This window comes from Oncorhynchus mykiss, chromosome 11 (assembly GCF_013265735.2).
Source record: "Oncorhynchus mykiss isolate Arlee chromosome 11, USDA_OmykA_1.1, whole genome shotgun sequence".
Lineage (NCBI taxonomy): Eukaryota > Metazoa > Chordata > Actinopteri > Salmoniformes > Salmonidae > Oncorhynchus > Oncorhynchus mykiss.
Genome location: NC_048575.1, coordinates 69,297,107 through 69,433,067, shown reverse-complemented (window position 1 = coordinate 69,433,067; position 135,961 = coordinate 69,297,107). Strand labels below are relative to the sequence as shown.

Here is a 135,961-nt window from a genome sequence, read left to right as displayed (position 1 = left end):
TTTTGCTTTGTAAGATATGACCACTAGATGGAGTGAATGAACCTGTTTTGATATAATATACACTACATTCTCAAAATTATGTGGACACCTCTTCAAATTAGTGGATTCTGCTATTTCAGCCACACCCATTGCTGACAGCTGTATAAAATCAAGGACACCGCCATGCAATCTCCATAGACAAATGTAACGGATGTGAAACAGCTAGCTAGTTAGCGGTGGTGTGCGCTAAATAGCGTTTCAATCGGTGACGTCACTTGCTCTGAGACCTTGAAGTAGTGGTTCCCCTTGCTCTGCAAGAGCCGCGGCTTTTGTGGAGCGATTGGTAACGATGCTTCGTGGGTGACTGTTGTTGATGTGTGCAGAGGGTCCCTGGTTCGCGCCCGTGTATGGGCGAGGGGACGGTCGAAAGTTATACTGTTACACAAACAATGGAGGTAGAATAGCCCGTACTAAATAGCACAGTGACTTACAATGTGGTACCGTCATAGGATGCCACCTTTCCAACAAGTCAGTTCGTCAAATGCCCTGTTAGAGCTGCCCCAGTCAACTGTCAGTACTGTTATTGTGAAGTGGAAATGTCTAGGAGCAACAACAGCTCAGCTGCGAAGTGGTAGGCCGCACAAGCTCACAGAACGGGACCGGCGAATGCTGAAGCACATAGCGTGAGAAGATAGTCTGTCCTCGGTTGCAACACTCACTACCGAGTTCCAAACTACCTCTGGAATCAACGTTAGGCACAAAAACTGTTAGTCGGGAGCTTCGTGAAATGGGTTTCCATAGCCAAGCAGCCGCACACAAGCCTGAGATCACCATGCGCGATGCCAAGCGTTTGCTGGAATGGAACTACCTGCCAGTATGTATAGTGCCAACTGTAAAGTTTGGTGAAGGAGGAATAATGGTCTGGGGCTGTTTTTCATGGTTCAGGCTCCTTAGTTCCAGTGAAGGGAAGCTTAACAATACAGCGTACAAATACATTCTAGACGAATCTGTGCTTCCAGCTTTGTGGCAACCGTTTGGGGAAGGCCCTGTTTCAGAATGACAATGCCCCCCTTGCACAAAGCAAGGTCCATACCGAAATGGTTTTTCGATCGGTGTGGAAAAACTTGACTGGCTTGCACAGAGCCATGACCTCAACCCCATTGAACACCTTTGGGATGAATTGGAACACAGACTGAGAGCCAGGCCTAATCGCCCAACATCAGTGCCCGACCTCGCTAATGCTTTTGTGGCTGAATGGAAGCAAGTCCTTGCAGCAATGTTCCAACATCTAGTGGAAAGCCTTCCCAGACGAGTGGAGGCTGTTATAGCAGCAAAAGGGGGACCAACTCCATATTAATGCCCATAATTTTGGAATGAGATGTTCGACGAGCAAATGTCCTCATACTTCTTCAACCTACATAAGCTTATTCTCCCTCTCCGCTTGTCTGTTAATTGCAGCACATTTGACATTTGACAGCTCACTGAAGCCCATCATTGTTTAAACATCCCATTCAAGCCATTATATAATATGACACTGCAACCTTGTCACATAATTACAATCTCCCTATACTCTTCAGACAAACACATTCCATCCTGTGTATGAGGATGTAGAACAAGGTCAGATCTCCAAGTTGAGACATGGGGAAGATCTCAATTGCATCCTCTCCCCTCTCTCCTCGTCTCCTTTTCAAAACCCATTGGATGAGAAAGCCAGAGGTCCCCCCCTGACCTTCTCCTCCAATGGGTTTTGAGGAGGGGAGAGGATGCGAGGAGTATGCAATTGAGATCTTCCCATGGAAGCAGTATGTAGCATAACGTATAAGCCAGGCCTCTGATATGAGTCAGCAGGCTAATCCGTAGTGACTAGGCACTGTTGTCATTTAACAAGGTCGAGGACATACATGCTGTTCTCCTGTAGACTGAAATACAGTAGTTTCTTTACCTCGTCTCCTCTCCTTCACACGACCAATTACTTTTCACGGCTCCTTGTCAGGTGTTATATGCCAAAATGTGAGGATGACTCCGCCTTTGGACATGATGCTGTTAGTTAACCTTCCATATCATGTTGGATAGCACAAGGACACAAAGAAATAGGCCTACATGAATGGATGAATTTTGACCAGATTCAAGTGGTTTGACTAGGACTGCATTCTCAGTCTATAAAACCATATTAGCTGTATTCATTTACCAGATGATCTCCCACTCGGGGTATAGGATTTAGAAAGGAGATACTGCCCTATTACCCATTTGCTTACTAACTGTACTGAGACTGTTGTCGTTGTCATCTGTTTGTTTAATTTGGGAGACCTCTGCCCACCCCATACTCATTACTAATGTCAGGTTACCGTTAAGCTGTTTCTAAGCATGTAGGTGGCTGAGTATTCAAACATCGCAGAGCGCAATCTACTGTAGGCCTTGGCTACTGGCAGTGTTGCTGCTGCTGGCAGTGTTGCAGCCGGCAGTGTTGCTTCTGCGCAGTGTTGCTGCTGATGTTGCTACTAGTATTGCTACTAGACCTCTTTTGTTGTTCAGTCACTAGGCCTATGTTGATTTCTCAATAGGGCCTTTCATGCATTAATAGGCGAGGCATCAAGTTCCAATCAATCAATCTTACAGGTCATCTACAAGTCCATGCTAGGTAAAGCTCCGCCTTATCTCAGTTCACTGGTCACGATAGCAACACCCACCTGTAGCATGCGCTCCAGCAGGTGTATCTCACTGATCATCCCTAAAGCCAACACCTCATTTGGCCGCCTTTCCTTCCAGTTAGCTGCTGCTCTTTTGCACACCAGTATCTCTACCTGCACATGACCATCTGATCATTTATCACTCCAGTGTTAATCTGTTAAATTGTAATTATTCGCCTACCTCCTCAGGCCTTTTGCACACAATGTATATAGACTCTTTTTTTTTCTTTTTTTCCCATTTTTTTCTACTGTGTTATTGACTTGTTTATTGTTTACTCCATGTGTAACTCTTTGTTTTTGTCTGTTCACACTGCTATGCTTTATCTTGGCCAGGTTGCAGTTGTAAATGAGAACTTGTTCTCAACTAGCCTACCTGGTTAATTAAGGTGAAATAAAAAATTAAAAACATGCACACTTATGCCATCACATATTGGCTGTGTAATTGCACCGGTCATAATGGTCCTTTATCCCACTCACTCTTCCTCAGGAAGGCCAGAGCTGTGCTCTTTCATCAGCTACACACACATGCGCACTCTCTCCTCGTTCTTTCTCAGGCCAACCTAGTGACAATAAGAGGTATGTATTATTCAGTCCATATGTCTTTTTAAAGTGAGCTCTTTTTCATCTTAAACTGTGTCTCTCTCATAGATGCATGGGTAGCTCTCTCTTTCTCAACAATCTATCTGCTCAATCTATTCAGCTGTCTCTATCTGTCTGTCCCCTATATTAGGCTAAATATGTGTTATTGTTTTTACCATCGAGGACCACTTTGGAAACAAGCATTTTAATTAATTATTTCAAGTGATGTCGTCCAGTACATGTTGTTGTATATGTCTGTTACACAAAATACATTCAATTCAATACATGTGTTGTGCTTTACTGCTCCTATTTCTATCCCTCTCCAATCTGTTGCGCTGCAGAAAACTGGGGCGTAAGTAATTATGTGTGTTGTGTTTATTTGCCCAGGACGGAATTGGTCACTAAGCTCTAATGGACAAAAGCTGAGGGAAACATATTCCAGTGTTGTTATTTAGTTCAAGCTATCCCTATCCTCTCCCTTCTATCTCTATCCTCTCCCTTCTACCTCTATCCTCTCCCTTCTCTCTCTATCCTCTCCCTTCTACCTCTATCCTCTCCCTTCTATCTCTATCCTCTCCCTTCTATCTCTATCCTCTCCCTTCTATCTCTATCTTCTCCCTTCTATCTCTATCCTCTCCCTTCTATCTCTATCCTCTCACTTCTCTCTCTATCCTCTCCCTTCTACCTCTATCCTCTCCCTTCTATCTCTATCCTCTCCCTTCTATCTCTATCCTCTCCCTTCTACCTCTATCCTCTCCCTTCTATCTCTATCTTCTCCCTTCTATCTCTATCCTCTCCCTTCTATCTCTATCCTCTCCCTTCTATCTCTATCCTCTCCCTTCTACCTCTATCCTCTCCCTTCTATCTCTATCTTCTCCCTTCTATCTCTATCCTCTCCCTTCTATCTCTATCCTCTCCCTTCTATCTCTATCCTCTCCCTTCTACCTCTATCCTCTCCCTTCTACCTCTATCCTCTCCCTTCTATCTCTATCCTCTCCCTTCTATCTCTATCCTCTCCCTTATATCTCTATCTTCTCCCTTCTCTCTCTATCCTCTCCCTTCTATCTCTATCCTCTCCCTTCTATCTCTATCCTCTCTTTTCTATATCTATCCTCTCCCTTCTATCTCTATCCTCTCCCTTCTATCTCTATCCTCTCCCTTCTATCTATATCCTCTCCCTTCTCTCTCTATCCTCTCCCTTCTATCTCTATCCTCTCCCTTCTATCTATATCCTCTCCCTTCTATCTCTATCCTCTCCCTTCTATCTCTATCTTCTCCCTTCTATCTCTATCCTCTCCCTTCTACCTCTATCCTCTCCCTTCTATCTCTATCCTCTCCCTTCTATCTCTATCCTCTATCTCTATCCTCTCTTTTCTATCTCTATCCTCTCCCTTCTATCTCTATCCTCTCCCTTCTATCTCTATCCTCTCCCTTCTATCTCTATCTTCTCCCTTCTATCTCTATCCTCTCCCTTCTATCTCTATCCTCTATCTCTATCCTCTCTTTTCTATCTATATCCTCTCCCTTCTATCTCTATCCTCTTCCTTCTATCTCTATCCTCTCCCTTCTACCTCTATCCTCTCCCTTCTACCTCTATCCTCTCCCTTCTACCTCTATCCTCTCCCTTCTACCTCTATCCTCTCCCTTCTACCTCTATCCTCTCCCTTCTATCTCTATCTTCTCCCTTCTATCTCTATCCTCTCCCTTCTATCTCTATCCTCTCCCTTCTATCTCTATCCTCTCCCTTCTACCTCTATCCTCTCCCTTCTACCTCTATCCTCTCCCTTCTATCTCTATCCTCTCCCTTCTATCTCTATCCTCTCCCTTCTACCTCTATCCTCTCCCTTCTACCTCTATCCTCTCCCTTCTATCTCTATCCTCTCCCTTCTATCTCTATCCTCTCTTTTCTATCTCTATCCTCTCCCTTCTATCTCTATCCTCTCCCTTCTATCTCTATCCTCTCCCTTCTATCTATATCCTCTCCCTTCTCTCTCTATCCTCTCCCTTCTATCTCTATCCTCTCCCTTCTATCTATATCCTCTCCCTTCTACCTCTATCCTCTCCCTTCTATCTCTATCCTCTATCTCTATCCTCTCTTTTCTATCTCTATCCTCTCCCTTCTATCTCTATCCTCTCCCTTCTATCTCTATCCTCTCCCTTCTATCTCTATCCTCTCCCTTCTATCTCTATCCTCTCCCTTCTATCTCTATCTTCTCCCTTCTATCTCTATCCTCTCCCTTCTATCTCTATCCTCTATCTCTATCCTCTCTTTTCTATCTCTATCCTCTCCCTTCTATCTCTATCCTCTTCCTTCTATCTCTATCCTCTCCCTTCTATCTCTATCCTCTCCCTTCTATCTCTATCCTCTCCCTTCTACCTCTATCCTCTCCCTTCTACCTCTATCCTCTCCCTTCTACCTCTATCCTCTCCCTTCTACCTCTATCCTCTCCCTTCTACCTCTATCCTCTCCCTTCTACCTCTATCCTCTCCCTTCTATCTCTATCTTCTCCCTTTTATCTCTATCCTCTCCCTTCTATCTCTATCCTCTCCCTTCTATCTCTATCCTCTCCCTTCTACCTCTATCCTCTCCCTTCTATCTCTATCTTCTCCCTTCTATCTCTATCCTCTCCCTTCTATTGAAAATGTAACGAGTACATTTGGGTGTCGGGAAATACTTTAAAGTATTTTTACTTAAGTACTTTCACCACTGCCCATCATCCATCTCTTTCATTTCTCTGTACTCTTTTTGATGCCTGTTCAGAGCTCTGTAGAATATCAGAGTGGTTGTGTTACTGAGTGAAAGGTTGGGTCCAGCAGCATACTATACTGCTCGGCCCAGCTCTGCTCTGCTCTGCTGCTGGTGCTCATGCCTCTGCCTGTACACTACAGAAAGACACTCTTGCTTTAGCTGACTCATTTGCCATATTCATGCTAAAGGAGAAACATACTGACTATCTGATAAATGTAATGAGTACACAGAACCTCTATCTATGCCTTATAAATTAATAGTAGGCCTACTTCCATGCCCCTAGCCTGAACTGCCTGGTGGTTACTGGTTAGCCAGTTCTGTTTCCAAACATGACAATGAAAAAGGAGTTGGCTGAAGGCAAACATAGTCTAGATCTGTCTACCAGGCTACAAGGCTGTGTCAATATGAACACAGAGCCTATTAAGCCTATGCCTCCCTGTGCCTGTCGGTGCTCCCTGTGTCTCTCTGCCTCCCTGTGTCTCTCTGTGCATCTCTGTGCTTCCCTGTGTCTCTCTGTGCATCTGTGTGTGCCCCTCTGTGTCTCTCTGTGTGTCCCTGTGTCCCCAGACTGGTTCAGTCTCACACCGCAGGGACGCCCTATCACACTGCCTGGATGAAAGCAAGGCATTCTGGGGATTGGGCCATTTGTCTTAATGGTAGGGCTGCAGCACTAACGCCTTCCCCTCCTTTTATTTAGGGAGAGGGGAGCTGACATTATCGCCCGCTGCAGGCAGATTGTAAAATAATTGCCTATATGATTGCTATTTTTTTCATGCCTCTTTGAGGAGGTGTAGCCTTTGTCTTGGAATCAATGGCTGCTCAAGAGTGGACAGGGGAAAGGCAGCCTCCTTTCATGTGCAGGTGAAAAGGATGTATTTTCTTTGTGCTATTCACTTAGCACTGTATGCTATTCAGTTGTAATCTATTGGTCCATGCGCTGTGTGAGGAGGAATCCAATCTGGAATACCTTACCATCAACTGCCGCATTACCTCTTTCGAGAATTTTCTTTGGTTATGGTCACTGCCGTGTACATCCCTCCACAAGCCGACACCGCGACGGCTTTCAAGGAACTACACTGGACTTTGTGCAAACTGGAAACTGCAGATCCTGAGGCCGCATTTATTGTAGCTGGGGACTTAAATAAAGGACATCTGAGGAAAACGCTCCCAAAATTCTATCAGCACATCTCCTTTGTTTCTCACTGCGAAAGTTTGCAGACGACACAACAGTGGTAGGCCTGATTACCAACAATGACGACGGCCTACAGGGAAGAGGTAGGTGCCTTGGCGGAGTGGTGCCAGGAAAATAACCTCTCCCTCAAAATTAACAAAACGAAAGAGCTGATCATGGACTACAGGAGACTGCAGACAGAGCACGCCCCCATCCACATAGATGGACACAGAGGGTCAAAAGCTTGAAGTTCCTCAGTGTGCACATAACATACAACCTGAAATGGTCCCTTCACACAGACAGCGTGGTGAAGAAGGCGCAACAGCGCCTATTCAACCTCAGGAGGCTAAAGAAATTCAGCTTGGCCCCTAAGAGCCTCACAAACTTTTACAGATGCACCATTGAGAGCATCCTGTCAGGCTGTATCACCACCTGGTACGGCAATTGCACCATCCGCAACCGCAGGGCTCCCCAGAGGGTGGAGAGGTCAGCCCAACCCATCATCGGGGGTCAGGGTTGGGGAGTAACGGATTACATGTAATCCGATACATGTAAGGGATTACAAAAAAGTGGTAACTGTAATCCGTTACGTTACTAGCTAAAATATTGTAATCAGATTACAGATACTTTTGAAAAATTAGATGAGTACTTTGAGGATTACTTTTAAATTCAGAAAGGGTGTTTGCGAAAAAAAAACATTTAATACTTCTCTGTTTCCTCAATGACATTCAAATCAGCATTGAAAGAAGGCACAAGTTTAAGTTTGTTCCCCCAGAGCGAATCTGACTACAAGTCAGAGACCACTATGATGTCAGAGACTACTCTGATGACACACCAAATGTGTTTATGAATCGCAGGAAAAGAGCAGGAATAGGCTTTGTAGGCCACAGTCCAAGCTATGTCTTCCAATGGTGCAACTGCTGTCAGCATCCAAAGATTATCAAATTTAAATAAATGCTTGGAGGTAAGGATTAGAGCAGTGGTGTAGTCTACGATGATATGTATACCACTTATTATTGATATCTACATAGTGCATTGATGTGAATCACACTGCTGCTCACTCATTTAGCTATTTGCACCTTACGGATTGTGGTTGTTGTGGATGGCTGTTCACAAATCTAAATGTGTATTTGAACCCAATAATGCTGCCTATCAATCATTGTTTTTGAAACCAGTGGACAGCCAGTGAAAAATGTGCTCTTGCAGCAGCTGCACAGTGTGGATCACAGTCTATGGAACAACAGCTGCACAGTGTGGATCACAGTCTATGGAACAACAGCTACACAGTGTGGATCACAGTCTATGGAACAACAGCTACACAGTGTGGATCACAGTCTATGGAACAACAGCTGCACAGTGTGGATCACAGTCTATGGAACAACAGCTGCACAGTGTGGATCACAGTCTATGGAACAACAGCTGCACAGTGTGGATCACAGTCTATGGAATAAAAGTGGGGCTTTTATTGCTCAATCTATTTCATGCTGATAAAAAAAATGTATTGATAGGCCTAATGGACACTTTTTTATGTATAAATATATATATACAGTATACACATCCATTGATTCCTGATGAATATAAAATATAAGCTTGTTTTTTCCCAATGTTGTAAATGTAAACAAACACTGTATAGCCTCATAACATGGTTAAAACATCCATAGCTATGTTTATTAATCTGAGAGTGGTTACATTTCTCCAGGCCCATGCATCATATGGCATTCATTTTCACGTGTAAAAAGCACTTTTCAGTAGTGCTCAGAGCATGCCATTCCATGAGCGCAGCATTTATGAGCCCAATCAGTCCTCCATGACAAGCAAATCATAAACAACAGAGTAGAGCTGGCTAATAAGTCCTTAGATTTAGGGTCATGCTCAGGGAAAACAATTTGGCTAATCTACTGTATACTTCCATATTTCCAAGTCCTTTTCTTGAAGATCAAGGGGTATAACATGTATTTGAATGTTTGGAATTCTAATAGACTTTAGATTTCATGTAAAGATATAATTTAATCATATTATCATATGTAGTAGAAAGTGATGGGTAAGAAGAAGCCTACATAACCAACCCACAAAGTAAAATGTAACATCCATATATGGCCAGCTATGTAAACTTAAAACATTGATTTATCCGGCAATAGATATCATTCATATGGTAACTAACATTTTTGTCTTCTTCTAATGCCTCTTAAGGGGAAAGTAATCTAAAAGTAACGGAATGTAATCAGATTACGTTACTGAGTTTGGGTAATCCAAAAGTTACGCTACTGATATGTATGTATATGTACTCCATATGTATATACAGTACTCTATATCATCTACTACATTTTGCCTATGCCGCACGGCCATCGCTCATCCATATATTTATATGTACATATTCTTATTCATGTATAAGGTAGTTGTTGTGAAATTGTTAGATTACTTGTTAGATATTACTGCATGGTTCGGAACTAGAAGCACAAGCATTTTGCTACACTCGCATTAACATCTGCTAACCATGTGACCAATAAAATTGATTTGATTACAATTTTGGACCGTTAACTAGTAACTGTAACGGATTACATTTAGAAAGTAACCTACCCAACCCTGTCGGGGGTACACTGCCTGCCCTCCAGGACATCTACAGCACCCAGTGTCACAGGAAGGCCTAGAAGATCATCAAGGACCTCAGCCACAAGGACCCGAGTCACGGCCTGTTCACCCCACTACCATTTGGAAGGCGTAGACAATACAGGTGCATCAAAGCTGGGACCTAGAAACTGATAAAGAGCTTCCATCTCCAGGCCATCAGTCACCACTAGCCGGCCTCCGCCCAGTACCCTGCCCTGAACCTTAAACACTGTCACTAGCCGGCTACCACCCGGTACTCAACGCTGCACCTGAGAGACTGCTGCCCTATGTACATAGTTATTGAGCACTGATCACTTTAATAATGTTTACATACAGTTTTACCCACTTCAGATGTGTTTTACTGTATTCTAGTCAAGACTCATCCTATATAACTACTGCTATACAGACCTTTTCTATTCACATACTGTCTATACACACCATTCACAGACATATTATTCATGTTCTCAGGTCCGGAAGCTAATTTAATGAAATTCTATCCATTTTGCTAAGTAGCCTTGTACTGTGTATTTATCTGCTGGATTCTTGACATAGCTCACTCTAATATATCTAATGCTGTACATATCATTCCTAGTATATCTTGTGTACATTCATCTGGTGTAGATACGTATACATTTCTTGATTTCTTGTTGTTCTTTCAGGTTTTTAAATGGATTTGCCATTTTACTGCATTGTTAGGCGCTAGTAACAGAAGCACCATAACACTGTAACTATATCTGTTACTCTGTGTTTGAGACCAATAAACTTTGATTTGGAACCGAGGGCTTCAGAGGTGCACCACGATGTGTGATAGAAAAGAGATATTGACTTGTCTCTCTCTTATTTACTTACTTACTTACTGACTTTATTGTCCCCATGGGGACATTTTATTGCAGTGTCATGTACACATTTAAATTGGCATTTAAATACAAGACAAAATTGACAATACAACTTTCATAACAGTTACATACCAATAAAACATTTTTTAAATAATAAAAACTAGCCTGCTGGCCTTACTGAGTCGATAGGAACATTAGCCCGAGCTATTTAGGAGGGATATCACACATGGCACAAATTATTGTCTGGTTCTGTTTTTACTGCTAAGGGGTGCCCTATACCTGCGCCCAGAGGGGAGTATTTCAAAGTCCGGGTACAGGGGGTGGCTTGGGTCTAAAATGATTTTGTGAGCCTTGCGGAGGGACCTGACCTTAAAGATCTCATCCAGGCCTGATTAAAAACATAAAAGAACGCCACACCAAACATCACACACACTGCAAGATGCAACAGAGCCGCGCCCCTAGGAGTGATTAGGTGATTCTGAGGCCCTGTTCCAGGAAGTAAGTGTGCGTTTTATGCTTCCAGTTGTGATATTCTTTGGTTGTTGTTGTGCGACTGTGTGTGCGTGCAAACGAGAGAGAGAGAGCTAGTGAATTCTCAACACTCCATGCCTCAGCACACTTAACACAACAACAGATGGCTGTGTGTCATCAGAGCATTCATTCAGGCTGCACATACAGTATGCATGGAAGAAGTAACAGCAGAGGGAGGCTGTTTACTCCACCACAAGCTGTCCCTAGGGGTAGATGAAGGAAGATGTAGGCCTCTTTTCAGCACTGAGTTTATCATGGAGGCCTATGGCCAGAGCTGCTTGGGACATAATCTTCATTGATTAGCAACGTTGCCATGCATGGGCTTTCAATTAAGTTTGTTTTTCCAATACCCATCATCATGCCAAGTTCAATTGAGTACAGGCTTAACTGAATGAACAACAAAGATTGAATATGACATTTTATTAAATAGTTTGGGGAATGGCCTCGTCTCCAAGGGAAGATCCTCAGAGGCAGATGATGTGATGGCAGGTGCTCTACGCAGTGCTGCTGGCATAAAAAAAACCCGTTGGGGAAAAGGAGTTCCAATGACGAGTCTTAAGGTTATTATAGCTGGTGATGGTGGGGAGGTGGATGGCTGTCAAAAACTTCTACTGAAAAACAGCAAGTGAGAGAACGAGGGTAAGTTGACATATAAAGTCAGTATTCAGACCCCTTTACTTTTTCCACATTTGTTAAGTTACAGCCTTATTCTAAAATGGATCAACAATATAAAAATCCTCAGCAATCTACTCAATACCCCATGATGACAAAGCAAAAACAGGTTGTAAGAATTTTTTGCACATTCATTAAAAATAAAAAAGAGATCTTATTGACATAAGTATTCAGACCATCTGCTATGAAACTCGAAATTGAGCTCAGGTGCATCCTGTTTCCATTGATCATCCTTGAGATGTTTCTACAACTTGATTGGAGTCCACCTGTGGTAAATTCAATTGATTGGACATGATTTGGAAAGGCACACACCTGTCTATATAAAGTCCCACAGTTGACAGTGCATGTCAGAGCAAAAACCAAGCCATGAGGTCGAAGGAATTGTCTGTGTCTGTGCCTCGACACAGGATTGTGTCGAGGCACAGATCTGGTCAAGGGTACCAAAACATTTCTGCCGCATTGAAGGTCCCCAAGAACACAGGGGCCTCCATCATTGTTAAATGGAAGAAGTTTGGAACCTTCAAGACTCTTCCGAGAGCTGGCCACCCGGCCAAACAGCAATCGGGGAGAAGGGCGTTGATCAGGGAGGTGATCAAGAACCCGATGGTCACTCTGACATAGCTCCAGAGTTCCTCTGTGGTGATGGGAGAACCTTCCAGAAGGACAACCATCTCTGCAGTACTCCACCAATCAGCCCTTTATGGTAGAGTGGCCAGACGGATGCCACTCCTCAGTAAAAGGCACATGACAGCCCGCTTGGAATTTGCCAAACGGCACATAAAGACTATCAGACCTTGAGAAACAAGATGCTCTGATCTGATGAAACCAAGATTGAACACTGAATGCCAAGCATCACATCTGGAGGGAAACCTGTCACCATGTAACCTAACAAAATGTGGAAAAAGTCAAGGGGTCTGAAAACATTCTGAAGACACTGTAAATACATCCCAAAATATGCATACAAAATGATGTATTATTAACTAGCTAACTCAAATGAGCTGCTAATGTAATGTTTGCTACTGTTAGAGAATAGTTTAACTCACACATTGTTTGAATTGTTCAGCTATATGTTCTCATTTTAAAAACGATACCAGTAGACAATGTATGAGGCTAATCATTATACTGGATTTTGTGCTGCCTTGTGCTGACATTAAATTGTTTAGTGCAAATCCAACCCTCGTGATCTAGGTTGTGAAATGTCTTGAAGCAGGAGTTGATGGGGTCCTTAGCTTTAAACATACAACTACTACCAAGTTCAATGCCAGATACTTTTTCCCCCAGAAGGTCTGAGTGGCACTTGGAGGTGCCGCTGTGATAATGAAGATGGTTTGCCTAAAACTACCACAACAATTACATTGTCTATGCTAAATGTGTTTAAATTGTAAAATAAATACAATAGTTGTGCTATAATAAATATTTGTATTAAATGGGGCTAGGCAAAACAGAGATTACAAAATACTTTTCATTTCACCTATACAACAATAGTCTATTATTAAAGTACAGAATGTTTACAATATCAACAATTGTCTTTTACACATCCTAAATTTGTCACGCCCTGACCATAGAGAGCATTTTATTCTCTATGTTGGTTAGGTCGGGGTGTGACTAGGGTGGGTCATCTAGGTAATTATATTTCTATGTTGGCCTGGTATGGTTCCCAATCAGAGGCAGCTGTTTGTCGTTGTCTCTGATTGGGGATCAAATTTAGGCAGCCATTTCCCCTTTGTGCTTTGTGGGATCTTGACTATGTGTAGTTAGTTGCCTGTTAGCACTATTGTTAGCATCACGTTTCGTTTTGAGATTTATTGTTTTTGTTTTGCTGTGAGTTTCACCTAGAAATAAAAAGATGTGGAACCCAGATCACGCTGTGCTTTGGTCCAGTTATTCTAACAAACGTGACAAAATTAAATGACATATATTAATAGTTTAAGGCGGCACTTTTGGTTTAAGGCGGCACTTTTGTCATGATGACGAGGTGAAGGTGCTCTCTACGTAAATGACACAACAAAGTCATTCAGATTGTCCGAAGCACAGCCTATGACAACCATCTCGTATAACTGAGGGATTTCTTCTTTCATATCTGGAAAAGGACAAAGTAGAAACTGATGCTGCTACAGAATTGCTCATTTTCACAGTGGGAATCCAGTCGACATGGGTGTCTTCTTCAGGTCACCTATACTATCAGGGTTGTTTTAAATTCATTCCAGGTGTTTTAGTGTTAAACATGGAATCTATTGTTGGGCTTGGATAACCTGATGTGTTATCTCATTGAGGCCTTTGTCCTATGCTGTAATGTCCATACATCTTCCCTCGTGAATGAAGTTATCAAATTATCATTGTGTTGGACTTTTATTGTATAATAATGTCCTTCAGGCTATATGGACATCATCATATTGTACAATTTGCTTCTCCCCTTTTCACAGTCATGGCTAGAATGGTTCCAGCTTTTGTCAAATGAAAGTAATATTTGACATTTCATAGTAGATTAGGATAATTTAGCAGGATTGGAAAAAAAAGTTATGTTTAGCTAAAATGCAAAAATGTAACTTTTTACATTAATTTGACAAAAGCTATATATCCCTTTTAGCTAGGACCCTTTTTCCTAGAATACATGGTTTCTTTCAAGACGAGGTCATTTTGGTTGATCTGTTGTCAGTGTCAGAGTAGGCCTAGAATACCATCGTTTTAAAAAAAGATTCTGCTAATGTCTCCAGTCATATAAAGTGTAGTAGAATTGCATGAAATGTTTATGAAAGGCCACATTTCTTCTGTGCAAAGGAAATAAATGTATCTGACAGCCTATAAACCTATGCTACTGCACACTAATTAATAACCTATATGATCACTATCCAATCTACTCATCATATTAGGAATAGTAGGCTTACATTAGTCTGTAATGCAATGATAGAGGCATACAATCCTTTGTTGTAAAGGGGAATTTCAATGGTGAAAAAACTCACGCGACACATGCTAATAGCAAGACTACACGTTATCGAGGTCATTTTGGCTAATTTAGTGTTGTTGTTAACACCTGGTTAGCATAACTGCAAAACTAAACTCGAAATCGATCAGACTAAATTAAATTATAAAGCAAACCCTGTTTTGACAGCTGCCTGGGTTCAGGTCTTGACGGGCAAAAATGTTTCTTCACTTTTCTGACAGTTCTTGAGTCTTGTGTCACCAATGGTGTTTCATGATTGCGGGGAATCTGTAAAAATGTTTTTTTCCCCTGTTGTCTTTCCTGCCTTGTTAGAGCAGAAAAATACTCCACAGAGGCGACTCTGCCATATCTCAGACTGGCCAATAAAAATAAAAGATTAAGATGGGCAAAAGAACACAGACACTGGACAGAGGAGCTCTGCCTAGAAGGCCAGCATCCCGGAGTCACCTCTTCACTGTTGACGTTGAGACTGGTGTATTGCGGATACTAGTTAATGAAGCTGCCAGTTGAGGACTTGTGAGGCGTCTGTTTCTCAAACTAGACACTCTAATGTACTTGTCCTCTTGCTCAGTTGTGCACCGGCGCCTTCCACTCCTCTTTCTATTCTGGTTAGAGACAGTTTGCACTGTTCTGTGAAGGGAGTAGTACACAGCGCTGTACGAGATCTTCAGTTTCTTGGCAATTTCTCGCATGGAATAGCCTTAATTTCTCAGAACAAGAATAGACTGACGAGTTTCAGAAGAGTCTTTATTTCTGGCCATTTTGAGCCTGTAATCGAACCCACAAATGCTGATGTTCCAGATACTCAACTAGTCTAAAGAAGGCCAGTTTTATTGCTTCTTTAATCAGGACAACAGTTTTCTAATGATCAATTAGCCTTTTAAAATTATAAACTTGGATTAGCTAACAACGTGCCATTGGAACACAGGAGTGATGGTTAATGAGAATGGGCCTCTGTACGTAGATATTCCATTACAAATCAGCCATTTCCAGCTACAATAGTCATTTACAATACATTTGGTCCATGTTATTTTAATGGACCAAAAATGTGCTTTTCTTTCAAAAACAAGAACATTTCTAAGTGACCTGAAACTTTTGAACGGTAGTGTAGGTAATGAGGTAAATAGTGAATGACATTCCACACACGGCTAACAACCACGTTGTTCTACCTCCTACATATGCGATGACAACACCTGGTTTAAACGTCTCTAGAGACTATATCTCTCTCATCATTACTCAATGCCCAGGTTTACCTCCAATGTACTCACATCCTACCTTACCTTTGTCTGTACACTATGCCTTGAATCTATGCTATCGTGCCCAGAAACCTGCTCCTTTTACTCTCTGTTCCGAACGTACTAGACGGCCAGTTCGCATAGCATTTAGCCGTACCCTTATCCTACTTCTCCTCTGTTCCTCTGGTGATGTAGAGGTTAATCCAGGTCCTACAGTGCCTAGCTCCACTCCCCAGGTGCTCTCATTTGTTGACTTCTGTAACCATAAAAGCTTTGGTTTCATGCATGTTAACATACTCCCTAACTTTGTTTTACTCACTGCTTTAGCACACTCTGCCAACCCGGATGTCTTAGTCATGTCTGAATCCTGGCTTAGGAAAACCACCAAAAACCTTGAAATCTCCATCCCTAACTATAACATTTTCCGCCAAGACAGAACTGCCAAAGGGGGCGGTGTTGCAATCTACTGCAAAGATAGCCTGCAGAGTTCTATATTACTATCCAAGTCTGTACTCAAGCAATTCGAGCATCTACTTCTAAAAATTCACCTTTCCAGAAACAAGTCACTCACTGTTGTCGCTTGCTATAGACCTCCCTCTGCCCCCAGCTGTGCTCTCGATACCATATGTGAATTGATTTCCCCCCATCTATCTTCTGAGCTTGTGCTACTAGGTGACCTAAATTGGGACATGCTTAACACCCCGGCCATCCTACAATCCAAGCTTGATGCCCTCAATCTCACACAAATGTTCAATGAACCTACAAGGTACGACTCCAAATCCGTAAACACGGGCAGCCTCATAGAGGTCATCTTAACTAACTCGCCCTCCAAATACACCTCTGCTGCTTTCAATCAAGATCTCAGCGATCACTGCCTCGTTGCCTGCATCCGTAATGGGTCTGCGACCAAACGACCACCCCTCATCACTGTCAAACGCTCCCTAAAACACTTACAGTATGTGAGCAGGCCTTTCTAATTGACCTAGCCGGGGTATCCTGGAATGACATTGACCTCATCCCGTCAGTAGATGATGCCTGGCTATTCTTTAAAAGTGCCTTCCTCACCATCTTAAATTAGCATGCACCATTCAAATAATGTAGAACTAGGAATAGATATAGTCCTTGGTTCACTCCAGACCTGTCTGCCCTTGACCAGCACAAAAACATCCTGTGGCATTCTGCATTAGCATCGAATAGCCCCCGTGATATGCAACTTTTCAGGGAAGTTAGGAAGAAATATACACAGGCAGTTAGGAAAGCTAAAGCTAGCTTTTTCAAACAGAAATTTGCATTCTGTAACACTAACTCCAAAAGGTTCTGGGACACTGTAAAGTCCATGGAGAATAAGAGCACCTCCTCCCAGCTGCCCACTGCACTGAGGCTAGGAAACACTGTCACCATCGATAAATCCACTATAATTGAGAATTTCAATAAGGATTTCTCTACGGCTGGCCATGCTTTCCACCTGGCTACCCCTACCCCGGTCAACTGACCGGCACCCTGCACAACAACCCGCCAAAGCCCCCACCATAAGGTCTTCGAAAGCCAAGTTAACAAACAGATCACCGACCATTTCGAATCCCACCGTACCTTCTACGCTATGCAATCTGATTTCAGAGCTGGTCATGGGTGCACCTCAGCCACGCTCAAGGTCCTAAACGAAATCATAACCGCCATCGATAAGAGACATTACTGTGGAGCCGTATTCATCGACCTGGCCAAGGCTTTCGACTCTGTCAATCACGGCATTCTTATTGGCAGACTCGACAGCCTTGGTTTCTCAAATGATTGCCTCGCCTGGTTTACCAACTACTTCTCTGATAGAGTTCAGTGTGTCAAATCGGAGGGCCGGTTGTCCGGACCTCTGGCAGTCTCTATGTGGGTGCCACAGGGTTCAATCCTCGGGCCGGCTCTCTTCTCTGTATACATCAAGGATGTTGCTCTTGCTGCTGGTGATTCTCTGGTACACCTCGACGCAGACGACACCATTCTGTATACTTCTGACCCCTCGTTGGACACTGTTAACTAACCTCCAGACGAGCTTCAATGCCATACAACTCTCATTCCGTGGCCTCCAACTGCTCTTAAACGCAAGTAAAACTAAATGCATGCTATTCAACCGATCACTGCCTGCACCTGCTCGCCCATCCAGCGTCACTACTCTGGACGGCTCTGACTTAGAATACGTGGACAACTACAAATACCTAGGTGTCTGGTTAGACTGTAAACTCTCCTTCCAGACTCACATTAAGCATCTCCAATCCAAAATTAAATCTAGAATTGGCTTCTTATATCGCAACTAAGCCTCCTTCACTCATGCTGCTAAACATACCCTCGTAAAACTGACCATCCTACCGATCCTCGACTTCGGTGATGTCATCTATAAAATAGCCTCCAACACTCTACTCAACAAACTGGATGCAGTCTATCACAGTGCCATCCGTTTTGTCACCAAAGCCCCATACACTACCCACCAATGCGACCTGTACGCTCTCGTTGATTGGCCCTCGCTTCATACTCGTCGCCTAACCCACTGGCTACAGGTCATCTACAAGTCTCTGCTTGGTAAAGCCCAGCCGTAGCTCACTGGTCACCATAGCAGCACCCACTCGTAGCACGAGCTCCAGCAGGTATATCTCTCACTGGTCACCCCCAAAGCCAATTCCTCCTTTGGTCGTCTTTCCTTCCAGTTCTCTGCTGCCAATGACTGGAACGAACTGCAAACATCTCTGAAGCTGGAGACTCATATCTCCCTCACTAGCATTAAGCACCAGCTGTCAGAGCAGCTCACAGATTACTACACCTGTACATACACATCTTGCTCCTTTGCACCCCAGTATCTCTACTTGCACATTCATCTTCTGCACATCTACCATTCCAGTGTTTACTTGCTATATTGTAATTACTTCGCCACCATGGCCTATTTATTGCCTTAACTCCCTTATCTTACCCCATTTGCACTCACTGTATATATATACTTTTGTTTTATTTTGTTCTACTGTATTATTGACTATGTTTTGTTAATTCCATGTGTAACCTTGTGTTGTTGTATGTGTCGAATTGCTATGCTTTATCTTGGACAGGTCGCAGTTGCAAATGGTAACTTGTTCTCAACTAGCCTACCTGGTTAAATAAAGGTGAACTAAAAATAATAAAAATAAAAACAGGAAAGAGGAGAAGGAACAGGAGGCTATGCTGACAGTGATACGTTTCTATTCACACCCACTATGCCCTTAGAATAGGAAACAAAAGTGTTATGTTATCCTTACTGGATGAAGTTAAATGAGCATTCAGACCAACCTTCCTTATTGATCTTTCATAAACTACATTTCATCTAGCAGTGATATGGACACACATTCGCCAGGCCGTAAGTGTTCTTTTATAGGAACTGGCTCAGAGTTAATAACTTGGCTGTATTACAAATGCATTAGGAGTAAGCCTACATTATGACCATAGAAGTAAATTGGAGTTCATATATTTTACTGAACCTTGTGTATTTCCTGTGAAGCCAGTTCTGACAAGCTTCTCTCATTGGTTTGCCCTCTCCTTTGGTCCTGCCCCAAAAGGACATGATTGACAGAAAAGAGCTATACAAGCCAGGCCTGTGTGAGTGTGGCTCAGTAGATGTGGTAGCATGTAGGCTACGTAGGCTACGCTGTAGGCTGGCCTCAATGGTTATTGCTTCACCACTAGAGACGACCTCCTAGTCTAACCCAGGAGTCCACTATTTCAACAGGAGATTGAAGATGGAGAGACTTTTAGTGTGGAGAGAGAGAAAACAAATTAGGCTATTTAGATGATGTTTTCCAGTTGAGCTGTGTGCTGCACGGAGCTGGCTGGCTTCACTCTGTTGTCAGTTAGATTAGTTCTGGACTGATAGGGCTTTACACTTCTGTCTGTCAGAATAGGTCAGACAGAAAAGACAGACAGCCTCCTCCCCTCCTCAAACCTTCTCTGCTTATTGAATTCACAGTATTCTCTTAAAACAGACAGGCTGCGAGATACAGGGAGAGAGATACAGGGAGAGAGATACAGGGAGAGAGATACAGGGAGAGAGATAGAGGGAGAGAGATACAGGGAGAGAGATACAGGGAGAGAGATACAGGGAGAGAGATACAGGGAGAGAGATACACAGGGAATTCTAACAGAGAAGGTGAAATGAGACGGTAGGGGGAGAGAGGGAGGATTACTGACAAAAAGGATGAAATGATAATGTGGTGGAAGAGAGGGAGAAATAGAGAGAAGGGGGATACTGACAGATAGAGGATGAAATGAGAGGTCGGAGGACATGGATGAGTACAGAGAGAGAGGGGGGCATGCTGACAGATAGAGGATGAAATGAGAGGTTGGAGGACACGGATGAGTACAGAGAGAAAGAGTGAGGGGGCAAGCTGACAGATAGAGGGAAGGTGAAGGAAGCAGAAAGAGAGGGTTTAGTTGAATGGTGTGATGGTTGGAGGAGAATAGAAAGGGGTGGACAGCTCTCTTCATGGACATCATGTGCTGGGAGGGAGAAGCAACATACAGCTCAGAGAGAGAAAGAGGTCAGTAACCATACAAGACTGGATTCACTACCTGCTGTATAGTCGATGTTCCACAACAACATAACAGTAAGATGCAGTGGTTTGAGGGGTGAATGATACCGACTGCCCTTTAGGGTGTGTTATTAGGTGAACAATGACACTACAGGCTGCTTCGGAGTGGAGCTCACCGCTACATATTACATGTGAAGGTTGCATCATAATCTAGGCTATTTATCTGCCTGAAAAGTATGTGTATGTGCTTCCTTGTAAACCATGTCTTAAGCACTTATACACCAATGTTGAGGGTGCAAGCAGTAGTGTCTGTGTGTTTGTGCTTTTCTGACATTTTCTAGCCTTGTGAAACCAGCCTGAGGTCACAGTAGTTCATTCACACTGTGAGTTCAAATATGAACACAGACATGAAACTGACCTACCTCTAAAACCCATGTCTTCATTTCCTTGCTTTTCTTTGTTTTCCTGATCACTCACTGTTAGTTACAACCATCAAACCTCATCCTGTCAGGGCAAAGCAGTCACCATGGCAACTGCCCCTTGCAGCAACTTTTTCCAGGGAGGATATTTAGGGGAAGGTGTGGGTAAGGTAGGGTACTAGGGGGTAGGCTAACCTATACTACACTAGCTGGCAGGCTGGGTGGGTGAGGTGGGGCGGCACCCGTATTTCTTCTTCTTATCAGGTCACTCTGTCTTCATGAAGCTGTCTATTGCCATACAGAGGGTTTAGACAGGACAGGACTACTCACTCTACAGCCAGCACACAGCTAAGTCAGGAGAAAGGTCCTGGTCAAGGTTTCTGGAGAAAAAAAATACAATAAAATATGTAACATTTGGTGACAACTTATTTTGTCTTAAATTCAAGATTTGGAGTGCTGCCTGGATGGATGGATGGATGGATGGATGTTAATAATAATAAATCATAATAATTGGGAACTCAGTTGAGGTCTCAAATAACTGTTAGAGTTAGAATAGTATAATACACAAGATGCAATTCAGATATTTGGTTTTGCATCAGCAGTTTTTCACACAGTCATTGAATTAGCCATGTCAGCTAACAATTTTTAGATTGGTAAGTTAGTCTAGCCAGCTATCTAAACTTGTAGTAACCATGGCCGAATACTTACCGGGCACGCAATACTGACTGGGCACATGCCCAGTAAAGAATGGCGCTGGAATGGATAGCTACCACTTTACGGCTCCTAAACAATTATGCAATTTTGTGTTTTTTACACTGATCTTAGCTATTTTTTTGAACATGTTTCCTCCATCTCTCTCCTGTTTCCTTTGACCAAAAATGTGGATGAAGATTTCTACTTCTAGTCTGCGGCGCAGGACATACTACTTACCTGGGATCAGGCCCTAATCTTAGAGGCTTGGAAGAGAAAGAGACAGTGCAAGAGAGGCCGACATGAGGGCACCCTGACGAAACTACGTCGGCGAGTAGATAAATCGCCTCTATCCTCCGTTCTATTGGTGAACGTACAATCACTGGAGAACAAACTGGACAAGCTCTGTTCGAGACTATCCTATCAACAGGACCTGAAGAACTGAAATATCCTGTTTCTCAGAGTTGTGGCTCAACAAGGACATGGATAATATACATCTAACTGTTTTTCTATGCATCGACAGGACAGAACAGTAGCTTCGGGTAAGTAACTCTAGATCAACTTTACCTCCCACACAGAATCGCATACAAAGCTCTCTCTCGTCCTCCATTTGGAAAATCTGACCATGACTCTATCCTCCTGATTCCTGCTTACAAGCAAAAACTCAAACAGGAAGTACCAGTGATGCGTCCAATAAGGAAGTAGTCCAATGAAACGGATGCTAACCTACAGGGCAGTTTCGCTAGCACAGACTGGAATATGTTGTGGGATTCATTCGATGGCATTGAGGAGTTTACCACATCAGTCACCAGCTTCATTAATAAGTGCATCAACGATGTCGTCCCAAAAATGACCATACGTACATATCCCATACAGAAGCCATGGATTACAGGCAACATCCGCACTGAGCTAAAGGCTAGAGTTGCCACTTTCAAAGAATGGGAAATTAACAGGGACACTTATAAGAAATCCCGCTACGACCTCTGAACAGCTATCAAACAGGCAAAGCATCAATACAGGACTAAGATCGTATCCTACTATGCCGGCTCTGACGCTCGTCAGATGTGTGAGGGCTTGCAAACTATTACGGATTACAAATGGAAATCCAGCCGCGAGCTGCCCAGTGATGCGATCCTACCAGACAAGCTAAATGCCTTCTATGCTCGTTTCGAGGCAAGCAACACTGAACCATGCATGAGAGCACCAGCTGTTCCAGACAACTGTGTGATCACACTCTCTATAGTCGATGTGAGTAAGACCTTTAAACAGGTTAACATTCACAAAGCCGCAGGGCCAGATGGATTAACAGGACACGTACTCAGAGCTTGCGCTGACCAGCTGGCAAGTGTCTTCACTGACATTTTCATCCTCTCCCTGACAGAGTCTGTAATACCTACATGTTTCAAGCAGACCACCATAATCCCTGTACCAAGAATGCCAGGGTAAATGAATATCGCCCCATAGCACTCACATCTGTAGCCATGAAATGCTTTGAAAGGCTGGTCATGGCTCACATCAACACCATCATCCCAGACACCCTGGACCCACTCCAATTTGCATACCACCCCAACAGGTCCACAGATGAGGCAATCTCTATTGCACTCCGCACTGCACTCTCCCACCTGGACAAGAGGAACACCTGTGAGAATGCTTTTCATTGACTACATCTCAGCGTTCAACACCATGGTGCCCTCCAAGCTTATCACTAAGCTAAGGACCATGGGACTGAACACCTACCTCTGCACCTGGATCCTGGACTTCCTGATGGGCCACTCCTAGGTGGTAGTCAACAACACAGCCACCATGCTGACCCTCAAAACGGGTGCGTGCTTAGTCCCCTCCTTTACTCCCTGTTCCCCCACGACTGTGTGGCCACGCACAACTCCAACACCATCATTAAGTTTGCTGAAGACACAACAGTGGTAGGCCTGATCACCGAAAACGATGAGACAGCCTGAAGAGAGGAGGTCAGAGAACTGCCAGTGTGGTGTCAGGACAATAACCTCTCCAACGTCAGCAAGACTAAGGAGCTGATAGTTGACTACAGGAAACGGAAGGCCGAGCATGCCCCCATTCACATCAAACGGGCTGTAGTGAAGTGGGTCGAGAGTTCCTCTGTGTCCACATCACTAAGGATCTGTCATGGTCCACACACACCAACGCAGTCGTGTAGAGGGCACGGCATTAATGGCCTCTTCCCACTCTGAAATGCTGAAATTATTTGGCATTTGACCGCAAGATCCTCAAAAAGTTATACAGCTGTACCATTGAGAGCATCTTGACTGACTCCATCACCGCTTGGTAATAGTTCATCCGGGTAGCTATTCGGTTTACTATTTCACTATCTGCATTGACCCTTTTGCAGGAAATTTACTTTAAAAATAAAAAAATGTCTCTCTGCCGTCGGGGGTGGCCACTAAATATTTTGCCCCAAAAGGCTTGAGCCGGCCCTGTAGAGTACTGTCCCAGTTTTGTGCCATGGCTGGCATTACTAAGGGGCAAGGTCCCCGTCAATAGAACCTCTCTGGGACTGTGGGTGGTGTGTGTGTGCGTGTGTGTATGTGTGTTTGCGTGTGTGGTGTGTGGTGTGTGTGTGTGCGTGTGCGTGTGCACTCACGCGGAGGCGTAGGGGTGTGTTAAAGCAGGTGATGGAGTTTAACAGGGTCTGTTCAGGGTTCAACGAACACACACAGCTCATCCCTCGTAACAGAGGAGAATCACTGACTGGCTGCCGTCCCTACTGCCACAGCAACCCCTCAAACATCCGTTCCCCTCCTCCCCCTTCCCTTCTGCTCCTCCATCCTCCCCCTGGACTCATCGCAGCCTGGCAGATGAATCGCTCAGACAGGTGAGATGGCTCATCAATATTCATGAGGAGGGACTTCATCTGACTGTACGTGGCCCCTTCCCCTCTCCACTCTTCTCCACTGCGCTGCGTTCGTCCTTCATGGTGAGCAGCACTGTGTCCTCCCTCCCATCCTGCAGGTTAATCTGGGCCTTCTGTGTGTGTGTGTGTGTGTGTGTGTGTGTGTGTGTGTGTGTGTGTGTGTGTGTGTGTGTGTGTGTGTGTGTGTGTGTGTGTGTGTGTGTGTGTGTGTGTGCGTGCGTGCGTGCGTGCGTGCGTGCGTGCGTGCGTGCGTGAGTGTGTGTGTGTGTGTGTGTGTGTGTGTGTGTGTGTGTGTGTGTGTGTGATGGGTGACTCTGTGCCCCCCTAGTGAGGGTGGGTGAGGCAGGCCTGTCATATGGTCCTGCTGAGAGAAAGAGCACCGCACACCCCTCCCCCACTCACCAGGTCGGGTTAAATAAAAAAATATGAAGTGCCTGCAGCACTCCAGGACCAGGGTTGCCTAGCCCATGGGCTAAGGTATATAGTCTATTCACTAAAGGTAGGCATACTCAGTGTGTAGCCTGCCTGCATGCTTTGTTGAGACTGAGAGCTCCGCTCTGAGGTGGTTGTGATGAAAATGGCTGACAGAAATACTGTGGGGGATTTTTCACGTTATTGTCTCAGAATGCTCCTTTCTTAAAACTGGCGTAGATCCATTTTTCATGTGATGATGGGTTAACTCTCTTCTCTGGTGAAGCACAAGAACATGTAACAGTGTGTGTAGCCTATACTGTTCCTCCTCTGTGAGCCTGTTTGGGTAGTATTGTTGTGCATTATTATATTATAGCCTGTATTATGTATTATTAGAAGGAGTATTTGTATTACAACAAGGTCAATGTTCAGAAGGGACGACCCTATTAAATCAAATCAAGCCATAGTTATTTAGGAGGATCTGTTTTGATTGTGGGTTCTGTTGCAGCTGTACTTGGATGGAGGGCATAATAAAATGTGTTTATCTTACCCTGAAACAGACAGCGGAGAGAGGTTTACCCCTGACAGATGTACAGACGGATGGATGAACCTCCCGTGTGTGTGCGTATGTGTGTGCGTGTCTGTGTGAGTGTGCGTGCGTGCGTGCGTGCGCGTGTCTATGTGTGTGTGTGTGTGCATGTGGGCACGGGTTTCAGTGTGGTGGGAGGAATGGGCTCGTTTCATAAATATATATGTACATATTTGTTATTCAAATCCAAGAATAAAAGCCATGGTGGAAGGATTTAGTCATGCCTGCAATGCAAGGCGAGGGGACCCTAGGGAAGCCTAGGGCGGCAGGTAGCCTAGCGGTTAAGAGCATTGGCCCGGTAACTGAATCTCAGAGCCAACTAGGTGAAAACTGTCTATGTGCCTTTGAGCAAGGTACGTAACCCTAATTGCTCCTGTAAATCACTCTGGATAAGAGTGTCTGCTAAATGAGTAAAATGTAAAATGTACATGTAAGCCATGCTAGCGGGAGGGTGTTGGAGAGAGAGAGAGAGAGAGAGAGAGGTAGATGTGTTAGAGAAAGAGGGAGTGATTGCTTCTATTCATTCTTATTAGCTAAGCGCTAGCTAAATATAACGCTTGTAGGGACTGTAGGATAATTCCACCATAAATTTATCCTCCACCACACACACCCAATGCAAATGTGGATAAGACCTGTTTATAATTAGCTTACTACCTGTTTTAATGTATTTGTTGGTATTGCCTAGAGATGCCAGGCTTGTGTTTGATTTGTAGGTTGTGGTGGTTTTTCTATGAAGCTGCTCTAAGCTGAATGATAAAGACATGTATGTAAACAAATAGAACAATTAAACAACCTCTATTCTCATAGGCTGAACCAATTGATAGGCCCAGCTACTATGTAGGCTACCCTGCAGTGGGTCTATCTATATAGCTTAGCTTATATAGCTTAGTAACTACTGTACACCAGGGGTCTAGACCAGGGGTCTCAACTCTTACCCTACAATATTTTTTCTGCCTTTAAAATGATCCATTAGTCTTGACTATAGCTAAGAACTAAAGAGAGGTAGGCTATTTAGCCTGATTATTATGTGTGTATCTCAATAGCGTTATGGGCTTCCTCCTTCCTTTCCTCGTCTCCTTTTCTTCACACTGATTCAGTGAGCCAGTTCATTAGAAAGTGCATCGGCGATGTCGTACCCACAGCAAGGATTAAAAACTTCCCAAACCAGAAACTGTGGATTACTGGCAGCATTCACGCAAAACTGAAAGCGTGAACCACTGCTTTTAAGGGCAAGGTGACCGAAAACATGACCGAATACAAACAGTGTAGCTATTCCCTCCGCAAGGCAATCAAACAAGCTAAGCTCAGTATGGAGACAAAGTAGAGTTGCAATTCAACGAATCCTACAATGTGATTTTCTGGATTTTCTTTCCTCATTTTGTCTGTCATAGTTGAGGTGTACCTATGATGAAAATTACAGGCCTCTCTCATCTTTTTAAGTTGGTGGCTGACTAAATACTTTTTTGCCCCACTGTATATACTGTACTCTATATCATCTACTGCATCTTGCCATCTTTATGTAATACTAGCCACTTTAAACTATGCCACTTTGTTTACATACCCTACATTACTCATCTCATATGTATATACTGTACTCGATACCATCTACTGCATCTTGCCTATGCCGTTCTGTACCATCACTCATTCATATATCTTTATGTACATATTCTTTAACCCTTTACACCTGTGTGTATAAGGTAGTAGTTGTGGAATTGTTAGGTTAGATTACTCGTTGGTTATTTCTGCATTGTCGGAACTAGAAGCACAAGCATTTCGCTACACTCGCATTAACATCTGCTAACCATGTGTTTGACAAATAAAATTTGATTTGATTTGATCTGCACTGATGTGATGGAAAATGTGACAGGTGAAACAAATACACCTACTTGGCCTGAATCTTATTGCTTTCACCTGTCCTGTGTCTTAAGATCCGTGCAAACGAAGGAAAGGAGATGAAGAGAAGAGGCCATGTATGTTGTACATAGTCCTCTACTGCCTCATCCATCCACACGTCTAATCTATCTGTTATCCCTGGACCAACAGCGCGTGCGTGGGTAGTGTGTGTGTCTGTGTAGTGGTGCCATTTGTCAATGTCCACTGTCTTCAGCTCTGTGAAGACTAATGGATTCGGCTGGAGTGGAATGGTGATGGAATGTTGACAGATTGATGTTGCTTGAAGCTTGTCCATCCATTCATCCTTCACAACAGCAAATGTGCATTGCATTTGCCACAGATCATCTCTCTCTAGCCGCTACATTCATAATGTAGAACCCAACCTCTCTCTAACTCTAACTCTAACTCTCACTCTCACTCTAACTCTCACTCTCATTCACGCTCGCTCATTCTCTAATTCTCTCACTCTCTTACTCTCACTGTCACGCCCTGACCTTAGAGAGCCTTTTTATGTCTCTATTTGGTTTGGTCAGGGTGTGATTTGGGTGGGCATTCTATGTTTTGTATTTCTTTGCGTTTGGCCGAGCGTGGTTCCCAATCAGAGGCAGCTGTCTATCGTTGTCGCTGATTGGGAATCATACTTAGGTAGCCTTTTTCCCCACCTATGTTGTGGGATCTTGTTCTTGTATTGTTGCTGTTGAGCCCTACAAGGCTGTACGTTTCGGTGGTTTTCTCGTTCTTGGTTTTCCTGGTTATCATTAAAGAATATGAGTAACCTACCTCACGCTGTATCTTGGTCTCATTCGAACTACGGTCGTTACTCTTTCTCTCACACTTCTGGGAATGTGAAACAGACATCTTTAAGGAATGTTGTGAGAACCTTTACTGCTCAATCATTTTCTCTTTATCCCTCTCTTCATCTGGATGTCACTGTGCCTGCTCGCCTTGTTTAATCAGCAGTTTCCCCCCCAAATAATTGGTGCTGGTCCTGCTAGTAGTGCTGTAGAATACAGAATGGGACAGAGGGTTTTAGTATGCCTCTCAGCTCATCTCTCTTCTGTTGCCTGTGATATCTGACCTATCTTGTCTCCTATACGGCTTGACGTTGATTTGGAGGGCATTGTTAGCGGAGGGCTGCAATTAGATGAGGGTGTCAGTGAGGGGGGGGGGGGGGGGGGCTGTGGTTGGTGGGTTAGGGGGCTGATTTACATTTAAGGGGGCTGTGATTGGTGCGTTAGGGGGGCTGATTTACATTTAGGGGGGCTGATTTACATAAGGCTTAGCCCAGATTTGGACACACTCTGAGAGATCTGAGGAGCAGGCCTGAGGGCCACGAGCTAATCATCCATGGCCTGTCAGAACACTGTCACTCCTCGTGTGTGTGTGCGTGCGTGCGTTTCGTGTACGTGCATGCATGTGTGTGAGATCTCAATTGTGTTTGTCTGTGTGGGTTGTTTTTTATGCACTTGATTACATGTCTATTTTCCTGTATTGATGTGTTAAAAATGATCTCTCTTTCGCTCTCTCATTGTTTTCTCAGGGTGGATAGTCTGGGCCAAGTGGGTGGTGGTGGCGGTTAACGCTACAGAGTTTGAGTACCTGGAAGGCAGCATATCCTCAGAGTGGGATGGTAATGTGGGGACATCTCTGGGTGGGGTACTGACACTTTAGCTGTATGCGATATGGATGCCTGCTAGTCTCCATGGTACAGTCTAAGTCAAGGGACCTGTGAATCTGGGGCTCGGAATACAACTGTAGTACAGATTACACAATAGTGCTAGGCAACAACAAACTGTACTAGAACAAACATGAATCACCTATTTATTCAGAAATGTATTCATGAATGTATCAAGGGCACCCTATCTGACAATCTCAAAAACTGTTTCCATTTTCCAGACAACTAGATAGGAAAAGTTCTCTGTCTCTGACTTGCTTTGGAGAAGGAGGGAGCAATAGATGGAGAGAGAGGTTAATCCAAGGATCAGAGTAGAAGAGATCTACTGTCTCTTACTTTATGCTGTATAGTAGTTTAAATGTGTACATTACTACAGTATCCTCTCTGCTTAGACTGGTAAATCACAGAGATGCCATATTCTAGATGTTATCGTGTCATGTATCACACTGGAATTCTAAAGAAAGGAAACAGGCAAAATTATGTTCAGATCACTTACTCTTAGTTAGATATTGTGTTACTTTAACTACACAGTTAAACAAGTGATTCAATGACGTTACATTGGATGTCACGTGTAACGGACCGTTTACACTATGAAGGGGCATCGCACGGTGAAACATCTGAAGCTATTCCCTTTCAATGGTAGGAAAGCGAGAGAACGGAGTGGGAAGGGGACTGTTGAGTGATGCGAGCAAGGTCGAGGGAGCTGAACAGGGCCGGACTAAAATTAGGGAAAGCTGAACTTTATTCAAATCCTCTGCGATATTGCGACGCGACTGACCATAGCTTTCAACCCCTGCTGGATTGATTGACAATGGCTGTTGATTCGTAGCACCCACATGAGGGCGAGACTAGCGTGGCCAAGCTAGTGCTGCTTCTGTAGTGTAAATGACCGGTAACTGTTCATTTTGTTTGTGCAGTGGTATGGGTGTTCTAACTCTCGTCTGTCTGTTCCCTTCTCCAGGAAGCAAGGAAGCAGCCCCCTCCATTGAAGTGCGTACCCCTGCTGTGTTTGTGGGAGCTCTTGGGGACTGGGTATGGGGAGGGAAGAGTCTAGGAGAAACACTTTGTTTAGCTTTTTCTCCATTTTCAACAGAGCCACGAAATTTTGGGGGACGGGTATCCGTCTGTCTGTTTGGCAGACGATGGGACAGGTTGTGGTGGGAGTAAATCATAGAGAATGATAGAGGCCTCTAGTGGCTAAAAGGCTGTGTTAGCATGGGTAGCACCATTGAGGACTTCCACCATTTTAATGTAGTCAACTGGGTGGGACTTTCAACTTCATTGTCTGATCCCTCCTGGTGACCCTGTTGGAGTCATGTCCAACCGGGTCATCAGGAAGGATCAGCAAATCGTGAAAAAGATAATTGACTACTTCAAAAGGGAGATTGCCTCAATGGCGCTGCCCATGCTGTCACAGACGCTATAATGGCACAGATACAAAGATGAGCCCTCTATGTATCTCTATGGGCTCAACAGTCACACTTCTCATTTTGGTGGTGTCCCAAATGGCACCCTATTCCCTATGTGGTGAACTTACTTACTTTACTTTAGACCAGGGCCCATAGCTAGACGTCAAAGGCTATGCCTACGTCACAGAACAGGATCAAAGGGTTAGCCTGCTAACTTTCCTATTCTCAAACATGGAGGCTATGGGAAAGCCTCTACAAGGCTAATACCCAGGCAGCCCCTCTCTGTATACTCCATGCCAATGGCCAATGCCGTTCCTACCTCAGTGTTGCCAGAACATTCTATTCCAATTTTCTGTGTACTGTCTGCCCAGTGCAGTCGTCCACAGCTGGACAGTGGTGTAGCCAAAACCGCTCCCCTGGCACTTTATGCCCCCCCCCTTCCTTAACGCTTAATTTTGTCCCTGTCCAAGTTGACATAAATTGATTGGATTAAATCATGTCATTAACAGGCTGGAAAAGCGGTTGCATATGCTCGCCTCGTTCCCCAAAGCAGAGCTGTTTGGCCCTGGTCTCCCCTCTCCCTTCACAGCCTGCTAGTTCTGCTGCCAACACACAACAGCAAGAAGTCCAGACATCCCTCCCCGGCCATGGCTCTCTGGCTCTGCCAAGGCAAAACTAACACCATGGACTGGATAGTAGCTTTAGCTGCCGCTGATGTGTGACGTTCAGGGTTGAGCTCTTATGGATGAGTTGTTAGAGGACTCCTAACTATCCCCTCAAAAAGAGTGTGTTCAAAAGCCTTGGTTTTACCTCTGATATTAAGTGTGTGTGTGCGTGTGTGTGTGTGTGTGCGCGCGCGCCCTTCACAGTAGCTGGTGAGGAACCAGAACTACAGGGAGCACACAGAAGGCGAGGGAGGTGGAGGAGAGAGAGAGCTGCTTCCTAAGGAGTACGAGGAGGGGCTGGTGGCTTGGCCTACTCAGACCATAGTCGAGGGCCACGCCGCCTTCAGCTTCGGCCAGCCAGAGACCAGCGAGGAGCATGTCAGAACAGCTAACATATTCCAGCCTGACTCCTGGACACCCACAGCCGAGATATACACACAGACACAAAAAAAACAACAGTATTGCGATACTGGATTTTCCAGTGTAAAACATAAAACCCGAAGCAGTCTGAACTCTTGTCTTTTAAAAACCTGCTGTTGTGTGAACTGTTTACGTTATTAAGAAATGTCTGCTTATGTTTGGATCCTTATTTCCTTGCCATGATACTGGTACCTAACGCACACTATGGTACACACACAATACAGTATATACACGAAATAGAACTTCACAAGTTACCTTCCATCCTCGCCACCATTGTTCAGTGACCCACCTGAAAAGACTGGTCAATTGAAAGCAGCAAGGTAGAGGAAGGAAGCTTCATAATCCCTCTCCTTTAGTATAGGGAACTTGGGGCTGGAAGGTAGACTGGATTGTATTCATTAGTGCACACCTTAGCAAAATGCTTGGCAATGGAAACAGGTCATTTCAAACAAGTTTGACGTAAGTGGTTTCCAACCGCAACACGTTTTATTACGGTTTGCAGTAATGAATACAACAGACATTATGTATACTAATGGGAGCTCTCTTACATGAAAAACCTTTTGTGTTGAATCAGGGAATACTTAATATATATATGGCATTCATGGGGTGTAGAAGACACATTTTCTGATCTCCCCAACTATAAAGGCTTTGTATATGAGTTGTGTTGTAGGTAATCAAGGTATATTTGATGATTTTTTTGTGGATTGTAAATTAAACTACCAGGCTTGCGCAAACTGGGATGTGATGTAGTGCTGGCAAGTAGGTGGTAGTGTTTCTCAGTTGGTAGATCATGGCGATTGCAATGTCATAATGGTGGGTTTGATTCCCGCTGGGGCCACCCATATAAAAAGGTATGCACACACTATTGTAAGTTGATTTGGATAAAGTGTTTGCCCAAATGGCATACAAATAAATATTTTCATTTTTTATGTCTTTACATATGTATGATATACACCTCATCTGACACTACAAACCTTTTAACCACATGAAGCCCATGCATGACAACTGCCTGGAACACATCTTGGTCGAGTTCCTGCCAGACTCCTGCCAGATCTCAAAACGATTGGATAGGTGTTTAATTATCAGCTATGATATAGCAGTCTATGCCCGACGGAACAGTTGATGACATAAAACCATTGGTTGATGCAGTACAATGCCTGCGCATCAAGTCAGGTCGAAACTCAACCGTTTTCAATTAAGCGTCATACAGGCAGGGTTATGGGGAATTATGTTTTGCAAGAAATACAAGCCTATTTTATTTAGAACTTAATTTAATAAAAACATGCATGTGATTCAGAAATGTAACAAGTCATTTTAAATGGAGATAAACAATCAAAGTAGTTTATGAAATCATTGGAATGGAGTTGTTACAAATGGAATGCTAAGTACTGCAACACCACCATAATCAGAATCCCGGTTTACACGCTGATAGCCCAATCAAATGAGCCTCCTCTGTCTATACAGTTCCCTCTCAGCTCTAAGGCCACCATGTAGGGCCTACAATCCTTCCTGCACTGGACTGGGTTGAGGAGGCGAGGGCGAGCAGTGTTGCAAGTGAAGAGAGTGTTGAGCATAGCTGTGTACTGTAGCTATTCTTTCTCCCTCCACAGCTCAGTCTTTCTTGGTCCTCTTGGCCTTGGCGATATTCTCCTGACGTTTCTGCTTCTTCTTCTGTTCACGGTCGCGCACTTCAATCATCTTGGCCAGTTTCCACGACAACAGGGCGCTGGCGATGAAGAGGGGTGTAAGTGCCAGGATGACAGTGGTCAAAAAGCCGTACGGGTCCTTGGCCGCCCATTCCACCAGGTACTCCGCCCACGCCCGCATGTCAATCATCCTGATCACCAACAGCAACTCCAATCCTGGAACATGGGAATGAGGAGAAGGTTTACTATTTAAACATAAGAAGCTTGCAACAAAACATTGCCACTGCCTACACACTGTTGCCCTGCTGAACATTAAACTGCTGACTGGGTACAATTTACTCACCACCAACAGGTGCTGCTACCCCCCCCCCCCCCCAAAATAAACACACTTATCTTTTCCTACTTGCACAGACTTTGATAAATTGTTGAGGGGAAATGTACTTTATACGAATGATGTGGTCTCACCTATCTTAAGATGAATGCACTAATTGTAAATTGCTCTGGATAAGAGCCTCTGCTAAATGACTTAAAATGTAAAATGGAAGTAGCCTAGGCTCTGTTGCTACAGCCACACACAGTTTCAGAATCTGGTGACATCTTTTAATTTCAAATCTAACCAATGTTATGTTTACATTGGATGTCTTGTATGCTAGATTATATACCTACCGTGTACTGGTATACAAGTGAAAAACAGTCAAACTGCCTCTGTAATTTTAAAGTCTCAACCACAGATAGTTCCACGCCCAAAATAGTTATTCCATGAGCATGAAATAGCCTATGCACAACGCACTGAATATACACATTACTTTAGTACTGGAGAAGCAAAAGACAGATTGCCTCTTTACAACTAACATTAGCTTAGCCACTAACCGTTAGCTACATAAACTCAGTTAGCGTCTGTAATCAATTAAGCTAACGTTAGGTAGCTAGCTAGCTTATTTGCATTGTAAAACAGCCTCATCGCCCTAGCAACTTTGATCTAGTTTCGCAGTAAACACAGCGACAACTATTTAAATCAAGGCTATATAACAGTGGTATAATTAGGTTAACATACTCACTTAACAGAGATTTTTGTTTTTATCCCACGCTGATCCGGAACCCTACCACCAGGAAGTTGGTTCTTGCTAGTGGTTATGACGTGTACAGCCTGGCATGTATGGAATTGTAGTTTTATTGTGAAAGAAGGATACCAGTGACCTCAGACTCTAGACAAATTCAAGAAAGTTCATGCGTGCGTTTGAGCAGATCCCTTTTGTGAAGCCGTTTTTCATTGTGTTGCACTACTGGACCAAAAGTGGGCTTGTTCGACATTGTAGATCAGTCAGTCAATCACCACTTACCCACAATGCATCATGGATTTGATGGTCTTGAGCTGATCACTTTTGTCAAGTCGGTTAGAATCGTCGGTCACTACCTTTCAAAGTGTATTGTATAATAGGTACCAAAATTGGTATTGTTCGATGTTGAAGCCGATAGTACAGGCGACTGCTGATTGACTGAGAGTTGTGTAAAGTACTTAAGAAAAAAAGTAGTAAAATACTACTTAAGTAGTTTTGGGGGGTATCTGTACTTTACTATTTTTGACAACTTTTACTCCACTGCATTCCTAAAGAAAATAATCTACTTTTTACTCCATACATTTTCACTGACACCAAAAAGTACTCGTTACATTACAAATGCTTAGCAGGACAGAAAATGGTCCAGTTCACACACTTATCAAGAGAACATCCCTGGTCATCCCTGCTGCCTCTGATCTGGCAGATTCACTAAACACAAATGCTTTGTTTGTAAATTACGTCTGAGTGTGCCCCTGGTTATCCTTATTTTTTTCATATATATATAAATATATATTGTGCCGTCTACTACTCAAATCACGCTACTCATTATTATTTGTAGCTCATTCAGTCACCATTTACCAACAATACATCATGGATTTGATGCTATCGAAAACGGCCTATTGGGTGCTTTCGAGTGGATCACTTTTGTCAAGTCGGTGACCATCGTTAGTCACTGACTTTCAAAGTGTGTTGCATTGTGGGAATAAAAATAGTCTGACTTGCACCTAAATGTCAACTGCATGAAGATCACCAACGATCTATCATGGTCCAAACACACCAAGACAGTTGTGAAGAGGGCACGACAAAACCTTTTCCCCCTCAGGAGACTGAAAAGATTTGGCATGGGTCCTCAGATCCTCAAAATGTCGTACAGCTGCACCATCAAGAGCATGGTTGCATCACCGCCTGGTATGGCAACTGCTTGGCATCTGACCTCAAGGCGGTACAGAGAGTAGTACGTACGGCCCAGTACATCACTGGGGCCAAGCTTCCTGCAGTCCAGGACCTATATAATAGGCGGTATCAGAGGAAAGCCCATAAAATAGTCCGAGACTCCAGTCACCCAAGTCATAGATTGTTTTCTCTGCAACCGCACGGCAAGCGGTACAGGAGCGCCAAGTCTAGGACCAAAAGACTCCTTAACAGCTTCTACCCCCAAGCCATAAGACTGCTGAACAACTAATCAAATGGCCACCGGAATATTACATTGCCCCCCCCCCCCCCATTTGTTTTGTACTATTATATTGACCCCACATGTGACAAATAAAGTTTGATTTGACTTGAAGTTTTGACTGCAATTTACTGCAAGTTTCTGCATTTGCTGTTAACCAACTTCATGCTGCAGTCATCGCCTGCATTGTGGGAGGCTTTATTGTCAACAATAGAGTGGATATACAAATTTTATGTGATATTTGAGGCTCTCTCGCACTAATTGATTATACAATGTACACACACCACAGGAGGTTGGTGGCACCTTAACTTGGGAGAACGGGCTCGTGGTAATGGCTGGAGTGGAATCAGTGGAATGGTAACTAATACACCAAACACTTGGCTTCCATGTGTTCGATGCTATTTCATTCTCGCCATCCCAGACATTATTATGAGTCATCCTCCCCTGACGCACATATATTTCAGTTTGTGATTGTGTGATCAGAGGGTTGGAGACATGTTTATTTCGACATTAAAAGGAACAACTTTTATTTAAGCTACCCTTAAGGTAAATATAATTTACTTAAGTAAAGTTACTTTGAAAAAGTAGTTCACTACCTCCAAATGACTTTCTGAAAAATTATCATGCGTAAATCTGAAATGTCAATGACTACAAATTGCAAGAACAAATCATTTTGCGGTCATATGTTAACATAATGTGTAAATTAGCCTATTAAACACAACTAAATTTCCAATGAGAATTAGAATTCGTGAAATGTGATGCAAAAGGAAATGATTGCCTACTTCCCCCATATTTTATTTTTTGGAAAAAAAGTAGTGCAGTTCCAGTAGTTAGCTGCACCTTTAAATGGCAAAAACAGTTAACTACTGAAAACACTACCTAGATTTGAAATGAGTTAAACTACCACCAAGCTGCGGCAAAATGTAGTTAACTTACTGGTGGAACTACATGTAGTTAATTACTCCCCGACACTGGTTACAAGTGTGCTTCTTTGAAGGCAACCATCTTGAGACCATGCTGTTTTGACAATTGTTTGGGGTAGGCCAATGTTGGAAAGTGCTCAAAACGCAGGCCTTATGTAACTTTATCTGCATCAGTGTTTGTTTATTTGAGTTTAAACCGTAGAAGGCAGTGTTAAATGTCATTTGAATCGATGGCCAAAAGTTTTGGTCACCAGTTTTCTGATATTTAATGAGAAAATAAAAAAGTTGAACTTCACAACAAAGGAGCATCAGGCTGTCTGAACTTCCTGTGTGGAAGTATTGAAACCAAATCGGGGTTGGTCACACCTGCAGTTCAAAGGCTTCTGCACACAGGGGAGGAGAGGGGGTTCTCCTGAAACGCATGCAGGACAACCAGACAGGCACATACCAAGCAGAGAGTTTGCTTTTAGTTGGGATTAATAATGCTCATTATTAGAGGGCAAGGTTTTTCTTTCCTGTTCAGTGAATGAGTCCATGAGTTTCCATGTATTTTTGTGATGTCAAATTTGTAAAATAGAAAATAAAATAAAAATCACAGCATGCAAGAGACCGTAGGTTTGTACTAGATCAAATGATGATTTGCCCACTTGGAATGTGAACCTTTCTGGGCCTAAGCTTAATTGACTTTACAAATGATATGTATTGGTAAGTTGTTAACAGAATATTCCTTATTTAATCAGTAATATAACTTTTTTTTTACTCAGTCATGTTGGTGCTTGAGCTGTGAGATGGATGAAAAGGCTGCTATGAACTGGATAAATATAAGTATTTATTGTTCCATTTCTAAACCAGCCTATTGTTTCAACATAGCATGTTATTCTATCAGCCTATACCAAAGTCTAGGCCTATAGGCTAGTTATAACGTTAATCTATTCACAAACCCTTTATAAATATGGGCATTAATAAAAAGGTACCCCAGTTAACTTACAACACAGGAAAAGAAAATGAAGGCACTTTTGTCAAACGTGTGTGCGTGTGCGTGAGTCCTTGAGCTAGAATGCAATGTTGGAATGTATTCTTGGTATTTACTTTTGTTCATTGGACAGAAAGAGAGAGAGGCCATTGTTAATTGAATAAGGCCCTTATTGATAAAATGATTAGAGAATGGACGAGCCGTCCATATCCTTACGTTCCTCCCACGCCCTCTCCCTCACTGACAGTTGAGCCCTCTGAACTTGCTAAGAAAACAACCCAGTCACTCGTGATGTTATTGAGAGGAGAGAACCTACGGTTGTAGATGTCTTCTTCAATACCAAAAATGCGGCTTCAACTCTTGCCCCTTTAACCCCTGTGGGAAACTATAAGACCGCCCTTGGATAAGACCCCGCCTTTAAACTCAAACACTAACAAACTTCAGAGTATTTTCGTCTTTTAGTATCCCCCCCACCACCACACACTGGGGCCCCGCCTTCTCGCTCCGGAATGGCTTCACAAAGGATTTGCAGACGTTTGGGAATTCCGCCTATAGCTCCTTTTTTTACCGACACTTGTGCGCTGGAATCGGCCCAGGATGACCAAGGATCCCACCCATCTCGGTTAATTTGACAACACAAAGGACTTCGCCGAACCCAAAAGAAACCGCCTACTATTCCAAATAAGGGTCGTCTCTCCATGTACGGCAAACAATCGGCTGGAGTGCCCTTTTCTCTTCCGTATCCCGTTTATATGATCGGGGAGACTGTGCTGCAAGTTACAGCGGTGCAATCATGGCGGAGCGAGTCCAGCAGCCCCCGGCCAAGCGGCTCTGCTGCAGGCCCGGCTACAACCCGGCATGCAGACAGGGGCAGCGGGCTGGAGGAGTACTGTGTGGCGGTCCGGGGTCCGCTCCAGGGGGATCGGGAAAAACACACAACCCCGAATCGCTGCTAGACATAGCGGCGCGGAGAGTCGCGGAGAAGTGGCCCTTCCAACGGGTGGAGGAACGGTTCGAACGTATTCCAGAACCCGTCCAGAGAAGGATCGTGTACTGGTCCTTTCCGAGGAGCGAAAAGGAGATCTGCATGTATTCTTCGTTCAACGCCGGAGGAGAAGAGAGTGGACCTAGCGGGGAAAATCATGAAGAGACTCAGCTGCCTTTCCTACGGGGTGTCACTCTGCTGGAGGGCGGCTGGGTGGACAACGTACTGCAAGTCGGTGAGTATCTATCGCTAGGCTACTATGAAATATGATGCTTGCCGGGGAATAACAGTTAGCTAACCCACGTTGGTATATCTGTCATGTGGGAGAGAGAATTGACATTATCTACCCGCATTCATTCCATGCTATTCTTTCATTTCCAGTGAAGGGGGCAGAGTAACGAACAGTTTTCCCTTTGTTTTTGCCCAGTGCGCATATAAAATTGCCCTGAGCCGTTCCCATTTGAACGCATAGCACTTTGTTCATATTTTCGTGATCGTTTGTCTTTTCAGCTTTCTGTCCACCTCCAATGGGTAACCAAACAAAAGCCCCTATATCTTTTCACCACTGGATACATTTTATATATGTAGAATGGTTGTGAGGGACAGCGCTTTAAAGCCACAGCGCTTCTATTTTGTTTGCCAAACACCTTTCGTGAGATGTAAGCTTTTTTTTCCTACTGCTTTTCAGCTTTCGTGGGAGATTTTTCCAAGCACGAGAAAATGAGTAGGCTATGAGATGGCACGAGCTAGTGTAGGCTATGCCATTGCCAATATCGCACAGTTATGCGTCCTATTCCATAATGCATTATTTGTAGGATATCGAGTCTAAATAAATATAGGCATTTAGCCTGCTGTGGCCTCAACCCTCCTGCCTCCCTTTACCAGAGCCATAATATTCCTGCATTCATCAGTGCAATAGGCTCAGCTGTCACTCTGCCTCCCCACCTTTGGAAACGCTTCAGCATTTTAATTTCATTACCCTCCCCAGTTCATCTGAATTCTAATGCAATCTGCAAACTTGATTACATATGCAGGATCTTTCCCCGTCCCTCCTCCCCTGGTTCTCTCCCTTCAGAAGGATCTGTATTTCTCCAGCTCTTTGGGTCTTGGATCATATGTTGTGCACAACAGTATCCCTCCACCAGCTCCTAGCTGTTTACCAGATTCCTTAGCATTAGTGCTTATTTGTGTGCTGCCTGCCATGTTAGCAAATGAGTGTTGGTTCAGATTTGGTGTGTGTGTGTGTGTGTGTGTGTGTGTGTGTGTGTGTGTGTGTGTGTGTGTGTGTGTGTGTGTGTGTGTGTGTGTGTGTGTGTGTGTGTGTGTAAAAGAGGGAGATGGATGGAAAGAGGAGTTTGTGTGTTGTCTGTCTCATTCCACATGCTAGCAGGGAGAGGGAGGATGACAGGTGAACCCTCAGCAGGAGGAGGGCCTGTTGTGCTGATTGCAATTTTCACCCCCAAATTTTTACAGGTAAAATAAAGTGATACATAAAAGATGCAATCTTCTCCCAGGGGATAGGCTGCCACAGGAGGAACGGCTTAAAAGCAGGGTGACATGGGAAGGAGGGGGCTGTCAACCGCTGGAGGATTTGTCCAAAGTGTGTGTGTGTGTGTGTGTGTGTGTGTGTGTGTGTACTATTGGGGTGTTGATAAAAGACAGTACATGAACAGAGTGAGAAGGCAGAGGTTGTTGTGTGTAAAAGCTAATCTAGTTGAATGAGTCTGTACTCTCCCCCTCTCCCCGGTGAACAGCTATAAAATGCTCCATATTTACTCGCCTAAGGCCAACTACCAGCCCCCTGGTCTCCTGATTATTTATCTGTTTCTCAAAGACATTAATCACCCCCCTGTACATCAATGCTGAGTCTGAAGAATAGACCAGGGGGAGGGATGGGGGATGCAGTATAAGGAGAGAATGGGTAGAAGAGATGGAGAGAGAGCGAGCCCCAGGACAGCAACACAATTAGACCCAACCAAATCATGACAAAACAAAAATGCTATATGGCATTGACTATGTACAGACTCAGTAACTATTTGCACATTGTTACAACACTGTATATATATAGCCATAATATGACATTTGAAATGTCTCTATCCTTTGGCGTTTTGAGTGTAGTGTTTACTGTAAAAAAAACAACAACTTTTGTTTTATCTATTTCACTTGCTTGAGAGAGAGAAATCCAGTGGCAGTCGCTGGACCCAGGTTTGAGTCCCTTTACTAGAGCCCTAATATACCTGCATTCATCAGTGCAATAGGATCAGCTGTCACTCTGCCCCCCCCCCCCCCCACACACAGCCATTGATTGATTGATTGGAGGCCACTTGTGTCAATTACATAACATTTCCCAGGAATTCCTACCTGCAGCAACACTAGTGGACAATGCTGGAAAGCCTGTAAAAGCACAGTGCCTCAAAGTGCCCCAAAACTCCTGGCCCTAATTATGAGCTATGGAGTGGATTATGACATCATGTTGCAGTTATCTGAAAGTAGTTGACTTCATGCTTTTGCTGTGTGCACGTGTGTGTGCCTCCTAGTAAACCATTTCTTAAGCATTTAAATGGCAGTAATGAGTGCACAAGCAGTAGTGTCATCAGTTTGCATTTCATCCCAATTTAGGCCTTCACATCGACTTCATATCGCCTATAAATCACCTTTGTTTATCAGCAGCATTGAGCTGAACGTTGGGCACTATGTCATGGGCACAGCACGGGGTAAATCACTCCAGAGAGAAAGATGGAGGAAGGTGGTGGGGGGGGACTAGCCTCATTAGCAGGTGAAAAAACAACAGTGACCTCTTAAGGCGTATGCATACTTAATAGTTCAGAAGAGTTTGTGCTTATATTATGATGACATTGTGACTTTTTTTTGTTAGGTTTGGACTTGGGTAATTTTTTTTATAAAAAAAATATTTTTTTGACTGTTCGGGCACAACATTTTTGTGCAAGATGAAGTTCGGATCTGAAGTCTACATCCCATCATCGGTGATTGGTCAACAGTAGGCATTCTTCTATAACGTCTTTGTTGTCATTCAACGAGATGACTCGTTTTCAGGCACATATTTTTATTTGACTATATCAAAATGAATGACAGATTTCTATTACTGCTGTTTTCTCGTTGTTCAAGCGAAGGTCGGTTTGGCTAGCAGAGTTCGGCTAGGTTTAGGGTTACTACTCACATGTGCATGAGAGGATGAGAATTGGCGTACGTGTTCATGGGTTTAAATGTCTCTGCCTGTGACTAAGACAGTGACATTGAGCATGTGTGTATTGAGAACACACAACCTCACTTCTCTGCTTCAGGTCTTCAGGGGCCTGCTTTGACATTTCAGGTATTGTCAAATCAAAGCCTTTTATCCGTCACATGCTTAGTCTACATGTGGTGTTTACGAACAGTGAAACGTTTACTTACTGCCCTTTCCCAGCAATGCAGAGAGAAGGAAAAATAAAGAAGTCATAGAAAAGTAACAACACGTGATAATAAAAGTAATTACATACACAATGAGTAACGATAACTTGGCTATAATGAGGACGTACCATGTTCAGGGGTACAAGGAAATGGAGGTAGATCCCTTCACTTTTTCCACATTTTGTAAGGTACCTTACAGGTCTTATTCAAAAATGGATGAAATTGTTTTAGTTTTTCCTCGCCCGTCTACACACAATGCACATAAAGACAAAGTGAAAACAGAGAATAAATAAATAAATAGAATAAATAAAATACGAAACGTCTAATTTTTGTAAGTATACACACCCCAGAGTTGATACATGTTAGAATAACCTTTGGCAGCGATGACAGCTCTGAGTCTATCTGGGTAAGTCTCTTAAGATCTTTGCACAAATATTTAATTCAAAACTGTGACTCTGCCACACAGGAACATTCACCATCTTCTTGGTAAGCAACTCCAGGGGAGATTTGGCCGTGTGTTTTAAGGTATTGTCCTGCTGAAAGGTGAATTCAGCTTCCAGTGTCTGGTGAAAAGCAGACTGAACCAGGTTTTCCTCTAGGATTTTGCTTGTGCTTAGCTCCAGTTACTTTTTTAAATCCAGAAACTCCTGAGTCCTTAACAAGTACAAGCATACCCATAACATGACGCTATTTTAACATGACACAGCTATTTTCAGGTCTCTCCAGAAACGTTAGATCAGGTTCAAGTCCGGGCTCTGGCTGGGGCCACTCAAGGACATTCAGAGACTTGTCCCAAAGCCACTCCTGTATTGTCTTGGCTGTGTGCTTAGGGTCATTGTCCTGTTGGAAGGCGAACCTTCGCCCCAGTCTGAGGTCCTAAGCACTCTGGAGCAGGTTTTCAACAAGGATCTCTCTGTACTTTGTGCCGTTCATCTTTCCCTCGATCCTGACTTGTCTCCCAGTCTCTGATGCTGAAAAACAGCCCCACAGCATGATGCTGCCACCACCATGCTTCACCGTAGGGATGGTGCCAGGTTTCCTCCAGATGTGACACTTGGCATTCAGGCCAAAGAGTTCCATCTTGGTTTCATCAGACCAGAGAATCTTGTTTCTCATGGTGTGAGAGTCCTTTAGGTGCCTTTTGGAAAACTCCAAGCGGGCTATCATGTGCCTTTTACTGAAGAGTTGCTTCAGTCTGGCTACTCTACCATAAAGCCACGACTCCGAGAAACAGGATATTACAGTTCTTCAGGTCCTGTTGATAAGATCGAGTTCCTCCAGTTTGTTCTCCATTGATTGAATGAAAGGTATTTAGTTCACAGAAGTGCATGATTTATGATCTGGAACTTAAATGTTGCATGACCATGTTGTCTTTGAGTCTCTCTGTGGCTCCATTTGGGCACTATGTAAGCAGAAAGCTCTAGGCCTCTACACTCTCCTGTTGTAGAGGAGCCTTTATTTCCTTATGGTTGATTCCATTATTTTTTCAGGTTAGTTATCTGAGCACAGTTTCTTTTAAAACAACCACCTGGCCTAAGGGTTGTTTAGATGTATCTCCTTCATGGCCACTTCTTAAAGTATGCTAACTGTTCAGTGAAATATTCTGTTAACTCATACCCAAATAATGTTGTTGACTCATCCATCCTATACTCATATTTGTGGCCAAAGCATACATTGGAGACAACCCACAAACCCCCACCTCAAACTTGTATCTGATGCCATCTTGCTGAGGAGGATCAGCTGACCAATCAGCAGTCTACTCGCATGAATATTTTTAATGACCGTTATACACCCAGACCATTCTGTTAACCCAGTAACCTGGTTAGCTTGTTGTGATTGGATTGGGCCCTGGGACCCCCTTTTCCCCTTGCCATGTGACCGACCCTAGGATCCTATCATCATAGAAACATGGCCGGGTCTGGGTTAGTGTAAACAACTGTCTTTCCAAAGGGAACATGAGCACACCAGAGACGGAAGAGGAAGCGAGACACCACACTCACCGTTCATTTTCTTTTTTCTGGTTCAATAATCGTAAATGAACTAAGTAGACCAGACCCAGCTGCTATAGCATTGTTGTCTATGGGATACACACACAGTTAAGTAGACCTGAACGCACTATTTCTTTTCATTAGTTCACTCAGGCCGTTTACAATCTTCATTCATCCATCATCTTTGGGAGCACCATCCAAGGCTAAGGAGTGTTTTAGGGAAAACCGGTATCCTACGACTCAGTTTCATTCGCATGGCTGACTGCATACAAGATGGGCTTCGTTTCAGCTGCTTTGTCATGGAAACACATTAACTGAGGTGGGAGCTTAAAGATAGGCAGAGGATACACAAAGGGTGTAGCCTAGTTCTGAAGAAGCTCACAAATATTTCAGCTGTATTCCAGCTTCCAGTTCCCAGTTCATATTCCCCTCCCCAACTTCCAGTAAAATGTATGCACACATGACTGTAAGTCGCTATGAATAAAAGCATCTGCTAAATGGCTATTATTATTATTATTTCTTTCCAGCCCTCAGCCCCTGTTCCCCTCCCCACCTTCCAGACCTCAGCTGTTGTCCCCCTCTCCACCTTCCATGTTCCAGCCCTCAGCTCCTCACCCTATAGCCTCAGGCCCAACTGTTATGGATCTTCCAGCCCTAACCACCAGTCATACAGCCCCCTTCTCCAGTTCCATTCTCCAGCCTCAGTCTTCAGCCCCAGCCTGTGGTGTTTTCCTGTCTCCAGTCTTGGCCCGTGGCTGGGTTGTGTCATGACTCTTTCCAAGAATCCGGTCTTCCCCAGAATGGCGCTCATATGCTCTCGTCTCAAACCAGAGGAGAGAGGGAGGGAACAAAGAGAAAAGAGAGATGGCTATAGCACCAATGACAAGACCCCATTTTAAATGTCCTCAATTTCATTTCATTACTTTTTTTACCAGTCTTCTCTCGATTTGGCAATAATAACAGTAGAGGAATGCCAAACTCAGCATTTGGCTCTATCTTTTTCTTGATAATTAATTCCTCTTTGCACCAATGTGCTGCTGCTGAAATAAGCACTAAGCTGGACCCTGCCCCCATCCTGCCTGGATCCCGTTTCTGTGTGTGTGCGTTCGGGCCCCCATCCTGCCTGGATCCCGTTTCTGTGTGTGTGCGTTCGGGCCCCCATCCGTGCCTCAGTCTGTAAGTAAAGTGGTTGATGGTTATCCTACCTGCTGTCGTTACTGATTTGAGAACGAACATCTCTATCTGCCCAAAAACAAACATGGCGAGTGACCACCGGGGCCACTGGAGGGCTGGGTGGTGTGAAGGTTTCTCCCTGTCCCTATCTGAACCACAACTGGTTTGGGTTGTTTACGGCTCAACGGTTACTGTTGTGTTTGGAGAATTTTATGCAAATCTGAAATAATTTGATATGTTGTTAAAGGTAGGCAAAATTGTAAATATGGCTGTGTGTGTGTTTCAGCCTGGATAGAGTCTAGGCATTCTAAAGATGAGGGTGGATGGCATTCCTGTCAATCTTCGTCCTCATCCTATCTTGTTTCCATTCACACACACACACACACACACACACACACACACACACACACACACACTTGTCTCATAGCCTTGGGGCGCCAGGCAAGTTACTTAGTTTTGTTTGGCCCCTCAGAATGAACAGTTTACCTGGCGATGACCCCTCACACACACTCAAGGGGTGGAGGTGTTCACTCACTCTCCTCCTCCACGGAGCTGGCCTCAGTCTGACCTCATCACTTGACCCCTCGGGAATATCTGTTAATAGAAGCTCATGTCTTCCAGTTTCCCTCCAGTAAGCATGTAAATAGAAGCTCATGTCTTCCAGTTTCCCTCCAGTAAGCATGTAAATAGAAGCTCATGTCTTCCAGTTTCCCTCCAGTAAGTAAGCATGTAAATAGAAGCTCATGTCTTCCAGTTTCCCTCCAGTAAGTAAGCATGTAAATAGAAGCTCATGTCTTCCAGTTTCCCTCCAGTAAGTAAGCATGTAAATAGAAGCTCATGTCTTCCAGTTTCCCTCCAGTAAGCAAGCATGTAAATAGAAGCTCATGTCTTCCAGTTTCCCTCCAGTAAGTAAGCATGTAAATAGAAGCTCATGTCTTCCAGTTTCCCTCCAGTAAGTAAGCATGTAAATAGAAGCTCATGTCTTCCAGTTTCCCTCCAGTAAGTAAGCATGTAAATAGAAGCTCATGTCTTCCAGTTTCCCTCCAGTAAGTAAGCATGTAAATAGAAGCTCATGTCTTCCAGTTTCCCTCCAGTAAGTAAGCATGTAAATAGAAGCTCATGTCTTCCAGTTTCCCTCCAGTAAGTAAGCATGTAAATAGAAGCTCATGTCTTCCAGTTTCCCTCCAGTAAGTAAGCATGTAAATAGAAGCTCATGTCTTCCAGTTTCCCTCCAGTAAGTAAGCATGTAAATAGAAGCTCATGTCTTCCAGTTTCCCTCCAGTAAGTAAGCATGTAAATAGAAGCTCATGTCTTCCAGTTTCCCTCCAGTAAGTAAGCATGTAAATAGAAGCTCATGTCTTCCAGTTTCCCTCCAGTAAGTAAGCATGTAAATAGAAGCTCATGTCTTCCAGTTTCCCTCCAGTAAGCATGTAAATAGAAGCTCATGTCTTCCAGTTTCCCTCCAGTAAGTAAGCATGTAAATAGAAGCTCATGTCTTCCAGTTTCCCTCCAGTAAGTAAGCATGTAAATAGAAGCTCATGTCTTCAAGTTTCCCTCCAGTAAGTAAGCATGTAAATAGAAGCTCATGTCTTCCAGTTTCCCTCCAGTAAGTAAGCATGTAAATAGAAGCTCATGTCTTCCAGTTTCCCTCCAGTAAGCAAGCATGTAAATAGAAGCTCATGTCTTCCAGTTTCCCTCCAGTAAGCAAGCATGTAAATAGAAGCTCATGTCTTCCAGTTTCCCTCCAGTAAGTAAGCATGTAAATAGAAGCTCATGTCTTCCAGTTTCCCTCCAGTAAGTAAGCATGTAAATAGAAGCTCATGTCTTCCAGTTTCCCTCCAGTAAGCATGTAAATAGAAGCTCATGTCTTCCAGTTTCCCTCCAGTAAGTAAGCATGTAAATAGAAGCTCATATTTTTCTCCATTTACATTTGACATTTGAGTCATTTAGGAGACGCACATATCACAGTTATAGTAAATACATTTCCCTCAAAGTAGCAATCAGCAAAGTCAAAGCTAGTTACCCTCCTGTAATGTTAATAGAAGCTCATATCTTATTTACGCTCATCCATCTAGAATGGAAATACACTGTAGGCCTTTCTACTTCCTGTGTCCGTGAGGCTCCCACAGGAAACTCTGCTCTAGTACCATGAGCAAGACCTGACCTGGGGCTCTTTGCTCTCTGAACCACACCATTCCTATCCAAAGCAACATTCAGTGGTGGGGAGTGGGGGACACCAGTGGCCATATTTGTTACAGGCTACAATTTGGAATGCTTGATTAGCATAATTGATGCATGTATCTAGATATGGGCTGTGTTTGTCTGATGTGGCCCATTCTGGCCTGCATGTTCCCCTAAGCAGCAGAACCCAGTCAGGCCCTCCTCCCAGCAGAACCCAGTCAGGCCCTCCTCCCAGCAGAACCCAGTCAGGCCCTCCTCCCAGCAGAACCCAGTCAGGCCCTCCTCCCAGCAGAACCCAGTCAGGCCCTCCTCCCAGCCTCCGCAGGGCTCTGTACTGAGACACGTGTAATCCAGGGAGTGATGGGTAATGGCCTTCTCTCTGACTTACAGTCAGTCTATTGGACTGGATAGATGGCAGACACGCCTATAAAAACAAAAGAAAGCAAAGAGAGAGAGAGGGAGGGAGCGGTCGATCGATAGAGTAGGGACACGTCTCCTAATAAAGATTTATTCCTTTTTTCATTCGCTCCTTTCGCCCTGGCCGGGAGGGGGAGGAGAGACTGTGATTACCAGCTTGCCCCTGGTGTGAATGTGTGTGCACTTTGCAGTTAACATGTCTCTGTGTGTATTGTGTGTGTCTGCTGGTGTGTGTTGCGTTTGCATGTGTGCGTCTCTCTCCAGTGAATATGGAGGATAAAAGCATTCTCCATAGTCCTACAGGCAGTAGCAGCAGCTGTGTCTGTCCCCTGTGTTTGTGTCAGTTAATATTTAGTTAATCTCTGGTCTGGGACCTGCAGGATCGAGCGGAGCTCTTGGTCCACTATCCATCTCCCAATGATCTATATTCCACACCCTCCCTCCGCCATCAACCCCCACATAGAGAGAGAGAGGGAGAGAAGAGGACCAGGGGAGCGATGGGGATAGAGGCTGGGAGACCAGGGGTTTATTTGTGGAGGAAGGGGGGGGGGGGGGGGGGGGGATGGAGTGGGAGGAGAGTTGGAATGAGGAAGGGGTTAATTTGTGAAGGGGAGGAGGGGTTAGTTTGTGAAGGAGAGGAGGAGGGGTTAGTTTGTGAAGGAGAGGTGGAGGGGTTAGTTTGTGGAGGGGTTAGTTTGTGAAGGAGAGGTGGAGGGGTTAGTTTGTGAAGGAGAGGTGGAGGGGTTAGTTTGTGAAGGAGGGGTTAGTTTGTGAAGGAGAGGTGGAGGGGTTAGTTTGTGAAGGAGAGGTGGAGGGGTTAGTTTGTGAAGGAGGGGTTAGTTTGTGAAGGAGAGGTGGAGGGGTTAGTTTAAAGGAGAGATGGAGGGGTTAGTTTAAAGGAGAGATGGAGGGGTTAGTTTGTGAAGGAGAGGTGGAGGGGTTAGTTTGTGAAGGAGAGGTGGAGGGGTTAGTTTGAGAAGGAAGAGGGTCTGTGTGCACCCTCTGCATATGCCAATCAAGGGGAGGGGTGTGTGTGTGTGTCCTTCCCTCATGCACTATTTCCCTCACTATAGCCTATTATCTCATTGATATGCAGTGTGTAGTTATGACTGTCCACCTGCAGCTCATTGATATGCAGTGTGTAGTTATGACTGTCCACCTGCAGCTCATTGATATGCAGTGTGTAGTTATGACTGTCCACCTGCAGCTCATTGATATGCAGTGTGTAGTTATGACTGTCCACCTGCAGCTCATTGATATGCAGTGTGTAGTTATGACTGTCCACCTGCAGCGGCTCAGAACTGCTGACTCAATTGAACACACAGACAAATGCTTTTATCACATTGACTTGCTCATCTGAATGGATGTATAATAGCCTGGAAAGTGATTTTTCTCCCAGCAGCAGCTTGTCCTGTGGCAAAACGTCAACCACTCTCCTCGTCTTCAAATCTCATCTCAACACTTTTCTAGAAACAAGGCCAGTATACATGCTGCTCTGCCTTAATTACACACCCTTTCAACTCTCTCTCTCTCTCTCCACCTGTTCGGGAGCTCAGTGTGTCATGACTACAGGCCTAATGAATAGCTTTACTGCTGCAGAGCCACAACTGGCTTGGGGCCCCTGGTTCTGCCCCAGCCTCCTCCCGTTCCCAGCCCCCTCTCGTTCCCAGCCCCCTCCCTCCTCTCCTGGCCCCTTGCCTTGGCTCCAGCCATAGTCCTGCCTCAGCTGAGCGTTTGGCTCTATAGCTCTGGTTCTCTCTGGCCTCCACTTTCACCCCTCAACCACACTCTAGCTCCCTCACACACACATGCATGCACGCTGCACGTACTCATGCAGGAAATGATAATTTCCATGTAAAAAGACCAATGAGCACCAACGTGAAGTTCGTAGGTGCATGTCAAACTGGGTGTCAAATGAAAGATACAAATAAATATATTAAGACATATTAAAAAAAAATCATCCATCCTGAAAAATTGGAATGAACAAAGGCTTTAATTTCTTGTCAAACAGATGGAAAATGGGTCTCTGTCACGGTCGTCATAATGAGGAGACCAAGGCGCAGCGTGGTAAGCGTACATACATACTTATTTAATGAAAGAACGAATACTGAACAAAACGAACCGTGAAGCTAATCTGGCTAGTGCAGAACAGGCAACTAAACATAGTTTGTGGGTTGTTATTCTATCCAAGGAATATGGCTACCTAAATATGGTCCCCAATCAGAGACAACGATAAACAGCTGCCTCTGGTTCTTAATCAAATTAGGCAACCATAGACATATAAACACCTAGACGAGAAAAACCCCATGACATACAAAAACCCCTAGACAATGCAAAAGCTAAACAAACCACCCTCGTCACACCCTGACCTAGCCAAAATAATAAAGAAAACAAAGATAACTAAGGTCAGGGTGTGACAACTCCCCCCCCCCTCCCCCTCCCAAAAGGTGCGGACTCCCGGCCGCAAACCTAAACCGATAATGGAGGGTCTGTGTGGGCATCAAACCTCTGTGGAGGCCCTGGTTTTGGACGCCGCCTCCCTTCTTTACACAGAGTCAGCTCTTGTAGCACTGACCCGTGGATCATCACCGGACTGGGGACCGTCGCTGGAGACCCCGGACTGGGGACCCCGGACTGGAGACCCCGGACTGGGGACCCCGGACTGGAGACCCCGGACTGGGGACCGCCGCTGGAGGCCCCGGGCTGGGGACCGCCGCTGGAGGCCCCGGGCTGGGGACCGCCGCTGGAGGCCCCGGGCTGGGGACCGCCGCTGGAGACCCAGGGCTGGGGACCGTCGCTGGAGACCCCGGACTGGAGGCCCCGGACTGGGGACCGTCCCTGGAGACCCTGGACTGGAGGCCCCGGACTGGGGACCGTCGCTGGAGGCCCCGGGCTGGGGACCGTCGCTGGGGACCGTCGCTGGAGGCCCCGGGCTGGGGACCCCGGGCTGGGGACCGTCGCTGGAGACCCCGGACTGGGGACCGTTGCTGGAGGCCCCGGGCTGGGGACCGTCGTTGGAGGTTCCGGTGACAGTACCCAATCCAGAGCTTCCGGCGTCAGTTCACAGTCCGGAGCCTCAAACGACGGTCACCAGCCCGGGGTCTCCAGCGACGGTCCCCAGTTGGTCTCCTCTTTATGACAACCGTGACAACCGTCTCAAAACATCTACCAGAAAAAGTCTTCGGTATTAGAAATACATCAGAACACAATAAGGCAAGACCCCTGCCAACAAATATCAACACTTTTATTTAATTTTGGAGAAAATATTTGCGTTCTATAAGTTTAAGAAACATTGTATTGTGTCAATTCCATTCCCAAAACCCACATCTTGAAGTTATTTTCTGATTTCTCTTCTTCAAGAGGACGGATGTAATGAACGTTCACAGAAGTAACAAGTAACGGTACACCTATTAATTAGTTATGGTAGGGATCGGCGACAGGTGGGCCAAAATTATCTCACAAGTGTTTTTAGTAATAATTTACACACACACACACACACACACACACCATTTTCACAAGTGTTTTTTTCATCATGTGATTGTGTCTCAATGTAATCAAGCTATGAAATTATTGTTATTTTCAAATACAATCTATTTTTGGCCTTTCATTTTTTAGGGGTTCAATTTGCAGTGTACAAATTATTATAATTATGGTCGACCATCTGCTCTGACATAAATCAGAATGTAGTTGCCTACACCTGCATTTGTTTTGTTTATTAATTATTGATTAAAACTCTTCTGTTATTGGTAACAGAATTTTGAAAAAACGTTAACTGAATTTCTGCAATTGACTTCGCTACAAAGGGCTACTGTCCTCCCTTCCACTGGCATACTGTTATGTTCAGTACTACTGTCCTCCCTTCCACTAACATACTGTTATGTTCAGTACTACTGTCCTCCCTTCCACTAACATACTGTTATGTTCAGTACTACTGTCCTCCCTTCCACTAACATACTGTTATGTTCAGTACTACTGTCCTCCCTTCCACTAACATACTGTTATGTTCAGTACTACTGTCCTCCCTTCCACTAACATACTGTTATGTTCAGTACTACTGTCCTCCCTTCCACTGGCATACTGTTATGTTCAGTACTACTGTCCTCCCTTCCACTAACATACTGTTATGTTCAGTACTACTGTCCTCCCTTCCACTGGCATACTGTTATGTTCAGTACTACTGTCCTCCCTTCCACTGGCATACTGTTATGTTCAGTACTACTGTCCTCCCTTCCACTAACATACTGTTATGTTCAGTACTACTGTCCTCCCTTCCACTGGCATACTGTTATGTTCAGTACTACTGTCCTCCCTTCCACTGGCATACTGTTATGTTCAGTACTACTGTCCTCCCTTCCACTACCATACTGTTATGTTCAGTACTACTGTCCTCCCTTCCACTACCATACTGTTATGTTCAGTACTACTGTCCTCCCTTCCACTGGCATACTGTTATGTTCAGTACTACTGTCCTCCCTTCCACTAACATACTGTTATGTTCAGTACTACTGTCCTCCCTTCCACTACCATACTGTTATGTTCAGTACTACTGTCCTCCCTTCCACTACCATACTGTTATGTTCAGTACTACTGTCCTCCCTTCCACTACCATACTGTTATGTTCAGTACTACTGTCCTCCCTTCCACTAACATACTGTTATGTTCAGTACTACTGTCCTCCCTTCCACTACCATACTGTTATGTTCAGTACTACTGTCCTCCCTTCCACTAACATACTGTTATGTTCAGTACTACTGTCCTCCCTTCCACTACCATACTGTTATGTTCAGTACTACTGTCCTCCCTTCCACTAACATACTGTTATGTTCAGTACTACTGTCCTCCCTTCCACTACCATACTGTTATGTTCAGTACTACTGTCCTCCCTTCCACTGGCATACTGTTATGTTCAGTACTACTGTCCTCCCTTCCACTGGCATACTATTATGTTCAGTACTACTGTCCTCCCTTCCACTGGCATACTGTTATGTTCAGTACTACTGTCCTCCCTTCCACTAACATACTGTTATGTTCAGTACTACTGTCCTCCCTTCCACTAACATACTGTTATGTTCAGTACTACTGTCCTCCCTTCCACTAACATACTGTTATGTTCAGTACTACTGTCCTCCCTTCCACTAACATACTGTTATGTTCAGTACTACTGTCCTCCCTTCCACTAACATACTGTTATGTTCAGTACTACTGTCCTCCCTTCCACTTGCATACTGTTATGTTCAGCTCATAGTGTCTCCTGCTACTGTCCTCCCTTCCACTAACATACTGTTATGTTCAGTGCTACTGTCCTCCCTTCCACTGGCATACTGTTATGTTCAGCTCATAGTGTCTCCTGCTACTGTCCTCCCTTCCACTAACATACTGTTATGTTCAGTACTACTGTCCTCCCTTCCACTAACATACTGTTATGTTCAGTACTACTGTCCTCCCTTCCACTGGCATACTGTTATGTTCAGCTCATAGTGTCTCCTGCTACTGTCCTCCCTTCCACTAACATACTGTTATGTTCAGTACTACTGTCCTCCCTTCCACTAACATACTGTTATGTTCAGTACTACTGTCCTCCCTTCCACTAACATACTGTTATGTTCAGTACTACTGTCCTCCCTTCCACTAACATACTGTAATGTTCAGTACTACTGTCCTCCCTTCCACTAACATACTGTTATGTCCAGTACTACTGTCCTCCCTTCCACCAACATACTGTTATGTTCAGCTGATAACTGTTTACTTTCTCCTTCTGTCATCTGGACAACCCCTCCCTTTCTTCTCTCTTTCTCTCCAATGAATGTCACCCAGCTCTTACTGACACCGGACGTCCATGGATGTTTGGTCAGTCTGCAGGCGTCGAGGCCGGCCTTCATTTGGCCCAATGATTGGTTCAGAAGTTTGTATATTACATTACAGTAGAGTATAGTCAGCACAATTCCGTTATCCTGGAATTGCCCGCCCACACTCACACACACACACACACACACTACCTCTCCCTTGCTTTGCCCCTGCCATAGCCCAGCCCGGTCTCTCTCTCTGGCTGACTGCTATCTCTAGCCCTGGCTCAACTTCAGCCTCCCATTGCCTGGCTCCCAGACCCTGTCCTGCTCCAGCCCTATAGAGCTAGGGTTCCCAATTGTTTTCACTCAGGCCCACCTTCCCACATTGGGGAACATCTCACGCCCCATGTCTATTTCTATGGGCACAAGCACTGTTCATGACACAAACTGTTCACACCCCTCTTGTTGGTGGAGAGAAGCTTTAAACCTGCTAAATTATTTCCTGCAATTTTACACATTTTGTCATGGGGTGCAGAGAACAGTTTTGCAGTTTTGAAGCTAATTTTCTTGCAATTCTATACTTGACTCAGACATTACAACAAAATGTATAGGCTAAAAAAACTTTCAAAATGTTTTTTTGCTGGGCCAGTTGATCTGGACATTTCTGACAAGTTCTAGAAAGGTTCTCGATAGCGAGAGGGGCCCCTACAGAGGCTTATCTCCATAACACAAGTTTGGTGTAGTGTAAAGATCTGAAATAACACAACCCCTCTCGCTCTAGTGTCTAGTGGGCTGTTTCTTTAGTCTAAACCCCTGATTGACTCATATGGGATGGTTTGGCGTTACTAATGGACAGTTAGCTTCACCCAAAGCCACTCTGGTCTTCCTACCTGTTTTACAAGTCTCTTTCCCCCCCCATCTCAGTAAGAGCAGGTAGCAGACACCTGTCTGCATGGTGGTAGTGTGTTTGGGTTTAGTCCCAGACTGTGTTCTTTTTTCACCCACTAACTGTTGTGTTAACATTGAGGCAGGGAGGCTCAATTGGAAGGTTGGGGCCGGGATTCGATCCCGGGTCAAGTCGTACCGAAGATTTAAAAAGTGGGGGACGCGATGCCTCTGCTTGGGACTCAACATGAAGGAGATGGATTGGGGGTAAGACCCAGACTATCATCCTGTCCAGGGTGTGCACTTGTACAATCTGCCTCACACTAGCCTACATAAACAGGAGATGGGCTCCTGCCCTATGGGCCGTTGTGGCTGGGACTTACTAGAGAAGCAGGGTTGGACCCAGATTGATTGCGTTCTGTAATTGTTACTCAGCTGTATGAACAGCATGGTAAATCATGCTTTATGCAGTGCTGCCTCTCAACACCATAACTAATATAGACAACCGTCCCCCCACCCTGACCCCACACACAGCCTGTTCTGCCTGTCTCCCCCACACACAGCCTGTTCTGCCTGTCTCCCCCCCCACCCTGACCCCACACACAGCCTGTTCTGCCTGTCCCCCCCCCCCCCCCCCCCCACCCTGACCCCACACACAGCCTGTTCTGCCTGTCTCCCCCCACCCTAACCCCACACACAGCCTGTTCTGCCTGTCTCCCCCACACACAGCCTGTTCTGCCTGTCTCCCCCCACCCTAACCCCACACACAGCCTGTTCTGCCAGTCTTCCCCCCCACCCTGACCCCACACACAGCCTGTTCTACCTGTCTCCCCCCCACCCTGACCCCACACACAGCCTGTTCTGCCTGTCTCCCCCCCCACCCTGACCCACACAGCCTGTTCTCCCCCCTCCACCCTGACCCACACAGCCTGTTCTGCCTGTCTCCCCCCCACCCTGACCCCACACACAGCCTGTTCTACCTGTCTCCCCCCCACCCTGACCCCACACACTAACACACAGAGAGAATAATACATATGATGTGACATATGATTGACAGCAGGGGAGGTTTGGAAATGCATGCGCGCGCGCACACACACACACACACACACACTCTTTGGGAATGAAACATGTGAAATACGATTGACGGTGGGAGAGGTAGGGAAACACAATGGCCAGGAATAGTGGGCCTTGTCACTTCCCGAGGCAAGCCAGACCAGGGGCTTGAGTTTGATGGTTGCCCAGGAGGGGGAGTGCCTTTATTCCCCATCGCTGTCTGTCAGACTGGAGGATGCTGTGACGAGGCCCATCCAGGCCTCAGTGGGAGACGTGTACCACGTAAGACACCTGTCGGTGTTTCTCTGTGTGTTTGACAGCCCACTGTAAGACTCGTCAACGGCAGCAGGACACATCAAACCGTATTACTGACACATGAAGGAAGGTTCAGAGACACCCATAGCTGTGACACACAGGAAGTTAGTGGCACCTTAATTGAGGATGACTGGCTCATTGTATGCCTGGAGCAGAATGAGTGGAATGGTATCATATACATAAAACACATGGCTGTGTAGCATATTTTTATTTATTTCATTTAACAAGGTAAGCCAGTTGAGAACAAGTTCTCATTTACAACTGCGACCTGGCCAAGATAAAGCAAAGCAGTGCGACACAAACAGAGTTACACATGTGATAAACAAATGTACAGTCAATAACAATAGTAAAAATCTATATACGGTGTGTGCAAATGTCGTAAGATTAGGGAGTTAGATAGGCCATAGTGGCTAAATAATTACAATTTAGGAATTAAACATTGGAGTGATAGATGTGCAGAAGATGAATGTGCAAGTAGAACTACTAGGGTGCAAACGAGCGCAATGATATGTAAGCTGCTCGGATAGCTGATGCTTAAAGTTAGTGAGGAAGATATGACTCCACTTCAGTCATTTTTGCAGTTCGTTCCAGTCATTGGCAGCAGAGAACTAGAATGAAAGACAGCCAAAGGAGGAGTTGGCTTTGGGGATGACCAGTGAAATATATCTGCTGGAGTGCGTGCTACGGGTGGGTGCTGCTATGGTGACCAGTGAGCTAGGGCGGCGGGGCTTTACCTAGCAAAGACTTATAGATTACCTGGAGCCAGTGGGTTAGGCGACGAATATGAAGCGAGGGCCAGCCAACGAGAGCATACAGGTTGCAGTGGTGGGTAGTATATGGGGCTTAGGTGACGAAACGGATGGCACTGAGAGAGACTGCATCCAATTTGCTGAGTGTTGGAGGCTATTTTGTAAATGACATCAGCTTAGTCAAGAGGGTATGTTTGGCAGCATGAGTGAAGGATGCTTTGTTGTGAAATAGGAAGCCGATTCTAGATTTAATTTTGGATTGGAGATGCTTAAGGTGAGTCTGGAAGGAGAGCTTACAGTCTAACCAGACACCTAGAATATGTGGACAACGACAAACACCTAGGTCAGAACCGTCCAGAGTAGTGATGCTCGGCGGGCGGGCGCAGGCAGCGATTGGTTGAAGAGCATAAATTTAGTTTTACTTGCATTTAAGAGCAGTTGGAGGCCACGGAAGGAGAGTTGTATGGCATTGAAGCTCGTCTGGAGGTTAGTTAAAAGAAGGGCCAGATGTATACAGAATGGTGTCGTCTGTGTAGAGGTGGATCAGAGAATCACCAGCAGCAAGAGCAACATCATTGATGTATACAGAGAAAAGAGCCGGCCCAAGAATTGAACCCTGTGGCACCCCCATAGAGACTGCCAGAGGTCCGGACAACAGGCCCTCCGATTTGACACACTGAAATCCAGGTCGATGAATACGGCTGCACAGTATTGTCTTTTATCGATGGCGGTTGTGATATTGTTTAGGACCTTGAGCGTGGCTGAGGTGCACCCATGACCCGCTCGGAAACCAGATTGCATAGTGGGAAGGTACAGAGGGATTCAAAATGGTCGGTGATCGGTTTGTTCACTTAGAAAGGCAAGGCAGGATGGATATAGGTCTGTAACAGTTTTGGTCTCGAGTGTCTTCCCCCTTTGAAGAGGGGGATGACCGCAGCAGCTTTCCAATCTTTGGGGACCTCAGACGATATGAAAGAGAGGTCGAACAGGCTAGGAATAGGGTTTGCAAGAATTGTGGCGGATCATTTTAGAAAGAGAGGGTCCAGATTGTCTAGCCCAGCGTGGGGTTGTGTAGCGTGGGGTTGTGTAGCGTGTGTAGTATATGGTTGTGTAGTGTGGGGTTGTGTAGCGTGGGGCTGTGTAGTATATGATTGTGTAGTGTGGGGTTGTATAGCGTGGGGTTGTGTAGTATACGGTTGTGTAGCGTTGGGTTGTGTAGTATATGGTTGTGTACCCTGGGGTTGTGTAGTGTGTGTAGTATATGGTTGTGTAGCGTGGGGTTGTGTATCGTTGGGTTGTGTAGTGTGGGGTTGTGTAGCGTGGGGTTGTGTAGTATATGGTTGTAGGGTTGTGTAGCGTGGGGTTGTGTATCGTTGGGTTGTGTAGTGTGGGGTTGTGTAGCGTGGGGTTGTGTAGTATATGGTTGTAGGGTTGTGTAGCGTGGGGTGGTGTGGGGTTGTGTAGTGTGGGGTTGTGTAGTATATGGTTGTAGGGTTGTGTAGCATGTGTAGTATAGGGTTGTGTAGCGTGGGGTTGTGTAGTATATGGTTGTAGGGTTGTGTAGCGTGGGGTGGTGTGGGGTTGTGTAGTGTGGGGTTGTGTAGTATATGGTTGTAGGGTTGTGTAGCGTGGGGTGGTGTGGGGTTGTGTAGTGTGGGGTTGTGTAGTATATGGTGGTGTGGGGTTGTGTAGTATATTGTTGTGTAGCGTGGGGTTGTGTAGCATGTGTAGTATAGGGTTGTGTAGCGTGGGGTTGTGTAGTATATGCCAAACTTTATAGTCTATTGTTTTATTGTTTTTTTACTTTTTAAACAATAATTGTCCACCTCACTGTTCAGCTGTCAGAGATTTGTGTACTAAATCTATCAGGGTATGTATATGTAGCATGAGTAGTACTATAGGCTTAGTCCACTGTTTGATATGATCATGTAAAAATGCATCTAAAGGAAGAGAAGCTGGGCCTAGACCCAGACAGACAGAGATGCTGGTGGTATGCTATGACAACATGCATTTTTTGTAAATCCTTGTCAGATAGGCTACTGAGTCTGATTTACAGATGTAGGCGTGCGGAAGGATTCATTATATAGATAAGCATTATATTGTCCATTTATAGGAGTAACTCTGGTAGGCCTGACACATTCTTCCTGACCTCAAGGTCAACTGACAGTTGGAGCACCAGTGCTCGTGTCTTCATGTCGTAGGCCTGCAGTTTGCATGTTTTATATATGACCATATGTCCATGAGTTTTATTGTCCATTATTGAAAATGTCATTATTTTCAATTACCTCTTGCAACTTATTCAACTCTTTACTTTTTTCAAAACAGCCACCAGTTTTGTGCTAAAACATTTAGAACAAAGACATAGTCAAAAAAACTTTACAAAACAAATAGGAAGGACATTTCAAGCTGAACCCCTCATATTAAGCACCAATGGTATTCATTACGTTTATGGTTTATATTTAGGAGAATGTTTTACAGCTTTGTCGTTCAATTTTGTATTTTAAACCCATCTTATTTGATTGTGTGGCTTCATCACATGTAAATATATAACAGAGGGCCAGAGATAATTAGACACCTGTGATAATCTGAAGAACCCAAAAAGGCCACTCGATTTCTTGTGATAAAATCCTTGAAAGGTACCAAAATTCTGGTTGTTTACTGGTAAACTTCGAAAGTTACCGGTAATATACCCTTCTGTTGTAACCCTAGTTCTTGTACAGTAACACTGATAATTAGATATTCATTCTCAGTACAACATTTGTTTTTGGACAACTTTTGGAGTCCCACTTTCCTTTGAACATTTCAAACCAGGCACTGACGGCGCTGACAATGACAACCAATCAAACCTGTCGGACTTCGTAGCCTTCACTGCTCTGCCGTTTATTAACTACGACGCAGAACAACCTCCTACCTGATGTATGGATTCTTCAAAATGCCTGTACCCCCCCACTCCCCCCCACACACACACAAAGTGATGACGAAAACAACCAAACAGAAAGGGGGGAGGAGGAGAGAGCGGGAAGGAAGGGAAAGGAGAGGCAAATAGTTAGGCCTAAAACTGTTGTAACTGAACCTGATGAATGAAAACAAAGCTGTGATGCAGTGTGTTTGTGATCAGAGTGTATTGGGCAGAGAAAGTATATTGGGCAGAGAAAGTGTATTGGGCAGAGAAAGTGTATTGGGCAGAGAAAGTGTATTGGCTGAAGGTTGATGTTAAGAACTTTCCTGCTTGTGTTGACTTGTGTGACTTGTGTGACTTGTGTGACTTGTGTTGAATTGTGTGACTTGTCAGAACTTGGGGTTTAGGGAGTGTTTGTGTATGCATACGTATGTACGTGTGCGTTAGGGCTAGGTGATATATCGAATGTATTTTTTTGTGCGAATGTCCAAATGTCTATCACAGAATCAAGTTTTTATTTACATTTTTTTTTGCGTTTGTCTGCTTGTTCTAATGTTGTCTTTTTGGTCTCGTCTCCTTCTGTGCTCTGTGCACCTTCCCATTTCCACTACACATCTATATATAATGACGAGATCCTCATGTCTCCACCCTAACAATGGGGGGAGTCGTGCCTCTCGGACAAGTGGATTCAACTCGCTGTTTCAGGTGTGGTCCAACAGAATGGGTCATATGGAGACAGAAATACAGAGACATTATTTAACTGTAGAGGACAAGTTAACCTTTCTAATGATACTCCTCAAACTGCACACAGAGCAGACACAACTAAAACAGGAGTATCAATGAATAGGCTTTGGTGGTATACCGTATATAGCGTTTACCAGGGTATTTGGAAATAGCCACGGGATGGTTTTTCAATACCGTCAACTATATATTTGCAGTTTTTCAATAAATGTAAATATGTTTTGTTACCTTTTTTAAGTTATTACCTGCAGGCAACTTGTGCAATACCTCAGGAGATAAAGATCGCATTCTTCATTTCACCTGTCACATTATTTTAAATGATGAAGCTTACCGTAGTTCCCCAGAACATTTCACCTGTCTCATTATGTACACATGCTGCTCTTCCTTCTCCCGTCTGCTCCATGTACACATGCTGCTCTTCCTTCAGAAAAGCATCTATCACAACTTTGTTCATTTGCACAATTTCTCTTGTTCACTTTCGCTTGTATATGTCCACACACACCGAAAATGACATTCGTAGCTACTAACTATGCTTGTATAACTTTACGAGCTGGATTTGCCTGTTTCTGCAATTAGTTTGTTCATTTTAGCTCCATACCCCCAGATTCCTACCGCAAGTTCTGGACCTTTTCACCTGGATCATCGCAGCTAGCTAGCTGCCACCCGAGTGACTACTCCTGGCTAACGTCTGTCCCGAAGCAAGCACCAATTAGCCTGAAGCTAGCCCATGCTAGGCCCATTCTCCCGGCTAGCTGAAGAGGCCCATCAGCCACTCCTGGGCTACAATACCTGGACCCCTTCTACTGCCGGTACGGGGCACGGAACCCCGCCGATCCTTCACGACTGGATTACAACGTAATCTGCTCGAGGGGGGTACTCAACTGGCCCCTACATCACATTGTCCCCTGAATCTGCTAGCCACGGCCTGCTAGCTGCTAGCCGTGGCCAGCTAGCTGTCTAGAGCATATTGGACTGTTAGCTGAATAGATCCATCGGCCAATTTCTTGGGCCTCTATACCTATTTTTCCAATTGGACTTGTGGACCCCTCTGCTACTCGGAACCCTACTAATCCATCACGACTGGTCTATCGACGTCACCGCACGCAGAGGCTAAAACACTTTCCTACATTGAGACGTCCTTCTAAGGCCCTTCTGCTAGCCTGCTAGCTGTCTGAATCGCCGTGTCTCCAGCCAGCCCAACCACTCACTGGACCCCTATGATCACCCGGCTACGCATGCCTCTCCCTAATATCAATATGTCTTGTCCATTACTGTCCTGTTAGTGATTATTGTCTTATTTCACTGTAGAGCCTCTAGCCCTGCTTAATATGCCTTAACCAACCATTTAGTTCCACCTCCCACATATGCGGTGACATCACCTGGTTTAAACGTCTCTAGAGAAAATATATCTCTCATTACTCAATGCCTAGGTTTACCTCCAATGTACTCACATCCTACCATACCTTTGTCTGTTCATTATGCCTTGAATCTATTCTATTGTGCCCAGAAACCTGCTCCTTTTACTCTCTCTTCCGAACGTACTAGACGACCAGTTCTTTTAGCCTTTAGCCGTACCCTTCTCTTACTCCTCTGTTCTTCTGGTGATGTAGAGGTTAACCCAGACCCTGCAGTGCCTAGCTCCACTCCTACTCCCCAGGTGCTCTCATTTGTTGACTTCTGTAACCATAAAAGCCTTGGTTTCATGCATGATACCATTAGAAGCTTCCTCCCTAAGTTTGTTTTATTCACTGCTTTAGCACACTCTGCCAACCCGGATGTCATAGCCGTGTCTGAATCCTGGCTTAGGAAGACTACCAAAAACCCTGAAATTTCCATCCCTAACTATAACATTTTCCAACAAGATAGAACTGCCAAAGGGGGCGGTGTTGCAGTCTACTGCAGAGAGAGCCTGCAGAGTTATGTCTTACTATCCAGGTCTGTACCCAAACAATTCGAGCTTCTACTTTTAAAAATCCACCTTCCCAGAAAGAAGTCGCTCACCGTTGCCGCTTGCTATAGACCACCCTCTGCCCCCAGCTGTGCCCTGGACACCATATGTGAATTGATTGCACCACATCTATCTTCAGAGCTCGTGCTGTTAGGTGACCTGAACTGGGACATGCTTAACACCCCGGCCATCCTACAATCTAAGCTTGATGCCCTCAATCTCACACAAATTATCAATGAAACCACAATGGTACAACCCTAAATCCGTAAACACGGGCACCCTCAAAGATATCATCCTTACCAACTTGCCCTCCAAATACACCTCTGCTGTTTTCAACCAAGATCTCAGCGATCACTGCCTCATTGCCTGTGTCTATAATGGGTCTGCGGTCAAACGACCACCCCTCATCACTGTCAAACACTCCCTAAAACACTTCAGCGAGCAGGCCCTTCTATTCGACCTGGCTTGGGTATCCTGGAAGGATATTGACCTCATCCCGTCAGTCGAGGATGCCCGGATATTCTTTAAAAGTGCCTTCCTCACCATCTTCAATAAGCATGCCCCATTCAGAAAATGTAGAACCAGGAACAGATATAGACCTTGGTTCTCTCCAGACCTGACTGCCCTTGACCAGCACAAAACATCCTGTGGCGTTCTGCATTAGCATCGAATAGTCCCCGCGATATGCAACTTTTCAGGGAAGTTAGGAACCAATGTACACCGGTAGTTAGGAAAGCTAAGGCTAGCCTTTTCAAGCAGAAATTTGCATCCTGTAGAACAAACTCTAAAAAGTTCTGGGACACTGTAAAGTCCATGGTGAATAAGAGCACCTCTTCCCAGCTGCCCACTGCACTGAGGCTAGGAAACACTGTCACCACCTATAAATCCACGATTAATTGAGAATTTCAATAAGCATTTTTCAATGGCTGGCCATGCTTTCCACCTGGCTACCCCTACCCCGATCAACAGCCCTCCACTCCTTACAGCAACTCGCCCAAGCCTCCCCATTTCTCCTTCACCCAAATCCAGATAGCTGATGTGCTGAAAGAGCTGCAAAATCTGGACCCCTTCAAATCGGCCGGGCTAGACAATTTGGACCCTCTTTCTAAAATGATCTGCCAAAATTGTTGCAACCCCTATCACTAGCCTGTTCAACCTCTCTTTCGTATCGTCTGAGATTCCCAAAGACTGGAAAGCTGCTGCGGTCATCCCCCTATTCAAAGGGGGAGACATCCTAGACCCAGACTGCTACAGACCTAAATCTATCCTACCCTGCCTTTCTAAGGTCTTCGAAAGCCAAGTTAACAAACAGATCACCGATCATTTTGAATCCCACCGTACCTTCTACGCTATGCAATCTGGTTTCAGAGCTGGTCATGGTTGCACCTCAGCCACGCTCAAGGTCCTAAATGATATCATAACCACCATTGATAAGAGACTGTACTGTGCAGCCGTATTCATCGACCTAGCCAAGGCTTTCGACTCTGTCAATCACCACATTCTCATCGGCAGACTCAACAGCCTTGGATACTGAAATGACTGCCTCGCCTGGTTTACCAACTACTTCTCTGATAGAGTTCAGTGTGTCAAATCGGAGAGCCTGTTGTCTTCTGGCAGTCTCTATAGGGGTGCCACAGGGTTCAATTCTTGGGCTGACTCTTTTCTCTGTATACATCAATGATGTTGCTCTTGCTGCTGGTGAGTCTCTGATTCACCTCTACGCAGACAACACCATTCTGACACCATTGGACACTGTGTTAACAAACCTCTCCTTCTGTGGCCTCCAACTGCTCTTAAATGCAAGCAAAACTAAATGCATGCTCTTCAATCGATTGCTGCCTGCACCTGCCCGCCTGTCCAGCATCACTACTCCGGACGGTTCTGATTTAGAATATGTGGACAACTACAGATACCTAGTTGTCTGGTTAGACTGTAAACTCTCCTTCCAGACTCACATTAAGCATCTCCAATCCAAAATTGAATCTGGAATTGGCTTCGCAACAAAGCATCCTTCACTCATGCTGCCAAACATACCCCCATAAAACTGACATCCTACCGATCCTCGACTTTGGCGATGTCATTTACAAAATAGCCTCCCACAGTCTATGCAACAAATTGGATGCAGTCTATCTCAGTGCCATCCGTTTTCTCACCAAAGCCCCATACACCACCTACCACTTCGACCTGTATGCTGTCGTTGGCTGGCCCTCGCTTCATACTCGTCGCTAAACCCCCTGGCTCCAGGTCATCTACAAGTCTCTGCTAGGTAAAGCCCCGCCCTAACTCAGCTCACTGGTCACCAGTGCCTTACGTCCCTTATCCTAGCTCCTTTGCACATACTGTATGTAGACTTTTTCTACTGTATTATTGACTGTACGTTTGTTTGTTTCATGTGTAACTCTCTTTTGTTGTATGTGTCAAACTGCTTTGCTTTATCTTGGCCAGGTCGCAGTTGCAAATGAGAACTTGTTTTCAACTAGCCTACCTGGTTAAATAAAATGAAAAAGTAAGCAATTAGCTAACATTGTTGATGTGATTTCGCTCTTACTTTGTGCTAATTCTTTTAGCATTCTGGTAAAAGATGTGCTTCCTGGTGTGTTTAGCAGCCCCTTGTGTGTTATGCTGGTAATACCTTAAATCCGGGTATGAGGGAAGGCCTGTTAAACTTGGGCGGTATCTAGATTTGTCAATTCATTGATCTGGAATTGATTCTGGAAAATAAATGTTCAGTTTGTCGTGTGCACATACCGCTGCAAGATTTTAGCCAAAGAATGTTATACTAGCTTTCTAGTTTGTGTTTTATAAATGTGCAATAATCATAAAACACAATTTATATAAGGAATTGGCAACTTGTTCTCATTCTGAGAAATAAGGTAAGCCACTTGATTTCAACATCTGAACAAATTGAACATGCTGTTAAAAGTTGGAGATGGACAGAAGGGTGTGTTCGTAACAGTTCAACTGTTCTACCATGTTAGCTAGCAGATCCAAGTTGGCTAAACTTGAAATATAAAAACATAGCTGGCTACTCACTAGCATGTGGTGCTTGAGAGATTGTTTAAAAGGCCTGTGTTCATTTTCAATAATGCCTGCTATAAGAGGTTTGTCAATAGTGAATGTGTATTATGCATGGTTCTGGTTAAATTTGTAGCAAAGGGCATTTTTATAGACCGACTTGAAAGCCAGATTAGTGTGAATTGCAAAAAAGCAGGTTGTGGAAGGTTTATATTCAGCCTCAGTATAATTTCACGAACTCTGAATTCATTATATTATTGCTGACTGTTTGAAATGCTGTGTATTTGACATTTTACGCCCTCTTGAGTCAATTTCCACAGCCCCACGGAAATCTAATTGCATAATAAAAAAAACAAACATAGAAAATCTATCTGTTTAACCTCTGCGCACCGAACCCGGTAGGTAGCGGGATGAAATTCGACAACATACGGTGATCGCTACATAGAAGTCATATTAAACATGAATGAAAATACAAGTGTCTCACATGTATCGAAAGCCTAGAATCTTGCTAATCCAACTGCGTTGTCAGATTTAAAAAAGGATTTACTGCGAAAGAATACAATGCGATTATCTGAGGATAGAGCCCCATTAAAAAAACAACTATTTCAACCAGGACAGGCGTAACAAAATCACAAACTGCAATAAATAAATTGTTTACCTTTGACGATCTTCCTCTGTTTGCAATCCCAATGCCCATGTTACACAATGAATGGTCTTTTGTTTGATAAAATAAATTTTTATAGCCTAACACAACATTTTGTGAACCGCTTGTGTCGTGAATTCCGTCTCATTCCATTTTCGACGACACATTCGAGGTAAATACACACACACAAAACGTGACTTTTCCAGTCATGTTTGGTTTCATTGCAATCAACTGGTTTGTTTGTAACACAAGCAAACCTGATGGGTCATTTCGCAGGACGTATTGACTGAAAGAAACCGATTTGACAAGTAATGACATCATTGTGCACCAATGATTTGCCCGCTGTTTCGTTGATTGACTGTATTTTAACCCAATGACCACTGATCGATCGTCTTGAAATCTAGCTGGGTAGATAGCCAATGAGCTGAGGTAAACGCCAATATGTAATGTTTATGTGTTGGAAGACCAATCCATGTAGTAAACTCCGGCGTAAAGAGGGTAATTCGCCATTGACGAGTCATACCGGAAGGAGCCACGCATGTTGCGCACAGCATTGTTTTGGTAAAGTGCATTTTCAGCTGTTTGTATATCAATCAGTATGGCGACTAAGTCAGGGAAAGCTAAATCTAAGTCTAGATATACAGATGTACCCACAATTTTAGAAGAAATTGATTGAGGGCGATTAATTTAGCGATTCCCAAATGGAGGAATATTTTTTGAACGGAGAGGACATCGTTTTGGACTGGTAAGTTCTTCTCATGCTAATGCCGTTGTTTGAAATTAATAATATCAAATATTATATGTGAAATGAAATAGCCAATTTGAGGCTGTTGAGGGGAGGGCAGTTACACAACAATGGCCAAAGTGAAATGGAGACAGTAGATACAGCTGTTCTGTTGTAATATAATAAAGACAGTAGATCTAGCTGGTCTGTCATAATATAATAGAAACAGATCTAGCTGAAATGTCATAATATAAATGAGACAGTAGATCTAGCAGGTCTATAATAATATATTCAACCTTATGTTCCCTGTACTCTATATATATATCTGTTTATTATACCTGTTGATACAGGGCTCATATGTGAAACTATTCTAACTGAACATTTTCTTTCAGTGACACTGACTCCGAATGGGAGCCCCCAGTGCCAAGGTGTCCATCCCCCACTGAAGCTGGTTCATCCAGCTCCTGCCACAAGTGGTGTTCATCTGCCCAAATGTATTTCTGCAGGCATGGATGTGCTATGGCACCTGGCATCAGCAGCATAATATTGTGTAGAGGACTGAGGGTCTTCCAAATATTGAAAGTGTTATTTTGTAAATGTATATATATTTTTTTCCCATGTTTTTTTTCTCCATTTTTTGGGGTGTGTGTGTTAGAATACCATTTTGGTATTTTGTATATAGTTGTTCCATTCAAAATGTATAACTTCACCAATTTGGCCACTTGGGTACATTTGAGCTACTTGTGTGGGACACCTGGGTGACTTCATGATAAATGTCATGTAGCACACTCATTTTGGAAGTTATCATTCTGAAACATTGCACAAGTACTGTTGCCCTCTTATGTTTTTCACTGAAATTGTCCCCATCATCCTATCTGAATGTTTGTTTTATCTTGTTCATTTTGAAGATGATGATACAACAATAAAAATAAACCTGTTTTTTTTCATTGTATTATCTAAACCATATCTATTGTGTTATATCCTCCTACATTCAATTCACATTTACACAAACTTCAGAGTGTTTTCTTTCAAATGGTACCAAGAATATGCATATCCTTGGTTCTGTGCCTGAGCTACAGGCAGTTAGATTTGGGTATGTCTTCAGGCGGGAATTGAAAAAAGTAGGGGTAGCTTTAATTAAGCGAGTTATCGATTTTGTCCTTCTGCGGTGAAAGGTGGCAGAGCTACAGTAGTTTGTCAGAAAAAATCGCTCTTCTCACGAAAATGTATGTACGGTTTGACCTACAAACTATGGCCCCTATATGGAATGTACATGTTGCTTGTTTTGCTCTAGAACACCCACAAGACTCGCCTGAAGGTAGTCTGGTACCTGTTAAATATGGAAGTAGTGCCTAAAAGGGGTCAAATATGTGTCCATTTAAAAAAATAAATCCTGATCTTATATCTCTCAGAAATAGGACAGACACTTTAAAATAAACTTCCTGTGTTTTTAGTACATTGTCCTGCTGAAAGGTGAATTAATCTACCAGTGTCTGGTGAAAAGCCGACTGAACAATGTTTTCCTCTAGGATTTTGACAGTGGTTAGCACTATTCTGTTTTATTTTTTTATCCTGAAAAACTCACCAGTGCTTAATGATTACAAGCATTCCCATAACTTGATGCAGCCACCACTATGCTTTAAAATATGGAGAGCGATACTCAGTTATGTGTTGTATTTGCCCCAAACATAACACTTTGTATTCAGGACAAAATTTGCTTTGCCATATTTTTTTCAGTATTACTTTAGTCCCATTTTGCAAACAGGATGCATGTTTTGGAATATTTTATTATGTACAGGCTTCCTTTTCACTCTGTCAATTAGGTTAGTATTGTGGAGTAACTACAATGTGGTTGATCCATCCTCAGTTTTCTCCTATCACAGCTGTTGAATTTTAACTGTTTTAAAGTCACCATTGGCCTCATGGTGAAATCTGAGTTGGAAGGACGCCTGTATCTTTGTAGTGACTGGGTGTGTTGATGCACCCTCCAAAGTGTAATTAATAACTTCACCATGCTTAAAGGGATATTCATTTTCTGCTTTTGTTTATCTACCAATAAGAGGTGCCCTTTGCAATGCATTGAGAAACATCCCTGGTCTTTGTGGTTTAATCTGTGTTTGAAATTCACTGCGCAACTGGGGGACATTACAGATAATTGTATGTTTTGGGTACAGAGATGAGGTAGTCATTAAAAAATCATATTAAACACTATTATTGCACACAGTGACTTGTTAAGCAAATTTAGGCTTGCCATAACAAAGGGGTTGAATACTTATTGATGCATTTTTAAATCATTAGTAAAAAATGGGGTATTGTGTGTAGGCCAGTGGCCAAAACATCTCAATTGAATCAATTTCAAATTCAGGGTGTGAATATATTCTGAAGGCAGTATAAATGATTCTATATGCTAGCTGAGCAGACCCCCCCCCCCCCCCCCCCCCCCCAGCCTAGACTCTAGAGTTAGATGTACAACAAAGCTCCTTTTAGATATATGGCTCAAAAATCGAGATGCATATTTTGAACCCCCATGATTTTTAGGCCATATCGCCCAGCCTTAGTGTGTGTGTGTTTCCACATGTAAGTGTATTGTATTGGCCTGTATCTGTAATTAGCTGTCTAACCAATATGATGAACTCTGCTTAAACCAGCTGCTTGGTTCTGCTCCCATAACCCCATTAGTCCAGAGATCTCGCTCGCTCTCTCATTTTGACAAACTCATTGACCTAATTCAAGGATGGATGCCATCTTGATCAGCTGGGAGAGGGGGGGGGGGGGATCTCTCAACCCCACCCAATCCCTGCCCTGTGTATCCACTGTATCATCTCAAATGGAACTAATGACGATCTCCAAACACACAACAGATGAAACATTTCATTAATATGATTAGTCAGAGGTAGCATATTTACAGATGGTGTTGATTCAAGCAGTCAATAACATAGCCTTGTGTTGTCTAATGTAATATAATGGAATTGAATAGAATAGACACCAGCTAGACTTGTGAATCATTGGTGGGCTGACCTGCCAGACGGTGTGTTGTGGCTGCCTACCTGGTGATGGTCAAACACCACTCCCTGTGGGGGATCACTTAGACAACCAGCCAGCATTATCATGGCTACTCCCATGTCAACAAAGAGCTCTAGGGGAAATATTCCCTTCTCTCTAGTAGTGGGCAATTTCTCTCAATCATCCATCTATAAAGGGTAGTTATTTACATGCAATGAGAGCCATTTCACCGGAATAGGGTTCTGAAAGGGTTTTGATAAGATCAGCTGTCTGCGTTTAGCTGGAGAGACGAAACCTAAAGTATCTACAGACCTATTCGGAGGACTCAGTTCCCTATTCTAGTAACCGCTCTTAGGCAAGTCATCGACGCATTCAGTAGGCCCACTCTTTGCCTCCATGTGTTTGTGTGAGATAAGAAAAGTGGTACTATATAATGTCAGATGCTTACAGCGTTAAAAGACAATGTTAGCTATCCATTGATAGCCTGCCCATGAGAGAATATCCTTAACCTCAATGTCAATATGTACAGGAATTACCTACAGGCAGGAGTTTCGACCACAGTATTTACAGGAATTGCCTACAGGCAGGAGTTTCGACCACAGTATTTACAGGAATTGCCTACAGGCAGGAGTTTCGACCACAGTATTTACAGGCAGGTGAATAGAACTATATTTCTCTCTCTTCTCCTCCTCAGTATCTGTCGATAGCAGCGCTGGGCTCGTGAGATGTTTGTTTTGGTCTTTGTTTGATGTGTGTGTATGACGGCTGAGGCTTTTACACAGCCTCAGCGGAGGGCTGAGAGATGCTAGATGACGCGTGTCAAGTGATATTAAACGTGAGCACCCCCCCATCCCCTCCTCCATTCCATCCTTCCTCTTGTTCCTGGCTTTGTCCGGTGTGGTTAGTGTGAAGAATGACACTTGTCATCTCTGTTTGGGGGTAGAAGATGTCATGTCTGATGTATTACCTCTGACATGGTACAGGTTCAGCGCCGCACGGCCCACTCTGGGATACATAGCTAGACAAAGGCAGGTTCAGGAAGGACAAAGACGAGCTCAAATAACACCCTATCCTGAACATATTCCCCAGTGGCTTTGGTCGAAAGTAGTGCACTGAATAGGGAGTCATTTGAGCAACCGGGCTCAGTGTAGGTCTATGTGAAGTCGCCTAAATGTCAAGGTAAGACGGCGTAGTGATACGCGTGTCTCCCACCGTATGTGCGGTCACATGCCTTTGTGATTCGTATGGGAGATAATCAGCTCCTGGAGCAGTGAGGGAATTAGTGTATGGGACGTTGTGCTTCTGAGCTCTCTGCAGCCTTCTTTGTCTTTTGAATTAGGAATTGTGTATAGGCTACCACTTGAAACCATGTCATTCATAAATGGATATTCATTGTGTGACTGCAAACCAAGAGATGATAGGAGTAATGTTTGAGTAGCGTGGGAGTTTGAGAGGTGTAGTCTTATTGATATGGGCTCTCAGGACAGTAAGCAGGAAACGCACTACTACAGTGAATGCAAAATGCCAAACAAAGATATTGGGGTTCGTGGGGTTGTCTTCCAAGCTGCCATTATCTGTTTCATTTTTATCTCTGCGTGACAGGACGAAGGGGTGCCGTGCTTGTGTGTTCCAAGGTATCCCCACTCCTTCTCTCACCCATGCATTCTGGATTGGGGCGGCAGGTAGCCTAGTGGTTAGAGCGTTGGACTAGTAAGCGAAAGGTTGCAAGATTGAATCCCGAGCTGACAAGGTAAAAATCTGTTGTTCTGCCCCTGAACAAGGCAGTTAACCCACTGTTCCTAGGCCATCATTTGAAAATAAGAATTTGTTCTTAACTTAAATAAAGGTAAAATATATATTTTTTGCTAGTTGTTAAATGTATGTGTGTGCTTTTAGCCATCGTTATCTTGGACTGTGGGCTGCTTGTGTGTGTGCGGCGTGGGGGTTGTGGCGTTGGTAAATCAGAATTAGAACACTCTAGATGCTGGTAAATTACCTAGGTGACTCCAGGAAGGGAGGGGTTAAGTCCGAACTGGCAGGGCTGCTTTACACAAACTGTGGCTGGCTGGAGCAGAAAGGGGAAGAGCTCAGAGGAACTGGCTCACGGCCAAATCCCACCATCCCTCACCCTTTGCTACAGCTGAGTGCTTCCTGTGTGTTTGTGAACACAGTGTTGGAATGCTGCTTCCCCCTCGTCTAAGGCCGTTATATGTGTGTGTCTGGAGTGGTGCCTCTTGTCTGGTGTGTGACGTCAGCACACACACAGCAGGTCAGTTTAGGGCTAGGCAGCACTGAGTGACTGTTGGGGGGAGGGAGAAAGAAAGAGGGGCTGTGTTTGTGGGAGTAGGAAGCATACTTTAGTAGTCAGGTAGGTGTGTGTGTTTGGTTTTACTATCCTTGATAGGGTTTAGGGATTTTTTTTTTGTGTGTGCGTGCTTGGGGGAGTCTAGCCTGTCAGTTGATTTTTCCAACGGAATGGGAGGGGCAAAGGGAAGGTTACTTCCTGACTAGTCGCCCCTAACACACACACTCTCTCTTTACTTCCCCTCTGATTCTCTGTTCGAAGGTGTGTGAGAAGCACATTCAGATTTCCCTTGGCCATCGTCATCAAAACCCAACCATGTTTTTCATGTGTTTCTTTTGTGTTTGGATTTGTACCAGTCTCGTGACATTGTAGCTGTTTAGGTCTAGCCTCATGTGTCACTGTCTGTAATCCCCCTCCTGATGTAGAGGCTTGTCCTTACAAACACATTTAGCCTGCTTTAAAGAGCTGACAATGGCTTTTCAATGGATCCTCAGTACATTCATCTTCAGACACACTTACACACACACACACACAAACACCAACCACTTGCGTTCATCTTCAGCCAAGAGACTCTCTTGAGGGACTTTTCTTGGTAATTACACATGCTAATTTCCATACATCTCTAATTCCCCCATAACTCTTCACATGGTTGTGACGGATGTATAGACCGAGCGTCCAAAGCAGGCATGTGGTTTCAAAGAGGCTTGCTAAAACCCTGCTGTCCAAATAATTCAGTTGAATGTCTCACGGCTAGTCAGACAGCCGTCCTCTGCCAAGCTCCAGAATCACTCAACAGGCCAGTAAAACAGACTGGGTCTGACTGTCCAATCCAACAAAATTAGACTCCATTTTGTAAGTGATTGGAAATTGCAAGTCATTCCTGATGGATCGCGTGGCTGCTTCACCCGGCTAGACCAGAGTCGACTGTCATTTAAGTAGCCGCAGGATGACACCTCCACACACACACACACACACACACACACGCCCTCCTGATGATCAATATGCACATTTGCTGTCAAATTCACATGTAGAAGTAATGGAATTGAAATTCATAGAATGTAAAAAATCAGAAAAGGGTTAATTTTCTAGGCTACAGCTGGCTCTGGTTGGTGTGACTGCTCCTGTGGAGGACAAGGCCTTTGATGTTTCAGAGAGGTCATAGCACAAACATGGCCACCCTTGGTGCTCAGCTGTGCTATTTCAGCTTGACCCTCACCTAGACCACACACGCACACACTACAGCACTCCTAAAGCAGCGTCCCTTGTGTAAATGTATTGATCAGTGTTTATGATCTCTGTATGAGGGCTTCCTTATAGGACCACTCTCATTCTCTGGCTCTCTCTCACATGGGAATACACCACAGGTTGGTGGCACCTTCATTGGGGCTCGTGGTAATGACTGGAGGGGAATCAGTGGAAGAGTATCAAATTCATCAAATGCATGCCATTCCATTTGTGCTGTTCTGGCCATTATTATGTGCCGTCCTCCCCTCAGCAGCCACCACTGGAATACACATAAGCCCCTCCAGACTGAGGTGTACACCCACGCCCTAAAACCTCTGAATCTTTCCTTCTCAGATTTCCTCTGGAGGTATACAGCCAGCCCTTCGGAGGTTGTTTTAGATAATGACATCACTAATATAGGCCTAAGGGCTGAACAGATTGCTCACTCACTTTTCAAAGGGTTCTTAGTTTCCCCCTAGACCTCCAATTGTCCATCCCAAATAGCGCCCTGTTCCCTATCTAGTGCACTACTTTTGACCAGGGCCCATAGGGATATTCATCCCATCTCTGGTTCCACCCCACCCTCTCTCCTCTCCTGCAGTAGAGCACCATTCTTCACATGCTGGTCAGATCTCCTCTCAGGTCCTCTGATTCAGGCCATATGGAATTCCAAACGAGCTCTGTGCTTTTTTAGGTATACTGGAGGATTCCTCTGACTAACATAGGATCCATTCCCCTTCTACTGCGGTCTTCTACTGAGCTGAAATGGACCTTGGCTCTGGCTTGCTTTGGTACAGAACTGGATTGAGCTGTTCCCTGTCTCTCTGTTGCTCATGTGGTAATGTGATTAAATGTCAAAGCTAAAGCCTCGCTTCTCTTGTCCTCTCTCTATCCTTGTCTACATAGGCCTATATCTTTCTTTCTTTCACACACACAGGCCTTTTCCTATTTGGACAAATCTGCCGTCTCTCCTCCGTCCTCTCTGCTCTGTCTTCTCTCCTCTGTCTCTAAGTGGTTGAGGAGAATTCATTAGTAGGCAACAGACGGTCCTCCCCTCCTCGATAGCCTCCTTTAGGTGAGGAAGCACAAGTGTATCCTTTCTGAAATTTTTGTGGAAGAGTTTTGAAATCTGCCACACCCCATTTGAACCAGCTATTGTTTTCTTCGAAGGAGAAAAGCATGCAAACGTTTAAACGATACACCACTTACGATACACAACTACTAGCAAAATAGTTATCATCTTTTATACTTTGGATTCCACCCTGTAAACATCATTGGCATGATGCCGCGCGATTGGAGAAGGAGAGTCTCATTTCATACAAGCATATTTTCTACCACTTTCCCTCTCCTCTCGTCGATTACCTTTGACTTTTTTTTTTTTTAAAGGAGGCCAGAGAAGACGGAGGAGAGAGGACACAGGAGTTGAGCAAATCCAATTGAGGAAAGAGACACACACACACACACACACACGACTGTGTCATATTAGATTTAAAGTGACATTCACTCTAACCAATTCTGCAAATAATGTTAATGAGCCAACTGCCCCTGTGGCTGAATTTTCTCCATCGACTTGGAATCTTAATTTGATTGAGCATCACACATATATTTCCCCAATCTAATTTATCCTAGTGGATGGTTGCACACTGAGAGCTTTTGTGCTTAGGCAAGCAGCCTTCCAGCCTCGACTAGGTCTCTTAATGTGGGAATGCTCAACCCAATTTTATTATAAGACCCCATATAAAAAGGCTACATTCTTGCTCCTGTGGGTCTGCATGGGTTAATTTTGGAGGGGCTGTGGCCTCTCCTTCTCCCTGAAATGAGAGCAGGGGTTTGGTATTTTGGGGGCCCCATGTTGTTGAATGTGAGGAAGGAGGGCTTGTAGCTGGTCAAGAGAGCTTGCTGGCTTATCACCACTCATGCAGTTTCCAAAGCGCAGAGGGAGTATCTGGGCTAGTGCTTTGATGTGGGCCCCCAAGTGTATGGGTGGTCTGGGGGCCCTTGTGCATTTACACACATACACACTCTCTACTTCTTGCGTTTTTCTCGCTTTCACGCTCTATGTTTCTCTCTCGAAGCCAAGTGTGATTTCACCAGAGTGGTCATGAGGGTGTTTCTAGGGCAACCTCACACAGGCCTTGTTCTAAAAATGTCTGCCCTGGCCTCTCCAACACACAGCAGCCCTTAGCTGCACTTTGGGAGGGGGCTGAGGGGGGCAGGGAGGGGAACACAGTCTAATAGCTAGCACATGAGATACTGAAGATTTCATACCAACCAGCAGACGGGAAGAAGAGGGAGAGAAGGGTGTGTAAATAGTTATATTCCTGTGCTCAGCAATTAGCTAAATTAAAAGTGCATTTTTCACGTGGGACTAGTTTGTGGTGGCCAAACCGATGTACAGGAGGGAAAGAAAAAAGGTCATTACTGACCCATCTGTCAAACAGAGAGGGAGAGAACTAAGATGGATGGAGGAAGGAAAAGGAGGGAGGACCCACTAAAGAGCCCCGGCAGCAGTCTTAATGGGATAGACCTTGGTGTTTGTTATGTTATGGAATTTATCTGCTTGTAAGAGATTGGCATACGTTTTGTATTCTTCTTAACTTTTTGTTTGACTTTTTATTCCTATTCAGCCTGTTGTGGATTTCTGGTCTGCTAAAGATAAATTACAGTAGGTGTTACATTTCCAAAGGGGTGTATCAGAGTTGCCAAGTTGTCTTTGAGCCGCATGTTTCTGATGTTCTGTTTATTCAACTTGTTGGACTGGGAAAGGCTGGAGAACACACACTGAACCTGTTTTTGACACACACACACACACACACACACACACAGGCTCCATGTGGAGTAGCTGTGGCAGCTTAGATATCCCTGTTAATACACGCCTGAAATCACAGCACTCCCAGATCTTTGATAAGTGGATTTATACATGCATGTCTCCACTTGGCCCCGATACGTTTTCATCTTTATCTCTCTAACTCTCTCCTCAGCGCATAAATTAATTAATAACACACTCTGTCTCCCTGGCCCCTCCCCAATATTAATAAATGTATGATCTCACGCTGGCTGGGTCTCTTTCATATGCTCATCAGTGTGTGTTCTAGACTGGCACTTGCAGCCCCGCCCTTCTCATGCATATTCATAGATGCATAGTAACCCCCCCGCCTCTGGAAATGCAGAGCTCAGGAGATCAAACACTATTAAAATGAGCCAGCTCTATTATTCACTCTTAACACACAGTATCTGTCTTGCTATCATTGCTGACCCAACCAGCAGTCTCTGTTTCCGTTGATTTGATTCCGTGCCACAGGACTTTGCTCTGTATTCAATGTGGTCATAATTTGATGTTATATATGGAATATATCTTTGCACCTCTTTCATAAGGTTTATGAAGGTCTACCGTTACACATGGCATGCCTTTATTGAGAGGACATGGCTTTGTAATGAATTGTTTGATTTAATATACATCTCCCATGCCTGATGTTTTTGTGTATGTTGTTTAAAGGTTTTAGAGGTTTGGGCTTCTATGTCCTCTAGAGGTCGACCGATTTATGATTTTTCAACACCGATACCGATTATTGGAGGACCAAAAAAGCCAATACCGATTTAATCGACCGTTTTTAAATTAATGTATTTTTTATTTTTATAATAATAATAAATAAAAATGTATTTGTAATAATTACAATTACAACAATACTGTATGGACACTTATTTTAACTTAATATAATACATCAATAAAATCTATTTAGCCTCAAGCAGATAATGAAACATGTTCAATTTGGTTTAAATAATGCAAAAACAAAGTGTTGGAGAAGAACGTAAAAGTGCAATATGTGCTATGTAAGAAAGCTAACGTTTAAGTTCCTTGCTCAGAACATGAGAACATATGAAAGCTGGTGGTTCCTTTTAACATGAGTCTTCAATATTCCCAGGTAAGAAGTTTTAGGTTGTAGTTATTATAGGAATTATAGGACTATTTCTCTCTATACCATTTGTATTTCATTAACCTTTGACTATTGGATGTTCTTATAGGCACTTTTAGTATTGACAGTGTAACAGTATAGCTTCCGTCCCTCTCCTCGCTCCTCCCTGGCTCGAACCAGCAACACAACGACAACAGCCACCACATCGAAGCGTTACCCATGCAGAGCAAGGGAAACAACCACCCCAAGGCTCAGAGCGAGTGAAGTTTGAAACGCTATTAGCGTGCTAACTAGCCAGCCACTTCACTTCGGTTACACCAGCCTCATCTTGGGAGTTGATAGGTTTGAAGTCATAAACAGCACAATGCTTGACGCACAACGAAGAGCTGCTGGCAAAACGCAATAAAGTGCTGTTTGAATGAATGTCTACACTCCTGCTTCTGCCTACCACTGCTCAGTCAGATACTTAGATGCTTGTATGCTCAGTCAGATTATATGCAACACAGGACATGCTAGATAATATCTAGTAATATCATCAACCATGTGTAGTTAACTAGTGATTATGATTGATTGTTTTTTACAAGATAACTTTAATGCTAGCTAGCAACTTACCTTGGCTTACCACATTTGCGTAACAGGCAGTCTCCCTGTGGAGTGCAATGAGAGAGAGGCAGGTCGTTATTGCGTTGGACTAGTTAACTGTAAGGTTGCAAGATTGGATCCCCCGAGCTGACAATGTGAAAATCTGTCTTTCTACCCCTGAACAAGGCAGTTAAACCACCGTTCCTAGGCCGTCATTGAAAATAAGAATGTGTTCTTAACTGACTTGCCTAGTTAAATAAAGATTAAATAAAGGTGTAAAAAAATGTATATCCTCCCTCTCTCCTCTGTCTCTCCCTCTATTTCCTCCCTCTCTCCTCTGTCTCTCACTCTATTTCCTCCCTCTCTCCTCTGTCTCCCTCTATTTCCTCCCTACGCTGTCTCTTCCTCTATCCTCCCTCTCCTCTTTCTCTCCCTCTATATCCTCCCCCCTCCCTCTTTCTCTCCCTCTGTATCTTCCCTCTCCTCTTTCTCTCCCTCTGTATCCTCTCTCCCTCTATATCCTCCCTCTCTCCCCTTTCTCCCTCTATATCCTCCCTCTCCTCTTTCTCTCCCTCTATCCTCTCTCGCTCCTTTCTCCCTCTTTCTCTCCCCTATATCCTCCCTCTATATCCTCCCTCCCTCCTCTTTCTCTCCCTCCATATCCTCCCTTCCTCTATCCTCCCTCTTTCCTCTTTCCCTCTTTCTCTCCCTCTATATCCTCCCTCTTTCTCTCCCTCTATATCCTCCCTCTCTCTATATCCTCCCTCCCTCTTTCTCTCCCTCTATATCCTCCCTCCCTCTTTCTCTCCCTCTATATCCTCCCTCTCCTCTTTCTCTCCCTCTGTATCCTCTCTCCTTTCTCTCCCTCTTTCTCTCCCTCTATCCTCCCTCTCTCCTCTGTCCTCTTTCTCTCCCTCCTTCACCTTTATTTTATAGTTGATGCCACGTTGAAGGCTTGTACAATAAAGGCTTGTTAAAACTCACTCTTTTTGTTTCCTTCCCAGGGTTTCATCTGAGTGGCACGGTAACAGACCCGGCCACGTCCTCTCAGCCTGAGATAATCTGCAGCGTGAGCGTCAGCTTCGACCGCTGTAAGATCACCGCAGTAACCTGTAGCTGCGGCAACAAGGACATCTTCTACTGCGCCCACGTTGTAGCGCTGGCCCTGTACCGCGTACGGAAGCCCGATCAGGTCAAACTGCACCTGCCCATCTCAGAGACGCTGTTCCAGATGAGCCGAGATCAGCTGCAGAAGTTTGTCCAGTACCTGATATCAGTGCATCATACGGAGGTGTTGCCCACCGCACAGAAACTGGCTGATGAGATACTGTCAACTAACTCCGAGATCAACCAGGTCCACGGTGTGTGTGTGTGTGTGTGTGCACGTAGGCCCCACTGAGGACATTGATTGTGAGCTAAAGGTAAAGGCAGCTCAATGCTGCTCATTAGTCTGATGCTGCCTGCAAACGTAACACTCTGTCCACCTCTAATCAACACTATAGACCTGGGTTTTATTTACCTTAGAAAGGAGGGAGAGGTCGAGGGAGGGATATAATCAGATTGTATTTGTCACATGCTTGGTGAACTTGCGATGTAGACGGTGAAATGGTTACTCACAGGCCCTTCCCAACAAGGCAGAGAGAAAGACAATATAAATAATATACAGAGGAATATGACTCCTCTCTCAGGTTTCCCCAGCTCCACAAGTTGCCTGAAGTAGATATATTATTTTAGAGTTATTTATTCAATTAATAAATCGTGTCGTATCTCTGTGTGCAGGGGCCCCGGATCCCACGGCAGGAGCCAGTGTAGATGATGAGAACTGTTGGCACTTGGATGAGGAGCAGGTCCAGGAGCAGGTGAAACTCTTCCTCTCTCAGGGAGGATACCACGCCTCTGGGAAACAACTCAACCTGCTGTTCAGTAAGGTAACCCCCCCCCCCCCCCCCCCCTCCTCCTTTAGACACTGAATATTTTCAGTCTGGTACAGAGTACTCTCCTCCTCACAGATTCTCTATGTACAACTTTAAAATGACTAGTATTACTAGCTGAAACACAACTCCTTTCATATACAAACTCATTAACATCAAAATGCTGCATGCATTTCTACCAGGGAATTTCCACAGCCAAGTTGTTTCTGTTCAAATCAAAGCCTCTGTTAGTCTGAAGGCCCATTACCATGGCAGTTGGCATGTACATTAAACAGTGCCATTGTTGAGGTTTGACATTGTTTTTAGTCCTTGATGTACACTTACACTCCTCTTGTGTAGAGAAGACTAACTGCTGTGTCAACTTCTGCATTAATGTCAAATATTTAGCCTGAAACTCAATTCTCTACTTTCAATCTGGACCCATCTGGTCAGAAGTAGTGCATTACATAATGAATATGTTATGTACTCTGGTCAGAAGTAGTGCATTACATAATGAATATGTTATGTACTCTGGTCAGAAGTAGTGCATTACATAATGAATATGTTATGGACTCTGGTCAGAAGTAGTGCATTACATAATGAATATGTTATGGACTCTGGTCAGAAGTAGTGCATTACATAATGAATATGTTATGGACTCTGGTCAGAAGTAGTGCATTACATAGGGATAGGGTGCCATTAGGGACACAGCCTAAACCCTAGCGCTAATGTCTTGACCGTAATGTAACTGTAACTGGCTGACCATTAACACCCTTGCCCCCCCCTGGTTTTAATATCTGCCTGCTTTAAGCTCTCTGATTCCTTTACACACACGGATGCTGTCCTCCTTGTCCCATAGGTGAGGGAGATGCTTTGTATGCGTGACTCCAACGGTGCCAGGATGTTAACACTGATCACAGAACAGTTCATGGCCGACCCTCGCCTGGCACTGTGGAGACAGCAGGGCACCACCATGACCGACAAGTACAGACAGCTCTGGGATGAACTAGGTGAGCACACACACTAATGGGCAGCAGAATTAATTCAGATTTAGTTCATTCAAATCAAATGTTATTGTTCACGTACACATGGTTAGCAGATGTTAATGCGAGTGTAGCGAAATGCTTGTGCATCTAGTTGCACGTCAGGAAGTCCAGGACCCAGTTGCACACGGTGGGGTCGAGACCCAGGGTCTCAAGTTTAATGATGACTTTGGAGGGTACTATGGTGTTAAATGCTGAGCTGTAGTCGATGAACAGCATTCTTACATACAATACGTCCTCTTGTCCAGATGGGATAGGGCAGTGTGCAATGTGATTGTGATTGCGTCGTCTGTGGGCCTATTGGGGCGGTAAGCAAATTGCACTGGGTCTAGGGTGTCCGGTAGGGTGGAGGTGATATGATCCTTGACTAGTCTCAAAGAACTTCATGATGACGGAAGTGAATGCTAATGATAGTCGTTTATCTCAGTTACTTTAACTTTCTTGGGTACAGGAACAATGGTGGCCCTCTTGAAGCATGTGGGCACAGCAGACTGCCGAATATGTCCGTAAACACACCAGCCAGCTGGTCTGCGCATGCTCTGAGGACGCAGCTAGGGATGCCGTCTGGGCCGGCAGGGTTTTACTCACGTTGGCTGCGGTGAAGGAGAGACCACAGGTTTTGGTCGCGGGCTGTGTCAGTGGCACTGTATTGTCCTCAAAGCGAGCAAAGAAGTTGTTTAATTTGTCTGGAAGCAAGACGTTGATGTCCGCGACGAGGCTGGTTTACTTTTGTAATCCATGATTGACTGTAGACCCTGCCACATGCATCTCTTGTTTGAGCCGTTGAATTGCGACTCTACTTTGTCTTTATTCTGACACTTAGCTTGTTTGATTGCCTTGCGGAGGAAATAGCTACACTGTTTGTATTCGGTCATGTTTCCGGTCGACTTGCCATGATTAAAAGTAGCGGTTTGCGCTTTGTTTTGCGCGAATGCTGCCACGGTTTCTAGTTAGGGAAGGTTTTAATAGTCACCGTGGTTACAACATCACCGATGCACTTGCTAATAAACTCGCTCACCGAGTCAGCGTATACATCAATGTTGTCTGAGGCTATCTGGAACATATCCCAGTCCACGTGATTGGCCAGACCTGCGTTGAAAAGACCTGAGCACGGGTGTTTCCTGGCCGGTGAGTACACACATACTCACCGGACAGTTTATTAGGTACACAACCCCATTTACGAAAATGGATCGGACAGTGAGCCACATGGCCTTAGCTTGCTATATAAAGCAGGCAGACGGATATCGAAGCATTCAGTTACTGTTTGATTGAACGTTAGAATGGGCAAAACGAGTGACCTAAGTGACTTTGAGAGTGGTATGATCGTTGGTGCCAGGCGCACCTGTTCCAGTATCTCAGAAATGTCCAGCCTCCTGGGCTTTTCACGCACAGTGTCTAGTGTTTACAGAGAATGGTGCAACAAACGAAAAACATCCAGTCAGCGGCAGTCCTGTGGACAAAACAGCTTTTTGATGAGAGGTTGAAGATGATGACAAGAATCGTGCAAGCTAACAGGCAAATAATGGCGCAGTACAACAGTGGTGTGCAGAATGGCATCTCAGAACACACACAACATATCGGTCCTTGTCACGGATGGGCTATTGCAGCTGACGACCACACCGGGTTCCACTCCTATCAGCTAAAACAGGAAGAAGCATCTCCAGTGGGCATTCACAACTTGCAGACTTGTTTTCGAGTTGCTGTGCGTTTTGTTGCCAACCTATTTTGCTACCTGACAACTTTACGGTTTTTACTTTTTAATTACCATTTATATTTTAGTTTTTTTTCCTCAACTTTTTCACTCCGGACGCTTTATCTGGACACGAATCGTCAGGACCTCCAACAGCCGAAGCTAAGTAGTAACATTAACACGATGCCTTACGGTGAGGATAGCTGTGCTGCAAGCCCAGCTTCAGACGCAATCGTTAGGCAAGGGTAATTTCAGTGTAGGAAAGGATGAAACAGCGTCTGTGCCACCAGTAAGTACAGATAGTAGTATAAATCCCCTGGCACAGTCCCCGCAGCCGGACAACTTTCTCACGGTTTCTGGAAGGAAATGCTGTAGGAACGCTCAACCGGTGTCGCTCATTCAGCCGACAGAAACTTTCAACCGGTTTTCCCCATTAAGCAGCGAGTCGGAGTCAGAGGCTGAGTCTTCTCTGGTCTCTACTCCTCCCGTTACGGGGTCTGAGACGCCGAAGCTTCCCACCATTAGCTCTGAAAAATTGAAAACTCTAGTCATTGGCGACTCCATTACCCGCAGTATTAGACTTAAAACGAATCATCCAGCGATCATACACTGTTTACTAGGGGGCAGGGCTACCGACGTTAAGGCTAATCTGAAGATGGTGCTGGCTAAAGCTAAAACTGGCGAGTGTAGAGAGTATAGAGATATTGTTATCCACGTCGGCACCAACGATGTTAGGATGAAACGGTCAAAGATCACCAAGCGCAACATAGCTTCAGCGTGTAAATCAGCTAGAAAGATGTGTCGGCATCGAGTAATTGTCTCTGGCCTCCTCCCAGTTAGGGGGAGTGATGAGCTCTACAGCAGAGTCTCACAACTCAATCGCTGGTTGAAAACTGTTTTCTGCCCCTCCCAAAAGATAGAATTTGTAGATAATTGGCCCTCTTTCTGGGACTCACCCACAAACAGGACCAAGCCTGACCTGCTGAGGAGTGACGGACTCCATCCTAGCTGGAGGGGTGCTCTCATCTTATCTACCAACATAGACAGGGCTCTAACTCCTCTAGCTCCACAATGAAATAGGGTGCAGGCCAGGCAGCAGGCTGTTAGCCAGCCTGCCAGCATAGTGGAGTCTGCCACTAGCACAGTCAGTGTAGTCAGCTCAGCCATCACCATTGAGACCGTGTCTGTGCCTCGACCTAGGTTGGGCAAAACTAAACATGGCGGTGTTCGCCTTAGTAATCTCACTAGGATAAAGACCACCTCCATTCCTGTCATTATTGAAAGAGATCATGATACCTCACATCTCAAAATAGGGCTACTTAATGTTAGATCCCTTACTTCAAAGGCAATTATAGTCAATTAACTAATCACTGATCATAATTTTGATGTGATCGGCCTGACTGAAACATGGCTTAAGCCTGATGAATTTACTGTGTTAAATGAGGCCTCACCTCCTGGCTACACTAGTGAACATATCCCCCGTGCATCCCGCAAAGGCGGAGGTGTTGCTAACATTTACGATAGCAAATTTCAATTTACAAAAAAAAATGACGTTTTCGTCTTTTGAGCTTCTAGTCATGAAATCTATGCAGCCTACTCAATCACTTTTTATAGCTACTGTTTACAGGCCTCCTGGGCCATATACAGCGTTCCTCACTGAGTTCCCTGAATTCCTATCGGACCCTGTAGTCATAGCAGATAATATTCTAATTTTTGGTGACTTTAATATTCACATGGAAAAGTCCACAGACCCACTCCAAAAGGCTTTCGGAGCCATCATCGACTCAGTGGTTTTTGTCCAACATGTCTCTGGACCCACTCACTGTCACAGTCATACGCTGGACCTAGTTTTGTCCCATGGAATAAATGTTGTGGATCTTAATGTTTTTCCTCATAATCCTGGACTATCGGACCACCATTTTATTACGTTTGCAATTGCAACAAATAATCTCCTCAGACCCCAACCAAGGAACATCAAAAGTCGTGCTATAAATTCACAGACAACACAAAGATTCCTTGATGTCCTTCCAGATTCCCTCTGTCTACCCAAGGACGCCAGAGGACAAAAATCAGTTAACCACCTAACTGAGGAACTCAATTTAACCTTGCGCAATACCCTAGATGCAGTTGCACCCCTAAAAACTAAAAACATTTCTCATAAGAAACTAGCTCCCTGGTACACAGAAAATACCCGAGCTCTGAAGCAAGCTTCCAGAAAACTGGAACGGAAATGGCGCCACACCAAACTGGAAGTCTTCTGACTAGCTTGGAAAGACAGTACCGTGCAGTACCGAAGAGCCCTTACTGCTGCTCGATCATCCTATTTTTCTAACTTAATTGAGGAAAATAAGAACAATCCGAAATTCCTTTTTTATACTGTCGCAAAGCTAACTAAAAAGCAGCATTCCCCAAGAGAGGATGACTTTCACTTTAGCAGTGATAAATTCATGATCTTCTTTGAGGAAAAGATTATGATTATTAGAAAGCAAATTACGGACTCCTCTTTAAATCTGCGTATTCCTTCAAAGCTCAGTTGTCCTGAGTCTGCACAACTCTGCCAGGACCTAGGATCAAGAGAGAGGCTCAAGTGTTTTAGTACTATATCTCTTGACACAATGATGAAAATAATCATGGCCTCTAAACCTTCAAGCTGCATACTGGACCCTATTCCAACTAAACTACTGAAAGACCTGCTTCCTGTGCTTGGCCCTGCTATGTTGAACATAATAAACGGCTCTCTATCCACCGGATGTGTACCAAACTCACTAAAAGTGGCAGTAATAAAGCCTCTCTTGAAAAAGCCAAACCTTGACCCAGAAAATATAAAAAACTATCGGCCTATATCGAATCTTCCATTCCTCTCAACAATTTTAGAAAAGGCTGTTGCGCAGCAACTTACTGCCTTCCTGAAGACAAACAATGTATACAAAATGCTTCAGTCTGGTTTTAGACCCCATCATAGCACTGAGACGGCACTTGTGAAGGTGGTAAATGACATTTTAATGGCATCGGACCGAGGCTCTGCATCTGTCCTCGTGCTCCTAGACCTTAGTGCTGCTTTTGATACCATTGATCACCACATTCTTTTGGAGAGATTGGAAACCCAAATTGGTCTAAACGGACAAGTTCTGGCCTGGTTTAGATCTTATCTGTCGGAAAGATATCAGTTTGTCTCTGTGAATGGTTTGTCCTCTGACAAATCAACTGTAAATTTCGGTGTTCCTCAAGGTTCCGTTTTGGGACCACTATTGTTTTCACTATATATTTTACCTCTTGGGGATGTCATTCGAAAACATAATGTTAACTTTCACTGCTATGCGGATGACACACAGCTGTACATTTCAATGAAACATGGTGATGCCCCAAAATTGCCTTTGCTAGAAGCATGTGTTTCAGACATAAGGAAGTGGATGGCTGCAAACTTTCTACTTTTAAACTCGGACAAAACAGAGATGCTTATTCTAGGTCCCAAGAAACAAAGAGATCTTCTGTTGAATCTGACAATTAATCTTAATGGTTGTACAGTCGTCTCAAATAAAACTGTGAAGGACCTCGGCATTACTCTGGACCCTGATCTCTCTTTTGAAGAACATATCAAGACCATTTCAAGGACAGCTTTTTTCCATCTTGCAAAAATCAGAAACTTTCTGTCCAAAAATTATGCAGAAAAATTAATCCATGCTTTTGTCACTTCTAGGTTAGACTACTGCAATGCTCTACTTTCCGGCTACCCGGATAAAGCACTAAATAAACTTCAGTTAGTGCTAAATACGGCTGCTAGAATCCTGACTAGAACCAAAAAAATTATCATATTACTCCAGTGCTAGCCTCTCTACACTGGCTTCCTGTCAAAGCAAGGGCTGATTTCAAGGTTTTACTGCTAACCTACAAAGCATTACATGGGCTTGCTCCTACCTATCTCTCTGATTTGGTCCTGCCGTACATACCTACACGTACGCTACGGTCACAAGACGCAGGCCTCCTAATTGTCCCTAGAATTTCTAAGCAAACAGCTGGAGGCAGGGCTTTCTCCTATAGAGCTCCATTTTTATGGAACGGTCTGCCTACCCATGTCAGAGACGCAAACTTGGTCTCAACCTTTAAGTCTTTACTGAAGACTCATCTCTTCAGTGGGTCATATGGTTGAGTGTAGTCTGGCCCAGGAGTGGGTGGGTGAACGGAAAGGCTCTGGAGCAACGAACCGCCCTTGCTGTCTCTGCCTGGCCGGTTCCCCTCTTTCCACTGAGATTCTCTGCCTCTAGCCCTATTACAGGGGCTGAGTCACTGGCTTACTGGGGCTCTCTCATGCCGTCCCTGGAATGGGTGCGTCGCCTGAGTGGGTTGATTCACTGATGTGGTCGTCCTGTCTGGGTTGGCGCCCCCCCCCCCTTGGGTTGTGCCATGGCGGAGATCTTTGTGGGCTATACTCAGCCTTGTCTCAGGATGGACCTGAGCCCTAGGACCATGCCCCAGGACTACCTGACATGATGACTCCTTGCTGTCCCCAGTCCACCTGGCCATGCTGCTGCTCCAGTTTCAACTGACCTGAGCCCTATGACTATGCCCCAGGACTACCTGACATGATGACTCCTTGCTGTCCCCAGTCCACCTGACCGTGCTGCTGCTCCAGTTTCAACTGTTCTGCCTTATTATTATTCGACCATGAGACTATCACAGTGCAGGTGCATTTATACGGAGACTTGATTACACACAGGTGGATTGTATTTATCATCATTAGTCATTTAGGTCAACATTGGATCATTCAGAGATCCTCACTGAACTTCTGGAGAGAGTTTTCTGCACTGAAAGTAAAGGGGCTGAATAATTTTGCACTCCCAATCTTTCAGTTTTTGATTTGTTAAAAAAGTTTGAAATATCCAATAAATGTCATTCCACTTCATGATTGTGTCCCACTTGTTGTTGATTCTTCACAAAAAAAATACAGTTTTATATCTTTATGTTTGAAGCCTGAAATGTGGCAAAAGGTCGCAAAGTTCAAGGGGGGCGAATACTTTTGCAAGGCACTGTAAATACATTTGATTTGATTTGATCCGATCACAAACACTGGATAATTGAGGAGGGGAAAACGTTGCCTGGAACATGACGTCGAGTTCAGTTTACTTGAGTGGCCTGGTCAGTCCCCAGACCTCAACCCAATATCTTTGGGATGCGATGGAACAGGCTGTTCGCAGCATGAATGTTCCGTCGTCCAATCTGCAGCAACTGCGTGATGCCATTGCGTCAGCTTGACGTTTCCAACAACTTGTAGAATGCCCTGAAGAATTCAGGCTGTCCTGGAGGCAAATTTTATGTACTGTACAACAAACGCTCTTCCTTGCCTGCTGTTGTTTTTATTATGAATCTATGCCACTGTCACCGACACATGCTATCCACCATACAACTGGGGATAGGACGTACTCGCGTTAGTACAGATCACACACACACGTGTATCCTGTGTTATGTTGGTTCTGCTCTCCTGCTCATGTGTGAATGAGGACCGGCGCAGAGACTAAGCGTCGGTCTTTGAATGGATTACTGGTTGTTTACTCCTAATCACTAGACGGACAGTCAGAACTCAGAATCCCACTGGTCTGTTACCATGACAATGACTGCTGTTTTATCTCCAGCCTTTGTTGTTTTGTCTAGTTGTCTCTTTTTTGCTTCTGGCCTTGTTCTCTGCTTTTTAGGGATGGCTTCGTCAGACACATGAACACACACCCGCATTGTGGAAGTTTGGCTGCTTTAGTTTGTGTTTTTGGAAGTGTAACGATGCTTTGAAGTCCAGACATCAGTCTCTCCCAGAGTCCTTCTCTGACTGCTTGATGTGAGGCAAATGCTGCCTCTCGGCTGCTTTCTTCTTTTGTTTTTCCCTCCACCTCGGGGCCGTTACTCGTCTCCTCCAGACACAAAGCCTTCCTTCATTCCTTCTCTACTTCATCTCCATTTCTTTTTTCTCTCTCTCGCTCTCTCCTTGTCCCTCTGCGTTTCTCAACATTTTTCTCCCCCTTTCGTCCATCAATCGTTGCCTAATGTCCAATTGTAGTTGTAATAGCTGTGTGTGTGTACACGTGCATGTGTTTTTGGTTTGTCTTTGTGACACCATCGTCCTATATATCCCTGAATGTGTTGTGATATCCTCTGAGACTTCTTCACTTTTAGTCTTTAGTTTGTTTCTGTTTACCTAGCTAGTATTGATATGTGTCTGTGACAGTACGTGAACAGTTGTATTGTGTGTCAGTTCAAGACTGCATCGACTAAGTATGCGACTACCTTCAAATTGTTTGGAGTGAAAGAATTGATCGGATAACTTTCTAAACCCTAGACTTTGAAAAGTTGGATGAACTTTAAAACCCATTTCTTTAGTGTCGCTAAATAACAACACTGGACACATTTGTTGTGTGTGTGTGTGTGTGTGTGTGTGTGTACAGGTGCTCTGTGGATGTGCATCGTGCTAAACCCTCACTGTAAGACGGAGCAGAAGTGTTGGTGGCTAAAACAGCTGAGGAGGTGGAACAGCGTGGACGTGTGTCCCTGGGAGGACGGTAACCATGGCCACGATCTGCCCAACCTCACCCACTCCCTGCCTCAGGGTGCCCATGGCAACCAAGGTGCGAGACAGGTCTCTTTTCTCTTTCGTTCTCTCCCCCTCCCCTGTGTTTCTCTCTCTCTCTGCTGTTAGCCTGCAGCTAATGTCTCCCTCCCCTCAATCTAATGCTACTTTCTCTCTCCCTCCCTCCCCTCAATCGAATGCAAGTTTCTCTCTCCCTCCCTCCCCTCAATCGAATGCAAGTTTCTCTCTCCCTCCCTCCCCTCATTCTAAAGCTAGTTTCTCTCTCCCTCCCTCCCCTCATTCTAAAGCTAGTTTCTCTCCCTCCCTCCCTCCCTCCCTCCCTCCCTCCCCTCAATCTAATGCTAGTTTCTCTCTCCCTCCCTACCCTCAAGCTAATGCTAGTTTCTCTCTCCCTCCCTACCCTCAAGCTAATGCTAGTTTCTCTCTCTCTCCCTCCCTCCCCTCAAGCTAATGCTAGTTTCTCTCTCTCTCCCTCCCTCCCCTCAATCTAATTCTACTTTCTCTCTCCCACCCTCCCCTCAATCTAATGCTAGTTTCTCTCTCCCTCCTTACCCTCAAGCTAATGCTAGTTTCTCTCCCTCCCTCCCCTCAAGCTAATGCTAGATTCTCTCTCTCTCCCTCCCTCCCCTCAAGCTAATGCTAGTTTCTCTCTCTCTCCCTCCATCCCCTCAATCTAATTCTACTTTCTCTCTCCCTCCCTCCCCTCAATCTAATGCTTTTTTCTCTCTCCCTCCCTCCCCTCAATCTAATGCTAGTTTCTCTCTCCCTCCCTCCCCTCAATCTAATGCTCGTTTCTCTCTCCCTCCCCTCAATCTAATGCTAGTTACTCTCCCTCCCTCCCTCCCTCCCTCCCTCCCTCCCTCCCTCCCTCCCTCCCTCCCTCCCTCCCTCCCTCCCTCCCTCCAATCTAATGCTAGTTTCTCTCTCCTCCCCTCAATCTAATGCTAGTTTCTCTCTCCCTCCCCTCAATCTGTTGCTAGTTTCCCTCTCCCTCCCTCCACTCAATCTAATGCTAGTTTCTCTCTCCATCCCTCCCCTCAAGCTAATGCTAGTTTCTCTCTCTCTCCCTCCCTCCCCTCAAGCTAATGCTAGTTTCTCTCTCTCTCCCTCCCTCCCCTCAAGCTAATGCTAGTTTCTCTCTCTCTCCCTCCCTCCCCTCAAGCTAATGCTAGTTTCTCTCTCTCCCTCCCCTCATTCGAATGCTAGTTTCTCTCTCTCCCTCCCTCCCCTTAATCTAATGCTCGTTTCTCTCTCTCCCTCCCCTCAATCTAATGCTAGTTACTCTCTCTCCCTCCCTCCCCTTAATCTAATGCTCGTTTCTCTCTCTCCCTCCCCTCAATCTAATGCTAGTTACTCTCCCTCCCTCCCTCCCTCCCTCCCTCCCTCCCTCCCTCCCTCCCTCCCTCCCTCCCTCCCTCCCTCCCCTCAATCTAATGCTAGTTTCTCTCTCCCTCCCTACCCTCAAGCTAATGCTAGTTTCTCTCTCCCTCCCTCCCCTCAAGCTAATGCTAGTTTCTCTCTCTCCCTCCCTCCCCTCAAGCTAATGCTAGTTTCTCTCTCTCTCCCTCCCTCCCCTCAATCTAATTCTACTTTCTCTCTCCCTCCCTCCCCTCAATCTAATGCTAGTTTCTCTCTCCCTCCCTCCCCTCAAGCTAATGCTAGTTTCTCTCCCTCCCTCCCCTCAAGCTAATGCTAGTTTCTCTCTCTCTCCCTCCCTCCCCTCAAGCTAATGCTAGTTTCTCTCTCTCTCCCTCCATCCCCTCAATCTAATTCTACTTTCTCTCTCCCTCCCTCCCCTCAATCTAATGCTTTTTTCTCTCTCCCTCCCTCCCCTCAATCTAATGCTAGTTTCTCTCTCCCTCCCTCCCCTCAATCTAATGCTCGTTTCTCTCTCTCCCTCCCCTCAATCTAATGCTAGTTACTCTCCCTCCCTCCCTCCCTCCCTCCCTCCCTCCCTCCAATCTAATGCTAGTTTCTCTCTCCTCCCCTCAATCTAATGCTAGTTTCTCTCTCCCTCCCCTCAATCTGTTGCTAGTTTCCCTCTCCCTCCCTCCACTCAATCTAATGCTAGTTTCTCTCTCCATCCCTCCCCTCAAGCTAATGCTAGTTTCTCTCTCTCTCCCTCCCTCCCCTCAAGCTAATGCTAGTTTCTCTCTCTCTCCCTCCCTCCCCTCAAGCTAATGCTAATTTCTCTCTCTCTCCCTCCCTCCCCTCAAGCTAATGCTAGTTTCTCTCTCTCCCTCCCCTCATTCGAATGCTAGTTTCTCTCTCTCCCTCCCTCCCCTTAATCTAATGCTCGTTTCTCTCTCTCCCTCCCCTCAATCTAATGCTAGTTACTCTCTCTCCCTCCTTCCCTTCAATCTAATGCTAGTTTCTCTCTCTCCCTCCCCTCAATCTAATGCTAGTTTCTCCCTGACTCCCTCCCTTCGATCTAATGCTAGTTTCTCTCTCCCTCGCTCCCCTCAATCTAATGCTAGTTTCTCTCTCCCTCCCTCCCCTCAATCTAATGCTAGTTCCTCCCTCCCTCCCTCCCCTCAATCTAATGCTAGTTACTCTCTCCCTCCCTCCCTTCAATCTAATGCTAGTTTCTCTCTCCCTCCCTCCCTTCAATCTAATGCTAGTTTCTCTCTCCCTCCTTCCCCTCAATCTAATGCTAGTTTCTCTCTCCCTCCCTCCCCTCAATCTAATGCTAGTTACTCTCTCCCTCCCTCCCCTCAATCTAATGCTAGTTACTCTCTCCCTCCCTCCCCTCAATCTAATGCTAGTTACTCTCTCCCTCCCTCCCCTCAATCTAATGCTAGTTTCTCTTTCTCCCTCGCTCCCCTCAATCTAATGCTAGTTTCTCTCTCTTCCTCCCCTCAATCTAATGCTAGTTATTCTCTCTCTCCCTCCCCTCAATCTAATGCTAGTTTCTGTCTCTCCCTCCCTCCCCTAGTTTCTCTCTCCCTCCTTCCCCTCAATCCAATGCTAGTTTCTCCCTCCCTCCCTCCAATCTATTGCTAGTTTCTCCCTCCCTCCCCTCAATCTAATGCTAGTTTCTCTCTCCCTCCCTCCTCCCCTCAATCTAATGCTAGTTTCTCTCTCCCTCCCTCCCTCCCGTCAATCTAATGCTAGTTTCTCTCTCCCTTCCTCCCCTCAATCTAATGCTAGTTTCTCCCTCCCCTCAATCTAATGCTAGTTACTCTCTCTCCCTCCCTCCCCTCAATCTAATGCTAGTTACTCTCTCCCACCCTCCCCTCAATCTAATGCTAGTTTCTCTCTCTCCCTCCCCTCAATCTAATGCTAGTTTCTCTCTCCCTCCCTCAATCGAATGCTCGTTTCTCTCTCTCCCTCCCTCCCCTCAATCTAATGCTAGTTTCTCTCCCTCCCTCCCTCCCTCCCTCCCTCCCTCCCTCCCTCCCTCCCCTCAATCTAATGCTAGTTTCTCTCCCTCCCTCCCCTCAATCTAATGCTAGTTTCTCTCCCTCCCTCCCTCCCTCCCTCCCTCCCTCCCTCCCCTCAATCTAATGCTAGTTTCTCTCTCCCTCCCTACCCTCAAGCTAATGCTAGTTTCTCTCTCTCTCTCCCTCCCTCCCCTCAAGCTAATGCTAGTTTCTCTCTCTCCCTCCCTCCCCTCAAGCTAATGCTAGTTTCTCTCTCTCTCCCTCCCTCCCCTCAATCTAATTCTACTTTCTCTCTCCCTCCCTCCCCTCAATCTAATGCTAGTTTCTCTCTCCCTCCCTCCCCTCAAGCTAATGCTAGTTTCTCTCCCTCCCTCCCCTCAAGCTAATGCTAGTTTCTCTCTCTCTCCCTCCCTCCCCTCAAGCTAATGCTAGTTTCTCTCTCTCTCCCTCCATCCCCTCAATCTAATTCTACTTTCTCTCTCCCTCCCTCCCCTCAATCTAATGCTTTTTTCTCTCTCCCTCCCTCCCCTCAATCTAATGCTAGTTTCTCTCTCCCTCCCTCCCCTCAATCTAATGCTCGTTTCTCTCTCTCCCTCCCCTCAATCTAATGCTAGTTACTCTCCCTCCCTCCCTCCCTCCCTCCCTCCCTCCCTCCCTCCCTCCCTCCCTCCCTCCCTCCCTCCCTCCAATCTAATGCTAGTTTCTCTCTCCTCCCCTCAATCTAATGCTAGTTTCTCTCTCCCTCCCCTCAATCTGTTGCTAGTTTCCCTCTCCCTCCCTCCACTCAATCTAATGCTAGTTTCTCTCTCCATCCCTCCCCTCAAGCTAATGCTAGTTTCTCTCTCTCTCCCTCCCTCCCCTCAAGCTAATGCTAGTTTCTCTCTCTCTCCCTCCCTCCCCTCAAGCTAATGCTAATTTCTCTCTCTCTCCCTCCCTCCCCTCAAGCTAATGCTAGTTTCTCTCTCTCCCTCCCCTCATTCGAATGCTAGTTTCTCTCTCTCCCTCCCTCCCCTTAATCTAATGCTCGTTTCTCTCTCTCCCTCCCCTCAATCTAATGCTAGTTACTCTCTCTCCCTCCTTCCCTTCAATCTAATGCTAGTTTCTCTCTCTCCCTCCCCTCAATCTAATGCTAGTTTCTCCCTGACTCCCTCCCTCCCTCCCTTCGATCTAATGCTAGTTTCTCTCTCCCTCGCTCCCCTCAATCTAATGCTAGTTTCTCTCTCCCTCCCTCCCCTCAATCTAATGCTAGTTCCTCCCTCCCTCCCTCCCCTCAATCTAATGCTAGTTACTCTCTCCCTCCCTCCCTTCAATCTAATGCTAGTTTCTCTCTCCCTCCTTCCCCTCAATCTAATGCTAGTTTCTCTCTCCCTCCCTCCCCTCAATCTAATGCTAGTTACTCTCTCCCTCCCTCCCTTCAATCTAATGCTAGTTTCCCTCTCCCTCCCTCCACTCAATCTAATGCTAGTTTCTCTCTCCATCCCTCCCCTCAAGCTAATGCTAGTTTCTCTCTCTCTCCCTCCCTCCCCTCAAGCTAATGCTAGTTTCTCTCTCTCTCCCTCCCTCCCCTCAAGCTAATGCTAATTTCTCTCTCTCTCCCTCCCTCCCCTCAAGCTAATGCTAGTTTCTCTCTCTCCCTCCCCTCATTCGAATGCTAGTTTCTCTCTCTCCCTCCCTCCCCTTAATCTAATGCTCGTTTCTCTCTCTCCCTCCCCTCAATCTAATGCTAGTTACTCTCTCTCCCTCCTTCCCTTCAATCTAATGCTAGTTTCTCTCTCTCCCTCCCCTCAATCTAATGCTAGTTTCTCCCTGACTCCCTCCCTCCCTCCCTTCGATCTAATGCTAGTTTCTCTCTCCCTCGCTCCCCTCAATCTAATGCTAGTTTCTCTCTCCCTCCCTCCCCTCAATCTAATGCTAGTTCCTCCCTCCCTCCCTCCCCTCAATCTAATGCTAGTTACTCTCTCCCTCCCTCCCCTCAATCTAATGCTAGTTTCTCCCTCCCTCCCCTCAATCTAATGCTCGTTTCTCTCCCTCCCTCCCTCCCTCCCTCCCTCCCTCCCCTCAATCTAATGCTAGTTTCTCTCCCTCCCTCCCCTCAATCTAATGCTAGTTTCTCTCTCCCTCCCTCCCCTCAATCTAATGCTCGTTTCTCTCTCTCCCTCCCCTCAATCTAATGCTAGTTACTCTCCCTCCCTCCCTCCCTCCCTCCCTCCCTCCAATCTAATGCTAGTTTCTCTCTCCTCCCCTCAATCTAATGCTAGTTTCTCTCTCCCTCCCCTCAATCTGTTGCTAGTTTCCCTCTCCCTCCCTCCACTCAATCTAATGCTAGTTTCTCTCTCCATCCCTCCCCTCAAGCTAATGCTAGTTTCTCTCTCTCTCCCTCCCTCCCCTCAAGCTAATGCTAGTTTCTCTCTCTCTCCCTCCCTCCCCTCAAGCTAATGCTAATTTCTCTCTCTCTCCCTCCCTCCCCTCAAGCTAATGCTAGTTTCTCTCTCTCCCTCCCCTCATTCGAATGCTAGTTTCTCTCTCTCCCTCCCTCCCCTTAATCTAATGCTCGTTTCTCTCTCTCCCTCCCCTCAATCTAATGCTAGTTACTCTCTCTCCCTCCCTCCCCTTAATCTAATGCTCGTTTCTCTCTCTCCCTCCCCTCAATCTAATGCTAGTTACTCTCCCTCCCTCCCTCCCTCCCTCCCTCCCTCCCTCCCTCCCTCCCTCCCTCCCCTCAATCTAATGCTAGTTTCTCTCTCCCTCCCTACCCTCAAGCTAATGCTAGTTTCTCTCTCTCTCTCCCTCCCTCCCCTCAAGCTAATGCTAGTTTCTCTCTCTCCCTCCCTCCCCTCAAGCTAATGCTAGTTTCTCTCTCTCTCCCTCCCTCCCCTCAATCTAATTCTACTTTCTCTCTCCCTCCCTCCCCTCAATCTAATGCTAGTTTCTCTCTCCCTCCCTCCCCTCAAGCTAATGCTAGTTTCTCTCCCTCCCTCCCCTCAAGCTAATGCTAGTTTCTCTCTCTCTCCCTCCCTCCCCTCAAGCTAATGCTAGTTTCTCTCTCTCTCCCTCCATCCCCTCAATCTAATTCTACTTTCTCTCTCCCTCCCTCCCCTCAATCTAATGCTTTTTTCTCTCTCCCTCCCTCCCCTCAATCTAATGCTAGTTTCTCTCTCCCTCCCTCCCCTCAATCTAATGCTCGTTTCTCTCTCTCCCTCCCCTCAATCTAATGCTAGTTACTCTCCCTCCCTCCCTCCCTCCCTCCCTCCCTCCCTCCCTCCCTCCCTCCCTCCCTCCCTCCAATCTAATGCTAGTTTCTCTCTCCTCCCCTCAATCTAATGCTAGTTTCTCTCTCCCTCCCCTCAATCTGTTGCTAGTTTCCCTCTCCCTCCCTCCACTCAATCTAATGCTAGTTTCTCTCTCCATCCCTCCCCTCAAGCTAATGCTAGTTTCTCTCTCTCTCCCTCCCTCCCCTCAAGCTAATGCTAGTTTCTCTCTCTCTCCCTCCCTCCCCTCAAGCTAATGCTAATTTCTCTCTCTCTCCCTCCCTCCCCTCAAGCTAATGCTAGTTTCTCTCTCTCCCTCCCCTCATTCGAATGCTAGTTTCTCTCTCTCCCTCCCTCCCCTTAATCTAATGCTCGTTTCTCTCTCTCCCTCCCCTCAATCTAATGCTAGTTACTCTCTCTCCCTCCTTCCCTTCAATCTAATGCTAGTTTCTCTCTCTCCCTCCCCTCAATCTAATGCTAGTTTCTCCCTGACTCCCTCCCTCCCTCCCTTCGATCTAATGCTAGTTTCTCTCTCCCTCGCTCCCCTCAATCTAATGCTAGTTTCTCTCTCCCTCCCTCCCCTCAATCTAATGCTAGTTCCTCCCTCCCTCCCTCCCCTCAATCTAATGCTAGTTACTCTCTCCCTCCCTCCCTTCAATCTAATGCTAGTTTCTCTCTCCCTCCTTCCCCTCAATCTAATGCTAGTTTCTCTCTCCCTCCCTCCCCTCAATCTAATGCTAGTTACTCTCTCCCTCCCTCCCTTCAATCTAATGCTAGTTTCCCTCTCCCTCCCTCCACTCAATCTAATGCTAGTTTCTCTCTCCATCCCTCCCCTCAAGCTAATGCTAGTTTCTCTCTCTCTCCCTCCCTCCCCTCAAGCTAATGCTAGTTTCTCTCTCTCTCCCTCCCTCCCCTCAAGCTAATGCTAATTTCTCTCTCTCTCCCTCCCTCCCCTCAAGCTAATGCTAGTTTCTCTCTCTCCCTCCCCTCATTCGAATGCTAGTTTCTCTCTCTCCCTCCCTCCCCTTAATCTAATGCTCGTTTCTCTCTCTCCCTCCCCTCAATCTAATGCTAGTTACTCTCTCTCCCTCCTTCCCTTCAATCTAATGCTAGTTTCTCTCTCTCCCTCCCCTCAATCTAATGCTAGTTTCTCCCTGACTCCCTCCCTCCCTCCCTTCGATCTAATGCTAGTTTCTCTCTCCCTCGCTCCCCTCAATCTAATGCTAGTTTCTCTCTCCCTCCCTCCCCTCAATCTAATGCTAGTTCCTCCCTCCCTCCCTCCCCTCAATCTAATGCTAGTTACTCTCTCCCTCCCTCCCTTCAATCTAATGCTAGTTTCTCTCTCCCTCCTTCCCCTCAATCTAATGCTAGTTTCTCTCTCCCTCCCTCCCCTCAATCTAATGCTAGTTACTCTCTCCCTCCCTCCCCTCAATCTAATGCTAGTTACTCTCTCCCTCCCTCCCCTCAATCTAATGCTAGTTACTCTCTCCCTCCCTCCCCTCAATCTAATGCTAGTTACTCTCTCCCTCCCTCCCCTCAATCTAATGCTAGTTACTCTCTCCCTCCCTCCCCTCAATCTAATGCTAGTTACTCTCTCTCCCTCCCTCCCCTCAATCTAATGCTAGTTACTCTCTCCCACCCTCCCCTCAATCTAATGCTAGTTTCTCTCTCTCCCTCCCCTCAATCTAATGCTAGTTTCTCTCTCCCTCCCTCAATCGAATGCTCGTTTCTCTCTCTCCCTCCCTCCCCTCAATCTAATGCTAGTTTCTCTCTCTCCCTCCCTCCCCTCAATCTAATGCTAGTTTCTCCCTCCCTCCCCTCAATCTAATGCTCGTTTCTCTCCCTCCCTCCCTCCCTCCCTCCCTCCCTCCCTCCCCTCAATCTAATGCTAGTTTCTCTCCCTCCCTCCCCTCAATCTAATGCTAGTTTCTCTCTCCCTCCCTCCCCTCAATCTAATGCTCGTTTCTCTCTCTCCCTCCCCTCAATCTAATGCTAGTTACTCTCCCTCCCTCCCTCCCTCCCTCCCTCCCTCCCTCCAATCTAATGCTAGTTTCTCTCTCCTCCCCTCAATCTAATGCTAGTTTCTCTCTCCCTCCCCTCAATCTGTTGCTAGTTTCCCTCTCCCTCCCTCCACTCAATCTAATGCTAGTTTCTCTCTCCATCCCTCCCCTCAAGCTAATGCTAGTTTCTCTCTCTCTCCCTCCCTCCCCTCAAGCTAATGCTAGTTTCTCTCTCTCTCCCTCCCTCCCCTCAAGCTAATGCTAATTTCTCTCTCTCTCCCTCCCTCCCCTCAAGCTAATGCTAGTTTCTCTCTCTCCCTCCCCTCATTCGAATGCTAGTTTCTCTCTCTCCCTCCCTCCCCTTAATCTAATGCTCGTTTCTCTCTCTCCCTCCCCTCAATCTAATGCTAGTTACTCTCTCTCCCTCCCTCCCCTTAATCTAATGCTCGTTTCTCTCTCTCCCTCCCCTCAATCTAATGCTAGTTACTCTCCCTCCCTCCCTCCCTCCCTCCCTCCCTCCCTCCCTCCCTCCCTCCCCTCAATCTAATGCTAGTTTCTCTCTCCCTCCCTACCCTCAAGCTAATGCTAGTTTCTCTCTCTCTCTCCCTCCCTCCCCTCAAGCTAATGCTAGTTTCTCTCTCTCCCTCCCTCCCCTCAAGCTAATGCTAGTTTCTCTCTCTCTCCCTCCCTCCCCTCAATCTAATTCTACTTTCTCTCTCCCTCCCTCCCCTCAATCTAATGCTAGTTTCTCTCTCCCTCCCTCCCCTCAAGCTAATGCTAGTTTCTCTCCCTCCCTCCCCTCAAGCTAATGCTAGTTTCTCTCTCTCTCCCTCCCTCCCCTCAAGCTAATGCTAGTTTCTCTCTCTCTCCCTCCATCCCCTCAATCTAATTCTACTTTCTCTCTCCCTCCCTCCCCTCAATCTAATGCTTTTTTCTCTCTCCCTCCCTCCCCTCAATCTAATGCTAGTTTCTCTCTCCCTCCCTCCCCTCAATCTAATGCTCGTTTCTCTCTCTCCCTCCCCTCAATCTAATGCTAGTTACTCTCCCTCCCTCCCTCCCTCCCTCCCTCCCTCCCTCCCTCCCTCCCTCCCTCCCTCCCTCCAATCTAATGCTAGTTTCTCTCTCCTCCCCTCAATCTAATGCTAGTTTCTCTCTCCCTCCCCTCAATCTGTTGCTAGTTTCCCTCTCCCTCCCTCCACTCAATCTAATGCTAGTTTCTCTCTCCATCCCTCCCCTCAAGCTAATGCTAGTTTCTCTCTCTCTCCCTCCCTCCCCTCAAGCTAATGCTAGTTTCTCTCTCTCTCCCTCCCTCCCCTCAAGCTAATGCTAATTTCTCTCTCTCTCCCTCCCTCCCCTCAAGCTAATGCTAGTTTCTCTCTCTCCCTCCCCTCATTCGAATGCTAGTTTCTCTCTCTCCCTCCCTCCCCTTAATCTAATGCTCGTTTCTCTCTCTCCCTCCCCTCAATCTAATGCTAGTTACTCTCTCTCCCTCCTTCCCTTCAATCTAATGCTAGTTTCTCTCTCTCCCTCCCCTCAATCTAATGCTAGTTTCTCCCTGACTCCCTCCCTCCCTCCCTTCGATCTAATGCTAGTTTCTCTCTCCCTCGCTCCCCTCAATCTAATGCTAGTTTCTCTCTCCCTCCCTCCCCTCAATCTAATGCTAGTTCCTCCCTCCCTCCCTCCCCTCAATCTAATGCTAGTTACTCTCTCCCTCCCTCCCTTCAATCTAATGCTAGTTTCTCTCTCCCTCCTTCCCCTCAATCTAATGCTAGTTTCTCTCTCCCTCCCTCCCCTCAATCTAATGCTAGTTACTCTCTCCCTCCCTCCCTTCAATCTAATGCTAGTTTCCCTCTCCCTCCCTCCACTCAATCTAATGCTAGTTTCTCTCTCCATCCCTCCCCTCAAGCTAATGCTAGTTTCTCTCTCTCTCCCTCCCTCCCCTCAAGCTAATGCTAGTTTCTCTCTCTCTCCCTCCCTCCCCTCAAGCTAATGCTAATTTCTCTCTCTCTCCCTCCCTCCCCTCAAGCTAATGCTAGTTTCTCTCTCTCCCTCCCCTCATTCGAATGCTAGTTTCTCTCTCTCCCTCCCTCCCCTTAATCTAATGCTCGTTTCTCTCTCTCCCTCCCCTCAATCTAATGCTAGTTACTCTCTCTCCCTCCTTCCCTTCAATCTAATGCTAGTTTCTCTCTCTCCCTCCCCTCAATCTAATGCTAGTTTCTCCCTGACTCCCTCCCTCCCTCCCTTCGATCTAATGCTAGTTTCTCTCTCCCTCGCTCCCCTCAATCTAATGCTAGTTTCTCTCTCCCTCCCTCCCCTCAATCTAATGCTAGTTCCTCCCTCCCTCCCTCCCCTCAATCTAATGCTAGTTACTCTCTCCCTCCCTCCCTTCAATCTAATGCTAGTTTCTCTCTCCCTCCTTCCCCTCAATCTAATGCTAGTTTCTCTCTCCCTCCCTCCCCTCAATCTAATGCTAGTTACTCTCTCCCTCCCTCCCCTCAATCTAATGCTAGTTACTCTCTCCCTCCCTCCCCTCAATCTAATGCTAGTTACTCTCTCCCTCCCTCCCCTCAATCTAATGCTAGTTTCTCTCTCCCTCGCTCCCCTCAATCTAATGCTAGTTTCTCTCTCCCTCCCTCCCCTCAATCTAATGCTAGTTCCTCCCTCCCTCCCTCCCCTCAATCTAATGCTAGTTACTCTCTCCCTCCCTCCCTTCCTCCCTTCAATCCCTTCAATCTAATGCTAGTTACTCTCTCCCTCCCTCCCCTCAATCTAATGCTAGTTACTCTCTCCCTCCCTCCCCTCAATCTAATGCTAGTTTCTCTTTCTCCCTCGCTCCCCTCAATCTAATGCTAGTTTCTCTCTCTTCCTCCCCTCAATCTAATGCTAGTTATTCTCTCTCTCCCTCCCCTCAATCTAATGCTAGTTTCTGTCTCTCCCTCCCTCCCCTAGTTTCTCTCTCCCTCCTTCCCCTCAATCCAATGCTAGTTTCTCCCTCCCTCCCCTCAATCTAATGCTAGTTCCTCCCTCCCTCCCACCCTCCCTCCCTCCCTCCCTCCCTCCAATCTATTGCTAGTTTCTCCCTCCCTCCCCTCAATCTAATGCTAGTTTCTCTCTCCCTCCCTCCTCCCCTCAATCTAATGCTAGTTTCTCTCTCCCTCCCTCCCTCCCCTCAATCTAATGCTAGTTTCTCTCTCCCTTCCTCCCCTCAATCTAATGCTAGTTTCTCCCTCCCCTCAATCTAATGCTAGTTACTCTCTCTCCCTCCCTCCCCTCAATCTAATGCTAGTTACTCTCTCCCACCCTCCCCTCAATCTAATGCTAGTTTCTCTCTCTCCCTCCCCTCAATCTAATGCTAGTTTCTCTCTCCCTCCCTCAATCGAATGCTCGTTTCTCTCTCTCCCTCCCTCCCCTCAATCTAATGCTAGTTTCTCTCTCTCCCTCCCTCCCCTCAATCTAATGCTAGTTTCTCCCTCCCTCCCCTCAATCTAATGCTTGTTTCTCTCCCTCCCTCCCTCCCTCCCTCCCTCCCTCCCTCCCCTCAATCTAATGCTAGTTTCTCTCTCTCCCTCCCCTCAATCTAATGCTAGTTTCTCTCTCTCCCTCCCTCCCCTCAATCTAATGCTAGTTTCTCCCTCCCTCCCCTCAATCTAATGCTTGTTTCTCTCCCTCCCTCCCTCCCCTCAATCTAATGCTAGTTTCTCTCCCTCCCTCCCCTCAATCTAATGCTAGATTCTCTCTCTCCCTCCCCTCAATCTAATGCTAGTTTCTCTCCCTCCCTCCCCTCAATCTAATGCTAGATTCTCTCTCCCTCCCCTCAATCTAATGCTAGTTTCTCTCTCTCCCTCCCCTCAATCTAATGCTAGTTTCTCTCTCCCTCCCTCCCCTCAATCTAATGCTAGTTACTCTCTCTCTCCCTCCCTCCCCTCAATCTAATGCTAGTTTCTCTCTCCCTCCCTCCCCTCAATCTAATGCTAGTTTCTCTCTCCCTCCCTCCCCTCAATCTAATGCTAGTTCCTCCCTCCCTCCCTCCCCTCAATCTAATGCTAGTTCCTCCCTCCCTCCCTCCCCTCAATCTAATGCTAGTTACTCTCTCCCTCCCTCCCCTCAATCTAATGCTAGTTACTCTCTCCCTCCCTCCCCTCAATCTAATGCTAGTTACTCTCTCCCTCCCTCCCCTCAATCTAATGCTAGTTACTCTCTCCCTCCCTCCCCTCAATCTAATGCTAGTTACTCTCTCTCCCTCCCTCCCCTCAATCTAATGCTAGTTACTCTCTCCCACCCTCCCCTCAATCTAATGCTAGTTTCTCTCTCTCCCTCCCCTCAATCTAATGCTAGTTTCTCTCTCCCTCCCTCAATCGAATGCTCGTTTCTCTCTCTCCCTCCCTCCCCTCAATCTAATGCTAGTTTCTCTCTCTCCCTCCCTCCCCTCAATCTAATGCTAGTTTCTCCCTCCCTCCCCTCAATCTAATGCTCGTTTCTCTCCCTCCCTCCCTCCCTCCCTCCCTCCCCTCAATCTAATGCTAGTTTCTCTCCCTCCCTCCCCTCAATCTAATGCTAGTTTCTCTCTCCCTCCCTCCCCTCAATCTAATGCTCGTTTCTCTCTCTCCCTCCCCTCAATCTAATGCTAGTTACTCTCCCTCCCTCCCTCCCTCCCTCCCTCCCTCCCTCCCTCCAATCTAATGCTAGTTTCTCTCTCCTCCCCTCAATCTAATGCTAGTTTCTCTCTCCCTCCCCTCAATCTGTTGCTAGTTTCCCTCTCCCTCCCTCCACTCAATCTAATGCTAGTTTCTCTCTCCATCCCTCCCCTCAAGCTAATGCTAGTTTCTCTCTCTCTCCCTCCCTCCCCTCAAGCTAATGCTAGTTTCTCTCTCTCTCCCTCCCTCCCCTCAAGCTAATGCTAATTTCTCTCTCTCTCCCTCCCTCCCCTCAAGCTAATGCTAGTTTCTCTCTCTCCCTCCCCTCATTCGAATGCTAGTTTCTCTCTCTCCCTCCCTCCCCTTAATCTAATGCTCGTTTCTCTCTCTCCCTCCCCTCAATCTAATGCTAGTTACTCTCTCTCCCTCCCTCCCCTTAATCTAATGCTCGTTTCTCTCTCTCCCTCCCCTCAATCTAATGCTAGTTACTCTCCCTCCCTCCCTCCCTCCCTCCCTCCCTCCCTCCCCTCAATCTAATGCTAGTTTCTCTCTCCCTCCCTACCCTCAAGCTAATGCTAGTTTCTCTCTCTCTCTCCCTCCCTCCCCTCAAGCTAATGCTAGTTTCTCTCTCTCCCTCCCTCCCCTCAAGCTAATGCTAGTTTCTCTCTCTCTCCCTCCCTCCCCTCAATCTAATTCTACTTTCTCTCTCCCTCCCTCCCCTCAATCTAATGCTAGTTTCTCTCTCCCTCCCTCCCCTCAAGCTAATGCTAGTTTCTCTCCCTCCCTCCCCTCAAGCTAATGCTAGTTTCTCTCTCTCTCCCTCCCTCCCCTCAAGCTAATGCTAGTTTCTCTCTCTCTCCCTCCATCCCCTCAATCTAATTCTACTTTCTCTCTCCCTCCCTCCCCTCAATCTAATGCTTTTTTCTCTCTCCCTCCCTCCCCTCAATCTAATGCTAGTTTCTCTCTCCCTCCCTCCCCTCAATCTAATGCTCGTTTCTCTCTCTCCCTCCCCTCAATCTAATGCTAGTTACTCTCCCTCCCTCCCTCCCTCCCTCCCTCCCTCCCTCCCTCCCTCCCTCCCTCCCTCCCTCCCTCCCTCCCTCCCTCCCTCCAATCTAATGCTAGTTTCTCTCTCCTCCCCTCAATCTAATGCTAGTTTCTCTCTCCCTCCCCTCAATCTGTTGCTAGTTTCCCTCTCCCTCCCTCCACTCAATCTAATGCTAGTTTCTCTCTCCATCCCTCCCCTCAAGCTAATGCTAGTTTCTCTCTCTCTCCCTCCCTCCCCTCAAGCTAATGCTAGTTTCTCTCTCTCTCCCTCCCTCCCCTCAAGCTAATGCTAATTTCTCTCTCTCTCCCTCCCTCCCCTCAAGCTAATGCTAGTTTCTCTCTCTCCCTCCCCTCATTCGAATGCTAGTTTCTCTCTCTCCCTCCCTCCCCTTAATCTAATGCTCGTTTCTCTCTCTCCCTCCCCTCAATCTAATGCTAGTTACTCTCTCTCCCTCCTTCCCTTCAATCTAATGCTAGTTTCTCTCTCTCCCTCCCCTCAATCTAATGCTAGTTTCTCCCTGACTCCCTCCCTCCCTCCCTTCGATCTAATGCTAGTTTCTCTCTCCCTCGCTCCCCTCAATCTAATGCTAGTTTCTCTCTCCCTCCCTCCCCTCAATCTAATGCTAGTTCCTCCCTCCCTCCCTCCCCTCAATCTAATGCTAGTTACTCTCTCCCTCCCTCCCTTCAATCTAATGCTAGTTTCTCTCTCCCTCCTTCCCCTCAATCTAATGCTAGTTTCTCTCTCCCTCCCTCCCCTCAATCTAATGCTAGTTACTCTCTCCCTCCCTCCCTTCAATCTAATGCTAGTTTCCCTCTCCCTCCCTCCACTCAATCTAATGCTAGTTTCTCTCTCCATCCCTCCCCTCAAGCTAATGCTAGTTTCTCTCTCTCTCCCTCCCTCCCCTCAAGCTAATGCTAGTTTCTCTCTCTCTCCCTCCCTCCCCTCAAGCTAATGCTAATTTCTCTCTCTCTCCCTCCCTCCCCTCAAGCTAATGCTAGTTTCTCTCTCTCCCTCCCCTCATTCGAATGCTAGTTTCTCTCTCTCCCTCCCTCCCCTTAATCTAATGCTCGTTTCTCTCTCTCCCTCCCCTCAATCTAATGCTAGTTACTCTCTCTCCCTCCTTCCCTTCAATCTAATGCTAGTTTCTCTCTCTCCCTCCCCTCAATCTAATGCTAGTTTCTCCCTGACTCCCTCCCTCCCTCCCTTCGATCTAATGCTAGTTTCTCTCTCCCTCGCTCCCCTCAATCTAATGCTAGTTTCTCTCTCCCTCCCTCCCCTCAATCTAATGCTAGTTCCTCCCTCCCTCCCTCCCCTCAATCTAATGCTAGTTACTCTCTCCCTCCCTCCCTTCAATCTAATGCTAGTTTCTCTCTCCCTCCTTCCCCTCAATCTAATGCTAGTTTCTCTCTCCCTCCCTCCCCTCAATCTAATGCTAGTTACTCTCTCCCTCCCTCCCCTCAATCTAATGCTAGTTACTCTCTCCCTCCCTCCCCTCAATCTAATGCTAGTTACTCTCTCCCTCCCTCCCCTCAATCTAATGCTAGTTTCTCTCTCCCTCGCTCCCCTCAATCTAATGCTAGTTTCTCTCTCCCTCCCTCCCCTCAATCTAATGCTAGTTCCTCCCTCCCTCCCTCCCCTCAATCTAATGCTAGTTACTCTCTCCCTCCCTCCCTTCCTCCCTTCAATCCCTTCAATCTAATGCTAGTTACTCTCTCCCTCCCTCCCCTCAATCTAATGCTAGTTACTCTCTCCCTCCCTCCCCTCAATCTAATGCTAGTTTCTCTTTCTCCCTCGCTCCCCTCAATCTAATGCTAGTTTCTCTCTCTTCCTCCCCTCAATCTAATGCTAGTTATTCTCTCTCTCCCTCCCCTCAATCTAATGCTAGTTTCTGTCTCTCCCTCCCTCCCCTAGTTTCTCTCTCCCTCCTTCCCCTCAATCCAATGCTAGTTTCTCCCTCCCTCCCCTCAATCTAATGCTAGTTCCTCCCTCCCTCCCACCCTCCCTCCCTCCCTCCCTCCCTCCAATCTATTGCTAGTTTCTCTCTCCCTCCCCTCAATCTATTGCTAGTTTCTCTCTCCCTCCCTCCCCTCAATCTAATGCTAGTTTCTCTCTCCCTCCCTCCTCCCCTCAATCTAATGCTAGTTTCTCTCTCCCTCCCTCCCTCCCCTCAATCTAATGCTAGTTTCTCTCTCTCTTCCTCCCCTCAATCTAATGCTAGTTACTCTCTCTCCCTCCCTCCCCTCAATCTAATGCTAGTTTCTCTCTCTCCCTCCCCTCAATCTAATGCTAGTTTCTCTCTCTCCCTCCCCTCAATCGAATGCTCGTTTCTCTCTCTCCCTCCCTCCCCTCAATCGAATGCTCGTTTCTCTCTCTCCCTCCCTCCCCTCAATCTAATGCTAGTTACTCTCCCTCCCTCCCTCCCTCCCTCCCTCCCTCCCTCCCTCCCTCCCTCCCTCCCCTCAATCTAATGCTAGTTTCTCTCTCTCCCTCCCTCCCCTCAATCTAATGCTAGTTTCTCTCTCTCCCTCCCTCCCCTCAATCTAATGCTCGTTTCTCTCTCTCCCTCCCTCCCCTCAATCTAATGCTAGTTACTCTCCCTCCCTCCCTCCCCTCAATCTAATGCTAGTTACTCTCCCTCCCTCCCTCCCCTCAATCTAATGCTAGTTTCTCTCCCTCCCCTCAATCTAATGCTAGTTTCTCTCTCTCCCTCCCCTCAATCTAATGCTAGTTTCTCTCTCCCTCCCTCCCCTCAATCTAATGCTAGTTACTCTCTCTCTCCCTCCCTCCCCTCAATCTAATGCTAGTTTCTCTCTCCCTCCCTCCCCTCAATCTAATGCTAGTTTCTCTCTCCCTCCCTCCCCTCAATCTAATGCTAGTTTCTCTCTCCCTCCCTCCCCTCAATCTAATGCTAGTTTCTCTCTCCCTCCCTCCCTCCCCTCAATCTAATGCTAGTTTCTCTCTCTCCCTCCCTCCCCTCAATCTAATGCTAGTTTCTCTCTCTCCCTCCCTCCCCTCAATCTAATGCTAGTTTCTCTCTCTCCCTCCCTTCAATCTAATGCTAGTTTCTCGCTCTCCCTCCCTTCAATCTAATGCTAGTTTCTCTCTCCCTCCCTCCCCTCAATCTAATGCTAGTTTCTCTCCTGTCAGAGTTGCGTCCCCACAGGACAGTGTTCACGCGGGCCATCGAGGCATGTGACCTCCATTGGCAGGACCGTCACCTGCAGCACATTATCGCCAGTGGCCTCTACGCCAACTATTGTTACCACGACAACCAGGACGGCTCGCTCTTCGACACACGCGGATGGCCCATGTGGCACGGTGTGTGTGTGTGTGTATGTGTTTTTTGGGGTGTGTGTATCGGGATGATGGGTGTGTAAAGAGGACAGTGTGGATGGTGTTTGTGTGGGGTGGTGGTGTTTGTGTGGGGGGGCAGTGTGTGTGGGGGGGCGGGGTGTGGGGGCGGTGTCTGTGTGGGGTGGGTGCGGGGTGTGTGTGGGGGTGCGGGGTGTATGTGTGTGTTGGGGGGGCGGGGTGTGTGGAAGGGGGTGTGGGGGCGATGTGTGGAGGGGGCTGTGTGTGTGTGGGGGGGGCTGTGTCTGTGTGCGGGGTGTGGGGGCGGTGCGGTGTGTGTGGAGGGGGGTGAGGGGGCACGGTGTATGTATATGTGTGTGGGGGGGGGCGAGGTGGGTGGGCGGGGCTGTGTGTGTGTGTGTGTGTTTGTGGGGGTTGAGGTGTGTGTGGAGGGGAGTGTGGGGGCTGGGTGTGTGTGTGTGAGTGAGGGGGGGGGGTGGGCGGGGTGTGTGTGTGTGTGTGAGTAGACGATGGACGGTGGGTGTGTGTATGGATGGTACGTGTTTGTGTGGACGTGGGTGTGTGTTTGTTTTGACGTATATGTGTGGGGGTGGTGGGTGTGTGTCTGTGGACAGTGGGGGTCTGTGTGTGGGGGGGGGGGGTGTGGGTGGACGGTAAGGGGGGGGGTGGACTGTCGGTGTGTGTGTGGACTGTCGGTGTGTGTGTGTGTGGACTGTCGGTGTGTGTGTGTGTGGACTGTCGGTGTGTGTTTGGACTGTCGGTGTGTGTGTGTGGACTGTCGGTGTGTGTGTGTGGACTGTCGGTGTGTGTGTGGACTATCAGGGTGTGGTTGTGTGTGTGTATGGAAGGTTGCGTGTGTGGACGGTTTTTCTGTGTGTGTGGACGGTGTGTGTGGACAGTGTGAGTGTGTGTGTTTGTGGACGGTGTTTCTCTCTGTGTGTGTGTGTGGACAGTGTTTCTCTCTGTGTGTGTGTGTGTGGACGGTGTTTCTCTGTGTGTGTGGACGGTGTTTCTCTGTGTGTGTGTGGACGGTGTTTCTCTGTGTGTGTGTGGACGGTGTTTCTCTGTGTGTGTGTGGACGGTGTTTCTCTGTGTGTGTGTGGACGGTGTTTCTCTGTGTGTGTGTGGACGGTGTTTCTCTGTGTGTGTGTGGACGGTGTTTCTCTGTGTGTGTGTGGACGGTGTTTCTCTGTGTGTGTGTGGACGGTGTTTCTCTGTGTGTGTGTGGACGTTGTGACGGTGTGTGTGGACGTTGTGACTGTGTGTGGACGTTGTGACTGTGTGTGTGTGTGGACGTTGTGACTGTGTGTGTGTGGACGTTGTGACTGTGTGTGGTTAGACGTTGTGACTGTCTGTGGACGGTGCGTCTGTGTGTGTGTGTTTGTTGCCCTTTGCCAATATGAGTGGTCACAAGCCAAAAGCCTTATAGAATGTGATCAAGACACGCAGCATCTGTCTCTTTCGCTCTCAGAACACGTTCCGACGGCGTGTGCTCGGGTGGACGCCCTGCGTTCCCATGGTTACCCCCGTGAAGCGCTGCGATTGGCCATTGCCGTGGTGAATACACTACGGCGGCAGCAGCAGAGGCAGCTGGAGCATTTCCGCAGACATAAGAAAGGTCAGACTGCCCTTAAGTGACCAAATATGAATATTATACCACCGTTCTATACCCCCATTAAGTACTAAAGCGTTGTCCACCAATTTAATGGGACTTATACCTGCTGAAAACGTTTTTACAATAAATAGTTGAGGCACACAGTGTTGTTAATTGGGACATTGCTGCAGCCTAAAAGGGTTGTGAGCGGTAGTTTACATGTTGTCCTGTTCGTGACAGAGCTGCTCCATAAAGGTATCACCTCCATAACCAACATGGAGGGCTGGGTGGGTCACCCTCTGGATCCCATCGGCACCCTGTTCAGCACCCTCACTGAGACGGGACGGGGGGCAGAGGAGGGGGCCAACACATGCCTTGACCTTTCAGGTACTAAACATATTCATCTAGTCTTCTGTCTCTCTCTCTCTACTTTTCTTTGAATATTTTCTTCTCATCTCCCTCACTCAGATGGTCCCTTTCCTCCACCTCTCACCCCTCACCATTCGCTCACATTCCTCTTGTCTTTCTCTTTTCTCCTCTCCTAGTCAAACATAGTCAAGGCATACCCTAAGCTTGGCCCAGTGATATGGAAAAAAAGTATCTGGAGATCTCGGGCCTGTCCCAAATACTGTGGTCAAAGGTAGTGCACTATATATGGAATATGGTTCTATTTGGGACAGCCTGACCCTCAGTGGTGTGGAATAGGGTTCTATTTGGGACAGCCTGACCCTCAGTGGTGTGGAATAGGGTTATATTTGGGACAGCCTGACCCTCAGTGGTGTGGAATAGGGTTCTATTTGGGACAGCCTGACCCTCAGTGGTGTGAAATAGGGTTCTATTTGGGACGGCCTGACCCTCAGTGGTGTGGAATAGGAGGGAACCTCCAAACCTCAAAGAACAGATAAACTGACTATTGAACATTGACCTCTCTCTCCCCTCTTTCTCTTGTTTTTCTCTTTCTCTTCTCTCTCAGACTGTTCCAGCGTGGTGAGTCGTGCGGAGCTGCAGCGTTTTCCAGTGCAGCGTTTGCTAGGCGAGGGGGAATCGTATGTGGCGCTGGCTGTGGAGACTGCTCTGATTGGCTTAGGCCAGCAGAGGGTGATGCCTGACGGGCTGTATGCCCAGGAGAAGGTGTGTCGCAACGAAGAGCAGCTATTAGCCAAGCTGCAGGAAGTGGAGCTGGATGACATGCTGGTCAAGATCTTCCGCAAGCAAGCCGTCTTCCTGTTAGAGAGTGAGGACACACTATTGGTTAAAGTGTACAAAAATCTTCCATAGGGTTGCGTTGGATATGTGTGTTACTGTAGCTGTGAAAGCAGAAAGGGCTTTTTCTCTTTCCTTCCTCTCTCTCCTAGTCTGTAATTTCCTCTCTCCTATTCTCTCCTTTCCTCTCTCATAGTCTCTCCTCTCTCCATAGTTTCTCCTTCCCTCTCTCCTTAGTTTATCCTTCTCTCTCTCTCTCTCCAGTCCTAGTCTCTCTCTCCTCCCTTCTCTCCTAGTCTCTCCATAGTTTCTCCTTCCCTCTCTCCAGTCCTAGTCTCTCTCCTCTCTTCTCTCCTAGTCTCTCCATAGCTTATCCTTCTCTCTCTCCAAGTCTCTCTCCTCTCTCCAAGTCTCTCTCCTCTCTCCATAGTTTCTCCTTCCCTCGCCTCACAAAGTAACACCGGGGACATTGTGTTGACACAGACAGATTATACTATAATCTTGTACTGGGACAGAATGTGACTGCTGGGGTTTGGTTGTGGGAGAGATGGTGGCCATCTCGGAGACCCAGCACTCAAACTGCCAGTCCCACCCTAACTTCTGCCTCTGCCTAGGACAACCAACTACCTTTGGCCTAGTTGGTAATTGAGTCCCAGGTTGTAAAGCCTAAGAGAGACTAGTGGGTGTGTTGTGGTTGGGGGGCCTGTTCAGTGTAAAATAACCCAGCGGAGGCAAGGGGAGGGAGGCCTAGTCTCCCATTCAACACGTCATGGAGAGCGCTTTGTGATGCGTGACCCTTTCTCGTCTGGACTAGGAGGAGGAAACAATGAAAGCTACCGTCTAGCTACTTAAAAACACACACAAGTATACTGTACGCAATCATTCTCCATTCTTTTTAAACACATTTAAAATATATATACACTGCTCAAAAAAATAAAGGGAACACTAAAATAACACATCCTAGATCTGAATGAATGAAATATTCTTATTAAATACTTTTTTCTTTACATGGTTGAAGGTGCTGACAACAAAATCACAAAAATGATCAATGGAAATCAAATGTATCAACCCATGGAGGTCTGGATTTGGAGTCACACTCAAAATTAAAATGGAAAACCACACTACAGGCTGATCCAACTTTGATGTAATGTCCTTAAAACAAGTCAAAATGAGGCTCAGTAGTGTGTGTGGCCTCCACGTGCCTGTATGACCTCCCTACAATGCCTGGGCATGCTCCTGATGAGGTGGAGGATGGTCTCCTGAGGGATCTCCTCCCAGACCTGGACTAAAGCATCCGCCAACTCCTGGACAGTCTGTGGTGCAACGTGGCGTTGGTGGATGGAGCGAGACATGATGTCCCAGATGTGCTCAATTGGATTCAGGTCTGGGGAACGGGCGGGCCAGTCCATAGCATCAATGCCTTCCTCTTGCAGGAACTGCTGACACACTCCAGCCACATGAGGTCTAGCATTGTCTTGCATTAGGAGGAACCCAGGGCCAACCGCACCAGCATATGGTCTCACAAGGGGTCTGAGGATCTCATCTCTGTACCTAATGGCAGTCAGGCTACCTCTGAAAGAAATGCCACCCCACACCATGACTGACCCACCGCCAAACTGGTCATGCTGGAGGATGTTGCAGGCAGCAGAACGTTCTCTACGGCGTCTCCAGACTCTGTCACGTCTGTCACATGTGCGCAGTGTGAACCTGCTTTCATCTGTGAAGAGTACAGGGCGCCAGTGGCGAATTTGCCAATCTTGGTGTTCTCTGGCAAATGCCAAACATCCTGCACGGTGTTGGGCTGTAAGCACAACCTGTGGACGTCGGGCCCTCATACCACCCTCATGGAGTCGGTTTCTGACTGTTTGAGCAGACACATGCACATTTGTGGCCTGCTGGAGGTCATTTTGCAGGGCTCTGGCAGTGCTCCTCCTGCTCCTCCTTGCACAAAGGCGGAGGTAGCGGTCCTGCTGCTGGGTTGTTGCCCTCCTACGGCCTCCTCCACGTCTCCTGATGTACTGGCCTGTCTCCTGGTAGCGCCTCCATGCTCTGGACACTACGCTGACAGACACAGCAAACCTTCTTGCCACAGCTCACATTGATGTGCCATCCTGGATGAGCTGCACTACCTGAGCCACTTGTGTGGGTTGTAGACTCCGTCTCATGCTACCACTAGAGTGAAAGCACCGCCAGCATTAAAAAGTGACCAAAACATCAGCCAGGAAGCATAGGAACTGAGAAGTGGTCTGTGGTCCCCACCTGCAGAACCACTCCTTTATTGGGGGTGTCTTGCTAATTGCCTATAATTTCCACCTGTTGTCTATTCCATTTGCACTACAGCATGTGAAATGTATTGTCAATCAGTGTTGCTTCCTAAGTGGACAGTTTGATTTCACAGAAGTGTGATTGACTTGGAGTTACATTGTGTTGTTTAAGTGTTCCCTTTATTTTTTTAGCAGTGTATATACAGTATATCACAAAAGTGAGTACACCCCTCACATTTTGTAAATATTTGAGTATATCTTTTCATGTGACAACACTGAAGAAATGACACTTTGCTACAATGTAAAGTAGTGAGTGTACAGCTTGTATCACAGTGTAAATTTGCTGTCCCCTCAAAATAACTCAACACACAGCCATTAATGTCTAAACCGCTGGCAACAAAAGTGAGTACACCCCTAAGTGAAAATGTCCAAATTGGGCCCAAAGTGTCAATATTTTGTGTGGCCACCATCATTTTCCAGCACTGCCTTAACCCTCTTGGGCATGGAGTTCACCAGAGCTTCACAGGTTGCCACTGGAGTCCTCTTCCACTCCTCCATGGCGACATCACGGAGCTGGTGGATGTTAGAGACCTTGCACTCCTCCACCTTCCGTTTGAGGATGCCCCACAGATGCTCAATAGGGTTTAGGTCTGGAGACATGCTTGGCCAGTTCATCACCTTTACCCTCAGCTTCTTTAGCAAGGCAGTGGTAGTTTTGGAGGTGTGTTTGGTGTCGTTATCATGTTGAAATACTGCCCTGCGGCCCAGTCTCCGAAGGGAGGGGATCATGCTCTGCTTCAGTATGTCACAGCACATGTTGGCATTCATGGTCCCCTCAATGAACTGTAGCTCCCCAGTGCCGGCAGCACTCATGCAGCCCCAGACCATGACACTCCCACCACCATGCTGGACTGTAGGCAAGACACACGTGTCTTTGTACTCCTCACATGGTTGCCGCCACACACGCTTGACACCATCTGAACCAAATAAGTTTCTTGGTCTGTTCAGACCACAGGACATGGTTCCAGTAATCCATGTCCTTAGTCTGCTTGTCTTCAGCAAACTGTTTGCGGGCTTTCTTGTTCATCATCTTTAGAAGAGGCGACAGCCGTGCAGACCAATTTGATGCAGTGTACGGCGTATGGTCTGAGCACTGACAGGCTGACCCCCCACCCCTTCAACCTCTGCAGCAATGCTGGCAGCACTCATGCGTCTATTTCCCAAAGACAACCTCTGGATATGACGCTGAGCACGTGCACTCAACTTCTTTGGTCGACCATGGCGAGGCCTGTTCTGATTGGAACCTGTCCAGTTAAACCGCTCTATGGTCTTCTCCACTGTGCTGCAGCTCAGTTTCAGGGTCTTGGCAATCTTCTTATAGCCCAGGCCATCTTTATGTAGAGCAACAATTCTTTTTTTCAGATCCTCAGAGTTCTTTGCAATGAGGTGCCATGTTGAACTTCCAGTGACCAGTCAGTATGAGGGAGTGTGAGAGCGATGACACCAAATTTAACACACCTGCTCCCCATTCACACCTGAGACCTTGTAACACTAATGAGTCACATGACACCGGGGAGGGAAAATGGCTAATTGGGCCCAATTTGGACATTTTCACTTAGGGGTGTACTCACTTTTGTTGCCAGCGGTTTAGACATTACTGGCTGTGTGTTGAGTTATTTTGAGGGGACAGCAAATTTACACTGTTATACAAGCTGTACACTCACTACTTTACATTGTAGCAAAGTGTCATTTCTTCAGTGTTGTCACATGAAAAGATATAATAAAATATTTACAAAAATGTTAGGGGTGTACTCACTTTTGTGATATACTGTATATATATTTCACCTTTATTTAACCAGGTAGGCCAGTTGAGAACAATTTCTCATTTACAACTGCGATCTGGCCAAGATAAAGCAAAGCAGTGCGACACAAACAACAACACAGAGTTACACATGGGATAAACAAACACAGTCAATAGGGAAAAAAAATCTATATACAGCAAAAGAGGTAAGATTGGGGAGGTAAGGCAATAAATAGGCCGTTGTGGCGAAGTAATTACAATTTAGCAATTAACACATTCTCCTTAACTCCACCAACGTTAAATTAAATGCATTTCCTGTTTTTGCAACTGATATTTCTGTCTTTGTTCCATCAGCGAACTGTTTCAACCTGACTTCCTGTCTGAACCACGTGTCTTCTGTCTCGTGTTCTTCTTCTCTCCTTGTACCTCCAGGTGGGCCGTACAGCGGCCACGGAGAGATTGTCCACAGAGAGAGTGTTCCCATGCACACCTTCACCCGCTACCTCTTCACCTCTCTCCTACCTCACGACGCTGAACTGGCGTACAAGATTGCACTCAGAGCCATGCGGTGAGGCTCTCTTTTATTATTAGTTGCGGAGTGGCTCTGTTTTGATATTGTTTTGGAAGGGGGAGCTGGATCAGTGAATATGAATGATGTTAACGAGATTTTAATGACTGTGTTATGAGATGGCTCTCACACACCTGGTCAACAGTGTCAGGACAGCTACATGGCTAACACCAAAACCTATCTGCCATTGGCTTCTCATTGAGATGCTTTGTGAACACTGCTAACACTGGCGACGCTTAATGATTGTCAATGAATGAGAGCTACGTCACGTATCATTGGGCACTGAAATATGCAAGCCGAAAAACTTTGGCTTGAGTAGTGCCCAAACTATACCTTAGTCAGGCCTCGCCTTCCGCCCTCCCAACCCACCTCTCTCCCCACCCAGCCCTGTGGAAGGAGAGGTTGAGGTAGAATATTGTGGCCACGTCTAGCTACTCCAGGGACCTGGGTGTCTGTCTGTCTGTCACATAATAAATGTGTTCAATGTGGTGCTGGTTTAATATGATAGCAGCGTATACCTTCCCACTCCCACGGGACAGGGGCTGCTGGTTAAATATAGAGGCCAGGTAAAAGGACTGGCTTTTATCAACCCATTAGAACACTATGATAGACTTACACAGCCTCTCCTTATTCAAACCACTGCTTAGTGCTAAGGTGTTCTATTCAGCTCAAGGAAGTAGTGTGTATGTACTGAACACACACCCTGCTGATTTCACTAGTGCAGTGGCGTTGGAATATCACCTGAATTAATGAAGATTGGTATCCAGCTAGTGTGAAATTACTGTTCCATGTAGCCTCCACTGCTAGTCTGCGTGGCTTGGGGAGCTTTTGTATATCAGGAAGATGTCTTGAGAAGAGGCTTCCAGCGGCTCCTGTGATGGATAGATTGGGGAAGTGAAATGACGTTTGTGAAGTGTTTACTTTGTCTGAGGGTGAAAACCAGGAGGTAAAGAGTTCAGTAGTCTCACTGATGTTCACCAGAAACCAGGACCAGACTATGAAAGAACTGGATATATAGTTGCTCTTTTTCACTTCTATCTATTTTGCATTCGGAAAGTATTCTGACCCCTTCCCTTTTTCCACATGTTGTTACGTTACAGCCTTATTCTAAAATAGATTCAATACATGTTTTTCCTCATCAATCTACCTACACACAATATCCCATAATGACATCACAATACCCCATAATGACAAAGCAAAAACAGTTTTTTTTTTATTGTTGCAAATGTAAAAAACAGAAATACCTTATTTACCTAAGTATTCAGACCCTTTGCTATGAGACTCTATATTGAATTCAGGTGCATCCTGTTTCCACTGATCATCCTTGAGATGAGTCCACCTGTGGTAAATTCAAGTGATTGGACATGATTTGGAAAGGCCCACACCTGTCTACATAAGGTCCCACAGTTGACAGTACATGTCAGAGCAAAAACCAAGGCATGAGGTCGAAGGATTTGTCCGTAGAGCTCTGAGACAGGATTGTCGGCACAGATATGGGGAAAGGTAACAAAGAATGTTTGCAGCAATGAAGGTCGCCAAGAACACAGTGGCCTCCATTCTTAAATGGAAGAAGTTTGGAACCACCAAGACTCTTCCTAGAGCTGCCCGCCTGGCCAAACTGAGCAATCGGGGGAGAAAGACCTTGGTCAGGGAGGTTACCAAGAACCCTATGGTCACTGACAGAGCAGCAGAGTTCCTCTATGGAGGTGGGAGAACCTTGCAGAAGGACAACCATCTCTGCAGCACTCCACCAATCAGGCCAGATGGAAGCCACTCCTCAGTAAAAGGCACATGACAGCCCGCTTTCAGAGATGGAAACCAGGCACCATCCCTACGGTGAAGCATGGTGGTGGCAGCATCATGCTGTTGGGGTATTTTTCAGCGGCAGGGACTTGGAGACTAGTCAAGATCGAGGGAAAGATGAACGGGGCAAAGTACAGAGAGATCCTTGATGAAAACCTGCTCCAGAGCGCTCAGGACCTCAGACTGGGGTGAAGGTTCACATTCCAACAGGACAACGACCCTAAGCACACAGCCAAGACAACGCAGGAGTGGCTTCGGGACAATATATGTTCCTCTCCCCCTCTCTCTCTCTATCAAAGCATCCCACCCTGCTGTGACAGGGCGCTATAGTGCCACAGGACCAATCTGACACCACAGCTGCCCTCATCAGTCGCTTGGGACTGATGGTGTGTTATGGCTTACTGTTAAATGGATTCAAGTCAAGGCTAAGTGTCTTCATTCTTGTGCCAGTGAATAGCTAGCTTTTCGCCGGACGCCGACTGGTAAAACGCATCAGGAGGGCGGTCACGTGTGCTAACAAGGCAGAGGTCCCGAGTTTGCTCTTAGGTATGGGAGGAAGTGAGCAGTGTGACGTACTTTACACTAGCAATGGATTCGTTTTTATGTGGAATAGATGATGCCGCTTCTGTGCCATTGCATTGAACAACAATATTTAAACCATTTTTATTGAACCTTTATTTAACTTGGCAAGTCAGTTAAGAACAAATTCTTATTTAATATATAAATAAATAAATACAATATAAATATAGGACAAAACACACATCACAACAAGAGAGACAACTCAACAGTACAAAGAGAGACCTAAGACAACAACATAGCAAGGCAGCAACACAGCATGGTAGCAACACTATAACAACATGGTAGCAGCACAAAACAGGGTACTAACATTGTTGGGCACAGACAACAGCACAGAGGGCAAGAAGGTAGAGACAACAATACATCACACAAAGCAGCCACAACTGTCAGTAAGAGTGTCCATGACTGAGTCTTTGAATGAAGAGATTGAGATAAAACTGTCCAGTTTGAGTGTTTGTTGCAGCTCGTTCCAGTCGCTAGCTTCAGCGAACTGAAAAGACGAGCGACCCAGGGATGTGTGTGCTTTGGGGACCTTTAACAGAATGTGACTGGTGTTGTATGTAGAGGTTGAGGGTTGCAGTAGATATCTCAGATGGGGGGGAATGAGGCCTAAAAGGGTTTTATAAATAAGCATCAACCAGTGGTTCTTGCGACAGGTATACAGAGATGACCAGTTTACAGAGGAGTATAGTGTGCAGTGATGTGTCCTTTAAGGAGAATGGGTGGCAAATATGATGGCCAATAGCCCAGACAGTTCAGATTTTGACTCAAACATGAAGTACTTTCCAAGCTTGGCTTATAAAATCTCCACAATCAGTCCCCACCAGTGGGGTCTCTGTAAGGCACACAACGGTGGTAATGTTGACGAGGGTTCCATCTTTAGGGAGAGACATTTTGCTTAGTTCCACCCCACAATGGTCCAGAATCCCCCAGTGTTTTAGCAGATCTTTAGATGTGTTTGGAACGGACCCCTTGTCGCTTTCGCATTGGCACGTCTCCATTTCACACCAAGTCTCGTCTTGCTTTCTCTCGCCTTTATCTAGTCAGACTGTTGGCCAAGCGTTTACCTTGTCTGGGCCTGACACACTTCAGCTAATAATCAACATTAGAACCAGACTTGGAGGTATTCCTCACGTAGCAATAGTGTCTCTGGCCCTTTTCTCTGAAATCAAACTGCCATTTAGCATAGTCTTGTAACGTTGCTTTTATGTGTGGGGGTGGGTGGGGGTGGGTGGGTGGGTGTGTGCGTATGGGTTTGATGTGTGTCCAGGCATAGAGGGCTGGAAGGTGAATCCGCTCATTTCCCCATGGACTCAATTAGCTTTGTGATTGGTTGAGATCTGCCCAGGTTCTCTTCTCTTTCCAAGGCAGCAAGAGAGACCTTTGCAACTGGGTTGGAAGATGAGGTTTGAAACTAAGATGAGCTGCCCACAGTAGCACACATAAAGACAAGAATATTGTATACTTCAATGTCTGTCTGTCTGCAGATGCGTAAGACCTATAAAGCGTATTTTAATGTACACTGGTATGGATCTTTACAATACTGTCTATAACGGTATTTGTATAAAGTGCTAAGTAAATGAAAAGTTCTACAAATTGGACTACTTAACTGTCAGTTTGGTTGAGTATAAAACCATAAGAATAGAGAAGGACATTAAAACAACTTATAATTAATTTACTGCCATCCTAGGATCATGCACTACTCATAACATATTTATACTTTTATTATTCAGAAACAGAAAATGCCATCAAAAATAAGAAAAATATTGTGATATATTTTGGCCAGCAGGTATAGCAGGCCTATGTTCTTAATTACCAGTAATTCAAGTCAAGAAAACAGTCATTATGCTACTGTTGCTTCAGTTCTGGTTGGAAGTCGTTCTTGGTTGGAAGTCAATTGCAGTATGCCAACACCTTTAATGTACTCCAGAACACTGACACAATCTTGCTGATTATACTTTGTGCACGTGCTTGTGTTTGTGTGTGTGTGTGATCCAAATCAGCCTTGTGGTTTTTCTGTGCTCCTCAGGTTGCCTGTGTTGGAGTCCACAGCCTCGTCAGGTGACCTGTCGCGACCCCATCACATGGTGTCTGTGGTCCCTAACCGTTACCCTCGCTGGTTCACACTCACCCACATAGAGTCCCAGCAGTGTGAACTGGCCTCCACCATGCTCACTGCAGCCAAAGGTACACATATACACATATACACACACATACATACATACATACATACATACATTCATTCATTCATTTTGGTCCCTTTGTCATTGTACTGTATGTGGTTGTTCTGTTGGTCCAGGTGATAGTCGTAAGCTGGAGACTGTACTAGAGTCCATCCAGAAGAACATCCATTCCTCATCTCACATCTTTAAACTGGGCCAGGATGCCTTCAAGATTGCTACTCTGATGGACAGCCTGCCAGACATCACACTGCTCAAAGTCTCACTGGAGCTGGGGCTGCAGGTACACACACACACACACACACACACACACACACACACACACACACACACCTCTCTACCATCCCTAACTGTCTCTCATTCACAGGTGATGAGGATAACCCTGTCTACGTTGAACTGGAGGAGGAGGGAGATGGTACGGTGGTTAGTTACCTGTGCCACTGAAGTAGGTAAGTGTACAACGTTTCCCTTCCTATGATATACCACAAACCGTGAGCTCCAGAATCATCAGGACCGTGACACATGTTGGATTGTTTTGGCTCTCTACGCCAGCACTTTGGATGTGAAATAATACAAGGGGGGTTCTACTAAACCAATGTACGAAAAGTTACAGGCATAAATATCATACCCCCCCAAAAATGCTAACCTCCCCTGTTATTGTAATGGTGAGAGGTTAGCATTATTGGGGGTATGATATTTGTGCCTCTAACTTTCTCCCTCATCATTAGTCACAATTAATTCAGGATTATCCGTAATCATGGTAACATCCACATGAATGTAGAAGTGTTCAGAAACATGTTCTATTCTTATTTACAATAAAAGTGACTCCAAAATGACACAATACATTATTTACCATTCATTTCTATTGGGCGTAAAACATTATCTGAAACTCAACCAAAACAAACCGCAAATGCATCTGACAAATTTGTAGACTCACAATTGTGTGCTATGAATATGGCACCAAATATGATACTTTTTTTAATACCCAAGTGAAATTGTCCCATTTAGTTTTGATCCCCTAAAATGGGGGGACTATGTACAAAAAGTGCTTTCATTTCTAAACGGTTCACCCAATATGAATAAAAATACCCCCAAATTAAAGCTGACAATTTCCCCGGCCCCGCAGAAATTGAATTAACATAATACAAAAATACTCATGAACACCCGTTTAAGCTAGAGATATCTGCTATTTTGCATGGGCTCAATCTACTGCATCCGCCAATATCGCCCTTACGCATCTGTGGTGAAAGGTGGCAGAGCTAGAGCGGTGTTTGTCAGACCATGAGACATCTGTGGTGAAAGGTGGCAGAGCTAGAGCGGTATTCGTCAGACCATGAGACATCTGTGGTGAAAGGTGGCAGAGCTAGAGCGGTGTTCGTCAGACCATGAGACATCTGTGGTGAAAGGTGGCAGAGCTAGAGCGGTGTTCGTCAGACCATGAGACATCCTGAAAATCTGTCTTCTCACGACAATGTCTGTAGTATCCAAACGGTTTGGCCTACAAACAAAGATGAGACTCTCGCGAACTTGGTGTTTTGCTCTACGACCCCCCACAAGCGTCTTGGGACTGGTCTGAAGTCGGTACAGACAATCTGCCAACTTATGTCTGTAGTGTTTGAGTACACACTAATATGACCCCTCGGAGGGAAGGTGAGTCTCTCAAGAACACGTACATGTTGGTTGTTTTGCTCTACAAGCTCACAAGACTCATCTAAAGGTCCCTGGTACCAGTTGTAAAAAATGATGTGTATATGGATCTAGGTTGGTGCCTAAAATAAGGGGTTAAATGTAAAAAAAAAATCTAATCAAATCAAATGTATTTATATAGCCCTTCGTACATCAGCTGATATCTCAAAGTGCTGTACAGAAACGCAGCCTAAAACCCCAAACAGCAAGCAATGCAGGTGTAGAAGCACGGTGGCTAGGAAAAACTCCCTAGAAAGGCCAAAACCTAGGAAGAAACCTAGAGAGGAACCAGGCTATGTGGGGTGGCCAGTCCTCTTCTGGCTGTGCCAGATGGAGATTATAACAGAACATGGCCAAGATGTTCAAATGTTCATAAATGACCAGCATGGTCCAATAATAATAAGGCAGAACAGTTGAAATTTCTTATACTGTATCTCACTCAGATATAGGACAGTCACTTCAGAACAAACTTCCTTTAGATTTTTTGGGGGGACTATCTTGTTCCATGTAGTGAATCTGTTAATAGCAGTGATGCCAAATTCAATGTTTCATCAAATAAACCCCTTAAGGGGTCTTACATTTCAATATCAAATAGCTAAATGATCCTTGCTATGGCCATCTTAAAACAATTCCGTCCATTAGTTTAGTAGAACCCCCTTTTTATTATTTCCTGTGCTGGAGTACCGAGCCAAAACAACATCAAATGTTTCACTGTCACAATACTTCTGGAGCTCACTGTATTTAGTTCATATTTAGTTAAGTATATATTTAGTTCAGTATGAGGGCTTCAAAATAAATATTGTTATTCAAATTACTCTGCTAACTCTCTGACTTCTCGTTTGTGTGTGTGTGTGTGTGTGTGTGTGTGTGTGTGTGTCAGGGGTGTATGCGTTGGACAGCATCATGCAGAGTTGGTTCACCCTCTTCACCCCGACCGAGGCCACCAGCATCGTGGCCACCACTGTCATGTCCAACACCACCATCGTCCGGCTGCACCTGGACTGTCACCAGCAGGAGAACCTGGCCTCCTCCGCCCGGACCCTGGCCCTGCAGTGTGCCATGAAGGACCCCCAGAACTGTGCCCTCTCCGCCCTCACGCTCTGCGAGAAGGACCACATAGCCTTCGAGACAGCCTACCAGATCGTTCTGGACGCGGCCGCCACGGGGATGAGCTACACACAGCTGTTCACGATAGCCAGGTACATGGAGCACAGGGGGTACCCTATGAGGGCGTACAAGCTAGCCACGCTAGCCATGGCTCATCTAAACCTCAGCTACAACCAGGATACCCACCCAGCCATCAACGACGTGCTGTGGGCCTGCGCTCTGAGTCACTCGCTGGGAAAGAACGAGCTGGCCGCCGTCATCCCCCTGGTGGTGAAGAGTGTGAAGTGTGCCACGGTGCTGTCAGATATTTTGCGGCGGTGCACACTGACCACGCCGGGGCTGGTGTCCGCACTGCACAGCCGTAGGAACTCTGGGAAGCTGATGTCACTGGACAAAGCTCCTCTCAGGCAGCTGCTGGACGCTACCATCGGGGCCTACATCAACACCACGCACTCTCGCCTCACGCACATCAGCCCACGCCACTACAGCGAGTTCATAGAGTTCCTGGGGAAGACCCGGGAGACGTTCCTCATGGCCCAAGATGGACACATCCAGTTCACACAGTTCATAGACAACCTCAAACAGATCTATAAGGGAAAGAAGAAACTCATGATGCTGGTGAGGGAGAGGTTCGGCTGACCAGGGTCGGCCCCTAGGGACAGGTTCGGCTGACCAGGGTCGGCCCCTAGGGACAGGTTCGGCTGACCAGGGTCGGCCCCTAGGGACAGGTTCGGCTGACCAGGGTCGGCCCCTAGGGACAGGTTCGGCTGACCAGGGTCGGCCCCTAGGGACAGGTTCGGCTGACCAGGGTCGGCCCCTAGGGACAGGTTCGGCTGACCAGGGTCGGCCCCGTGGGAGAGGTTCGGCTGACCAGGGTCGGCCCCGAGGGAGAGGTTCGGCTGACCAGGGTCGGCCCCGAGGGAGAGGTTCGGCTGACCAGGGTCGGCCCCGAGGGAGAGGTTCGGCTGACCAGGGTCGGCCCCGAGGGGGAGGTTCGGCTGACCAGGGTCGGCCCCGAGGGGGAGGTTCGGCTGACCAGGGTCGGCCCCGAGGGGGAGGTTCGGCTGACCAGGGTCGGCCCCGAGGGGGAGGTTCGGCTGACCAGGGTCGGCTCCTAGTACTTTTATATTAACTTGAGTCTGCCTTTTGGACTTAAACATGGACAAGTAAAGAGTTGGAGGACAAAGCAAAAGAAGAAGGAAAAAACTATTTCCAGAGCCACACAGTATTATCATTCTTGCTGTTATTGTTACAAACATTATTACCATTATTATTATTACTGTGTACAATACTATGTGTGTTTTATTTTCAGAAGAAGAAATGTCACGTTGTGAATGTTGCGTGTGTTTTTCCATGTGTGTGCGAGAGGAAAAAGCAGATAACAGAAACGTTTATTATTATTAGCATCCCCCTGTTTTATATCTTGGTTTTATACTGAGTATATGTCAAGTGGCTTAAAGTCCCTTGTGCGAAAGTGCTTGTATAAAAACACATTGGCAGCCTCAAAGAGACACTATGGCTTTAAAACCACACAGACCTGACTATTGGAAGCACTGCACAGCTCGGCTCCGTGAGAAAACCACCATTTAGTATTTCTGTTGACTCGCCACTTGTGTTTTCTCTGTGTCATAGGTATTAGTTAGATTCTAGTTTTGGAAAAATAGTCTTAACAGACTGGTGTTGTTTCAGATGCAGTAATCATAACTATCTGTGTTAGATTAAGGACAACAATGCAGGACTACAGTAATGGCACATGGGCCATAAGATGAGGATATGGAGTATTATCAAGAGTACCAGCATTTGATGTATTATGCCAGAAATATCCCACACTGTAACAACAAATCATGTTTACAGTAAAGTTTAGAGTAATGTACCGTTAAACAAAAGTTTCTTTGGAATTTATGGTAACCTTTTTTACAGTAACTTACAGGTAACTAACTGGCTGCCAGTAAGTTACTGTAAAAACAACAGGATATATATATATATTTTTACAGTGCACAATGTACTTAAAACCAACAAACCTGTAATTGTGGGTTAGTTACTGGTTCAAGTCTTAGGATGAACAGTTGCTGGAGACTAGCCGGGTTACCTGACTGTTTCTGTATTCACAAGACTAACCTTCACAAGACTAGCCAGGTTACCTGACTGTTTCTGTATTCACAAGACTAACCTTCACAAGACTAGCTGGGTTACCTGACTGTTTATGTATTCACAAGACTAACCTTCACAAGACTAGCCAGGTTACCTGACTGTTTATGTATTAACAAGACTAACCTTCACAAGACTAGCCGGGTTACCTGACTGTTTCTGTATTCACAAGACTAACCTTCACAAGACTAGCCGGGTTACCTGACTGTTTCTGTATTCACAAGACTAACCTTCACAAGACTAGCCGGGTTACCTGACTGTTTATGTATTCACAAGACTAACCTTCACAAGACTAGCCAGGTTACCTGACTGTTTCTGTATTCACAAGACTAACCTTCACAAGACTAGCCGGGTTACCTGACTGTTTATGTATTCACAAAACTAACCTTCACAAGACTAGCCAGGTTACCTGACTGTTTCTGTATTCACAAGACTAACCTTCACAAGACTAGCCAGGTTACCTGACTGTTTCTGTATTCACAAGACTAACCTTCACAAGACTAGCCGGGTTACCTGACTGTTTATGTATTAACAAGACTAACCTTCACAAGACTAGCCGGGTTACCTGACTGTGTATGTATTCACAAGACTAACCTTCACAAGACTAGCCGGGTTACCTGACTGTTTCTGTATTCACAAGACTAACCTTCACAAGACTAGCCGGGTTACCTGACTGTTTATGTATTCACAAGACTAACCTTCACAAGACTAGCCGGGTTACCTGACTGTTTATGTATTCACAAGACTAGCCGGGTTACCTGACTGTTTCTGTATTCACAAGACTAACCTTCACAAGACTAGCCGGGTTACCTGACTGTTTCTGTATTCACAAGACTAACCTTCACAAGACTAGCCGGGTTACCTGACTGTTTATGTATTCACAAGACTAACCTTCACAAGACTAGCCGGGTTACCTGACTGTTTCTGTATTCACAAGACTAACCTTCACAAGACTAGCCGGGTTACCTGACTGTTTATGTATTCACAAAACTAACCTGGTGACCTGGCTGTTTCTGTGTTCACAAGAATACAGGCTGGGTAACTAATTACAGTGCCAAAGTTACCAGGGTTCTAGTTGTACAGATGTAGGATCTTAATTGGATCACCTGCAATACAGGAAATGTTTTGCTTGTATTTTGAGGTTTAAAGTGGTTTAATTTCCACTTTTCCACAATTTCTGACTTGATTTTCCCTTATGAAAAATGTATCAACCCCTACAAAAATGTCAATTTATTTTATACATAGTTCAAATTTCCTGTTGCTGCAGGATTATTTTCCTGCTGTAGCAAACAGGCTCAAATTAGGATCACACATCTGTAGAATCGGTGAGTGTAGCTCCAGAATGGGCCAGTGTCAATACTTCTGTGCATGTGGAACCATAGGATAATTAGAATTCCATTATAATACAGTTTTAATAGGCCTATTCTGTGTATAACCTTCAGCAACTGTCAAAAGATGTTCTCAGGGATTTCTCTAAAACTAACAGGAAGAAGGAATGAGTGCAGGAAACAATGATACGAGCAAGCATGTATTGTACTGTGTATATCTACAATAGTGTAAGTCTGAATATGGAGGATTCAAAAGTATATGTTAACTAATTTATACAGAGTATTCTATGTAATGTGAAATACTTGAAGCCGCTGTAGCTTGCTCTTTTTCTCTTAGTGTTTTTTCTTTCAATTACATTTTTTTTTTTACCACAGAACACATCACATTGGCCTTGCTAATGGAGGGTTACTGTAGGCTCACAAGGGTAGTGTCAGTACTAAGACATTGGTTCAGATTATTGAACTGCTATCAACAGTTTGATTTGGTGTCTATTCAAGGTATTGGAGCACAGTGAAAATATTATCGTGTTCTCTCAAGGGTTACTTTTCACAAAGAAACAGATTTATGTATTTGACTGATGTACAGTGTTCCATTGAAATGTCATATGAAAACACGAGCATTGATTTTTCATTACGTGGCATCATAACATTGATCAGCTGTTGAGAAATGACCAACATCCAGTTGTGTATAACTCTGGTCCTCGAAGGCCACGGGGTCTGCTGGTTCTCTTCCTTATCTGGTAATCCCAGACTTTTTAGAGTTATATCTGGCTAATCAGTGGTGTGAAAGCTAGGTCAGTCAGTGATACTAACTGATCTATTAAAACCAGCAGGGCTGTCACCCTTCAGGACAAGAGTTCCGCTGCTCCGCTGAAATGTCCGCTTGCCTCTGAACACGCCACAGACCAGACCAGTGTGTGTGTCTTCCTGTACGAGGTCCGGCTATTGTACTAATAACTTGTCTTGTTTCTTTATTTTTCTGTTTTTTTGTTGAAGTGCTTTCTCTTTTGTTCTGTAAAGAATGAACAGCCTTCTCTCTTGCCTTGTTTTGAAGTAACCGAACAGGAGTTCTAACAACCAAACACGTTCCAAGAAGTGAAAGCCAAGCCACCTTGGTCCCAGCTTTAGTGTCCTTAATTAGTAACTGAATGGCTCTGTAAACACTGTGCTTTTAACGAAGCATTTCCTCGTGTGTTTGGTGGAAAACGTTGTCCTGTGTGTCTCGTCCTCTAATGAGTGGATTTCCTCTTTCTCTCTAGCTGATTTTTTTTCTTCTGTTCGTGTAGGAAATGGAATCTTCTGTTTTCACACTTTATTTATTGTAATGATTCATGTATACATGCTTATGAAATTAAGATTTGATTCACCGATATCAATTTATTTATGTAACTAAAATCACTGTTTTATAATCTTTTTTTTGTTTGTTTTAATTAAAGTTAGTTTTTTTTAAAGGTACATTTTGGCCTCCTTGGTTTTGTATTCGTGTGGTTACAGTACATCTCATTCTGATACACAAGGTTGCTCGAAAGGATGGTCGGCATAGAAACAGACCAGCGAGTGCAGCTCAATCAGGAAAATCACTAAGAATCACTCACTGGATCCAGTTGTTCTGTATGCAGTTTTCAACTCTATCACAATAGTATTCAATGACATCCATAGTTTGTGAATCAAATTTGGACCAGTCTATACCACACACCTGTTTACAGGTATGTAGCATTGACAATGTTGCCACAGCATCCCCAATTCCCCACAGGTTTATTAGTTAGTGTGTGTGTGTTTGGGGATTTGGGAACAGGTGGTACTTCCAGACAGACTCCTGACAGCCGTGGGGTCCCCAGACTCCCGTCACTCATTAAATATTGACACAATCACTGAAACGGTCTGTGTGTGAACAGTAATAAGGCACAAACACACAGAGGTGGGTACAGCAGCACAAGCTGTGTGTGTGTGTGTGTAACCAGTGCATTCGGAAAGTATTCAGACCGCTTCACTTTTTCCACATTGGTACGATACAGCCTTATTCTAAAATGGATTAAGTCATTTTTCCCCTCATCAATAATGACAAAGCAAAAACAGTTTAAGTATTCAGACCTTTTACTCAGTGTTGTTGAAGCACCTTTAGTAGCGATTACAGCCTTGAGTCTTCTTGGGTATGATGCTTCAAGCTTGGCACACCTGTATTTGGGGAGTTACTACAATTCTCTGCAGATCCTCTCAAGTTCTATTAGGTTGGATGGGGAGCGTCGCTGCACAACTATTTTCAGATCTCTACAGAGATGTTTGATAAGGTTCATGTCTGGGCTCTGGCTGGGCCACTCAAGGACATTCAGAGACTTTGGCCGATGCCACTCCTTCGGTGTCTTGGCTGTGTGTTTAGCGTCGTTGTCCTATTGGAAGGTGAACCTTCACCCCAGTCTGAGGTCCTGAGTGCTCTGGAGCAAGTTTTCATCAAGGATCTCTCTGTACTCTGCTCCGTTCCCCTTTCCCTTGATCCTGACTAGTCTCCCAGTCCCCGCCGCTGAAAAACACCCCCAATTAATGATGCTGCCACCACCATGCTTGGGATGGTATTGGCCAGGTGATGAGCGGTGCCAGGTTTCCTCCAGATGTGACGCTTGGCATTCAGGTCAAAGAGTGCAATCTTAGTTTCATCAGACCAGAGAATTTTGTTTCTCATGGTCTGAGAGTCCTTTTAGGTACCTTTTTTGGCAAACTCCAAGCGGGCTGTCATGTGCCTTTTACTGAGGAGTGGCTTCTGTCTGGCCACTACCATAAAGGTCTGATTAAAGGTCTGATTGCTGCAGAGATGGTTGTCCTTCTGGAAGGTTCTCCCATCTCCACAGAGGAACTCTGGAGCTCTGTCAGAGTGACCATCGGGTTCTTGGTCACCTCCCTGACCAAGGCCCTTCTCCCTTGATTGCTCAGTTTGGCCGGGCGGCCAGCTCTAGGAAGAGTCTTGGTGGTTCCAAACTTCTTCCATTTAAGAATGATGGAGGCCACTGTGTTTTTGGGGACCTTCAATGCTGCAGAAATGTTTTGGTACCCTTCCCCAGATCTGTGTCTCGACACCATCCTGTCTCGGAGCTCTACGGACAATTCCTTCAACCTCATGGCTTGGTTTTTGCTCTGATATGTACTGTCAACTGTGGGACCTTTCCAAATCATGTCCTATCATTTGAATTTAACACAGATGGACTCCAATCAAGTTGTAGAAACATCTCAAGGATGATCAATGGAAACATGATGCACCTGAACTCAATTTCGAGTCTCATAGCAACGGGTCTGAATACTTATGTAAATAAGGTACATTTCTAAAAACCTGTTTGCGCTTTGTCATTATGGGGTATTGTGTGTAGATTGAATCGATTTTAGAATAAAGTTGTAACGTAACAATGTGGAAAAGTTGAATACTTTCCGAATGTAGGCCTACTCTGTGTGTGTGTGTTGGTACTGTAATTAGGTTCATTTGTTGGCAGTGCACATGGATACTCAGAATGTATATATTCCTGATGAAAATAACATTGTCACGTATACTCTCTCCCTGGCGCTCTAGGTCACCAGGCTGCTCATTATTACGCACACCTGTCACCATCATTACACGCACCAGCGCCTAACCAGACTCACCTGGACTCCACCAACTCCTTGATTACCTTCCCTATATATGTCACTCCCTTTAGGTCTGTCCCCAGGCATTGTTTCCTTTTCAGTGTTTCATGTCTGTGCATTGCTTGTGTTTTTTGTTTTGTCCATGTTAGTTTGTTAAATGATTCACTCCCTGAACGTGCTTCCTGACTCCCAGTGTACACTTTACAAACATCAATCAAAGAGAAGTTAGACCTGTCCATTTGTTGTGTTGTCTTGATGCATGTAACATTGACGGCGTTGAGAGAAAATGGCTTGTCAGTTAGCTGTGCTCTTGTGTCTGTGCCTATGTCCATGTGTGTATGTGGTACTGACCATAGCATAGGACCCTGTTCAGTAACAGGTGTTAATGACTTCCTACAGTACGGCAGCCTGAACAGACCGGTCTCACTATATACCTCTAATGACATTGTGTCAAAAGCCCTTTTCATCCCCATCAACTCACACGTCTCTCTCTCACTCACTCACTCACTCATCCGCCAAATTACTTTCAGATATCACCCTAATCCTACATGTCTAGTGGGGAGAACCATTAGTTCTACACTAGAAACATTTTGCAGAGACAGACATACCTAATGCATCTTGTCACAAGTGTCAGGGTGAAATCAAGGATACTACATTAGAATGGGAAAAGGTGCATGTCTTTGAGTCTATCCTCTCTGGAAATGAATGGCCCCTTGTACAATGACTGTATATATGAAGGGGGACTCCGAAAGAGGTGTCGATGGTTTCAAGGTGGCATCAGTTTTTTTATGGTCCTTTGAGCCAGATTTAAACCAGGAACCTACCCAAGGACAACATACAACAACCTATGAAAAGCAAGTGTGCATGCTCACTAGGGCTACTCCGCAGCAGTGCGTAGTGTTCTGATCACCAGTGGGAGCTCCTCCTCTTCTCTGGCTGTTTAAATTTGATAGACCTTTATATTAGGTCTGGATCTTTATGGCACAAGAGAATAGTTACCTAGCCATTGTACTAATCTAAACCACCATACATGAGGAGAGATCATAGGCCTCTTCGTGATATGCTAGCGAGCAGTGCTGCCAGCAGTTTGGTCACCAGTGGGACTGTCTTCTTTCTCCTCTTCTATGGCTGTTACAGTTTGATCTTCTCCTCTCCCCTCCAACGGCCCCGGGGCGTCTGATTAAATGCTAATTAAAGCCGTTAGCCGTGCTATCACTGGCGCTAACTCCTCTCCCTGTCATGGAGATTAATGCCCCTCGTTCATCATTCCACCTCTTCGACCCGGGGTACCTGCCCACAAAACCCGATCAAGACATCCGCTCCCCACTCTCCACTCCCCTCCCGCCACCTGCCTCACGGAGATCGAGGAGGGTTTTGAAAATTTAATTTGAAAATTGCCCTCAATTACATTTGCAGAGAGCGACCACTTGCTAGAGCGCTCTCTCTGGTTGAGTGGGAAGGGGCGAGACGGGTCAGTGAGCGCGATGAGCGATAAGGGGACATTAATAAAAGCGAGAAGTTAATTTCAAGCCGAAGGGGGGACATCAGGGCGGGAGCAGCTCTCATTATTTAACTCCAGCTTTATATAAAGGACTTTATTTAAGGGTACCAAATGAATATGTCCTCCAGGACAGAGAGTTAAAGCGCCTGACACACTGAGAAAGTTGTCCATAAGTTATACCCCATGGAAACACAACAGACTCATCTTTTTATTCATTTGACAAATAAACCTTTTAAAAAGCCAGGACAACATTTAGAGGCCTATAAACTTGATAGAGCAGTGTTACACGTAGCATTTATTTTTATACTTTCACAATCATTGGGTCACAAAGGTCAAATCTGTTCCATTAGAGCTAGTCAGAATGGTTATGCATAGTAACAGGGCAACCAAGTGCAGTTTCAACATCCCCAGGATGATCATTTTGACAAGAGGAAATCGTGTTATATGGAAAAGGATAAATAGAGTAAAAACACTCTTCTCAATGCCTTTCTGCCACTTGGCCCTACCAGTCCTACTGTTCACAGTAAAGAATGTTTAAAAAAAAGAAAATGTATAGAAGCTACGCTGTGTTCAGTTATTGACTAGATGGATTTTCATTAGAAAATGGGTTCTTTCTCAAACAACGTGTGTTTTCAAACAATGTGATACATACGCTGAGTTGCAGAGGTGATATCTAGAATATCTAGATATCTAAAAGTGTTCTTCGGCTGTCCCCATAGGAGAACCCTTTGAAGAACCCTTTTGGTTCTAAGTAAATCCCCTTTGGGTTCCATGTAGAACCCTTTCCACAGAGGGTTCTATATGGAACCAAAAAGGGTTTTCTATGGGGACAGCCGAAGAACTCATTAGGAACCATTTTTTTGTAATAGTGTAGGTAAGAGAAGTCAGACTTTGTACATGTATTCAGGGTATGGTGATTGGCCAAAGGCATGATAAATAACACAGTGGAAAATACACTGAGTAGTATGGTGATTGGCCAAAGGCAGGATAAATAACACAGTCAATAATACACGGAGTAGTATGGTGATTGGCCAAAGGCAGGATAAATAACACAGTGAATAATACACTGAGTATACCAAACATGAAGAACACCTTCCTAATATTGAGTTGCACTCCATTTGCCCTCAGAACAGCCTCAAAACATCAGGCCAAGGACTCTACAAGGTGTTGAAAGCTTTCCACAGAGATGCTGGCCCGTGTTGAATCCAATGCTTCCCAAAGTTGTGTCCTTTTGTGGATGTGGATGTGGATGTCCTTTTGGTGTCGGACCACTCTAGATACACACGGGAACTGTTGAGCGTGAAAAACCCGGCAGTGTTGCAGTTCTTGACACAAACTGGTGCGCCTGGACCCTCCTACCCAGTGGTGGAAAAAGTATCCAATTGTCATACTTGAGTAAAAGTAAAGATACCTTAATAGAAAACGACTCAAGTAAAAGTGAGTCACCCAGTAAAATACTACTTGAATAAAAGTCTAAAAGTATTTGGTTTTAAATATAGTTAAGTATCAAAAGTAAATGTAACTGCTAAAATATACTTAAGTATCAAAAGTAAAAGTATAAATCATTTAAAATTCCTTATATTAAGCCAACCAGACGGCAACATTATCTTGTTTACTTCTATATACGGATAGCCAGGGGAACACTCCAACATCTTTACAAACAAAGCATTTGTGTTAATAAGTGAATCTGCCAGATCAGAGTCAGTAGGGATGACCAGGGATGTTCTCTTGATAAGTGAGTGAATTTGACAATTTTCCTGTCCTGTTAAGCATTCAAATGTAAATAGTTCTCTAGGGTGTCCCTGCTCTATCTATTGCTGTTCACTGGACCATATGATCACTTGGCTACATAGCTGATGCCTGCTGGACTGTTCATTTATCACGGTACTCCATTTTGTTTATTTTTTTGTTTATCTGTCTCACCCAGTATAACCTGCACGTCCAGAGATGCAACCTCTCTTATCGTCACTCAGTGCGTGGGCTTACCCCCACTGTACCCGCACCACACCATACCCGTCTGCATATTATGCCCTGAATATATTCTACCACGCCCAGAAATCTGCACCTTTTATTCTCTGTCCCCAACGCACTAGACGACCAGTTTCGATAGCCTTTAGCCATACCCTCATGCTATTCCTCTGTTCCTCAGGTGATGTGGAGGTTAACCCAGGCCCCGCGTGTCCCCAGGCACTCTCATTAGTTGACTTCTGTAATCGAAAAAGCCTTGGTTTCATGTTAACATCAGAAGCCTCCTCCCTAAGTTTGTTTACTCACTGCTTTAGAACACTCCACCAACCCTGATGTCCTTGCTGTGTCTGAATCCTGGCTTAGGAAGGCCACCAAAAATTTAGAGATTTCCATACCCAACTACAACATTTTCCGTCAAGATAGAACTGCCAACGGGGGAGGAGTTGCAATCTATTGCAGAGATAGCCTGCAAAGTTCTGTCATACCTTCCAGGTCTATGCCCACAGAGTTCGAACTTCTAATTTTAAAAATGTATCTCTCCAGAAATAAGTCTCTCACTGTTGCCGCCTGTTATCGACCCTCCTCAGCTCCCAGCTGTGCCCTGGACACCATATGTGAATTGATTGCCCCTCATCCATCTTCAGAGTTTGTTCTGTTAGGTGACCTAAACTGGGATATGCCTAACACCCTGGCAGTCCCACAATCTAAGCTAGATGTCTTCAATCTCACACAAATCATCAAGGAACCCACCAGGTACAACCCTAAATCCGTAAACATGGGCACCCTTATAGATATTATCCTGACCAACTTGCCCTCCAAATATACCTCTGCTGTTTTCAATCAGGATCTCAGCGATCACTGCCTCATTGCCTGTATCCGCTTTGGATCCGTGGTCAAACGACCACCCCTCATCACTGTCAAACGCTCCCTAAAACACTTCTGTGAGCAGGCCTTTTGCAAGGTCCTGGGTGTCGTGAGGGTGAAATCAGGCGCAGGAAAGCAGAGTTCAATAAAGTGCTACTTTAATACACACACGGTGAACTACGGTCAACCCCCTTACGGGTGCTCAAACCAAATGCCCCAGACACAGGGAAACGAAAACAGTCTAGCACTAAATACACGAACATGTACATCGAATGCAAACACCAGGGTTACAATAATCAATCCCGCACAAAGAACCAGGCGGGCCGGCTGACTAATAAAGCCTCACTAATTATACCCAACTCAAAACAGGTGTACTCAATAAACACATAAGGAGGGGGAGAAAATAATCAGTGGCAGCTAGTAGGCCGGCGACGGCGACCGCCGAGCCCCACCCGAACGGGAAGGGGAGCCACCTTCGATCAGAGTCGTGACAGTACCCCCCCCCCCCCCCCCCCCCGACGCGCGGCTCCCGCAGCGCGCCGACACCGGCCTCGAGGTCGACCCGGAGGACGGGGTGCAGGGCGATCCGGATGGAGGCGATGGAAATCCCTCAACATTGACGGATCCAAAATGTCCCCCACCGGTACCCAGCACCTCTCCTCCGGACCGTACCCCTCCCAGTCCACGAGGTACTGTAGGCCCCTCACCCGGCATCTCGAGTCCAGAATGACCCGTATCGTATACGCCGGGGACCCCTCGATGTCCAGAGGGGGAGGAGGGACCTCCGGCACCTCACCGTCCTGTAGGGGACCAGCTACCACCGGCCTGAGGAGAGACACATGAAACGAGGGGTTAATACGATAATAGGAAGGGAGTTGTAATCGATAACACACCTCGTTTATTCTCCTCAGGACTTTGAAGGGTCCTATACACTGCGGCCCAAGCTTCCGGCAGGGCAAGCAGAGGGGCAGGTTTCGGGTCGAGAGCCAGACCCTGTCCCCCGGTACAAACACGGGGGCCTCACTGCGGTGGCGGTCAGCACTCCTTTTCTGCCGTCCACTAGCTTGTTGGAGGGATTCCTGGACGGCCCTCCAGGTCTCTTTGGAGCGCTGCACCCATTCCTCCACTGCAGGAGCTTCGGTCTGGCTCAGATGCCACGGTGCCAGGACCGGCTGGTACCCCAACACACACTGAAAGGGGGACACATTAGTAGAGGAGTGGCGTAGTGAGCTCTGGGCCATTTCGGCCCAGGGGATGTATCTTGCCCACTCCCCTGGCCGGTCCTGGCAATACGACCGCAGAAACCTACCCACTTCCTGGTTTACTCTCTTCACCTGCCCATTACTTTCGGGGTGATAACCGGAGGTCAGGCTGACCGAGACCCCCAGCCGCTCCATGAACGCCCTCCATACTCTGGACGTGAACTGGGGGCCCCGATCAGAAATGATGTCCTCCGGCACCCCGTAGTGCCGAAAGACGTGGATGAATAATGCCTCCGCAGGCTGTAGGGATACCGGGCAACGGGAGGAGACGGCAGGACTTAGAGAACCGATCCAGAATCACCAGAACCGAAGTGTTCCCCTGAGACGGGGGCAGATCGGTCAGGAATCAATAATCAATAATATAGAGACTGATACGCTCCCTATGATTCCCCTGCGTTACCATGTCCAGTGGAACCGTGGTCTCCCTGACCACCCCTGACCCTAATGGCCGGCTATCTAGGGAGTGCACGGGAAAGGGAGAATCTATCGGCACAAGCGGAACACCTAATTTAAGAGCGAGTCCGCGATCCATAAAGTTCCCAGCTGCGCCTGAATCGACTAGCGCCATATGCTGGGAAGAGGGGAACATTTTTAGAAAAAAAATCAAGACAAACATGTGACCAACAGGGGGTTCTGGGTGAGTTTGGTGCTGACTCACCTGGGGTGATCGAGAAGTGTTCCGCCTGCCATCTCGACTCCCAGACGGACCCCCCCCCCAGCACCGATCGGCCGTGTGTCCTCTCCGACCACAGCTGGTGCAGGGGGAGCCTCGTCCTCCGGTACCCCTCAGCACAGCCCCTCCCAACTCCATCATAATGGGAGCGGAGGTGCTGGGTGGTGGAACACACAGGACCCTCTCCGAACGCCCGCGGGCAGCCAGCAGATTGTCCAGTCGGATGGACATGTCAATCAGCTCATCCAGGGAAAGAGCGGTGTCCCGACACGCTAGCTCCCTGCGGACGTCCTCCCGGAGACTACACCGGTAGTGGTCGATAAGGGCCCTGTCGTTCCACCCAGATCCTGCTGCCAAGGTCCGGAACTCCAACGCGTAATCCTGGGCGCTCCTCTTCTCCTGCCTGAGATGGAATAGTCGTTCTCCCGCCGCTTGGCCATCTGGAGGGTGGTCAAACACGGCGCGGAAACGGGAAACGGCGCGGGAAAACTCTGGGTAGTGCTCCTTCGCTGAGTCTGGGCCATTCCAGACTGCGTTTGCCCACTCCAGAGCACGACCCGTGAGGCAGGAGATGAGGACACTCACCCTATCCGCTCCCGAGTGGGAGTGGGTCTGACGGTGGCCAGGTACAGTTCCAGCTGGAGTAAGAACCCCTGGCACCCCGCCGCCGCTCCGTCATAAACCCTCAGGAGCGTAAGACGGAGAGCGCTGGAGCCGGGGGATGGGGAGTCCTGAGCTGGGAGAGCCGAAGGTGGAGAGAGGAGACCACTTCTCCATCGGATCGGAACGGCTATGGATCAGGTGATGGAGAGAATGGACCGAAGGGAGAGAACGGTGGTATGGTGTAGGACCCGTTCCTCCATCGATGGGAGAGGGTTGGCCACTGCTCCTGCTGACTCCATTCTTTCCGGGTGCGAGATTCTGTAAGGTCCTGGGTGTCGTGAGTGTGAAATCAGGTGCAGGAAAGCAGAGTTCAATAAAGTGCTACTTTAATACACACACGGTGAACTACGGTCAACCCCCTTACTCAAACCAAATGCCCCAGACACAGGGAAACGAAAACAGTCTAGCACTAAATACACGAACATGTACATCAAATGAAAACACCAGGGTTACAATAATCAATCCCGCACAAAGAACCAGGCGGGCCGGCTGACTATTAAAGCCTCACTAATTATAACCAACTCAAAACAGGTGTACTCAATAAACACATAAGTAGGGGGAGAAAATAATCAGTGGCAGCTAGTAGGCCGGCGACGACGACCGCCGAGCCCCACCCGAACGGGAAGGGGAGCCACCTTCGGTCAGAGTTGTGACACCTTTCTAATTGACCTGGCCTGGGTATCCAGGAAGTATATTGACCTCATCCCGTCAGTTGAGGATGCCTGGTTATTCTTTAAAAGTAATTTCCTCACCATCTTA

The 135,961-nt window shown here is 45.8% G+C and overlaps 2 protein-coding genes and 1 long non-coding RNA gene across 6 annotated transcripts; 2 read left to right on the top strand and 1 right to left on the bottom strand.

The window, feature by feature from the left end:
• Window positions 1-28,861: 28,861 nt before the first annotated feature.
• On the top strand, window positions 28,862-32,518 carry LOC110536301. Its single transcript, XR_002475399.2, has 3 exons — window positions 28,862-29,041; window positions 30,048-30,076; window positions 31,365-32,518. It is a non-coding gene; the product is annotated as an uncharacterized LOC110536301 (long non-coding RNA).
• Window positions 32,519-32,833: 315 nt separating this feature from the next.
• On the bottom strand, window positions 32,834-34,533 carry LOC110536300 (small integral membrane protein 15). Of its 2 annotated transcripts, none has more exons than XM_021622022.2 (2): window positions 34,285-34,533; window positions 32,834-33,442 (listed from the first exon to the last, which is right to left on the bottom strand). In XM_021622022.2, exon 2 carries the CDS (start codon window positions 33,414-33,416, stop codon window positions 33,192-33,194), a length of 225 nt encoding a protein of 74 aa, XP_021477697.1. In that variant the 5' UTR covers window positions 33,417-33,442; window positions 34,285-34,533; the 3' UTR covers window positions 32,834-33,191. The 2 variants fall into 2 exon arrangements, with proteins under 2 accessions (XP_021477697.1, XP_036792109.1); XM_036936214.1 differs by lacking the exon at window positions 34,285-34,533 and adding an exon at window positions 33,893-34,186.
• A 3,492-nt stretch (window positions 34,534-38,025) lies between these two features.
• Window positions 38,026-126,120, top strand: LOC110536299 (zinc finger SWIM domain-containing protein 6). 3 transcript variants are annotated; one of them, XM_036936213.1, is made up of 15 exons: window positions 38,026-38,850; window positions 78,573-78,929; window positions 79,348-79,496; window positions 80,338-80,488; window positions 88,640-88,819; window positions 106,243-106,413; window positions 107,879-108,025; window positions 108,242-108,388; window positions 108,975-109,235; window positions 113,702-113,837; window positions 118,246-118,403; window positions 118,516-118,679; window positions 118,764-118,845; window positions 120,963-121,818; window positions 121,852-126,120. In XM_036936213.1, exons 1-15 carry the CDS (start codon window positions 38,424-38,426, stop codon window positions 121,859-121,861), a joined length of 3,396 nt encoding a protein of 1,131 aa, XP_036792108.1. In that variant the 5' UTR covers window positions 38,026-38,423; the 3' UTR covers window positions 121,862-126,120. The 3 variants fall into 3 exon arrangements, 2 of the variants coding, with proteins under 2 accessions (XP_036792108.1, XP_036792107.1); XR_005034728.1 differs by having other exon boundaries at window positions 38,027-38,850; window positions 120,963-123,273; window positions 123,326-126,120; XM_036936212.1 differs by having other exon boundaries at window positions 38,027-38,850; window positions 120,963-126,120.
• Window positions 126,121-135,961: the final 9,841 nt, after the last annotated feature.

What these genes read in the sequence shown, in the direction of transcription:
- LOC110536299 (XM_036936213.1), top strand. Translation starts at nt 38,424, where the DNA reads ATGGCGGAGCGAGTCCAGCAGCCCCCGGCCAAGCGGCTCTGCTGCAGG. An exon ending in GGGTGCCCATGGCAACCAAG is followed by an intron (nt 88,820 to 106,242) that starts GTGCGAGACAGG and finishes CTCTCCTGTCAG; the next exon opens with AGTTGCGTCCCCACAGGACA. An exon ending in TTTCCGCAGACATAAGAAAG is followed by an intron (nt 108,026 to 108,241) that starts GTCAGACTGCCC and finishes TGTTCGTGACAG; the next exon opens with AGCTGCTCCATAAAGGTATC.
- LOC110536300 (XM_021622022.2), bottom strand. Translation starts at nt 33,416, where the DNA reads ATGATTGACATGCGGGCGTGGGCGGAGTACCTGGTGGAATGGGCGGCC.